At 39.0% G+C, this 123,236-nt stretch overlaps 16 protein-coding genes across 17 annotated transcripts; 11 read left to right on the forward strand and 5 right to left on the reverse strand.

Moving 5' to 3' along the window:
- Nucleotides 1-6,044: 6,044 nt before the first annotated feature.
- LOC108052127 lies at nucleotides 6,045-6,673 on the reverse strand. The gene is made up of 2 exons (XM_017134452.2): nucleotides 6,564-6,673; nucleotides 6,045-6,506 (listed from the first exon to the last, which is right to left on the reverse strand). Exons 1-2 carry the CDS (start codon nucleotides 6,631-6,633, stop codon nucleotides 6,067-6,069), a joined length of 510 nt encoding a protein of 169 aa, XP_016989941.2. The 5' UTR covers nucleotides 6,634-6,673; the 3' UTR covers nucleotides 6,045-6,066.
- A 6,289-nt stretch (nucleotides 6,674-12,962) lies between these two features.
- LOC123037696 (probable G-protein coupled receptor Mth-like 7) lies at nucleotides 12,963-14,353 on the reverse strand. The gene is made up of 5 exons (XM_044459407.1): nucleotides 14,251-14,353; nucleotides 13,763-13,939; nucleotides 13,456-13,707; nucleotides 13,223-13,397; nucleotides 12,963-13,158 (listed from the first exon to the last, which is right to left on the reverse strand). The coding sequence occupies exons 1-5, from the start codon at nucleotides 14,351-14,353 to the stop codon at nucleotides 12,963-12,965; spliced, it is 903 nt and encodes a 300-aa protein (XP_044315342.1).
- Nucleotides 14,354-17,451: 3,098 nt separating this feature from the next.
- LOC108052130 (dynamin-1-like protein) lies at nucleotides 17,452-21,815 on the forward strand. 2 transcript variants are annotated; one of them, XM_017134455.2, is made up of 8 exons: nucleotides 17,452-17,691; nucleotides 18,709-18,853; nucleotides 18,910-19,574; nucleotides 19,953-20,404; nucleotides 20,471-20,792; nucleotides 20,859-21,087; nucleotides 21,146-21,357; nucleotides 21,416-21,815. In XM_017134455.2, exons 1-8 carry the CDS (start codon nucleotides 17,590-17,592, stop codon nucleotides 21,470-21,472), a joined length of 2,184 nt encoding a protein of 727 aa, XP_016989944.1. In that variant the 5' UTR covers nucleotides 17,452-17,589; the 3' UTR covers nucleotides 21,473-21,815. The 2 variants fall into 2 exon arrangements, with proteins under 2 accessions (XP_016989944.1, XP_016989945.1); XM_017134456.2 differs by lacking the exons at nucleotides 17,452-17,691; nucleotides 18,709-18,853; nucleotides 18,910-19,574 and adding an exon at nucleotides 19,782-19,903.
- Nucleotides 21,816-22,195: 380 nt separating this feature from the next.
- On the reverse strand, nucleotides 22,196-23,070 carry LOC108052132 (actin-related protein 2/3 complex subunit 5). Its single transcript, XM_017134457.1, has 2 exons — nucleotides 22,765-23,070; nucleotides 22,196-22,701 (listed from the first exon to the last, which is right to left on the reverse strand). The coding sequence occupies exons 1-2, from the start codon at nucleotides 22,975-22,977 to the stop codon at nucleotides 22,459-22,461; spliced, it is 456 nt and encodes a 151-aa protein (XP_016989946.1). The 5' UTR covers nucleotides 22,978-23,070; the 3' UTR covers nucleotides 22,196-22,458.
- A 197-nt stretch (nucleotides 23,071-23,267) lies between these two features.
- LOC108052133 (probable NADH dehydrogenase [ubiquinone] 1 alpha subcomplex subunit 12) lies at nucleotides 23,268-24,232 on the forward strand. The gene is made up of 5 exons (XM_017134458.2): nucleotides 23,268-23,354; nucleotides 23,417-23,512; nucleotides 23,568-23,745; nucleotides 23,925-24,009; nucleotides 24,067-24,232. Exons 2-5 carry the CDS (start codon nucleotides 23,418-23,420, stop codon nucleotides 24,135-24,137), a joined length of 429 nt encoding a protein of 142 aa, XP_016989947.1. The 5' UTR covers nucleotides 23,268-23,354; nucleotide 23,417; the 3' UTR covers nucleotides 24,138-24,232.
- A 198-nt stretch (nucleotides 24,233-24,430) lies between these two features.
- On the reverse strand, nucleotides 24,431-25,921 carry LOC108052125 (early boundary activity protein 2). Its single transcript, XM_017134450.1, has one exon. The coding sequence runs from the start codon at nucleotides 25,749-25,751 to the stop codon at nucleotides 24,615-24,617; it is 1,137 nt and encodes a 378-aa protein (XP_016989939.1). The 5' UTR covers nucleotides 25,752-25,921; the 3' UTR covers nucleotides 24,431-24,614.
- Nucleotides 25,922-27,202: 1,281 nt separating this feature from the next.
- LOC108052138 (protein insensitive) lies at nucleotides 27,203-28,984 on the forward strand. The gene is made up of 2 exons (XM_017134464.2): nucleotides 27,203-27,635; nucleotides 27,701-28,984. Exons 1-2 carry the CDS (start codon nucleotides 27,627-27,629, stop codon nucleotides 28,805-28,807), a joined length of 1,116 nt encoding a protein of 371 aa, XP_016989953.1. The 5' UTR covers nucleotides 27,203-27,626; the 3' UTR covers nucleotides 28,808-28,984.
- Nucleotides 28,985-29,311: 327 nt separating this feature from the next.
- LOC108052137 (zinc finger SWIM domain-containing protein 7 homolog) lies at nucleotides 29,312-29,990 on the forward strand. Its single transcript, XM_017134463.2, has 2 exons — nucleotides 29,312-29,493; nucleotides 29,560-29,990. The coding sequence occupies exons 1-2, from the start codon at nucleotides 29,388-29,390 to the stop codon at nucleotides 29,988-29,990; spliced, it is 537 nt and encodes a 178-aa protein (XP_016989952.1). The 5' UTR covers nucleotides 29,312-29,387.
- On the forward strand, nucleotides 29,988-31,156 carry LOC108052136 (cell cycle checkpoint protein RAD1). The gene is made up of 2 exons (XM_017134462.2): nucleotides 29,988-30,096; nucleotides 30,202-31,156. The coding sequence occupies exons 1-2, from the start codon at nucleotides 29,992-29,994 to the stop codon at nucleotides 30,919-30,921; spliced, it is 825 nt and encodes a 274-aa protein (XP_016989951.1). The 5' UTR covers nucleotides 29,988-29,991; the 3' UTR covers nucleotides 30,922-31,156.
- Nucleotides 31,157-31,254: 98 nt separating this feature from the next.
- Nucleotides 31,255-33,363, forward strand: LOC108052134 (probable cytochrome P450 309a2). Its single transcript, XM_017134459.2, has 6 exons — nucleotides 31,255-31,558; nucleotides 31,636-31,984; nucleotides 32,048-32,473; nucleotides 32,530-32,653; nucleotides 32,711-32,974; nucleotides 33,033-33,363. Exons 1-6 carry the CDS (start codon nucleotides 31,275-31,277, stop codon nucleotides 33,194-33,196), a joined length of 1,611 nt encoding a protein of 536 aa, XP_016989948.1. The 5' UTR covers nucleotides 31,255-31,274; the 3' UTR covers nucleotides 33,197-33,363.
- Nucleotides 33,364-33,711: 348 nt separating this feature from the next.
- On the forward strand, nucleotides 33,712-35,987 carry LOC108052135 (probable cytochrome P450 309a1). Its single transcript, XM_017134461.2, has 6 exons — nucleotides 33,712-33,970; nucleotides 34,036-34,387; nucleotides 34,436-34,855; nucleotides 34,912-35,035; nucleotides 35,367-35,630; nucleotides 35,805-35,987. Exons 1-6 carry the CDS (start codon nucleotides 33,765-33,767, stop codon nucleotides 35,963-35,965), a joined length of 1,527 nt encoding a protein of 508 aa, XP_016989950.1. The 5' UTR covers nucleotides 33,712-33,764; the 3' UTR covers nucleotides 35,966-35,987.
- An 11,698-nt stretch (nucleotides 35,988-47,685) lies between these two features.
- On the forward strand, nucleotides 47,686-49,418 carry LOC108052116 (WD repeat-containing protein 82). The gene is made up of 2 exons (XM_017134442.1): nucleotides 47,686-47,940; nucleotides 48,465-49,418. The coding sequence occupies exons 1-2, from the start codon at nucleotides 47,686-47,688 to the stop codon at nucleotides 49,416-49,418; spliced, it is 1,209 nt and encodes a 402-aa protein (XP_016989931.1).
- A 905-nt stretch (nucleotides 49,419-50,323) lies between these two features.
- LOC108052129 (male accessory gland serine protease inhibitor-like) lies at nucleotides 50,324-50,699 on the forward strand. Its single transcript, XM_017134454.2, has 2 exons — nucleotides 50,324-50,430; nucleotides 50,490-50,699. Exons 1-2 carry the CDS (start codon nucleotides 50,355-50,357, stop codon nucleotides 50,669-50,671), a joined length of 258 nt encoding a protein of 85 aa, XP_016989943.2. The 5' UTR covers nucleotides 50,324-50,354; the 3' UTR covers nucleotides 50,672-50,699.
- A 36,696-nt stretch (nucleotides 50,700-87,395) lies between these two features.
- Nucleotides 87,396-88,657, forward strand: LOC108054061 (cilia- and flagella-associated protein 299). The gene is made up of 2 exons (XM_017136810.1): nucleotides 87,396-87,849; nucleotides 88,189-88,657. The coding sequence occupies exons 1-2, from the start codon at nucleotides 87,544-87,546 to the stop codon at nucleotides 88,588-88,590; spliced, it is 708 nt and encodes a 235-aa protein (XP_016992299.1). The 5' UTR covers nucleotides 87,396-87,543; the 3' UTR covers nucleotides 88,591-88,657.
- A 21,237-nt stretch (nucleotides 88,658-109,894) lies between these two features.
- On the reverse strand, nucleotides 109,895-116,110 carry LOC108053836 (out at first protein). Its single transcript, XM_017136559.2, is given in 4 exon segments — nucleotides 109,895-112,303; nucleotides 113,076-113,394; nucleotides 113,475-113,588; nucleotides 115,747-116,110. Coding segments are annotated over 4 exon segments (1,398 nt in total). The 5' UTR covers nucleotides 116,011-116,110; the 3' UTR covers nucleotides 109,895-111,602.
- A 1,209-nt stretch (nucleotides 116,111-117,319) lies between these two features.
- Nucleotides 117,320-119,812, forward strand: LOC108053835 (protein sly1 homolog). The gene is made up of 5 exons (XM_017136558.2): nucleotides 117,320-117,507; nucleotides 117,585-117,744; nucleotides 117,801-118,489; nucleotides 118,573-119,282; nucleotides 119,342-119,812. Exons 1-5 carry the CDS (start codon nucleotides 117,480-117,482, stop codon nucleotides 119,672-119,674), a joined length of 1,920 nt encoding a protein of 639 aa, XP_016992047.1. The 5' UTR covers nucleotides 117,320-117,479; the 3' UTR covers nucleotides 119,675-119,812.
- Nucleotides 119,813-123,236: the final 3,424 nt, after the last annotated feature.

Here is a 123,236-nt window from a genome sequence, read left to right on the forward strand (position 1 = left end):
TTATCAAAAAATTACTTAATTCTGAACCTTCTATGTTATGCTGCCTTTTGGATTATTAAAAAAGTACTTAATTTTGAACCTTCTAAAATATATTGCCTCTCGGATTATCAAAATATTTTCCTACATTTATACAGCTTTTCAAAAAATGTATTATAGAATGGATTAGAAAAAATAAATATTTTGAAGATTTAAAAATATCAATTAAAGATTAGAAAACCATTCTTGGCCCAAAAGTGACTTGTATTAAACGCTTTAAAATTTTTTTTATTAAAATATAACTACCAACAAAAATATTCATTATTAAAATCTTTAAAATAAATTACCCTAATTTTATTTGAAAACTTTGAACTTGTTCAACATTTTATATTATAAATTACTTTTCTCAAAAGTATAAAATATTAAGAGCGGCATTTTAAGCTGTAATCATTTGTTCAAGTGTAGCTATGCCGGGATCACAGTGAAACCCAGGACTTGGGGGATGGCCCGAATGCCTGCGCACTTCCAGCCACTTCGGGTGACTCCGGCTTGGCTCATGACTCCGGCCGTAGACCCTCTCCCCCATCCACATCCTCATCCTCGTCCACATCGTGACACCACACCCCGTTCTTCTCCGGAGCTGGCTGCTTTCATGGAAATTACATTTTTGCATTGCCGTCGTCGTAGTCGTCGTTGTCGCTGCTGCTACTCAAGTAAATGCAAATATTTCTCATTTCTCTTACGAAAATTGTCAAATGTATTCAAAAATGTGCGCCGCATGCGAAATCCTTCTGAATATGTATGCGTCCGTCTCTCTATCCCTGTTCTTTATTTGGATTCCAATGCAAATCAGAGATGCAGGGATTTTAGCTCTTAAAATTACATGGCCAAATCATATGAAATTGGCTATTGGTCTTAGTTACACAAATGCATGCGACTTTTCGATGAGACTTTTATTTGGCACAAGCTTGTTCATTTAAATATTTATGCGAATATTTGGGCTGTGGTTTTTGGTCTCCTCTATTTTATGTAAACTCTTGAATAGCCCTTTTATATTTTACTAATTAATTAGGCTGTGTGCTGGGCTTAACGCCTACATTCGAAAAATCAAAATTGCGGTTTTCGGTTTGTAGCTTCAGCATATAACGTAATTTTATAATTAAAATAGTAATTGAACTAATTGCCAGGAAACCATAGCTACAATTATATTTTAAGTCAATTAAAATTAAGAAAGGAAAGAAATTTAATCATTTATGAATTAATTAGTTGATTTTATATGGGTTTCGTATTTCTAGATGGCCAAATATTTAATAGACATTACGAAATAAGATTGTGGGGCCCACCTGACGGATACGCAATGTTTGCGGGTTTTCTGAGTTTCTAGGGCTCTTGGCGTTCAAGTTAATGTTCGGACTTAACGACTTATGCTAACCCTTTTCGATGGCTCTGAACTTTTTAAATCTTTTGTTAAAAGGGTTTCCTGGTTTATCTGTGCATTATTAAAGTCATTAAAATTGTAAACCAACTTTTACGTAATTTCATTTTAAGCCTTGTTCAAAGACCTTTCAATCCGTTGCCTTTATTCATTTAATGTGGGCTTAGCTTTAAAATTGTTGCGATTAAGGTTCAACTCAATTTATGATTATTTCCACACCATTTCATTTCCTAATTGATTTTCCATTCGTTTCCAGTTTGTCATTGCAACAAAAGTAAATGATAAAAATATATACAGACTCAGTTACGCGACGCATAATTTGCTGATATGTTCATTCAGTTTGTTATCCATTTTGAGGGAAACGTAAACAGACACGAATCCGCCATAATGGCAACTTTGCCAGCTGTTAAAAAATGAATGCAAATGGGGATGTAATTAAATAAATTAATTAAGCGACCAACAACGAGACAAGAGAGATCCCAAAACAGGAGTGGGAAAATCCGCACTCCCACAAAGGAATCAACAACATTAAAGCCATATAGTATTTATTCTTAATGAGAACTAATTTAAAATGTACCAACATGAAAATGTTCATCTTCCAAATGGCAACAATCCGACCAAAAGTAGATAAATATTTCAAAAATAAAAATATTTAAAATCTTTAATCGCATCTAAGAGCATTCGGCTCCACAAATTCTCATCCCCATGAATTTATTTGTTTTTGTTGAAAGTAAAAAGATACCAAACTTTATGTGAAATAAAATATAATTTTCCCTTGTTTTGCATCAAAAAACATTGCCAAGAAGCAAAATGAAAATTGTTTTTATTTATGATATTCGATTTTGCATTATTTATTACATACATTTTTGTTATTCTAGCAATACTTCTAAAAGTGTCGAACAACTAGCAAATACGGCAACGAAAATATAAAATATCTGCTCTCAGCATTCTGCAAGCATCCTTTGCCAACGATTGATACACATTTTTCATTTTTTTGCACTACCATTTGCAATAAATACAATTTGAAAACAAATTTTATTTATTTGAAATATTCTTCGTTACGCTGGTATAAATCTTAGCTTTGACTTGATTGGTTGAATTGGTCTATGAATTCAATTACTTACAAAGTTTGATTTGAAAGAGGGAAAACTTTATTGGGTTTTTCGTTTTGTTTTAGTTATGTGTACATTTTTTAATTGTTTTTTATTTATGCAATAGTATTGTATTTATTTCCCAATGAATCTAGTTTAATGCACTTATAGTGTTAATTGACATTTAATTTACTGTTCAACTCTTATACAAAAGCCAAACGACCCACACACAATCCACACGTCGACCACAAAGCTGCAAAACTTTGTAGCTTTGCTCCAGTTGTCGCCCAACAACTGCGATGTTGCTGCTGAATTGGTGGTGAGTTCCAAATCAAATGGCTGAATGCGACTGGAGACTCTTTTAAGAGACTGGTGGATAATATAAAGTTTGTATTTTAAAATAATAAGAAATTAAATATAATGATAATAATAAAAATTAAAATACTTTGCCTTTCATGTATTATAACTTTGAAATTCTATTGTGCTGGAGTACACCAAACTTAACATAAGAATTTCTAACTTCAATATTGTAAATCAAATTTCTGTTTATCTTGATAACGATACGTTTAAAAAAATGTTATCCCGGAGCTAAACCGCATTTGGACATATGGAAATGCGTTCCAATTATAAATGATATTTCAATGACAAGCCACAGTGCATATTCAACGAGACATTTTCCTTCTTCGACTCCGTCTGTCAATCAATGTAAATGAAAAAGAGACATTTTTATTTGGCCAATCCCAGACACGCCCCCCTCTAGCAAGCCTCTATCGAATTTCCAGTGGAGTTGTGTTGTCCCTGGTGGAAACAAGGACTCAACTTGAGCTCCGGCTAGGCCTTCTTCATCCGTCACGGTCCTCCGATCAAATTGAATTGACATGTGTGACTCGGTTTGCATTTGGCCAGAGTCTGAGTCAGAATTTCGCAAATGTCCGGGCTTTCCCCCTGCCCAAAACTGAACAAATTCCGGGAGTTTGAATGAGTCATGTAACCGGAGCTTTAACTTGCCATGTGAACGAACTCCGGCCGCAATAAATTTCGAATGAAACCGAACCAAAAACTCAGGAACGTGGCTGCTGCACTTAAGTTTATTTCCCTCTGCAGAGTCAACACAATCAAATCAAGTGAATGTGTGGGGCTCCCCGGAGATGGTAAGTTCGATTGCAGTGCGTTTATTTGCGGAGACTCCACTGCAAAAGTCAATTGACTCAATAAATTATTTTTAAAGCAATCAGAGCTACTTCTGCGACAAAAATGCAATCGAAAAGTTTGCTATTTTATGTCTTTTGGGAATTTTGCGCCGACATATTTGGTAGTGAGGTACAAATTTACTTCAACTGACTCGAATATGTATCTTTGAGTTGTTGAAGTCTGGGGAGGAAAGAAAGTAAATTAAGGAAAAGTTTAGAGATGCTGAAAGTTATGTGATTGATTTTTAGGGTTCTTGGAACCAATAGTGATTACATTTATTTCTAATTTTGCATTACCCTCTAGTGTCAGGTCTTATAAATATAATTTTATAAATAAATTTTAAATTCAAGCCGACACATTAAGTTAAGTTTGCCAGAATTTGAAAGCCGTAGTAGTTCTACATAAAAAAAGAAGCTTTCCCATAAATACACATTTCAGCCAATAAATTACCATTGCATTTCAAATGAAATTTGAATCAATTTCTAAAGAGGCAAACATTTTTCATTAATCCGTGGAACAAGTGGAGAATAAATTTACACACTAAGGCGCAAGAAACTCTCAATTAGTGCAAAACCAAGTCTTGTCATTTGTGGCTGCATTGACCAATTTGAAATATTTTCAATTATATTTGGCCTGCATGGCTTGTGGCTTGCTTGCCCTGGCCGATGGCTGCTCACAAGTGAAATTAGCCAAATTATTGGGGTAAACAGGGCCGAGTCGACAAGTCGTCTTGTTTGCGCTTAAAATTTAATTTCACGCACAATTGAGTTCATGCATAATTTGGGTCCGGGGTGATAAATTATTGCTATTATTGCACACGGCGGCGGGAGGTTTAAGAGAGGTGTTTCGTGGAGCCGCAAACTGACCAGGCCACATTGCATTGCCGGGGCGAAGGACTACAGAACAACAGGACTATGGGATGGAGGATCTGGAGGAGCTGGCGCAGGGACATGGGCAAAATAATGACTCTTCCCCACGTCCTTGTTATTGCCAGGCTCGTTGGCTGCGTTCATTAATTCGCTGCCATAAAATCCGGCCAGGGGCATATTTTGCCTAGCCTGAATTTGCATACTTACACACTAAGAGAAAAGAGTGGAATGAAAGTCAAACCACATTTTCTCAGATATATTTTTCTATTGCGAAAAATTGTTTACATTTAATAGTATGTTATGTTCAAAGTTCTTTTATATGTGAAAAAAAATATGTTAAATGTTTTATGTACTTTAAAGTTATGAACAGAAAATTGTTCTCAAAATATAATTGATATGGTTTTATTTTTGTTGATTTTGTTTGCCTCTCTTACAAAAAAAGTTATTAATGCAATAATTTTAAGAAAATAAATTGCATTTATTTAACACTTCCCACTTTTTTTTGAACAGTGCATGGAGAGGCGATGAAGTAACAGGAGGCACCTGTTACCGCGCCGCAAGACTCGAGCCACCGCCAGGATCCTGGCCAAAACGCCTACAACACATGTCTGCTCATAATTAATGTGTAAATTGTAAAGCTCCGCTCGCCCACTTCGCCATGTCCCCGTGTCCCCATATTCCTCCTCCATGGCCAACTATTCCATTGTGGCTATGTTGAACAGCGAGGGCAACCAGCGCGACAACAACCGGGTACCCGGTACACCGGGGCTTTGGCTTTCGTGGGGTGTCCTAGCCCAGTTAATACAAAAAGACCAACATCAATAAACAAGCTAACCCCCGGAACACCCGCACAAAATGCGTTATGACGCCGAACAAACTTAATTGCATTCATGTTGCCTACGTTCACCTGGCGACCGACGTCCAAATGGATCCGCATCCGCTACAAACAAAGCTCGTTCTGAATCACTTCCCCTTATTTATGGGTTTCAATTGTTCGATTGGGCCAAACAATAGTTTGGGGTCAGTTGAGGTTACTTTATAATAATTTGCATTGGGGATTACCCTCAGCATATTGGTATTGATTATTATAAACTTATATAGTATGCCGATTGATGAGTCAAGTCATTAAATCAGTTATGACTCTCAGTCATCTTCACATTCTTAGAAAATTTTATTCAGAGCAGGTTTTTTTAACTATGCTAACAACTCTTGTTATGGGTTGAATGGTAAAATTGAAAGTCATCACAAAAGAGAGAGATTTATTTTTAGAAATTCATAGTGCCAATCATTTTATAGGAGAAAACCCGACTCTAAAGCAGATCCAATTAAGTCTACAATATCAATTCGTAATTACAAGTCATAGGTCATTTTACAATATATAATTTCTTAACTATTCTTAAAATAACTGGGAAAATGTATATTAAATAACTCAGGTAGAAAACCAACTTACGTATAGCTAGTTTTGTAAGAGCAGTATCAATATCACATTTAAGTCTTTTATTTCTTAACAACCCTCCACATTAAAGATTTCATATGTGAGATCATGCCGGTCATGATATAATTTACAATAACTATTCAGAGTAAGAAAGGCATCTATGGCACTTGGCAGTTCAAAAATTAGGCGTCTTCGTCCGCGATTAACAACTCTGAGGCTATTTACTAGTTCCGGTAGATTGAGTTCCCCAATTAATGCCTTATTCAAACTCTCCAGAGGATCGTTCACTTTGTTGTAACTGATAAAAATCAAACGAACATATCCATGGGAATCGTCGAGATGAAAGTCGGGGCACTTATTCTGACTTTTAATATCGCTCGTTACCCATACGCCCCGTTGTCCATTGTTATCAGCGGATTCGGTTGTTTGGTCAGTTGAGACCTGCTCCTTTTGATTGCTGTGCTCATCCTCAGTGGGAAACACAAAGTCACTAACGTATGCCTTTGGATCTGTTATAAATAAAATTCTATTATTAGTCGGTAATAACTAAAAACATTTAGGCTTACTGGCAAAACAGCTGCACAACAATATGGAAAAGGCAGTCGAAACAATTCCAAATGTTCGTAGTTGACGCATTGCGGCAGTAACTTGTTTGCGATCCGAGATTCCAAGTTGTACTGAAATTCTATAAATCTATTCTCAGCTTGCAAAGCAGGTAGTAAAGAGATTTGCTGATTATCAGTCTCTCTATTTTATAAAAAGCTATCTGAGAGATTTGTTTATTGATTGCGAAATACAAGTTCACTGTCAGCATTCACTCACTTTGAGTCTTAGGTGTGAATTGACTTATTGACACTCCGTCGTTTTTAACAGAAAATATATTTATATATTTTTTCTCTGATTTAGAACTATTAGATTACAACATTTTTGTTACTTAAGAGTACCTGGGATTAAATTATTGGTTTTTAAATATTCTAAAACTGTTTGTACCTGAATTAAACCTTTATTTTAATTTTTTAAGCAAACTCAGCGAATGGCTATGGGCCTGCTGATGTGTATACGAGCTGTGTTTTGTGTATAGAGTCTTTATTTTTTTTTTTGGAAAGGGGGAAAAATTGAGTTGTCGTGTGCAGCGAACGACCTTTGTGACATGAGCAGGATTCTCTGGGCTTTTGTAGCCATCGACTTGAAACCCTGCCAGCCATTAGTGAGATTAAAACTATGACTAAAGCCGAGGCTGAAGGAAAGGCTCACAAGGGGCACAATGTCGCATCGCAGGATTTGGCTTTGTTTCAGCCCGAACAATGGGCGTATCTCTCGCTGTGACGCAATGCGTACATCGTACATTGTCCTTCGCAGGACAATCGCCGGCAAAGCAGGACCGGCGGGGGGGAGCGGTGGAATTGAAAAAGATATACCGCTCTGTAATGCAAACATACATTCATAACAATTCAGTTGACACAAATGCAGGCCATCCATGGAAACTATTCGTTCTAATCCTGAGGCATTGTTCGCTTGGCAGCCATTCAGAATCCATTCGCATTGGATTGCAGCGCAATTTGTTTAATGCTGCATCGAATAAAGGCTCCTCCAACTGCCGCAGATCTGACAGCACTGTAATTGACAGCTGATTATGCAATTCATTCGATTCGTATTGGGTTTCAGCAAACTGCAATTAATCATTCCCGCAAACGTGGACAGACAAGTTGAAGCTCCGGGCTGCCCGATTCTATATTTGCCCAGATAATTAACCACCTAATTGATGGGGAATTGGAATCAAATCTTGAGGATAAATCCCCAGTATCATGACAAATATAGTTTCTAAATTTGGAAAATCTAGAAGATATATCTCCAATTTCTAGATATTGTGTATAAATGTATATGTTGGTTTTATGCGTTTTTAATGCATCAGTAATTTTTATAAACTAGAACAATACCTCCATTTTTCGTATATATTTTTATTTTTTTCCAGTATTTAATTTTTCCAGTATATTTAATTTGCGATGTGTCAAAAAGTTCAAAGTCTTGAACTGAATGTAATCAGTGCTGGCATCTGTAATTAAATTTGATATTCAACCCTTTAAGTTAACCACCAAAAAACTTCTTTGTACGTCAGACTCTTGAGAAGCGCCTTTATTGTGGTGGCGCAAAATTTTCCTCGAGAAAATCTACAATAACAGCTCAGGTCAACATAATAACATGCCAAATAGTATAATTACGAATTTGGATTTTCTTATCGGCATAAGAACTTATATCTTATATTAATACCAAAGGTTACCCTTAAAGTCTAAAACATTTTTTATTTTATTGTTTTTCTTAACCACTATCAAATGAAGCTTTTTTAATTATTTTTATTAATAGAATAAGAGTTATTTTATGTTATTAATATTTGTGATGCCATCAATTTGAACGCAGCTGCATCCGCAGCTTTTTCATAAAATTATGAGGTTCTCTTTGTTGTGGTTTTCATGTTTCTTACCTACAGGTTTTCCGTTTGATTTTGCGCATAGTCAAACTGAAAGACGCCTGACAGATATATTTCAGAGTTTGTTGGCTGAAATACCCCAGAAATCGGCAACAACTCGTTGGTATGAACAAAACAATCAAATGGCCCTCATATCTCAAGTCAAACTCAGCGGCGAGCTTCAATAAATTGTAGAGCAATAAAAGACTTGGACGAAAGAAGAGGTGGATATTCGTTAACTTGAAGCTTTGGGAAAAACTGGAACATGGTGCATTGTTTGCTCGGCAATATGGTCACAGCAGTTATATTAAATTCCTACAAAGGCTTCTCCTTTGCCTCCGCGACGCAGAAGAAAGGCAATAAAAATCATTTAACAAAGTCAAACAACAATAAAAATTAAACTTTGCCGTCAACACAGGAAAAGAAAAAGAGCGAGGCAGCAGTGGAGCGTAAAAATACGCCAAAGTACACAGAAGCGGGGAAAATGAAATAATAAATATAAATATAGCGCATAGAAGGCGAAATGCGAGATTTGAGCCGGCGAAACTTTTTGCAAATTAATTTTGAAATCTGTGCACGTCTCATGTGAGTCGGTGTCATTGTGCCAGGACATCCATCCATCCAGGACATAACGATTTATTATGTCATGCCTCGTCAGCCAGGAGGCAGTATGGAACTCGAGGAGCAGGAGGGCATCATCATAAATCAATCCATTTGATGGGCAACACTCTCGGGTGGGGGGGTGAATTTAATTACACTTAAGCAGCAGGATGAGCCAAGGATCCATCCGGAATCGTCACACATCTGACCCCCTCCCCCTTTCCCCCAACTGACAAATAATTCCCTTCGATCTAACCACTTCGATTTGATGCCGGTTGCAATGCAATATTGCTAAGTGCTCCTCGGCCTTTCCGTGACTTGACAAAAGGTACAGAATCGTTTGCCTTTGTCGTTAGCCCGATATTGGTTTTGATTTGAAAGGCTCTCGACCTGCTGGCATTTAGCATTTGCAGAAACTCGTTGGTCTGTTGACTGTATAAACCGACCTTCCTGTCTGCCTATTTCAGAGACTCGCTTTAATTGATATTAGAATTCTACCGCATTACAATTAGGTCAGACTTGGAATGTTAATCAGCAAGAGAAATCCAGTTTGATCGAGTATCTTGGCGAAAATAAGGGAACAGTTCTCATAAATTTAATATTTATTGCAACAAACGTTAAAAAAAACATTGTTCTGTTGGTAAAATATTTATTTTAGTTTAAGATTTCTTCTGTAATCCCCAAAATTACAACTTAATCAGTACTATATATGGCTTTTCCATACATTTCTTCACATATTTGCAATCATTTTAACGCAATCGCAGAGGCAATCAAGGAGCTAGGAACTCATTCGCTAGAAATGGAAATTACCAAGTCCCAAGAAAAGCCACATGAACTATTCAAGCTTTCTGCACCTGCAGATGAATCATGTAAAATGCAAACGAGTTTTTTATCACGCACACCCAACATTTCGGGGGCGCACTTCGTGCAATTACATTTTTTGGGGGAAGTGAATACTCCGCGAAAGGAAACAGGCACTTTTGGGGGAGGGGAAAGGGGAAGGGGATGGTGCGGGGTGAAAGCCCTAAGTTTGTCATGCGAAAATCATACAAACTTGGTTTTCGTGTGCTCGCAAAAGTAATTGAGGCGGAAATCCCTAATTGGCACCTTCAACTCAGCGACGACGACAAAAAAGAAATCATCAGTGGCATAGATGAAGGAGAAACGAAAGATGGAAACTTGCATCCCGAGGAGGGGGTTTCGGTAGGTTGGGGGGGTGGTGGGTGTTGGAAAAGCTGGCACACGTAGTCTCATGCAAATGGGAAAACTTTGCTCATCAGCGCACACAAATTGAGTGAAATTATCAGTTCAAGTGAAATTTACACTTGCTTGTTGTCGCCTGTCTGCGGCACTACAAAGAAAAATTTCTAAATGAATTGAAAATCTTGAAAATAACACATAAATTAAGAAGTAAACTTGCCAAAAACAATAACTCGGAAAACATCTAAGTTTTCCAAATTTTTTTTTAATTACCAGAGATATTTAAACAACGCTAAAGAAATTTTAGAAGAATTTTCTCTAAACTTGTACCTTTTAAAATATTTTTAAAATGTTAAAAAATTAATAAATCGAAATATTTAAATTTTTAACATATTCAACAACCTAAAAAAACCATACAAATAAATGTATAGAAATTGTTCTGCCAAACCTAAAGCTTATTTTTTGAAGTGTGCCTGTGGTTTTTCCTTCAAGATGCCACAGCTCGAATATGCAAATGTAACTCTCCACATTTCCCCGGGAGCATTCTAATTCCGCTTAGCTGCAAATCCAATTAAACATAGAGCGTGAGCATTGCCAAAAAAAATAAATAAAAGGAAACATGTGTGCGATACTTTCGCACTTTTCGCCGACATCTGGCAGCCGCGTTCTCGGGCAGATAAATGGCCAAAGAGTTTGGTGCCAAAAGCGGGGACATCTGCTAAATTGTAACCACATCCTGCCAAGATCCGGGGAGAACCAAAAAAGCAGCCAAGTGGCTGCACACATGCTCTTAATATTTCAACCCACTTAATAGACTCTTTTTTACCCACAAAGAAGCGTAGTTTTATGGCCCCTTAATGGGTTGAATAATGCTAATGAGTAACTCGTCATAAAACTCGGGATAAAGTTTATTTTAATTACCATATTTTTTAAACATATCTTCATAATTGAATTAAATGGGAATATATTACATTAAATACATTTAATTATTTTATTGCAAACTGCTTTCTAGAAGAGTTTTTCTGAGTAAGCCTTTCTTATATGCCTTAAAGACAAATAATTTGTGATAGAGCGATGAACGAACCTTCCCAAAACCACATCAATCAACAATTATATCGCATATTCTTCAGCCCCGCCTCACATTTTCCATTCAGGCCACAAGCTGTGAAGAGATGGTAAGGGGCAAAATCAAAGTTCATTATTGCTGCAGTTGTGGCAAGAACATTTTGGAGGGAAAACCCCTTGAGGCCCCGCACTTTTAGGACTCTCCATTCATCCGTCGTCTCCACATGGCGTATACGCAATATAAATACGTAATTGCATGAAGCACCATGGAAAACGGGCCGAGCCATTGATCAACTGGCAGTCAGCTGAAAGATGAAAGACGAAAGCCGAAAGCATCGAAAAGAAGGACGAGGAGGAGTTGGCCAGGAAGCGAGAAGCCCATCAACTAAATGCAAAGTTATCCCAGGCAGCCTGCTGTAGAACAAGAATAATTGACGACGACACGACGCTGGATAATGAGGGGAATCCCCACACACACACACACACACACACAGACAGGATATGACAGGGAAATGCATCGTCAAGCTGATGTAGACTGCAGACTGCAGACTGCTCCTTGCAGCACTATAATCCTGCGGAAACACTTGAAAATGATGGATGAAAATTATCGTTTTCTGCAACGCATGCAAATGCACAAAATTACTTTCACATGATTAATGCTCCACCGGGGCAAAAGCTGTTCCAACTCCAACTCCACCACCATCATCATCGTCATTTCATAATTAATCCAGCAAAAGGAGCGCCAATGGAAAATGAGAAAAGAACAGAACAGAAAAGAAAAGAAAACGAGCAGACAATTGTTGAACTTCATTTGAAATTCATATTTTAAATATTCGTCAGTCAATTAGAGAGCCAAGGACTCTGACACCGAATTTGCATTCAGCCGTAAAATTATCAAATTAATATTCCGCCCCAAAGAATGGGGGCCCATTCTGCCCCTGTCTTTCGCAATAACTGTCAAGTCAAGAAGTTCCGCACGCCGCACATTTCGGCAAGTTGTCAAGTGAGATACGAAAGTTCCCCGGTCCAACAATGCCAATTTGATGGGAGAAATTTTGAAATATTTATACACAGAGCGGAGGTGTGTTGGCAAAAGTTGCTGGCCAAATTTGTTAATTGGAAGCCAAAAGTTTATCTATGAAAATGCTAAAGAAGCCCACTTGCCACGCACCAAAATGTATTATAATGAAGCAAAAAATTAGATTAGTCTGTATCCCAACTTGAATGATTAAACTTTAAATGGGGGAGTTTTCAAGCATTTTGTTACCTACATATATACTTAAGTTTATGTATGAACAAAACAAAATGGGGAATATTGGCAAACTATAATCCTATGATTGCTTAAAGGGGCTCCTCTATTTTAAAAATAATAGGTTCCTATCTGTAAGGTGCTTTAATGTAGATGAATAAATTTAAATAAGGTTCTGGTTCTGGATTTACAATTTTTTTATTAAAATATTTATACTAGTCTCATAAAGGAAACAATGTATGTTAATTATCTTTTATGTATGTAGAACACTCCCAATCATATTAAATATAATTAATTAAACTGCTAACCCTCTGCTCCTTTTTTCATTGTCGAATTCTGCAAAGACAAAGATCAGATTAATACAAAATCAGACTAACAAGAAGAAACTCACCTTTTCTTAATTAACTCTATTGTGCTGCGCTTCAGAATAAGAAGCGCAAAAATAATTACTCCCATGGAGCCATGAATGTAATCGACAATCCTAAAGACCTGCCCCCATAAATCGTAGTGCGGCCCAAACGTAATAGCATTCAGGATCCAAGAAATCCCCATAACGACGGAGAGTCTTAGAAAGAGCAAGTAACTATGATCGGAATATGGAATGATTTCATGGCAGTTTGGAAAATTCTTAAGTGACTGGAACTTACTTTTGGCTGCTGAAATTGAAACATCCCGTCGTCCTATCGTCGTCCGGTGTAAACTTCTTCAGTTGACTCTTCACTTTCCGAATGTAAATCACTGTGAGTGTAAACATTGTGACATTAAAGGAGCCAAGGATCAGTATTGGTGCGCCATTGAAGGTCCAGGTATAAAACTTCCAGACTGAGAACGAAAGGCAATAGTTAGTTAAGTACGGTAAGACTAAGTAATTAAAAACCACCTGTCACATAGCATTCATGTAAGGTAACGGAGTGCATTTGAACCCATTTATCGAAATCGCCGCTATTAATTCGATTTAAATAGTATATAACTCCGGTCGGGATCGCAGCGATTCCCCATACAAAGGCACTGAATTTTAGGAACCTAAAACGAGGTTCATCTGTAGCAAGCGATGTTAACGTTTTCCACAAGTGAAAACTAATGACAGTGTCCCAGAAATAAGAAGCTATCTTGAAGAAGTATGCGCTGTAACCTGCGGGAGATATAAATTACCCTTTATACTATGGTTAATCGCTTTTCCTACTAACCTGCTGATGAGCTGAAGTCGTTCAACAAGCTCAAGTCATCCAGTATCATGAGAGCGAACAATACGAGCCTGCAGAATATGCAGCAGATAAGGCACTTTCCTAGGACATTTCGGAGCTTCTCAACATAGAGATACACTGCGATCGTGAGGACAAAGCCTATCAGCGAAATCCCCAATACTGCAAAAACAAAAACAGATAAGAATACAAATTGAATGGAATAAGTTTTGTATGCTTACCCCAGCGGAATGCCGGCGGCCCTCTTATTGCTTCTGTCCAAAAGAAATTAAATAAACCTTCTGCACTAGGATAAACACAGTGCTCTTTTGATGTTTCATAAAGGAGTGGAAGACCTAAAATCTTGTGCATTAGACATGAAGAAAAGCGGCGAATAAAAAAACATACGATATCGAATGTTCTAAAGGGTACCTTCACTGTGACCACCTCATCGCATTCCCAAATTGGAATCCTTATAATGGTAGTGTTATTACTTAAGTTGTATTTGTCAAGATCCTCCTGTATGTAATCATTACACTTTCCATTGGGCAACATTTTTTGACGGAGGCAGCAGATCCGAATGTCGGATTGGTGCATGTGCCTAAAATTTTTTGAATAAAATATCACAGATTTTAAAGTTATACTGCCCACTTAGGTTAGCAGGAATTGTAACCTACAAAATATAAAAGAAATAATCAAGATTGTACTGCGCTCCCATATTGAATCTTAAAGCCTGCCACACGAATGACTTTACTCGACTAATGTTCGATGAGGCAGAACAGCTCAATATATAGCTTTATTAGCAGCATAGAAGAAACAGAGCCGATGCTCGAATCCAAAAATCTGAATATCGACCATTGGCGTTTCTAAGGGGACTTTAAATTGTTGAATATATAAATGAAAACAATATTGAGTTTTTAGAATTTATTAGCCCTCTGAATGAAATTTCATATACGCCAGTGATTTCCACCAATTCCCTGTACACCCATTTAATTTAAGAATCGACAAGTATGATAAGAAATTCAAATTGGAAATAGCTATTTGCGCTAGAGAATTATTTACGAATTAGTTACAAAAACGGAAACGAGGTTTATATACACTTTACACACTAGTTTCTATTTATAACATAATAATTTCGTTAAGCACGATAAGGAAGAATTAATAACCGATTTTAGAAGATTTTTATATCAACTTACTGACCAATGACAGATTGTTAGCATGGCAGCTTTATGTTATAGTTTTTCGGGCCGACACGTAAAAAATCTTTAATCAAACAATTTTATTTTTAATTTTACGTTCGTTTTTTTTGGCAGCTATAGGATATATCTAACAGCATATATATTTAACAGCAAATATTTAAGATTTAAAGTTTTTTTTTATTAAATTTCTGATTATTCTTGTGGCAGTTATTTAATATATATACCTTTAAAACTGAGAGATTCGTTTGAGTGGAATCGGACAAGCCGTCCTGGCTATATACATAAAAAAATAAAAAAAAAGTTATATGGTCGGAAATGTTTGGGTATCAAACTTCTTACTGAATTTATAATACCCTCTGAAAAGGTATAAAATTTTAATAAAAACTCAAACACTCCAAAAAATTAAAAATTTTAATCAGAGTTTTGATTTCTATGTACACGTGTCCAAATTGCTGGTGATGTTAATCAATATGTATGTATATACGAGTGTTTAAAATCTTTTGTTTGTTTTTTTGTGGCTTAGGTTATCACTCTACCCATAAGTAGTGTGGTTTCATTTGGCCGCCCTCGCAATTACAAGGAAAACGCAATGCAAATATGGAATGTATTTAAAATCTTAAAATCATTCTCGTAGCTTTGCTTATACAAAAATCGAAGCATAGGAAATTAAAAATGATGGCTTTAAAGCTTAATAGATAGAAAATAACTTTTCAAAACTGAATTATTTGAATCATGTTTAAATGTTTTGCAGGACATTAAAATGATAAACCAACAATAACAAGTTGCATCAAATGACTCGTAACAATTTTCATTGTCATTTTCTATTCAAAGGGGAAGCTTGCATGCAACAAAGCGAATCGTTACCAAATGGGACAGATGATGCAAACGTGGATGGGGGAATTCTTTACGTCCGATACTCTTGACCATTTTGGGCCACTTTCGAGTTTTGAATGCTTAGTGTACCGGGCGACAAGCATCCTCGAGCATTGAAATAAACCAATAAAACGACAGATGAGCCAGGCATTTTCACCCACAATACATAGCAGGCAATCGCATGTGGTTGAGAAATATTCTGGAAGTGGGCCTGTGGGTGGGTAACAATGCCGCCTACCAGTTCTTATATAACTCCAAGGGGTTTCTCATCCCCATTTCCCCAATTCCAATGCAAATCTCGAGCACTTGATACCAGGCCCCCAGATTGTCCCTTCTTCTACTCATTTTTTTAGTCCACGTGGTCTGACTGCTCTAACTTTTAAATCTTATTGCCTTTTCAGGGATACCCAACATACTATCAAGCTGATTTTATTGAAAAATGTAATCTTGTTTAAATAACAAAATTCAAACTAAACCTGCATACTGTGAGATATAATAATTTTAATGTTTTTAAAATAATATATAGCCTTTCAAGACGTTATATATGATTTATATAATCTAATACTTTATTTTGTTATTAGAACTGACCATCATCAAAAACTGGTTCAAGCCAAAAGAAACTTTGATAAATCATTTTTGTAGATATATTTTAGCCTTCAAGGGTATTTCAATATTTGGTTTTTGCTATCATGTTTTATACTTTTTCTTATCTATTGAAAAATATATGGAGATGCTGCAGATATTGCTTGTTTTAGTGTGCGTGAGTTTTGGAACTGGTGGTTGTTGTTCAGCAGATATCTTTAAGTTTGCTTAGTGGATATACACATAAATACATATTTATATTGTGTAGATATTGTCAAACCAAAGCCCAAAACAAAAAAATGCTTAAAAATGACCAACAGTAAATATTAACGGGGTAATGGAGCAGAGTAATTTATAATCGAATGTAATTTGGTTGAATTTACCACTTCCTGCTTGATAAATGTAATTTGTTTCAACCATCTTACTTTATGGTTTCTCCGTGTAAGGTTGGTCAGAAAATAAAAGGTAATAGATGGTAATTTAATGCAGATAAAGATGGCACTAGGTAAGTAAAGTATTTATAATAACGCTTAATAAGAATATCAATTAAAAATTGTACGACTTCGTTGTTTTTATAGACTTTATTTACCTTTTACCATATTACCATCCAAAATTTTTTAAGAATTACGGTGAATATTGTTGTTTATTTATATATCAACTAAACAAGTAATTTAAAAAAACTTTTAAAATTTCCAAAAGCTTGAATTTCAAAACTATAACGGTTTGTTCTTATTCAAATCAGTATTTTAGCGGGCTCTAAAAGCTTGCCATACAATGAAAATGGCAGCACTAAAGTTTAATTGACACTAACAATTTAGATACCAGGAAAAAAGCAAAAAGTATTTAAAGAATTGTGAATTATTTTTGAATTCCCTACAATAAAAACTAATAATTGATTATTTATCATCCAAGCAGAAGGTGATTGGCTTTTAAACGCTAAAAATAGTGGTGGCCGATAACAAGCGTTCGTGTGGCAGCCCAGGCCAATCGTATTCCAGCGATGTGGCAGCCCCACCAGGTCAGTCTAAATTCGTTGTGCAACACTGGCGCATTGCAAAAATAATTTAGGTACTCGCGTCAACCAGAAAAACCCACAAAGAACGGCCTGAATGTGCGTGGATTAATCGCCAACCGAGTGGAACGCGATCTGAAGAACCCCCGGCACACATCTCAATCACGATGGAGGCCCTAATTCCGGTCATTAACAAATTGCAGGACGTCTTCAACACGGTGGGATCCGACTCGATACAACTGCCCCAAATTGTTGTTCTCGGCAGTCAGGTAAGCGAAATGCGAAAACCCATCCGCACCCCAACCAAAAATTCACCGATTTCCGCAAAAGGAGAGCTCCAAATAAACCGGAATTTCACATACATATCTATATCCATAGCTCTTTTGATTTTCCAGCGTCCGCCAAATTATATAACTGAATGCGCTTGCCGGCATTTTAGCCATATATGTTTTTAATCTATTCTTCTTAATGAGATATTTCCCCGTCCGTAGCGCGGCATTATTGTTTATATAATTATTTTTGGCAATGTTTGCCGCCCCCATGGAAAATCAATATTCGCTGTATATTGCGAAAGAAAAAAACAGCTGCTGATGTGACACATTCCTTCACAAACACATTGCAAACAAACATATATCTCCAATAGTTTTGTTTGTATGTGTGTTTTGATCGCGGCTTTAATTGCACTTTGATTCACGCTCTGAAAATAATTCCGTATGATTAAATCTAAGTCATTCATATTAAGTACAGGGGAGCCTCTATAACTTTGCTTACTGGCTAAATAAATTGGATTTTACAGGAAAAAATCCCATATTCTTATTAGCAAAATATGTATTTCTACAATATAATTTAATTTCAAGAAACTTATAATTGAAAAATGAATTATCAGGCTCAATAAACTTATAAATTATATTACAGTGCCTCTTAGAAATTTTATTTAAGTCTAATTGGGCTTAAATAATTTTTAAAAAATTATAAATAATAACTCAAACTTTCGCTTAAAAATTTTTGGTATTAATTCCAAAGATAAAGATTTAATAAAAATGTAAATAGTCATTAATACCTTTAGATGATACAAATTTTAGATAAGCAATTCAACTCTCTTTAGTTGTAGAAAGTTCGATTTTTTAGGATTTCGACTGTTGCAGATAACAATAGTTAATCTGCGGGTTTCCAAGTGTTTCCGCGTTGCAAATGCTTTGGAAGCTCTCCTTATCAGGTCATCGACGTTTATCAGTCCCAGTTTCAACTTCAATTAATGCGGTTTATTCACACCCCTTTGTTTCCAGAGTTCTGGCAAGAGTTCGGTGATCGAGAGCGTGGTGGGACGCTCCTTTCTGCCCCGTGGAACTGGGATCGTGACCCGTCGCCCTTTAATTCTGCAGCTGATTTACAGCCCACTCGACGATCGCGAGAATCGCTCGGCGGAAAATGGTGAGCTAGCATCTAGTACATCCTAAAAATCCATTTCTAAATAACCATCTCTTCAGGCACATCCAACGCCGAGGAGTGGGGCCGCTTCCTGCACACCAAGAAGTGTTTCACGGACTTCGATGAGATCCGGAAAGAGATCGAGAGCGAAACGGAACGTGCGGCGGGCAACAACAAGGGCATCTGCCCGGAGCCCATCAACCTGAAGATATTCTCCACGCATGTGGTTAACCTGACGCTAGTGGATCTTCCCGGCATCACCAAAGTTCCCGTGGGCGATCAACCGGAAGACATTGAGGCGCAGATTAAAGACTTGGTGGTCAAGTACATTGAGAACCCCAACTCCATCATTTTGGCCGTAACGGCCGCCAACACGGACATGGCCACCAGTGAGGCACTGAAGCTGGCCAAGGACGTGGATCCCGATGGCCGCCGCACCCTGGCCGTGGTCACCAAGCTGGATCTCATGGACGCCGGCACCGATGCCATTGATATTCTGTGCGGCCGTGTCATTCCCGTCAAGCTAGGCATCATTGGTGTAATGAATCGCTCGCAAAAGGACATCAATGACCAAAAGCACATCGACGAACAGATGAAGGACGAGGCGGCCTTCTTGCAGCGAAAGTATCCAACGCTGGCCACTCGGAATGGTACGCCCTACTTGGCCAAGACCCTCAACCGACTCCTGATGCACCATATTCGCGATTGCCTGCCTGATCTGAAGGTGAGTCATGAATAATATTTTACTAAAGAGCTTTTTACCAGCCAAATTTCTGTAAAATACAGATTTTAGAAGCCCTTTATAATTTAAATCTTGAATAAAAATCACACTAATTCAGATTTAAACTTCAATTTACAAACCTTTACAAAAATGTTTGTCATTAATTCTTACAGTTTTTAAACCCTAAGCCTTTAATATTATTTCAAAATGTAGAAAAATGATTATGCTAAATTTAAAAAGTTATTTGTCATTTTACTAAGATTGAGCAATCTATTGCAAACGATTTTTATATTTTTTACGATAAAGCAAGAGAAAATTAAAAGCAGATAAGGGTACTTTGCCATATAAGTTTGAAGAAAATGACTTATCCTATTTTCACAGACCCGTGTCAATATCATGGCCACGCAATTCCAATCGCTGCTGAACTCATACGGCGAGGATGTTTCCGACAAGAGCCAGACGCTGCTGCAGATCATCACGAAGTTTGCAAGCGCCTACTGCTCCACCATCGAGGGCACGGCACGGAATATCGAGACCACGGAGCTGTGCGGTGGTGCCAGGATCTGCTACATTTTCCATGAGACCTTCGGCCGCACCTTGGACTCAATTCACCCGCTGGCGGGTCTGAGCAAAATGGACATACTCACGGCCATCCGTAATGCAACGGGCCCACGTCCGGCTCTTTTCGTTCCGGAGGTCTCATTCGAGCTGCTGGTAAAGCGCCAGATCCGTCGGCTGGAGGAACCCTCTCTGCGTTGCGTGGAACTCATTCACGAGGAGATGCAGCGCATCGTTCAGCACTGTGGCAACGAAGTGCAGCAAGAAATGCTGCGGTAGGTGGACTACAATTTCTAAATATAAGCCATAAATAAAACCATTTATTCCCTATTCCCACACAGCTTTCCAAAACTTCATGAGAAGATCGTAGACGTGGTCACGCAGCTGCTGCGACGACGACTGCCGCACACCAATGTGATGGTGGAGAACATTGTGGCCATAGAGCTGGCCTACATCAACACCAAGCATCCTGATTTCCACAAGGATGCCGCCCTGGTACCCAGTCTGCTGAAAACCGACAGCGATCCCTACTCCCAGATGAATCTGGGACAGCGGCGGGCCAACACACCCCGCAACCACATGTCACCGCAGGTTTCGGCGCAACAGCAACAGCAGAACAACCAGCAGCAGCAGCAGCAACAATATAGTGAAGCACATGAGCAGGTGCCAGCATATTTTCAGTTTTTGTCAAATGCATACAATTTAACTTATTTTTGTTTTACGTTTTAGAACCACGTTGGCGAGAACTCGACCCCTTCGATGGCCAGCACTTGGCTGTCAAACATTTTACCACCGGCACCAACACGTCCGGACAGCATTGAAAACTCGGCCAGCAATACGCCGGTTCACAATAATATTGTAAGCCCGGTGAAGCCAGTCAATCTGCTGCCCGATATGCCGGTTAACCACAACCCACGTCGCCTGACTGACAAGGAGCAAAAGGATTGCGATGTCATCGGTGTGTTTTAGTGCACTTTTATATTTTGAATTGGTTACTTAATTGCACTTTCTTCCAGAACGCCTGATCAAATCGTATTTCTACATTGTGCGCAAATCTATACAAGACTCGGTACCAAAGGCCATTATGCATTTCTTGGTTAACTACGTAAAGGACAACTTGCAGAGCGAACTCGTTACCCATCTTTATAAATCAGATAGGGCTGAAACACTGCTGAACGAGTCCGATCACATTGCAGTGCGCCGAAAGGAGGCGGCAGATATGTTGAAGGTAAACTATACTAGTTAATTTATACTTGGCCCAGTCAGTAATCAAAATCCCATTTCAGGCACTGACGAGGGCGAATCACATCATCAGCGAGATCCGCGAGACCCACATGTGGTAGGCTGGAGCAACCCGTTTCGACTTAATAACCCCCACATATAAGCAGCATAAAAACTATTTATTGAAGACGCGTTTTGAAGAGAACGAACTCCTTCTTTGTTAAATGTTTCGCCTCCCGAGCACTAAAATATCATCAAATTACATGCGACCCTATAATCTTGGGCCTTTCATTTTAGCGTACTCCTGCATTTTGATTCGCCTGGCATTTGTCTATCATTGAGCCTCGACGCTTTTTAAATTGAATAAGAAGTTGTAGAATGCCGTGATTGTTTCGATTAGTTTATCCAAAGCACTTATTACACATTGAATAGTCAAATAAAAGCAGAAAAGGTTGATTCAAACAATGAGGATGTTTTTTGTGGCATTTACATTTGAATAATACACGAAGAATGCTAATGAAAAGCTTTTTGGGTAACGTCACCATGTTGAAGGCTGTAGCTTGAAATTCGATTAGATAAGCCAATAAATATGTGACATAGCTCTAGACCAAAATTTTTGGTTCTTAGGATTAATTACTAAACAATCTGTGGCTCCTAAAATGGTGCGAAATTAGAGTTATCTGTTCAGACTTGGCTTAAATAAATTAAAGGACTATAAAGACATATTTTCCCCAATTTCCATCTATTTTTATTACTGTTTAGGCCAAGGTTTTTCGAAATTATGTTTTTTTAGTATTGGATTATATGAATTAGAAGTAAAACCCTTTAATTAAATTCACTGCCACTCACCTTTCGTAATAAAAACTTTAATACTTGGATACCAGTTAAAATCTAATTTGGAAAACGTCATTTGTATTGCGGCAAAGAAACAGAAGAGGGTTTCAGCTGGGGTGTGGCAATTCCAGGCATCCTAAGATGAGAATGTGGTGTCCAGCGCTCTATTCCGGCGTTGATTAAATGCTCCGCGGTGCGTTCGAGTCTTTGTTTGGGATTGGGGGAACAGGGGAAATGGTGACTCTATGACGGCCTTTGGTTGTGGTAATTTCCTCTAGGCGCGATTTGTGTCCGACAGAACCCGCACAATGCATCCCACTCCTCCTTTGGCGAATGCCTTCTCGTGCCACTGTAGCAGGTGGCCACTGGAGCCCTCCGAGGGGATCTCGAATCCCCTGTATATGTACTTCATCAGCACATCGATCAGATCGTTCTGGTCCAGGGTATCGATGGCCTGGTCCATTTGCGTCGACTTGATGGACAGCAGCACCCGCAGTGTGATGTTCAGGGCGTGGTCCTGCAATATCTCGGGAGGATTAGCAGGATTGGAAGGGAGACTTGACTACAAGGAGCTACCCACCTTTACATTCTGGTTCTTGCAACGCAGTGGGGCATTTTGCAGGGCACTCAGGAGCGCCTCCACGGATTTTCCCTGCGTCAGCAACGTTGTTATCTCGCTCTCATCCGGACCCGCTGCCGCGCTCTCCACGCCGTCGTCCTCCCGGAAGTTGTCCTCGTTGTACTGGTCCACATCGATCTTGCGGAACGCATTGCTGGAGGTGTTTTTGGCCATGTTTTCGCTCCTTTCCTAGCACTTTTCTTCCCAAAAATATGAATCACAAAGCCGATTCCGGCAAACAGATGTGTGGCAGTGTGACCGAGCAATGCAATATACTAGCTGCAGTAATAATGGGCAATATACTAACAAAAAATACCTAAGCGAATTCTATTAATGCAATCATCTTTTTTATATTAATTAATTTTAAAAACTTTAAGTTAAACTTAAATTAAATTGTCCTTTTTTCATAAAATTAATTACAGTAAAATTGTTTTGTTGCTTCAATGTACAAGTTAACTTTGCATTTACCGGCAGTTTTATAGCTGTTTTTATTATATTTTTCCTTCAGTGGCCCTTGGCCACACTGCAAATTGACTTTGTTTTTGTTTCGAGTGAGTTAAGTCCGAGAAAATCGAAATTTGTACATTTAATTAATATTCGAAATCCCTGACAGCATGGCCAAGTTTCTGGGCATAAACCGGCTGACCAAGCTGTTCCAGATCGTCCGGGAATCCGGGGGACTGAAGCAAGCCTACCTGAAGCTATATAGGTAAGTCTCGATCTTATATAAGATTGCTCTAATCCTGAAAAACATTATTTTGCAGAAACGATGACCTGAAGATCGGAACTTTGGTGGGAATCGACAAGTATGGCAACAAGTATTTCGAGAATGCATACTACTTTTACGGCCGCAATCGCTGGATCGAGTTTGCCCCCCATGTCAACATGGACTACGATGGATCCATGATTCCCGCTGAGTGGTACGGCTGGATGCACTATAAGGTGGGTCCAACATAGATATTTTAATATTATGAGTTTCCGAAGAAATACGGAAATACTCTGTTTTTATGAGAGTTTCTACCTTCTTGACGTACCAGTCTTCCATTATATTTGTATTTTTAGAACGACAAATAATTCTAATACACCAATTATCTTGTATGTAAATATTCATTATCTTATAGACCGATCTGCCTCCCATCCGCGATGGCTGCCGTCCCAAACACAAGTGGATCGCGGACCACAGCGAGAATCTTTCTGGCACTAAGGGTAATGCTATATTAAATGTATCCCAAACCTCAAATTTACAAGCATCTCCTTTTGCAGAGGCCTACTACCCATACACCACAACACCCAACAAAGTAGAGGCTTGGGATCCTAAGGCAAAAAAGCAATAGAATGTGGATAGCTTATAATTATTTTTTAAATTCAAGTGCAGATGGCTGCGATTGAAGAGAGCACTCAAATGTGTTAATAAATCCAATTTCGTTAACTTGGCACTCGAAGAACGTTTGGCAGCACAAGCAGAATTTTATTTGGGTAACAAGACATCCCGAAATGTCATAGGACATACCTATTGACATAATGAATTCAGAATGAGACCTTATTTACCTCATTATATCCATATTAGGTTTTCAAATGAAAGCCATCATCATAACCGACATCAACTATGTAATGATAATGATCAGTATTTCGTCTTTGTTTGTTTATTCAATTAGATTATTTTACAAGTGTTACAGCTTTAAGCAGGACCTATTATTGATATTTACAAATGCTTTCTGCGCCTTTTTGGCGCGTCGTTTGCGATCCTTTGCGAAGTTTTAAGATTTAATCATTGCTGGATTATATCTAGCCAATCCCTTTCCCCAACCATCTTAAAATTCCTCTTTAATAGTAACCTTCTGGGCCTTCTTTGCCCGTCGCTTGTACTTCTTGGCCGTGTCAGCGCACTTGGTGGTGATGGTGGCTCGGATCACACGCTCCTTGCCTCCCGTCCTTTCCCTCACACAGATCACAATGTCGTCCACTTTTCGTGGGTCCAACTGCAGTTTCGGTGGCCTTTCCCGGCCGTAAAAAGCGGGTGAGGGTTTTCCAGTCAGCGTGTGGGTGGCCAACTCGTCGCTAGTGAAGACCATGCAGAGGAGACTTCTCGTGGCCGTCGGAGCATTGGTCCAGAAGACGTCTGTGTACTGATGGGCTGTGATCTGGGTGCCATTGGGTCCCAGTACATATGCGGCACTGCCATCCGCCTTTTCCACCCGCTGGGGATACAAAACCGAAGTGTCCTTTTCGGAGGCTGTTTCTTGGAGATGAGATTCCGCGGAGCTGGTGGAGATGTAGCGGGGTCTTTTTAGCGGCGGTGCAGGCACATCATCAGCATCGTTATACCTCTGATTGAGGGTCTTCAGCATTGTGGTTAGTCTCCCGAAGAGCTGTTCGTAGTGGTGCTGGCTCTTCTGGATCTTGGCCACTTGCTGCTTAAAGGATTCTTCGACGGGTGGCAAAGGTTCCACCCGAGGTTCTATGTTCTTGATTCCGCCGGAGGCGCTGGCCATTGCCACCAGTTGAGCATTGATAATGCGGCGTTTGGGTGGCGAACTCCTTCGGACTGGCACTGGCTTTACGGGAACCTTCACTGGTCCGTGGCTAATCTTTATGGGAGGCGGCATTTGGATCTGCAGCTGACCCAGAGGCTTCATGGCCCTCTGACGCATAATGTTCTGCTGGGAGGCCACTTCGTAGTTGATATAGTTCTCGATGTCCATCTCCTCCTGCTTCATTATCGGTCGCGAGAGCAGGCCGTAATAGTAGGGCACAAAATTCGGGGCAAACTGACTAAGATAGTGATGATACGGATGGGAATACTGGACTGTCGGCAGGATCGCAGTCTGCGGATGAAAGTACTGTAGGTGCGGCTCTGTTAGCCGGACGACTGACATGCTAATTCCCGGAGGCTCGCTATTTGTAAGGTTAGAAGTGTCCTGATCGTACGGACGAAATCCGGCGGCCATTTCTATCGCGGATTTTTGGCAACAGGTAACGAAAAAGGTTTACTTCTGGCAAAAAGTGCAGCTGCAGCCGAGCTATTTCCTTTAGTTATTTTGCGAATATTTCGTTGGGTAAATCTCGGCTTCGAAATCGTGTTTTTATGGCACCGGGGATTAACGGTTATTATCCCTTGCGCCAGATGGCAATCCTACCTGTCGATAAAGATCTTTCAGGGCTGACAAGGTCACTTATTTTAAATTATTTGCGTTCTAACTTTAAAAATCGATTTTAAGTTAAAATTAAAAAGTGCTGTATTTTATAAATTGTTTTTGAATGCTGTTTTTCCAATGAATATTTTTTAGCTTTATAAATAAAGAAGTTCATGTGTCTAGATCACCAAATTTACCAAAGACATATGCGACCCAAAAATATGGCTTTTGTAATTCCTTGAATTTTTGACTTTTATTATTGTTATTTATTTATTTCATAAACAATTTTAATGAAAAATATGTCAAAACTTCTATGAAAGTAAAATGAAAGTATCTTATTTTAACGTGGGAGGAATTTCCTATTTAGGCCAAGTCATTATAATAAGACTCAAGTCCCAAGAACGAATTTTTGTAATTTTAAACATTTGAGTTCAAATAAAACGTTTTTAATTAAAAAACTATATTGTTAAATATATTAAATTACTAACCTAGCCCATTTTACACCATTTATTTCAAAACCCTTTTATTAAATATTAAGTTTTTTTAAAAGCACGTACCAGACATGCATATTATTCTGCACATTCAAAGGCCTCACAGTAGTCGGCCTACCTGACGGATTTCCAGTGGACTTACCCTTCGAAAAATACTCATACTAAATCGGAATTTTAAGGGTGTGTTTTCCGATCAGAGAGCGTATGATTTAAGGACTGTATTCCAAAAGGATCTTATGTATTGGGAGAGTTCCCAATACATTCAAATTCCATTAGATTACATCGGGTTTCAGTCTTGAAAACCGGTTATTTACAAAACCCAACTATTGTCCTTTTAGGTTCTTGGTATTAAGAAAGAAGTTTTGTACATTCTTTTATTACATGTACTTTGGTTCATCATTCATCTGATCTTACCCCAACTATAGCATCACAAAAGAAATTAGTAGAAAACATTTTAAGTTTGAAGTTTTATTTATTTTAAAGAAAGATCAATTTTCAAGAAATGGTTTTTTAAAGTGCACATACATTAAAATATGTTGCAATTGCTTAATGATTGTTTTCAATTCGAAAACGTTTTCTATTAAATAGGTATTAACACAAATATTTAAAAAAAACCCATTTAACTCCTTGATATAATACAATTTTTGGAGTCATGAATATAAATAAATAACATTATTAAGATAAAATAAATAAGGAATTACAATACATCGTAGTCCCTTGCCGATATTTACAGTATTGCTTAGTTCGCGCGCCATTCGACAACCCTAGCCTCGAAGTCGTGCAGACAACAACAACTCTGGTTCCCGCGCAAAACCCATGCGAAAAGTGGGAAAAAATAGAGGACAGCTGGACTAGTTGGGAAATAAAGTGGCTCTCTCCTTAGAACCTGGAACCGAACAGGATCAGGATATCGCTTACCTTGAAAACCAGAGAGAGAGGGAGGGACAGAGCCCACAAGCTCGCACACATGCGCTCTCTTCCCTGCACATGCATGCAGTTTTGCTGTTAGTGTGTGCGTCCAGGTAGCGTCCGTGTGATTGGAATTGCTTCCCATTGTTTTGCTTTTGCTTCCCGGGGAATTGGAGGAAAGAAAAGGAAAGGAAGCGAAAGAATCGGTGAAAACCCACCCCTGGAATGCAACCGCTTTTCGCATTCTGCCGCCAATTTTCATTTGATGCAGATCCTTTGAGGATTCAACATGGATAATGTAAGTAGTGCCGGCCATTTACCTACTGGAACATATTGCTTATAAATTCCCCTTTAAATTCGCAGCAATATCAGCGCATTGTCAATGCCAATCCTCGCGAGGAATTTCCAAACCAAAGGATCAAGCCCTTATACCTAAATGCGTGGTCGCAGACTTCTAGCGAGGATTTCGAGTTGCTCCGTAGCATTAGCACTCCTGATCCCCAAGTAGAGGCAGAAAATCGTGCCTTGCGCGACAAAGTTCGCTATTTGGAGGCCAAGCTGCAGCAGCACACGGATCTGTTGTCCCAAATCCATGCCACATCCGCCAGGATGCAGCAGGCATCGTCCTTGCTGGCGGATTCTGGACCACCAACCCCGCCTACTCTACAAAACCACCAGATCCTCACGCCCCCGAGTTCGGTTATCTGTGCCCCCGTGCAGAATCCCCAGATTCTCGACTACAAGATCATCTCGGCACCCGATGACGCGGATGCCATTGAGATTCGCCTGGCGGCGGAGAGCCTCAATAGTCTGAGCACCTCGGCGGACTCCGATCGCCTGGAGATTTGCCTGGGCGAGGAGAATCAGCAGCAGAACCATCATCAGCAGTACAGGATCAGCAGTGCTATTAAAAGGGAGGATGAGGAATCCTCTGGCACACCTTTGCAGTTCATCAAACGACGCAAGTTGCAGGAGATTCAGTTACCAGAAGAAGTTCCGCGGCAAAACATAAAGTTGCCGTCTAAGTCGCAGGTTAAAATCCGCAATGGCAGTCTCAACGATCTCAGCAAAAACCCCCAGCAAAACATGGACAACGTGATGGTGTCCATTGGTCCAAATAACACATGTGTCCCTGCCAGCGTCTTCGAGAACATCAACTGGTCGGTCTCCTCGTTGGCCACCAGGAAACTCCTCGTCTCCATTTTCGATCGGGAAACTTTAGCCACCCATTCGATGACGGGGAAACCATCGCCCGCTTTCAAGGACCAGGACAAGCCACTCAAGCGCATGCTCGACCCCCAGAAGATCCAGGACATCATCTTTGCGGTGACGCACAAGTGCAATGCCAGCGAAAAGGAGGTGCGCAATGCTATTACCACAAAGTGCGCCGACGAGAACAAAATGATGAAGATCCAGAACGTCAAGCGACGCAGCAGTGGCATCAAACATGGAAAGGAGAACATTATCTAGACTATAACTAGTATTATTAGATTTACTTTTTAGACTAGCACCAAAAATTGGCGGAGACAGCGCACACACTTACAGATTTATGAAAAAAGCCCATAGAATTAGCACTTAACCCTACATTGAACTAATGTGTAGAATACTTTTGAAGATCTCGAAGATGATTTTTCCAATCCGAACCAAGAAAGATTGCGGTTTTATTTGCATTTCGGGGGTTGCATTGTTGTAATGAGAGTTATTAAGTAAATATTTGAGTTTTTTAAAAAACAAATTAAATGTATGAAAAAGTCGCCAAAAATTATATATTTTTCAACTGGGATTGAATGTAGGAAATATGTATATAAATATGATAAACACCTATAGTTGGACACAGCATAAAATATAACAAAACAAGCGCCAAAAAATTATTTTTTTAAATGGATCGATATTTTTAAAGTTTAGGGTGCCCATAAAATATATATCGATATATCGATATATATCGTGCCAGACTGTTATCTAAATGAACAGCTGATGACGCTCAGCCGGTTTATTTTTGGCGGCCTTGTTTATCTATTTGAGAAATAAAGTTACATTAAAAATGTCCTGAATGGCACTCGAAGTGGAAAATTGTACAAACCCCTTTCTACCACAATTGCTGGATCAAATCTTTGAGATATATCGAAACCAAGCGGAATCTGGTAGCCTTACAAAAGGCAAGTTTCATTGATAAACAAATTCTTCTAGCCCTTCTAAATACCTTCAATTTAATGACTTTTCAGAAGAAAGTGGGAAATTGTTTTACGATTTATCTGCTTTTCTGGGCGAGGAACTGGTCTTTCGCTCCCTTCAGCTTTTGGATGATTATATTTTCACCTATTATTATTTTAAAAACAAAAACAATCTTTATGTGGTGGAACTTTCTAAAGGATCTGAGTATTTCCGGGTGCTCCCGAGGATAAACTACTGCAAGTGCGACTTTTTCCAGTGCCACGTGCTGCAGTTGCCCAAAGGAATCCTTTATCAGGACATTCCCAGTGGTCAAGTGGGCATACTGGAGGATTGGAGCGAGGAGAGCCGAGTGTCCTTCACCTGCCAGCACGTCCTGGCCCTGCGACTCCACCAATTTTTGTGTCCGGGAACGAAAACCTCGGAACAGTACCTTAAAAAGGAGGAGCTCAAGAATCTGCAAAAGGAGATCTTCCGGGATTAGAATGGGTGATGTCGAGGCTTCGACTTACGGCGACTACAAGTTCGTGGCACGGGTGGATCACATAAAGACCCTCAATCAGGCCATCAAGTCCATCTGCTTTAATGATGTAAGGATTAGTTGATTACAACCTACATAAATGTAAATTTTATTTGTACAATTAAGTAATGCTCTATTTAAAAGATTCCTAACTATTTTAATTCTTATATTGCAGTATGGTATGCTGCAGGTGTCAGAGGATGGACTTCGCATCACCGTGGAGCAGGGCAAGTCCATTCAGGCCACGCTCTTCATGCCGCCGGGCGCCTTTATGGAGTTTTACGTGCAGGACTTCCTGAGCTTTGGCCTGAAGATGAACGTGCTGTCCGAGTGCCTTAATCTGTTCGGATCCGCCGATTGCAGCCTGAGGATGATGTACAGGGATCAAGGCGATCCACTGAGGATCATTCTGTATCCCTATGATAATGAGGATGTGAGCACCGAGTGTGCCATTAAAACAATGGACTGCGAGGAGCCAATTGACTATGACAAGAACCTAAAGGATCCGGACCTGAATGTAATTTTCGTTCGCGGTCCAAACCTGTCGAAAGTATTCCACGAACTGGAGAAGTCAGCGGAGGAATTTGAGTTCGTCACTTCGCCCGATCGCCCGCATTTTAAGATCACCACCGTTGGCATCATGCAAGCGGTGTTCAGCGTGGAGGTGGCCAAGACCAGTCCCATGATGATGATGTTCAACTGCAAACAGACGGTGGTCGCCCGCTACAAGAGTCAGCAGATCCGCGTGACCAACAAGGCAATGCAGTCAGCCACCAAGGTGGCCATTAAAACCAACGCCATTGGCCTGCTGGAACTGCATCTGGTGATGCAAGGCGAGGGCCACGAAGAGATTTTTGTACAGTTCTTCATTATTCCGCTGCTCCAAACAGATTAGACTTTATTAAGTTTCAGAAGGCGACTATTAACATAGCTTTTTATTTTTTTCTGGGTGCTCAGAAGATTTTTCGAGCAGCGGTTTATATATCTCTAAAAACTGATACAGAGTCGAAATAATATATATTAAGTATATAAAAGTATATAATATTGGCATTATCCAAATTAAAGTGAAACCCTTTGTTTCCAATTTTATACTTATGTATAGACCCTTTAATATTTTCCATATACTGCGCTGATAGTCGTTGATTTTTTTTGATAACAAAGAAAAATAAACTGCTGATAAGTCAGCTATAAATAAATGTAAATAAATATCAGTGTCAAACAAGTTTACTTTTAAATCTGTAGATTGTCATGCTGCCGGAGCGACGAGGCTTCGGTCCGATCGATCAGTATTGGTCGAGATCGGAAGGAGGCTGCAGGAACACGGAGCGCGGAAATATGTACATCCTGATATCACTGGCCCTGATCCTGCTGCACCTGCTCTTGCTGCCCATCTACTTGTACCTCACCTGGCACCACAAGTACTGGCGCAAGCGAGGTTTGATCACGGCCCGCCCTTTAACCCTGCTGGGCACATATCCGGGCTTGCTCACCCGGAAGAGCAACCTGGTCCAGGACGTGCAGCAGATATACGAGTGAGTTGATCTAAGATTTATTCTTGTTATTTATATGGGTAAACTATAATCCCTTTAAATATCTTACATTCTCACAGCAAATACAAGGGAAAACATCGTGCTGTGGGCGTTTTTGTGACCCGTCAACCGCAGATCCTAGTTCTCGATCCGCAGTTGGCCCACGAAGTTCTGGTCGAGAACTTCCGATGCTACAATGATTCGCTGACCAGTTCATACATCAGACACGCCAAGTGGGACAAGTATGCCCGCCTTAATCCATTTTGGGCCTCTGGGCAGTCCTGGAGGCGTCTTCGCACAGATGCCCAGGCAGGTCTCTCAGGAAATCGATTGAAACAGGCCTATAACATTTGGGAGCAGGGTGGAAAGATGCTGGCGGACTACATGACCCACAAGGTGACGCAAAATAATATCATTGAGACCAGAGATGTATGTTATATTACTTTCTTATTACACTTTCGAAAATTTAATGATTGGATCTAAAACTCCCAGCTTTGCTTTCGTTATACGGTCCATGTGATGGCTGACTTTATCTGGGGCATCGATGCGGGAACCCTTACTCGACCGACGGAGCAACCCAATGAGGTGCAGCAGATGGCCAGCAAGTGGACCAGTTATGCCTTCTTCATGATCACCATTTTCATGGCCTCCATTGTGGCGCCGTGCATTCGTCTGCTGCTCCGTTTCCGCTTTTATCCGAAGGAAACCGATGAGTTTTTCTCCAATCTAACCAGGGAGTCCATTGAGATGCGACTGAAGGGCGGTGGCGATGCCACTCGCACGGATTATCTCTCGCATTTGCTGACTCTTCGAGATCAAAAGCAGGCAACCCACGACGATTTGGTGGGTCATGCTCTGACCGTCATGTTAGATGGTTACGATACCACCGGCACGGCCCTCCTCCATGCTCTTTATTATGTGAGTTAGATTAGGTAGGATCAAAAAGATTCCAATTAACATTTATTTATCTTCAGTTGGCGGAGTATCCAGCCGTTCAGCAGAAGCTGCGAATGGAGATCCTCTCCAGCTTGGAATCCAACAAGAGTCTCGACTTTGAAAGGCTCTGCTCCCTGCCCTATTTGGAGCAAGTGGTTTACGGTTGGTTTTTGTAGGGACATATTTATTATTATTATTTATTTATACTTCCCTTTTCAGAATCTCTCCGTCTGAGCAGTTTGATACCGCAGTATACCAAAGTCTGCACGTCGCCCACGACCATTCAGCTGAATGAATTTAAAAGTCTGGATGTGGAGGATGGCATGACGATCATGATACCCAATTATCAGTTCCATCACGATAAGCAATATTTTCTCGAACCCGAAGTGTTCAAGCCCGAGCGTTTTGATAATGGCGCATATCAAGAATTAATACGGAAGGGGATTTTCCTTCCGTTTAGCGATGGTCCTCGTATTTGCATGGGTAAATCTTTAAAGAAAATAGTTTGAATAGATCGTTTACTTATTGATTATTTTTGCAGGCTTACGGTTGGCTTTGCTGACTTTGAAATCTGCTCTGGTTCACATTCTCAGCGATTTCCAGGTGGTCAGGGGAAAGGAACGATTAATACCCCATGGAGATGCTGGATTTGGGGTTGTTCTTCAGGGAGATGTTAATCTGGAATATCGCCGCTTTTTAAGATAGATTTGAACATTATGCATTAATATAATATAATTCATTCAAATAAAAGTATAAGCTTTTCGCGCTAGGATAATGAATATGGTAAATAATAATAATTTTTGTTCGACGTTTTGAAATAAATGAAAGCAGTTTCATAAATGTCGAGAACTACATTATGGATAAATACATTATTCCACGCATCTTATTAATAGTCATTAGTCATAACAAACTGTTTTCCTTTTTAACAATTTAATAAAAAGATGACTGAGGCAATTTTCAAATAATATTAAATTTTCGACTTAAATAATCTAAGAAATCTAAAAGATTTGCTTGCGTTGCCCTAATAACTTAACTTACCTCTCCAACAAACTCTTATCTTCAAATTGCTGGCTGATAATGTTATCAAAATCGTGTGCCGAACACATAGTAAGAACTAATTGTAGAGTACAGATTAAAATGTGATAGGTCTTGACGGTGAAACGCTCTTGTATACTATATAGAACGTTTCCATTCTGATTATAAGCCTTAAAGAGCCAGATTACCGGGCAGTTTCCATTTGTACTTCGTGAGAATCTGATCGATTTGTTTGGCAATGGCCATGTTGACCATAGTGGGTTGGTGTTTAACCTTCGTTCATGTCTCTTTTGTCGCGATTTACTTTTACCTCACCTGGTACCATAAATACTGGGATAAACGGGGAGCTATTACCGCCGAACCACTGACCATTTTGGGCACCTATCCGGGCATTCTGGTCAACAAGAGCCGCAGTCTCATACTCGATGTACAGGAGGTGTACAAGTGAGGCCCTAAATTGATCAGAAGATGTTCGTTCCTATACTAATACTCCTCATTTTTTCCTCTAGTAAATACAAGGACAAATACAGAGCGGTGGGCACTTTCATCACTCGACAGCCACAACTTCTTATTTTGGATCCCGCGCTGGCCCATGAGATTCTGGTGGACAAGTTCAGCCATTTTCGGGACACCATAACCAGCAGTTTTGTGGGCCACAATCCGGAGGATAAGTACGTGGAAAGGTCACCATTTTTCAGTTCTGGAGAGGAATGGAAGCGAAGGCGAACGGAGAATGTGGGTGGACTCACGCCCAATCGACTGAAGCAGGCCTTTGCTATTTGGGAGCAGAGTGGTCGGAAGTTGGTCGAATACATTGAGAGGGCGAGGCGGGAGAAGGGTGATGTCATCGAGACCAGAGATGTGAGTGGCCTGACTTGACTTCCAAGCCAAACTAATGTCCTGTTTTAGCTGTCCTATCGGTTTACGGCCGACACAATGGCGGACTTTATATGGGGCATCGATGCCGGATCGCTTAGCGGCAGTGTTGGAGAGATCGCGTCCTTCCAGAAGGTGTCCACGGACTGGACCGTCTATGCCTTCAGCTCGATCATCCGGTTCAACAAGAGTTTGGTGGCCACCTTCGTGCGGAAGCTATTCAATATGCGAATTTTCACCAAGGCATCGGATGAGTTCTTCCTGCGACTGACCCAGGATGCAGTGAATCTCCGGAGGGGGGGCAGCGGCGAGGGTCGCACGGACTTCCTGTCCCACCTGATCCAACTGCAGGAGAGAGGAAATTCAATCCACGACTCCGTGGGCCACGCCCTCGTTGTCCACTTGGATGGGTATGAGACCTCCGGAGCAGTTCTCTACCACATGCTCTATTCGGTAAGCCAATTTCACCATTTGTATATAACAACAAAAAACTACCTATATCTTATCAGCTCAGCGAACACCGCGAAGAGCAGGAAAAGTTGCGCTCGGAAATACTAGATGCCTTGGCCTCCAACGACAATATTAGCTACGAACAGCTCAATGCTCTGCCCTATCTGGATCAATGCGTCAATGGTAAGTGCCAATCAGTCTGGAGACCCAAGCTGAAAAATATTAATCCAACGATTTAAAATCTTCGTATCATATCTGTTCTTGTCTTATCTTAAACAAGTCAATTGGCTGCGCGAATAATTTGTGCACATTTATAGAATTATTATCAGTATATTACTTCGTAGTTAAGATCTTAAGATTTAGATTTCTTATTCAAAATTAAAATTTGTTATATAATATACATATACAGTTTGATATAACATAAAAATTATAACAATTCTGTTCCATTTGTTTTTATTTCATAATCAAATTTCTATATTTCCTATTTAAAATATGAAAATATTCCTTTTTCTAGAATCCCTTCGGCTGACCACGCCCATTGGTTTCTTTATGCGAATCTGCACTAAGGCCACTCAAATTGATTTGGGAAATGAGAAAATTCTGGAGTTGGAGCCAGGTGTTACCGTGATGATTCCCGCCTTTCAGTACCACCATGATGATGCCTTCTACCCGGAAGCCAGCGAATTCAGGCCGGATCGGTTTGAGAATGGAGCGGCTAGTGCCTTTAACAAACGCGGAATCTTTCTGCCCTTCGGCGATGGTCCGCGTATTTGTCTAGGTGAGTCTAACAACATATTTTGGTGCAATGATTATCTTCTCTCCCATAGTACAAATGTTTGCCACATATTTATATTTTTCTAAATAGCTATAAAGGAAAAGCTATTTCAGAATCAGATTTATTTTATTTAGTTTCTCTAAAAGATTTAAACAAAATGTAACCCTCTATTAATAGGTATGCGTGTGGGTCAACTGAGTGTTAAGACTGCAATCTTTCACATCCTTTCAAATTATCTGGTGGAGCAGACGAAAAAGGTGCCCCTGGGCGCAGATACCGGCCTGGGAATATTCCTCAATGGCGATGTCGAACTGAAATATACAAAATTGCGGAAATAAAAAGAAACGTTTATTTTTGTAATTTTTTTCTGCTTTTTATTTCGGAATGTGTTGCATAAGTTCGGCGTGCAGATGTTGCTTTTGTATAAGGATTGCTGTTGGGTTTTCGCTCTTTATATTTTGGCGCAATAGTAATTTGTACACGAGTGTGCAAGTGTGTGTGTTGGTAGTGCAAGTGTGTTGGACTTTTGGGGCCAACCGCGGCGAAATTTAATTTAGCGCAAACCGACCACAGACCAACTGACACTCCCCTTTCATCCCACCGGGTTTCTCCTATTCAAGTCAAGTCGGGCTCAATAAAAAAAAGCGACGAATCATTTATGTATATTTCTAATATTTTGCTTGGATTTTTCCAAAAGTCAAAATGCTTGTCTTCTAAAGTTGATTTACAGACCTGTATAAATTACTAAATTACTAAATTAATGTCAATCACAACCAGAATATATTTCCTTAATTAAATAAAAATAAAATACTGGTTTCTATAGAAAAAAAATATTTTCAAAAACTAAATAGAAATTGTCGTCTCTTTTATGTTATTTGTATACACTGGATTTCCTCAATATTTTTTTTGAGTGCATAACTGAGCCTTTACTCTATGCACTTTCATATTGAGCGACCGCATGCAGTGGACGGCGTCGAAGGACGAAGGACACAGGACGATCCCCAGCCACAATGCCACCGCGTGTGCATGAGTATTGTGATGTAGGTTTCCAATTTTTTTCTTGCTCTTATTTACATCTTTTTTTTGCAGCTTTTTGTTTTGCAACAAGCCACAAAATTTCATTTGAGCTTGCAATATGGTGCATTTAAATTCGCTCTCTTTACCCGCCTGTCGAAGGGATATATTTGCCACAAAGGGAATATGAAATTTTGCGCGGCCCCCATAATGTATCAGGAAAAACAAATTGCGGATTTTATGCCAAAAATTTAGGTTTTCTTTTTTTGTCACCGCAAATATTTAAATTCAATTTGAATTTCGATATATTTGCTTGTGGATTGGTAGACCAGGATCAAACAGTCGTAAACCGTGTTAATGACTACCGCAGTTAATCGAAAGCGAAATAAATACGGGTGGCGACGAATTTGGAGGGCACTTGGAAGAAGACTTTCATTTGCTTTCGGCACTGTAAGAATATTTTTATATGTTCCTTGCTGAAACTGGCTATTTTAGTCATTTTTGTAATATTTAAAATAAATAACTATTTAAAGCCTAAGCTTACAAATTAAAGTATTTAGAAGTTAACAAACTATATTATTAATAAAGTTAAGCAGGAATTTATTTATTTTAATATGTACATTTAAATGTTGTTTATTATGTTAATTTTTAAGCTTTGTTAAAGTGTTTAACCCTTTTAACCGTACTGTTTCCTTTTTAATTGGATTTATCTATAAGCTCTTAACAGATTTTTTCAACAGAATTTCATAAGCCTATTATTTTTTTTTTATTTTTCCCCAGTGTGGTCAGAGGCAAAGTCAGAGCCTTCATTTCATGTTGCAAAAACACTCGAAGATAAGCAGAGCCAGAGAGCAAAAAATGGAGTGAAACGGCGGGCGGGGAAAACAGGACTTTGCACAGGATTTTCCACAGTAGGAGGCACAGGCAAAGGCACAGGCACAGGCTTCATGCTACGTTGGCTTTTATCCAATTTACCTGATAACCGCAAATGAGCGTTAATGGGCAAATAAATAGAAAAGTGCCAACTACGCCACTGCGACGCGTTAACTGAATGAAGCTGGCGGAGTCCCGAGGATGGGGGATCCCCCAACTCGGGTTCCCATAACCATTTGTGCGGCTTGATGCCCTGCCGCGCTTACTTTAGTGCACATACTAAACAAATTTAATGGGCGCCAACGTTTTAGGGTTTTTTCTGGGTTAAATCATTCGACATTTCGGGTGCTTGGGCGCCAAAATCATTGATGCTTAAATTTTAAATACCTGAAAAGGATTTTATAGATCGAAAAATGGCAGCTTTTGGGCATTAGTGCAAATACTCACATTTTTGAATAAGAATAAATAATTAATTCTTTAAAATACATTTACTGTTTAAATAAATTATTGAAATTTATGATAAGGGAAACCCCTTTTCAATGGTTGTGCATTTAGCACATGATTTTAGTCTGCAAACAATATGAAAATTACGGTTTTTGTACTAAAAAGAAATTAAAATGATCACTAAATATTATATAAAGTATTACAAATTCTAAAAATGGAAAAAAATAAAATAAGCAAGGATCTAACAGTAAGGAACGATTTTAAAATTAAAATGTAGTTATCCGAATTTATTGTCCCATAAAACCTATGTTACTTTGAGCTGGCTAATTTCTTCCGGATGCAAGTGCTGAATGCCACTCCAAAGTGTTGCCCTTGGATGTTTGTGATGGGCCCTAAATCTATGGCATTTCCAATCAGCTCCGGTACTCAAACATCTCCGCCTCCCCTCCTCCACAAAACACGTTTGACAAATCTGCACAGCCTGGCAAACAATGTGCCAAATTTGAGGGGGCGTGGGTGATGGGGAGGGGCGGAGGGGCAGGGGTCACGGTACTCGAGCCTTGCCAACATTGCGTCAACGTAACATTAATTTGTGCACGTTCCATTTGCCAGCGGGGCGCCTTTCGGATTCTGGCCTGGTCTTCTGTTTGGCTCGGTGGAGCTGGCGGCATTGCAACACTTTGGCCACAAATACAGCAACAAACACACTGACACGGACACCCACAGATCCTTACACACACAACCGCACACTGTGGAAAAGTCGTCCTTAAAAATAGAAAATATTTACAAAAAAAAGTCTAAGACAATTGTAAAAATATTTTATTTACATTCTCAGTTTTTTCTTTAATTGACTTAATATCTAAATCTACAGATCTTAAAAAATTATAAAACTTCTATAGCTTTATGGTATTCCAAGGAAACTGTAACTTCTTCCTCATATCTTGTTTTTATTATTTTTAATTTAGAATATTGTTTCTAAATGAATAAGAATCAGCAGCTGTTTCTTTTATCAATAAGGTCTTCTTTAAATATAGTTATAATTTTAAAATTTAATTTATTATAGATCCGATTCAAGGATACTACAACCTTTTTCCTTGTGCACCCACACGAAGAGGTGGACTAAATGCAGGCCCAGCAAATGGCTAATGGAATTAGCAACAATTTAACCATTAAACACATCATGTGCATTGGCATGTTGCACATTCAGTTGGTAGATTACTCTTTTCCTCCAGCCCTGTGGCATCCGATTCCCCCCATTGAGCATTGTTTAGAGCCCCCCATTCGAAGCACCCTATTTGGTCTGGGGTTCTGGTTCTGGCTGGTTAACTCGGTTACAAGGGACCCGGCAGTCTGGCTCGGATTCCTCGATGCCTCACGCGGTTTATTGGCATTAAATCGGAGCGCTACGTTGCCATTTTGGCTTTGGCTTAATAGACTTTGGTTTGCTTTCATTGCATTTCTCCCGCTGGTGTTGCTGACCTGATTCTCCCTGATTTTGCCCCGACAAACGTGGCCGCTAATTAAATGGAAATTCGACCAAGCTCTATGCCATCAACGTGCAGCTTTACTAGCCATCTCGGCCACAGCTTGTTTGCCATTTGCTGGAAATGGTGGCTAAAGAACGGCTCAGGTTAAGTATCTTCTGCCTTTATGGCAGGTACTTATTTGTCGGTAAGCGAGAGCAAATATTTCTGCTGAGTTGGCAAAACTTACTGGACAAACGTTGTCTATAGTCCCAATAGTTGAAGATGGAGGTGGAAGACGAAATTCCCCAGAAAGAACTAGCCGAGAATTTTATGGGCAAAATTGGAAATTGAGTTGCAAAAGGATATAAGCCCAATAATTTAAATTAAAATATAAATGTTACAAATTGATCTTTTGTTAATTAAAATAACTAATAAATAAATTAAAATAAATATTTTCGGACTAAAGCATAATTGAAGAAACCTTTTATTCAAACAAAAAGGTCATTTGAAATTCATTGAAGCTGTCAACCTATATTTTTATTCCTTATTCAATAGAACCAGTTCCGAAATCAGTTAACAGCATCTCTAGGCCATTTATCCTTCCAAAATCCACACATGACTTTAGGCACTGACCTTCTCCCAGTCTGTGCTGATTTTATTTGTGTATTTCTTGCAGGGATGGGAGCTTGGATCATCCGCCCTGTGGGCCTGGTCAGGTAATTTGGGCAGGAAAAATGGCATCATTAGCTTAACAAATTTGTTGTATTCCCATAAATCGCCTAAAGTAAGCAACCAGCCGGGTAGAACAAAACGGAACCTTAAATGAACCGAGTCAGAGGCTCTGTTGGGTTCAACTCTTAATTAAAATTGAAAGTGGCCCAAAGAGTCGAGCGAAAATTTCACTTTTCCGCACAGACTGTTGTCGGACATTTTCATTAGGGGAGCGAATGAAAATTAAGCGAATTCTAAATGAAAATAGACAGCAACTTTAGGGTCGTTGTTGCTGCTTTTGTTGCTGTTAATTCGTTCACTTCCACCCTAGGACGTCATAAATCATTAATATGCTAAAATTATGGCTGAAGTGGCGCCGCCATGAAGTTCACATAGCTCAGATATTGCGCATACGCCCACTTAAGCAGCCAGCGAGCCAAAAGGACCCTCTCCATGCGCCTATGTGTGTGGGGCAGATAAAAACTTAAAGAATTATAACTTTGGGGCCTTTGGGGCCCGCTCAGGCTGGCGCACAATGACCACAAAAGTAAATAACATGCCATCCACAAGCCAAGAAAGTACAAAAAAACAGCCACAGAGAAAAACAGGATGCGAGAAGAGAAGTTTTAAATATAATTTCAGCTTTTGTGCAAGTGCGTCAACATGGAACATGATATGGCAGACTGAAAAAATAAGAGAAACGTCTCTGTGGACTGTGGTCAGTGGTGCCGGCTCCAGATGAAAAAATATGTAGAAATTGCTGTAGATTATTTTAAGTGTGTGCTTCAACTTAAATCAATTTATATAACAATAAATAAAAGGTTATTAGAGTTATGGCTTCTTTATACTTTCACAAAAAGCATACAAATATGTTTTATATTTGTATATAATCATAATCAAATTTGAAATCATTTTTTAGGTATTTCCTTTTCTGTATATTCTATTTTTTATATTTTTCTGAGCTTTAATTTGTTTATAACTTTTTAAGACTGCCCTTTCTTTTAAAGTTGCCTCGTGTTGTTATTTAATTTTATTTAAAAGCCAGTTTACCTTTTAAAAAAGCTAAGTTGGCAACAATGGCTGTTAAAGAAAACTGAGAAAAAGGCTAAGAATGTCGAATGGCCTCTACGGCCTTGTCAATATTTGTTTCGCAATCAGCAAATACGTGTGCAGTCAATGGAGTGGGATATATCCTGCTTACGGCGCACAGATGAAGTTTAGTGTTCCTTCAAAAGCCGTAGATAACAAAAATGCTGTTTGACTTTAAGAGAATTAGCCACAAGATATTGGAGAAAAATACAAAGCAAGTTACAAGAAGACAAGAAAAACTTGTAGCTGGTAAGTCTACTGAAAGATTAAAAATCTGACGACTTCATATAGCTACACTGGCCATTGTTTTTTAGCTTCGAAATAAAAATATAAAGTATTTAATTGTTAACGGATCAGCAAGGGTAAATAAAATTCCGCTTGTCGAAGTCGGTTTTCTTTCTTGTTTTCCTATAAGAAATAAATGATTAACTTATTTATTTGCTATTTATATTTACGTATCATAAAATGAAAGCTGTGGAAAGGGAGAAAAGTAACTGTTCTCTATCTAATGAAATGCCTAAAGAAAATATTCAAACTTGACAGATGTCTTAAAAAATGTATGCTTTATCACGCGGAATGGGTTAAAAAATTATATAAGCCCAAAAAGCCGACCTTATTTAAAAAGTTTTTTATTTGGTCGACAATTTAAATCCTTTGTGGGAATCGTGCGATACTTGTCACATGCCCATCCAACTTCCGGTGCTTCCTTAATATCGCTAATAACATTGACAACTGTCAACGGCTTCGCGGCAGGACCTGTCATAGACAAACACAGACTCTCACACCTCACACCCTTGCACACACACACACACACACACAGACACACACTCTGTCAAGAGCACTGGCAAACTGTCAGGACATCACGCTCACAAAAACAGGAACAACAATTACTGTGGGCCAGTAGGAAATTCGCTGTCAGCACTGAAGGCCCAAGCCGCTTTACTTCTTAACTTTTTTGCGCGTTGCTTATTCATTTTCTGCTTTTGCGAAAAAATCATAAATACGAGTGCATATACTCGTTATTGTGATATGAAATGTATATACTCAAATATGCATGCGAATAAAGGATTCTTTCTATTTAATGTTGAGTGGATGCATTGGAAATGGAAGTGTTTTGCTTTACAACAATTTTTTCACATTTTCAATGTTATTCAAACATATATAAAAACAAACTATATTTAAAGAGTTGGATGCGGAATTCAAACAGCTTTACTTTTTAATTGTTCGCTTAAAAAAAGGCAACTTTATTATAATGAAAAAATCTACAAATTGTTTACAAAAAGGTAATAAATATTTTATACATTTTTTTGAAAGCAATAACAATTGTTGCTTTAAGTTTTATTTAAAGCTCACCTAAACATTTACTAGAAACATTTACATTAACGTTCGTTTGTCCGACAATAAAACCATATAAAATAAGTGAGCAATTTATGAATATTAAAAATCATATATTTCGAACTACAGGAGTCATATACCAGGGAGGTTCTTCACAGCTTTTCCTTGTGCTGGAATTTATTTGCCTGCATTTCCATTTGCGTCCGTAATTCTTTTTCCCGCATGGCAGACTTGGCCATGGCCGGCATTTCCCACTTTTGTCAGTGCCATAGTTTGCCATGTTGCATGGCAGACATCGTCCTGCCGCCGAAATTTAATGCGCCGCGGATTCGGATTTGGAACTCCAACGCCAGGCAGTCTGGGCCGGGAGTCTGGTATTTCGGGGGCGGAGCAATAAATTTTCATGCCCACTGTCATGAGTCGAGTGCGGAGCGTGTTTACTTTGTATGACGTTCGGGGGACGCAATCCCACCGAAGAACCTCCCCCAGCAGCTCAGTGTCATATTTCTGGGCGACAGATCTTATGGAGAGAATTTTAACTGCGTAGCGGTAGTATTAATATACTCTCTAGAATGAAATAAACAATGTCCTGCAGGCTCAAATCTTGTGACACAAAGATAATGTTTTGATATTTTGAATCAATATACAAAATGACCCAGAAATAAACTTAAATATAAATTCTTATATTATATTTATACTGGTATTATTCTTTTACAATTTTGTATGTATACTTTAACATTATTAGATTTAAAATAGTTTTACAATTAATGTTTTTTTTAAGAGAATAAACAAATAATGTTTAATAAAAAAAAGAGTGTATTCTTATTTTCGTTTTGGTGACAATTTTATAGTCCCACTTTACTTTCTTTTTATTTCATACATACATTTTTTGCCTTTTTTCTGGTTTATTTAACGAGCATTTTCTGTCCGTTTCATTTTTTGCGACTTTTGTAGCGTTTTACAGTCATATGAATATTAAATTAAATTTTTTCCCCACCCCGGCCATTGAGATTGCGAGTGTGCTCTAGGCCAGCGAAAGGTGAAGGTGACTTGGGGCGATGGGAGGTGGAGAATTGGAAAAGTACGTATACGTATTACGTATACGTATCATCTGCCTTGACTTTGCCTGATAATGGCACAAAAGGGCACAAAAGCGAGAGCAGAGAAGCTGCCACATGTGCAATTCATCAGAGGCGGCTATCCGCTTTTAATCAAATGCAAAGTTGACCAAGTTAAGGGGAATGAGAGGGGGATGGGCACGCCATTTGACGACGCCCGACGTCTGCAGCCTCAAGATGGCAAATTGTGCCGCACCGGCCTTCTATTGCCGTCCTGCAGGGCCAAATGCAGAGCAGTTGGAGCCGCTGGCTGCTGGTTTCTGCCTGCTGACTGTGTCTGATATGGCTCACTTCTGTCATTTATCTTCCTTTACGGCTCGAAGGGGCGTGGCCCTGGACCATTCAATTCCGGAGGTGCAAGGCAGCTGCTGAGCAACCAACGCATGAGGAACGCATTCAAACCCAGAAGTACTGAAAAGTACAGGCTTACACAGAGAGAAATAAGAAAATAAACTAAATATTGTTAATGTGATAAATCACTTATAAAGGTGTACAAGAATGTATTACTGCATACTTTAAGACACCTTTATACGTTTATTCTGTTGCAGCTCTATGTACTTACATTTCATTTGGTTTTTAGGGTTAAATTATTTATTTTTGTTACCTTTTTGGCACACAATTTAACTTTCTAGTGTATTTCTAAACTCACCTACGAACACACGTTAAAGTCTGCACATGCCTGTGCATATTTGAGATATTGTGTTTGAACTTTGGCTTTGGTTTTCGACTCACTTCGCCTTTCGGCCTGGGAACTGCAATTGTTGGGGCTGCCAGCTTGACAAACGCACAGTCGCCAGGATTTACTGGCACTCACACACGCCGACAGTCCAGGACCCACAGTGATTGAAAAATGCTCCCAAATTTTTAGCTGTGCTGCCATTTTGACACTTTATCAGGGGCCAAGTCGAGTTTCCATTCGTAATAAACTTGACACTTCACCGGGCACAAACCCCCCCTCCATTTCGACACCGCCAATACCACGTGCTTGTAAAATTTATGCTCTCTTAAGGAATTCCTTTAAAACTTGACAACAAATTGCACTTTGGCTTAACAACAAAAATCCATTGGACGGGATTTTCGATTTGAGCCGAACATGAAGCAATTAAATCGTTGCCCATCCAACAGATTTATAATTCAATTTTTTCCTGTTTTCATCTCTCCGGGCTTTTGACACCACGTTCTATGACATCATGTGCACGATTTTGAAATCGAAATCTATTTTTTGAACAATTAAATGGCGAATTCGTGTTATGCAAATGGCCAGGGAACGTGCCTAAAATTGCAATTAGTGCAAATGTGCAGAATGGCGCATAAAATATCAATAAACAGAGCATTGCCCAACAGAAATCCGGTCTGGACTGTTGCCAAATGGATATTGTCGCAAGGATAATCGAAAGGCGGCAATTAATGGCCACCAGTTTGGGTTTCCAGCTTATGTTCTGTGTGTCTGTGGTGTAATGATAAGGATGTTGAGGACAGTAATCCCTGTCAGGCGAAATAGGTGATGATTGTGGAAACTGGCCGAGTGCTAGCTAATCAGAAAGGATGGTTTTGTAGAACGGAAGTGTTCTAGTTAATAGCCAAAAAATGTATCTGTGTTTAATATAGCAATTTAATCTGGCAAATCCATTCTCCACCCTAATAATATTTGTATTTTATCCTTCTCTTTAAGTACTAAGGAATCAGTTCAAAAAACTTTACTGAACTGGGTTGCAAAACTTATTTTACCTTCTTATAGATTGATAGCCCCGGCTAGTAGGTCGACATAACTTTTCTGTGCCAAGTATATGATAAATTATTAATATAAATATATATTGTATTATTAAGAGAACATTTATTATAGAAAATTTTAGTGTGCACTTAATTCGACTGGAAAATGTTGTTTAATAAAATTGTGGTAATAACAAAAGCATTGTTGATGCCAACGCGTTTAAGTGCCCATAGGTTCGGTGTCATTTCTTTATTGTTTCCCATTCCTTAAAATGACAATAATCGTAATTGATATTATTAATAACATTTGATTGAAAACAATTATGAAAAGAGCCATTGAAATGAATAATAATATTAATTCGAAAATGTTTTCTGTTCAAATAAATATAATTTAATTCGACAATCATTTGCGGCTTATGCGCAAATTGCTAGTCAATTTTTTTCGCTTTTCTTTTTTCCACCTGGTATCAATGCAAATACCTGTGGCTGTGGCAGAAAGCTAATACGGCAAATTAATTACAATAAAGCGCCCAGAGGCTTCCAGGCAACACAACCATGTTTTGTTTGTATTGTTGCGGCCTGATTTTTAATTTATGCGCACCGCAGTTGATTTTCACATAAAATCCGATTCGCAGCCTCGCAAATCCACCGCAACTTAAAAGCTTAAAACGCCGAGCCAGCAATGACTGCTTGGGCCGTGCTCTCCCGCCTTTTGGTCCTGCCAACACCCTGTGGCTCGGTGCCAAATCCCCGACCAAGGCTTATAAATTTTAATTAAAATGCGACGCCAGATGGGAGGGCATCAGCATCATCAGCAGTGAGCATTGCGTGTACTCGCGGCGCTTATTTCCGCTTACATTACAATTACATTTGCCTTTGGGCCAAGTCGCATCCGCATTCCCAGGGTCACCGAGTCCATTCCGACCACAATCACCTGGCCCTGACTATTGATATGGCCAGGTGCTAAGTCCGAGGTCGCTGCACAAATCCGCATTTTGATGGCAAACCCATTGCGGCTGTGCTGAGCACCGGACTCAAGGGCTTTTATCCAGCAAAGTGAATTTATTTTTTGTTGAATATTAAATAAATCGCTTTATGTTTTATTAACAACTATTTCAGAATGTTCGAAGACAAAGGGAATTGATAAAAATTGATAATAATATATAAAAGTGTATTATATAATAAAAACAATGTGTAGTAACATTTTTATTAAAATTGATAAACAAAGTCATTTTTATACAGCTGGTAATTAAACCTTAGCTCTTTCCTGTTTTTAAAATGGAATATTTTATAGTTATGTAGGGTTTTACCAATTCGATATAATTGATAACAAAACTAAGAATAAAACTTGGATGTATGATTAATATAAATATTAATTATTATTTTTATATTCACAGTGCCACAATTGGGAAGTGCAATATTAAAACCCAGTCTTAACGCCATTTCTGAATTCTTAATAAAAAGTTTTTATATTCTCAAGCTTAAATCGCCAAGTAATAGAGAAAGTTCATTTTCTACCCTTAGAGTTTTCTCAATTATTGCTGCCAAAAATGTTTGCCCACTCGACACAGCTGCTGCCTAGAGTCAGTTTTTGGGTTTTCCGGCACGAGAAATATTTGGAGGACTGCACTAATGACGCAAATCGGCCTAAATAACAAGTTGCTGGCATTTGGTCAACAAGTGGAGATTCTCGCTGTGGGCGAACTGCGTTGCCAACTCAGCAGACTGTTTTTTCCTCAATTTCCACCACCCACGCCCCTAATGAGAAGCAATGAAGAGGATCCACGGTATCTGGGACTTGGTCGCAAAATGGAAATTAAAATGCATCCCCCAGCTGCGGCAGTGGGCGGTCAACTGGGCGTGGCAGACTTGATTTAATCAACTTGATCCCGAGCAAATTCAAATTGCTTAAAGCCAGTCGCATGAAAATAAAGCTGGTGGAATGTTGTTATAGAAGCGGTAATGGCTTAAATTATTACAATAAAATGACTGCATTTTCATCAAGAATTTTAATTAGTGGGATAATCAGCGATGCATAACTAATTAGACTTAGTTTATTTTCACAGATAAATTTTATCCCTCACCTTACCACGGTGTTGATTTTAATGTACCTTATTAAAAACAACGTTTGGTATTTCGGTCTGTATTATAAATAATTTATTAAATTTTATTTCCATTTAAATTATTTTGTACTACTTAAAACCAATCGTGAAATATTTTTTATTGTTACTTACGAAAAAGCCACTTGCCAGTGCTTTTAATGTCACAGATTTCAGTGTCCTGTTTAGATTTATTAATATGTCTATAAGGTTGAACGACGATGCCATGCGGCAATTCCGGGTGGCCAAGGTGTTTCAGGAGACGGAGGAGCACAAGGTCTCCTTGGATTTTTCCGTGGACGGACGACGTTTGATGGCCTGCGACCAGGCCGCCCTCTCGATCTTCAGCAGCACTCGACAGGCGGTCCTTTGCCAGGTGCACATGCACCACTACCATCCCGAGGTGGCCTGCTTCACCCAGCAGGACACTCGCGTGCTGCACTCCTCCTCAAAGGTAAGAGCCTTTAAAGGAGAAGTAGTGGGCTTAGGTACACAACAGTAAAGGCTTTGAGCTTTGAAGTAAAAAGGACGGGGGAGGTAAGGGTTTCACTTTAAGAAATTGCCAACAAATAATTCAAAAGCTTTACAGGCAACGTGGTATTATATTTTGAGTTAAATAAAGATTTTTAGCAAATTTTAATAATTTGAGTTCTATAACGTGAGCTTATAGAAAAAAGTTCAAATGGAAAGAAAGCTGATAAATTGATTATAATCTTAATTTACTAGGTATACTAATATTCTATCTAGACTAAATGTGTGTAAAAGGGAGAATAACTTAGTATTTTGAAAGCAGACTCTATTTATATTTATTTCTATTCATTTTAAGAAGAAAATAAATAAAGTAAAAATCTGTACGAAATCTAATAAACAAGATCGCCCAATTGTATTTTTTTTTACTACTATAACGACTATAGCCTTATTGATTTATTTAATAAGTGAAAAAAGCTAATGTTTCCTTTTTTTAAACTTATTCGACAGTATGACTACGCCATCCGTTGTCTAGATCTGGAATCGCGCAGTTGCGTGCGTATTTTCAGTGGGCATTCCAAGAGCGTCCGCAGATTGATCTCACAGCCCGGAAACGAGAACATCTTTGTTAGCGCCGGACGAGATGAGCAGGTGTATGTGTGGGACTTTCGGGCCTCTACGCACACATATCACTTGAAGAAGCTGCGGAGTCCGCAGTGCGCCTTCGATCCTGCTGGCTTGGTCCTGGCCACCAGTTCGCACACGGACCGGATCGAGCTCCATGACATGCGGATGCTGGGCGAGCAGCCGTGCCAGAAGTTCGTCTACCAGGTGAACGACAAGGTCAGGTGGACGCAGCTGCAGTTTGCTCCGAATGGGAAGAGCATGCTGCTCAGCACGGATCACTCCTGGTGCTTCAGTGTTTCGGCCTTCGACGGATCCTTCCAGCAGTCCTACACGGGTTATGCCAATCAGCAGAGGCAGTCACTGGACGCCTCCTTTACCCCGGACTCGCAGTTCATCCTTTCCGGGGCGGACGAGGGCAGGATCCACATTTGGCGGGCTGCCGACGGATATCCTGTGGCCGTTTTGAAGGGCAACAATGTGGGTCCTGTGCGCTGTCTGCGGTTCAATCCCCAGGCCACCATGTTCGTGAGCAGCGATCTGCTGATCGTCTTCTGGATGCCCATGGCCAATGGGGTGTACGATTGGGTGGAGTGCTTGGAGCCGGGCGAAACGGTTTCATTCAAGGACAAGCAGGATGAGAAGGCTGTCAAGCCCCGTCAAGTTCAGAAGCCCATTTCTATGCCCAAACCAAAAATGGAAGTGGAAATGCTGAGGAAGAGATTAGGTTCCAGCAATTGGGCAGCCAAGAAAAGAGCTCGCTCCGAGGTTGCCATAGTGGATCTCACCAAAACCGAAGATAGGAACCCCCTAGAGGATGGTGAAATATCCGATGACTAAGATTTGTAGGGATCTGTCGGTAGAATAAATATAAGGACTATCCATCAACTTGCTCTTGGCCAAAAGTTCGCAGACCAACTCCCAGCAGGAGACCACCCAAACTTCCTGGACAGTCCTTATGCTTTTGAGACACAAATTGTTGAGTTTCGCCAGCAAATTGCACAGCTGGCTGCGTTCGACTCCAAAAAGGAGGTGGTGCGCAAACTTTTGACCAACTTTTGGGTGTGTGCATAGTCCTATACTGAGCCACTGACAAGCGTTTCATTTAGTTTCTGTGGCCATAAAAAGAATTCCCTCTTTTAATATTAATGAAATCTTTTGCCGAAAAGCCCCCAAAAAAGAACACACAAATTGCTGTTGAACTTTCTGAATTTTTAACTCCAATTGAATATGTGGATGGGTCCTTCTGCTGTTCCCCTCCTAAACTTTCACTGGGCGTTATAAAGTTTTGAATGTGCCTCATCATGCAACTGCATAAAATCTATTCGAGCTGTGAACCACAGTCAAATAGAAGTCTTATGTCCTTGTACTTAACTTTACTTGATAGAGAAATAAGAAGTTTGAGGTCACTTCTGATAAGTTAAGAGAAGTGTCAGTCAGTTTAGCCATACATTTTTGTTAAGAAATAATATAAAAATTTTTAGATAATATAAAAATATGGATATTTTTTAATTTTTTCGGGGCCAAATATATGTGAAATGAATATGAATCATGAACGTCAAAGATATCGTAAGATTTATAATATTAGAATGCATATAAATAATGATTTATCCCTGCTGTGTAAGAAATTAATGGTATTAGTCCCAGATATTAAAGTTGTCATTTAAGTAATTTATATTGTCATGGTCTAGAAGATACTTAATAGCGGGCCCAGGTAAACTCTGTATTCCTTTTGAATTCGTTAACGAATATAGTTGCAATCCTAACCATCAAAATATGAATAATAACATGGTAGTTGTCCTATTTCATTTAATTCTGGTCCTATTTGGCTTTGTTTCGGGGCTAAAAGATCGTGAGTATTATTAATATTGAACATCGTATCAAAACGAAAAAATATCTATCGATTTCCAGCCATTTGTGCACTTAAGCCAGCCTCTGATGTCTTTTACGTAAAGTCTTGCTATAACAGTAGCCGCCAGTTCTCATATTATGTGGATAAAAAGGAATGTTTGGACTTTGTTTACAGTGGCTGCGGTGGTAACGCAAATAGGTTTGAGAGTAAGTCGAAGTGTGAGGATAAGTGTAAGGAATGAATTGTCAGAATAAAATATTCAGAAAAGATATTGCCATTTCGTTATTTGTAATTTTGGATTTTGAATAATTAACTTTTCCATATGAAAGTTCGTTTTTGTATTATAATTAATTTTTCAGCCATTGAGGCTTAAAGCTATATTTAACGCTGAAATCTTCAATGTTTGATCAAAGTTGTGCCGTAAGTGTGCAACTGCCAGACAGTCGAAAAGTCAACAAACTAACTAAATACACTTCTGCTGAAGGAGTTTTGGGGTGTTGCAGCAGGGCAAACAGGAACAATAACAACGGCAGCCGAGAACCTCTCATTATGCTAATTAAGTACAAAAGTTGGAAACTGAAACTAGGCAAACATAAATTAACGCATGCGACAAATGTGCGGGCAGAAGGATTAAGTAGGAGCGAGGGAGCCAAGGAGAGTGGAAAATGAGCGCCGGAAACGGAAGTCGGCGTGTCGCCATTTTGATTTGCATGGACATTGCCATTAGTGCGACAAAGAGTCCCTAACGAGCATCCTTTGAAGCGCGTAAATGGCTTTCTCATCTCGGCAAAGCGGCGAAAGGAGAAATTAATTAAAAAGGTGGGCACGGAATGTAAAAAGAAACGAGCCGGGCGCGTGACTAAATTGTAAAACAAATCCCAAATGGCCCTGACACATAGTCGCGTCCTTTCCCCATCCTCCTGATTCCCTTTTCCTATATCCACGCACCACAAATTCCTTTTCCCATTCCGGGCTTTTTGTCCAGTGACGCAAGAATATTTAATGCGTTCGGTAATAAAAGCGGATTTCATTGGCCCCAAACACTAATCTTGTTTTGGGGCAATCCAATTGGAAAAGCAAGTTTTAGTGATGAGCGCGTGAAGAGTATTTCGGATGTTTTTTTGTGAACTAAATACATTTATATATTTTATACAAAAATTATATACATATTTTGAATACTTTATACACTCAGTTGCACTCTAATACAAAATAATTCTATCAATATAAATATAATAATATTCTATAATTTATAAACATAATCAATATATTAAATATATTTAGCGTATTAAAGGACAAAAAATGGTCAGTTGAAAGAGTTTATTTATAATTGCCTTATGCTGTCATCTCTAGCTCTTGTTAAGCCAGGATTGCCCTACTATTTTGGCCCTTTTTATGAACTACAAATGCCAGAAAAACTTTTGGCGAGCTCAAATTATTGAGGAATTTTATGTACTCGAAAAGGCAATCGGTTGCATGCATCGGCCAACAGGAAACAACAAGTTTGCCTTGTAAAGGCACATGATTTAAAGTCTGAATTCTTGTTATTATAAAGAATCAATTTGACCTCAATACCTCGGCTGGTTCAATGGGTGACTACAAGTTGAGACCTGAGGGCCAACTTTTAAATTACTCAACGGGCACTTTCAATAATGGCTGGTCCAACGTAGTAGCATGCCCAGTCAGAGGAAAAACTTTGCCCAACTGCCGCACAAAATTTACTCCTTCGGTCGACATTGACTTGTCCGCCTTTCCTTCGCCATTTCCCTATTTTCCCTGCCGCGCTTTCGACAAAAGTTGTGTTAAAGTTTTTTTTTTGTTCGCAGAACGCGGGGCAGGATGTCTATTTCCGCCGCTGGCGTAAAAATAACAATCGACTTGCAGTTTGAATACGTCAGAGCGAGGGGCGAAACAAGGTTCCACATTCCCAGGACGCCAGATTTGTTCTTTTCCGCTTCTTTTTTTTTTTTTTTTGTTATTTCTGTAAGACGGCGGGATTAAGTGGATTTTTAAGTGGCAGCAGCAAAAGTGGCCACGGGCTAAGGATTAGGCCGACTGTCCCTGGCGACACAATTACATGCACGTTGTTGTTTCCCCCTCGTTTGAGTGTCGTTAGAAGTGGACTTTACCATGAATGGCACGTGCTAATGGCTGTGGGTTCTGCTCCTGAAAAATCAGGTCCACATCAGATACTGTACGATCTGTTAGAACTTTCGTGACTTTTCGCAGAAACTGTGTAGCGTCGCTGCGCATTTCTCATATGTATCCTGACTTAACAATAAATCATTATTCTTTAAAAATAATGTAACTCGATTACACTAAAAGCATTAGTCATACAATTTTTTAATATATTATTTTTGCTCAAATTGACATTAATTAAAGGAATGGACATTCTCTATATTTCAGGTCTTTGAATCCAAAAACCACAAAATCGAGATGACTTTTTCGGATTTTGGCCATCAAAAACATATATTTAAACACCCTATTTTTAAGGGTTTTTTGTTGTAACTTTTCCAAAATAAGGCGCACAGCGAAAAGAATGACTGTTTTGTGCTGCTTAAAACCTACACAATCAATTCCAGGTTAATTTGGTAAAATTTATTTTTTTCCGATTTTCTCATTTTTTATAAGGGTTACCTCTATCATTTTTTGCGAAATCTGGCCCAAAATAAAATTTTTTAGCTGAGAATACCATTGGATAGGAAATTTTGTACCGAATCCAACGATGTATGACATTCCAAGATCTGATCATTATTTCCAAAGGTAATGATAAAAAAAAACAAAAAAAGAGCTGATTTTTTCTCAATGTTTTTTTCTCTATGTCGTTCTTGAAGTGTTTTCCTTGCTTGTAACTCAGTTTGTCTTGCCAATCAATCCCAAAATATATTTACATAAACTGTGAACATTGTGAATCCCATTTATCTGCCCGGGGCGATAGCAAAAGGTCCTCTGTTCGGTCAATACGCATCATTGGTTGAGCCTTTCTGAAACTATAATACTACCCCAATCTGTGCGGCATAAAACTGCAACTGTTTTTGAGATTGCTGTGGGTTCAATTTGTCCTGTGATTGCCTCAAATTAACCGACCGTTTGGTTCACCCTTTCCGTAGTTCTCAACCATTTGAGTTCGAATGTGCGAACGAGAGAATGGGGGCAATTGCGACGATTTGGCAATTGTCCATTCTGGCCTGTCCGTGCGCCTTCCATCGCTGTCAGCCAGTTGTCAGTCACTCAATCGGGCATTCAATCAAGCAATTTTCATACAAACACTCGGTAAAAGTTACGGACCCGGGAAACCCAAACTTTGATTTGCAATTTTGACACGCTGCTTAAATTGGAATTTTTGCTTTCAGCTTTGCGAATTGGCCAAAACGACGTCCTGTAAACGCAGGGTAGTCCAAAAGAACGGTGATGTGAGCAACAAGAACTAGTTTTATGCGTAAACGGGTATTTAGTTTTGAAAACTTATAAACTATTAAAAAATTATCAAATATGTTTAAAAAGTAATAAATATTTACATACTTTTAGAATTAAACCCGCTTTAAAAAATTGATTTTAAAAAATATAATGTACACTTTTTATAATAAACTTGCTATTAATAATATTGTATTAATTTGATAATTCACAAAATATTTGTATTTTCTTCTTTTATTTTGTTCCCCTTAACAAAGTAGCTCTCGTTTTCAGTCCACTTAAAACCCTCAACTGGTTCCAGAACTACCAACTCCAACGCCGAAAGGCATTTGTGCTCTGTTGATTCGCTTTTAAGTGACGCTTTTGGCCTTTTGGCCAAACTCGCGGGAAGCAAAGGTTTGTTTTTTTGTACGTTCACTGCTGCATCATGAGTTGAGCAAGGAAAGGGAGAAGTAGAGGTACTCCTGTACAGCTCAAAGGATTTTCCAGGACTAGAAAGTACACAGAAAAGAAGCAGCAAAATAATATACAACTTTTATCAAGGAATTCCAATTAAGAATTGTGAATTCGATTTGAATTACTTTTTCGAGTTCATATTATCTTAGAAGAGTATATAGCCAAGAGTTTTTAAGCACAGAAATGTGAACATGCTAACGAAGATTAAATAATCTTAAAAAATCGATTTTTCATTTATATGCTTAATAATTTTTTTAGTGCCGAGAACGTAAATGGTTTTTATGACCTTATTAAGCTAGTTTGATTGAATGTTTATTATTATTAAAATCACTAGTAACAATCATAACTAACAAGAAAGGAAAGCTAACTTCGGGCGGAGCCGAAGTTGATATACCCTTGCAGAATACTCTGTAAATTATATTCTCCAAAATTATTCATATGATGCATTCTTAATACTCATAAAAAATCCCAACTTATTAACTTTAAAAACACCAAAGTTATGACATTTCCAATCGTTCAGTTATATGGCAGCTATAGGATATAGTCGGCCGATCCTTATGAAATTTGGTAGGTCGGATTGGCTGGCCAAATATAACACCCATAGAAAATGCCAACTTCCTAACTTTACAAACACCAAAGTTATGGCATTTCCGATCAATCAGTTATATGGCAGCTATAGGATATAGTCGGCCGATCCTTATGAAATTCGGCATGTTGGATTGATTAGCCAAATACAAAACCCATAGAAAATCCCAACTTCCTAACTTTACAAACACCAAAGTTATGGCATTTCCGATCGTTCAGTTATATGGCAGCTATAGGATATAGTCGGCCGATCCCGGCCGTTCCGACTTATATACTGCGTGCAAAGGAAAGAAGGGTGTGTGCAAAGTTTCAATTCGATATCTTTAAAACTGAGAGACTAGTTCGCGTAGAAACAGACAGACGGACAGACAGACGGACAGACGGACAGACGGACAGACGGACAGACGGACAGACGGACATGGCTATATCAACTCAGGAGGTGATCCTGATCAAGAATATATATACTTTATAGGGTCGGAGATGTCTCCTTCACTGCGTTGCACACTTTTGACCAAAATTATAATACCCTCTGCAAGGGTATAAAAATATGTTTTCTGTGTAAGAATCAGCCCGCAGGCTTGGAGGCTCGGAGAACATCGGTATCGCTATTGCCATCGCAGTTGCAATCAGCTTAACAGTAACTAGAAAATAAATTGCATTCGATTTTGTTGGTACTGCTGCTCTGTGTTTTCGTCCCTGCTCTCGCCCCTTTTTTTCTGGTCTTATCTGCCGGTTTTGGCCAGTTCTGGCCGGGACTGGGCTTTGGCCAAATGCGTGATTGGCCAGCGCGGAAAACAGACGCAAACAAAGCCCGCCGGAGAAGAGACGAGCCAGCAAAACTGCCAGCTAAGTGAAAAATGCGCTTTGGGTAACAAAACAAAACACGGCCAGAGCAAAAAAAAAAAAGAAGGAAATGCGGAAAAGCGAAGGGATTTCTGCTTTTGTTTTCTTTTCGCAGGCTTTTAATGCGATTTTTTCTCTGTGGGCGGTGGTGGTTGGCGGTGATGCAGTGATTTTACCCGACATCGGTGAGTAACAAATGTTGCCGCATTAAATAATGCCAGAAAGTATTTTTTAATTGAATTCTGCTTTCGCTTCTTGTTGCGGTTTTTGCCGTTTCTAGTGCATTTATCACAACGGACAGCTTTTGATATTGACGATGTTCTGGGCATTACATTGTGGGGCACCGCGAATTATATTCATTAATTATTAAGACCTTAGTGGTAGAACATTTACTAAATTAAAAAAAGATTAAGTAACATAAATTTAATTCGCAAGCTATATAATTAATTATAAGAAGTAAAAATCTCAAATCCATCATGTTTATAAATCATTTTCGAAATGGAGTGTAAGTTAATTTTGAAAATCAATTAGGAACTCAGTAATGTCCTCCCCCAACTCAACATGGTGTGCTGTATGTTTTATTTTTGTTTTTACATCCTGCTTTTATGATCCACTAGAGGGCTTTTTTTTATTTTTGATTTGAAGTACTTAAAAAATTGTTCAATTTAGAAGCGCAAAGTTTGCAAAAGCCATTTAAAGCAGGTCGTGTCAGTGTCACAGAATAAATCAAATTTTATTACCGAAGCGACAATTATTTTGACCGCAAAAATCAAAACGAGCGGCAAACGAACGGCAAAGTATTCAGTTTGTTTTGCATAAATAAATTCAGAGCCACAAGTGACGGCCACAAGCGCGACAAGATTTATGCGGGACAGCCGCCCACCACCAAACGACAGTTTCAGACTGTGACAACGCTGCGTATGAGTTATTTTAATTACAATAATGGCTTGTCAATTACCAGACAGACTGACACTGTGTCAGTTTTTGGTTGTTGCGCCATCCATCTCCCATGCTCTAATTAATTACTCCCCGAAAACTCATTAATTTTGATTAGGAAAAAATACAAAAACGGAATTAAACTTAATACAATTAATTACGGCGAATTGTTTGTTCTTTAATGGAAGAAGTATTCAGCGATTTAAGTTATTTTAATTAAAGCGTTCATAAACTAATTAAAACAATCCATGTAGCACAGATATATAAGTGGGCGGCTCAAATGGGCGTGGTGCTGTGAAGGCGTGACATTCGCACACGCAGCCGCTTTTTAAGCCTTATTTGTTAACTTTAATCCTCGAAGCTCGCTGCGAGCCACAAAAAGGCTAGTGAAGTGAACTAAGGACGATGTGGGCGTTCTGGAAGGGGTTTACCCATATGGGAAAACGTGTCCACCGTTAAAAAAAACTTCATGTTAACTTATGATTTTGGTGGTAACAAAAATAATAAAAACTATGAGTATGCATGATACTAAAAAAAAAGGTTTGTCTTTAACAAATTGAAAATTTCGATTTAAATATTTGGCCTTTGGGCAAGGTCTTGTTTTAGTTTATTAATTTGAAGTCTAATTTTGAATTGGATCTAAAAAAGGGTATATGTACCTACAGTTTTTTATGTGTAGTTCCGTGTGTAAAATATTTAAGCCTTGTTCTTTGTGTATGCATGCGTGGTTTGTTTGTTGTGCGGGGCAAATGAAGTGCGCTTGGTCCTGTGCACAAAAAGCAAAGGCAAGCATAATTGCCAGTTGCTCTGCGGAAAGGGGCATGGATTATATGGTGAATGAGGTGGGTTGAGGGTTTTTAGTAGGGGCGGGGGAGCAATGCAGAATGGGTGTGGTGCCCCAACACAAGAAGGTGAAATATTAAAAGCCCGGCTAGCTTTTCTTGACATGCGATATTCAATTAAAGTTACCGCAGGGCGATTTGTTTAATGAAGATATTTAATCTCATTAAAAAAGAGTTTTAAAGTGAATTAACCAGCAATGCTATAATTTTCGTGTTCCTGATAAACTTGTTGTTGTCTCTTAAATAATAATAATAATAATGATTCACTTAGGTAAGTTCTTAAAATGTTTTTCGAATGCAAAGCTAACTAAGCTTCTAATATTTCTGACCAAAAGGAAAAATAAATTGTTAGAATATTAATGTTATTATAATATAAATCATAACATAACTAATTTTTCTGGTTTTAAATATACATAAATTTGCATCAATTTGCTCCACTCATCATTATTTTCTCCTCAATATTCCTTTATTATAAGCCTAAAATATGTTTTCCGATCACCATTTACCCAGTTGACTTTAATTTAATAGATTTAAAATGAAAATCACGTCTCATATTTCCCAATCAAGGTGATGGTGACATCTTTATTAGGCCTAAGACACTTGAGCCCTCTCTTCAGCCCTCCATATATTCGGAATTACTTCTCCAATCAATCTGACAGCTGCTTAAAGTTTTCCCAGGCTTGGTATGCATCATTGCTGAATACACGTATTTTGTTTAATGTTTGCTTTGCTTTGCCCCACCAACGCACAAGTGTGTGTGCGTGTGTGGCTTTGTTTATTTTTACTGTCAGTTGTCAATTATTTTTATTGGCAGGTATTATTTCGTGTACACATTTGTATGCAAATTGTCAAGCACACGCAATTGGAAGGAGTCGCAAGTGGGCTAAAAACCAGGGGCTTATGGCATTTATAAATTGCGGCATCAGAGTTATGTGTGTGTGTGTGTGCGTCCTGAATATGAGAGTGTGTGGGTGCGAGTGTGTTTGTGTTGTTATGTGTGTTTTGTGGGAGCGTCTAAACTTGCATGTCATTGCCGCTTAATTTGTTTGCTCGGTTTCTGTTTGTCGTTCGCCGCTGCTGTTGGTACACAGATTTTGCGGCGGGTAAACTAGTGGGTGGGCACGTCAAATAAAAACTTTATGATTTAATCTCGCAGCGGAAAAGTGTCGCTGCACTTTAAAAAAAATTAATAGTTAGGGAAAACAGTAAATTCCATTGGTCCCCTTCTCAAATAAAGTCAAGTCTACGCTAACTTTGCTTTGCAAAATTTAATTTTTTAACTTCAATATCACAGTACAACAACTGAAACTCGACTGAATAGTTTTTCGAACTCTGGGCTTAAGGATATAGTTACATGATAAATCGTTTCAAAGCTTATATCCTTTACAAAAATACGATTTTTTAATTTTATTTATACAAAGGTTAATTTTTTAATTTTTAGCAAATTTAATTCTTTGTGTAAAGGTTTCCTTGATTTTTTCCCCTTAGGTCCAAAGGTTTCTGCTTTATTTTTTCCAGAGTCCATGATATCCATGATACCTTCTCTTTTAATTCCCCTGAAGCGAAGCTGTCTTTCGCAGTTGATGGCGACTTCATTAATGCAGGCGCATCTCTTGAGTGGCAGCTTCGGGCAAACGGCGTATTGCACTCAACCCTTCATACAACCACCCACCCACACAACAGCCAAACCAAGCAAACCACCCACTCACAATCGAACCACGCAACAAATGCGTATCCACTGACGAAGGTGGTGGAAAAAGGGGTGGGCATCGATTCCGATTGCCAGTGGCAAACAATTTGCAATGCAACAGGAAACAATTGAATTTGCATAAAACACATGACCATCGTCAGTTCGCCGGTTTTGCACTTCACTCATTGGGTCCCTGCGCCATTTCATGGACTCCTATTACATGCACAGTGGGGGTTTTAAGGGGGCTGGGGAGGGATCGGGGCAACGACTGTTGCTCGGCTAGAACTTACCACCGGATGCCTGATGGCTTCTTAATGAGCCGCGCTGCCACAAACTCGAAACTTGAAAGGGTCAGCAGTGAGCCACTGGGAACAGCTGGCTCTAATGCCGATTGGCTGCACAGTGGGTGAAATACACACAAAAATACACAAAATGAACAAAAAAAATTGTAAAGTGAAACATAAGAAGTTAAGATTAACCCTAATGTTAAAGTTAATACATAAAGCCATAAATTAAACCAATAAACTTTAATCAATCTGATCAACAATGTATATAATTGTATCCTTTTCTGGAATTTACAAATTCTTATTGGTAAGAAAACTTATACAGCGAAGAATTTATAACTTTTTTGAGGGTCCTGCTAGACATAATACAGACTTAAAACTCAACTTTTCCACTGTGTCGAGCTTACTTACACTGCCTTTGTCTTCCAATAATTTTCAGTCACGCACGGGTCGTGTTATTTTTGCCCTCGACTCTGCATTTTTAGCCTCTCCTCGAGGTATCCCTGCTGATGTCATTTTCATTATTTTGTATGTAAAAACGATTTTACGGATTTACTTTCAACTTTGCGATGTTCACGCCAATTGGCGGATGGCAATTCCAATGCCAATTGCAAATTTTCTGCTGTCAAATTAAATTACATCGACAAGTCAAAAACGACGGCAGCCGACAAAACAATTGGCAACAAAGTGCAAATCATTTTCCAAACAGTAAGAAGAGAAGGGGAGTTTCCGGGGAATGAAGTTCTAGCTCAAATTTCCCTGGGGTAGTATAATCCGCCCTATTTGCTTATGAGAAAAGCGCGGAAAGAAGTCTTAATCTACGGTGAAGTCGGTTTCTCGGGAGACCTGAGCGGTTAATTAGCACTTCTGTTGATTTATGTGGGCAAAGAGTTATGAAATATGTTTCTTCAAGCATGGGAGTGTGTGATAAGAGAATATGCTGAGCGTTTTGTCGGGTCCAAATTGCGTCCGTTGGCACAAAAGTTAATGTCCTGTAACGACTCTGAAAGGGTTCTTCGGGCTGTTCATTTTGGGCCAATGCTGTTGTGGCCCATTTAACACTATAAAATTATTATCGTGCATATTCGAAGGGCTCGCCAGAGAAAAGAGAAAGAATAAATTTGGTGTCTCCCAAAAAAAAAGGGTTAACAAAAGGCGAGGGGAAACCATTAGCATAAATTCAAGGATGGCTAAAATTCAGGGCGGGTCTGACGGCCTTTTTATCAAGTTGTCGCCGCAATAAAAACGTTTAGTAATTATCGGGGAAAATAAAAAATAAGTATAAATAAAGGGGAAGACAACTCAATGTGTGAGCATGTCGATAAGAGAAAAACTCATACCCATGACGCACTAACGTCTACTAATATAGTTATCAAAAGGCTTGCGTGTGTGTGCCAGCACGCAAGTTTGCAGTCGTGTTCGTCTAACTCTTTCGATAAGTTCAAACGACAAAATTGTTCAGATGATACAGTCTAACAAAAAAAGAAAATTAAAAAAATATGAGGAAAAATGTATAAAATTCATACCATTTAGATTCAACTTTTATAGTTATGAAAAACGTATGTTTTTCAAGTGGCTAGTTAATTTTCTAAGATTGATTTTGTTAATCAAAGTAAGTAACATTTTTATTTATTTTTGAAAGTGTAGTGAAGCAGAGATGGAAAACGAAGGAAGTATAGAAAAGAGAACTTTACAAAATTGTCTGGTAAGGCAAAGTTGTCAAGGGTTGATGTCCTCGCACGCACACACGTGCCCATTCACCTCCCCGCACTCACACATACACGCCTACAATTGCTATAAGGTGTTCGATTTTCTTGTTAGCGGCAGGTTTTTCGAATTGCCAAGCGACAATATCCATCTATACTGCTTCGGAGCAGGAAGTGGATGTTAGGAAGTAAAATGTGCAAAAGGAGGCTGATGAATAGAGGGCGAAATGGGAGGAGAACGGGTTCGTCTGACACCTCAGGCTTCATAACGAACCAATTGAGTGCAATTTCAGAATATTATTACGTATACGTAGTGTGGGCCTCGCTTAAGGTTTGCGGGAATAGTTGACAACTTTATGGTCGCTTGACACGCCTAATGAGTTTTCCAGCAAATTTTAATTGAATTGCGGTGCAAGGGAGAAGGTATAAAACATGAGAAAAGGTATTGAGCGCCAATGAAGCATGCTCGTCTTTAAAGTTTGCAAAATTTCCTGCCTATTCTTAAGTTATAACATAGGATCAATATTTTATGAAAAATAAGTTAAATTTATGTTTCTGCAGGCCAAAATTTGGAAGAAATATTGCAAAGTCGGTGTCTAAACTTTTAAATAAAAGTAAATTAAATAATTTTTAGTAACCTGTTTGCGAAGTAGACAAATTTATATTTAAGTAATAGGAACCGCCTTCCTAGGCGGTGTCATTTGAAAACTTTTATTAAAAATCATGGTTTAAAACATTTCAATTCAACTGCCATATTATTTTACTGTAATATGAGCTTTCGATTGATTTTCAGATGCCAATGTTTCATACTCCGCTTAAGGCTTTGCACGTTTCCAGCTGATATTGAAAAGCATTAGCTGGGCTTTAACGAAATGTCCTTCTCGCTTTTCCTCTTCCGTTGTCATTTTGTGGCATACCTTGCGGCGCCAGCAGGAAAATGCTTTGCGGTCTGAAGCCGCGGTTGCTGGCAGCTCTGCCGTTGACATTGCTGACGTGCCCGGAGTTGTGAGCTGCGAGCGGTAAATAAACAAATAAATGTTTAGCCAAGGAGACCAGGACCAGCGCCTGTCCGTCCGCCTGTGTTTACACGCCGCTGCATTAATGCGGCAGGATGTGGAGGATGTTGTGCCCCAGGATCTGATTTTGAATGCAAAAGAAAAAGTGAAAGGCACAGAAACTTCGTGGTCATAACTTGTTGAACACTGGGCCATGCTGATTTCAATTTAGATAAAGGTTAGATGGTTAAAAGCTTTACACATACATTTTAATACGTTTAAGCACATTTGGGAACGCCAAAAGCTAAGAAAAAAAAATCGGGAGTGCACAAAAATTATGGCATTTTATAATTTAGAGTAACTTCCTTAAATTATATAGATTTATTATTTATAATGCCAAATGTCAGAGCCAATTAAACAATATGATGTGTTTTAAGTGTTTAACCATAAACATTTGGGAGAAACATAATTTTCCATGCTTTTGATTTCCAGCTGCACTAATTCCCACGCAAATATTAATTTAATTACGCAAACTTTCATGCCATTTGTTGCTAAAATGTGCACATCTATTATGAATGTATTTCTGTTTTCATTTCGATTGGCCCCGTTTAATTTGTTATAATTTCTGTTTGACTGGATGAAAATCAATAAACATAAAATCGCGTTTATTGAAAGTGAAAAATTTTCAATTCCATTTAATTCTAGTCATCATTTCAATTATTTTTACGCACTTCCATTGGGTTGTTCGCTAAAATTGCTGGTTATGCAGTTGGGGTTTGAGTTCAACTGCATAATGAAAATGATTTGTGTGGCAGATTTTTTGTTTGTCTGCGTTTATAACCCAGAACTGTGTTGGCCACACTCCAGCGGCCGTTTGCATAATAAATGGCAAGTCGGTATGAAATAAATTACAAAAGTCGCACCGACGGGGAGGTGGATGAAAAAGCAGCTAAAATAAACTGGATCAGGTAACCGCAAATTACGTATACGACACGTGCGACTGAAAAAGGGACCAACTCAAAACAGAGAAAAACAGACACCAGATTAGCCAACAAAAATGACAATTCATGTTGGCTATGTTAGCTGTTGACTCTGTTTTCATTTGCGATTACAGCTCCGCCCAGGAAGCTCACTTGAAAAGTCATTAAAAAATATGACAAATTATATGCGGAGAGCTCCAGGGCAACTTTTCCAGTTGACGCTGCTGGCTGGCAATAAACTAAAGTTAGCAGCTTAACAAAACAATAAATGAAGTTGGCAAATGCGATTGTTGTGCCTCAAACAGAAAGTGCAAAAAAATGTGAGGGAAAACAGGAAAGAAAAAGAAGACAGGACAAAAGGCGAGTGCAAAACTTTTGCCTCGGGAAACAGTTCGGAGACAGCAAGAGGTGGCTACAAATTTGCTGCTCAAATTGCTTTCACGCTTCTTGTATTTAAGTTTCAAGTTGTGCTTGTGTGCGGGCTTTCTTTTCCTTTTCTATTCCCTTTTTCCTATTGACTTTTCGCTTTGTGCAAAACAATTTGTGTTGCCTAGTTTTCGGGGCAATTAGTGGGCGAATGCGCAACAGGTGCGGCTCATTGCGAATTCATTGCATGCTCAGGACTAAAAGACAAAAACACCAACGCATATGGCGGAAAAAGGAGGGAATTGTGATTTCCCTGATGATTGTTGCCCATCAAGGTTGTGCAGGAGCTGCATATGTATTCCTGTCAGGCAGCAGGGCTATGAAATGCATATCAAAGGCAAATCCACTAACTGCCAGAAAAAGGTTAAAAATAGCTCGAGGTTTTTACTTTTGCATAGGGGAAAAAATGTAATTTGAGACTATCAAAAAGTTAATGGCATACAACATATTTTAACTTCATAAGCTCAGCTTTTCCCTTATGTATAAAAATTATATTTTAGTTTGTAGGAAAATATAAAACTGTTTTGGTCCACTATTTTAGGTGAATAAGGTTTTTATTAAGAAAGAATTTAAGCCACTGCAGTTACCCACCCTTAAAGAGCAAGTAGAGACATTTCCAGAGCCATTCGGATTTCTATTAAAGCACATAGAGCCATCATCTTTAGTTACAGATTGACTGGCTTTCTTTTTCGATTAGGACGCTATTCAAACTTTTTCCCCGCCAATAACATCTGAATATTGTATCTTTATCTGCGACATTCGCACCCGTTCCACAGAACTCTGTCGCAATTCCCACAAAATCAACTGGCTGGCAAGGAAGCGAAACTTTCCTTGCTACAAATTGCCATACTCTTGGCTCTGGCTTATGGCCAAGCTGGGAAAACCATAAAGAGAAAGGGAAGGCCGGGAAAACTGGATGGAAAAGCGATGGCCAAAAGTCGTGCTGCCATTCCATGTGGCATTTTAGTGGCCATTGCCAAGCAATTTATGCAATGTTTGCTTGCCGAGCACGAATTGCAGCATTGAGATTTGCAGTTCGATTCAATGTTCGAGCAGCTGCAGCTCCAGTTGCTAAAAATTTGGCCAAAATGCAAATGCTAAACGGTAATTAAAGTGCAGATGGAGCCACTAAACGAATTTATTGCGGCGTAATAATTTCTCAATTAAATTTTAGGTTCTGCCCCGGCAAAGTACACCCAAATCGGGCCAATTTATTGATAGTAATTGGGAAATTATGCACAAAGGCGTGCAAAAATGGTAGAGGAAAGTGCCCGGCAACCTGCCATCGATGGTAATGTGAGCCACATGTGAATCGTCGTTACGGATATCTCGATGTCTGGGTACCCAGAGCAGCAGCTCATTTTTAGCCGGAAATGAACTAGAAATGTAGCTGAAAAGCAGCCGCCACTGCCAGAACGACTCTTGTGGTAAATCGAAAAATAGTTGCCCACTGCCGCCCGTTCGAAGGCCGCAGAAGGCCCACCAAACTGAACCGACGAAGGGCTGTCGGTGGGGCAAAGTGAAATTAAATTAAATTTCCGCTTAACCCATTTCTTTCAGTGCCTGATAGACAGGCCCCTTCGACTTTGGTTGAATAATATAAAAAGTATTTGTTTATGATTTATAAACAAGATGTTTGTTTTACTCTTGTGAAGATTTTTTAAAATATTTTATTTTTTAGTTTCGTAAATATACAAGTATTTTAAAATATTACATTTTTAAAGTAAAGATAATGGAAGCCCTAACTTTTAAAATGAGTACAAATATTTGTTGATCAGTAAATTATTTTATTTTTTGATAAGGGTTTATATATGAGAATTTACAATTAGAATATTTAGTTGTCAAAATCTTATTTATTTTGTATATTTATTATGAACTTTATTATTAATTATTTTTTTAAATATCAAACAAACTTATCTAGTATAAGATTCCTTATAATATAAAAAAAAATTTAGTTACTTGTTAATTATTTTTATTTATCTAACTTTCAAGCAATGAAAAATAGTTAAAATGGGTTAAATTTGGCTGCAGAGAAGCCATTAAGATTCCCCATGCTTTTTAAACCTTAATTCCAGCCAAATAGCCACCGAATTCATATTTAATCAGCGGAGAACTAAAATGTATTTGTAAAAGGGATTTTAAATTTTTTCCCCAGCCACTGCTGCGGTTCTTTCGCTTCTTCCCCAAAAAGTCGCGGGAGCGTGACAATCGTAATGAAAAACTGATGTCAAAACAAACACACACACGTGAGAGGGCCAGGACATTGGGAGCTGGAATGAAATAGTGTCGAGTTTTTGCCAGCCTTGTGTTTTATGCAAATTCTTTTCGCTCACCTCAGCTCAACCGAGTTTGCTGTTTGGACAGGTGAAATGGGGGAGTGGCTGTGGGTTGGGGGCTGGGGATTGGGGGCGTGGTAGGTGGTGGGGCTTAGCAAAGAACACACAGCTTTGAAGTGCAGAATAAATAAAATGAATGAGCTGCCGAGTGTTGTGAGTGCATAATGTATTAAGCGAACGTACGAACGAAACTTGATGGAACAAAACATATATTTTAAATGGTCTTTAAGTGTCAACGAGCTCAAAATGAAAAGTACTCGTGTCCAGCTATGGTTAGGAAAACTAATGGAGCTGGCTCAACTCTTGTTTATTTTCAAGAAAAAGATTTCATGAAAATATTTTCCAACGAAATTGCGTGCTTTTGGTGGGACTAAAAATGTCTTAAAAATTAATGGTTCTTGAGCCTAAATATAGTTAAATTTAGGAACTATGTATACCAAACATATAAAGCAATTTAATATTAAAGAAAATAATAATATCAGAAAAAATAAAAAAATGTAGGTAAATTATTAATGGACAATTTTTAAACGATTATTCAGTCTACAAAATATTTATTGCTAGTGTTGATAGGTTTTACGTATAATTTTAAATCTGAAAATGTTTCTAATAAAATCCGTTTACACGCCACGTGTAGAAATCATCAAAACACTTAAACGAAAACCAATTGATTGATGCCATGGCAGTCCGGAATTTTGCACAAAACTTTTGAAAACAATTGCAAATCTGGAAACAGAGTGCCGAACCAATTGTCACCAATGTCTGGGCAATATGCCAGCCGTTGCTGGCCATAAATCAATGTCAATCGAATGCCGCCAGTCGTGCATCAATCAGGCCCAAAGTCAATCAAAAAATTGTAAACTTTTGCCATGCCCAGGGACAACATTTTTGTGGTGGTGAGTAAGAGACTGGGGAAAATGTCTCATTAGAGTGAGTTGTTACAGTTTCCGTTTCCGTTTCGGCCATCGCATAAATCATATTTATTAGAGCAAATGCTGTCGGCAGCCCAGTGTCGATTATGTGCCACAAATCAAAAACGCACAAATAACAATTTGAGAACCCGAAAACACTCGTGGCGAGAACAAAAGGAAGACTTTCCAATGTAAGGGGGGCCATAAATAAAATTTCGCCATGCAAAACCAATTCAATGTGAGGGGCCAATTGCTCGAACGGCAGGAAGTGATTGATTTATGCCCGCCTGTTGATCGGCGGGGCTGGTTCAAAACCCTTTTTGCCGCAATTTCGGTTTACGATTTTATACGCAAAAACCAAATGTTTTATTGATGATGTGCCACGCAGGCGGCAATTGTCGGTTCTTTCTGGGGCCCCAATTTTGTTGCACTTTGTTAGATGGCTGGTTCAGTGGCTTTTTTGCCGGCTCATTGCCCTGGTAATTGATACGCTTCGGCTGCCATTTTAGTCACGTCCCTTAACTAACTTTGCCAAACAATTAGTTTCAGTTCTTTTCCGCGCGCAAAGTTTCCAAAGTTTTCCGGCTTTTCCCAGCTTTTCCAGCTGCCGAGCTGCAGGCTGTTGCTTATCACAATCCTCAGCTGCGAAAGCTGCTTGACAATGAACTTTTGCGAGTGACAGTTTAGTTTCCCGATCAGCGGACGATGGCTACGCACATGTCCCTCCGAGGAGTTAAAACCGTGCTAAGCCATTCAAGGGACAACGAACGATAGCGGATGAAAACATGTAACAGGAATGGATGGAACGCTAGGGGAAATGAAAGGACGAGAAATAAAGTTTTGATAAACAAATCTAAGTAAAAATAACGACTATTTCTAAAAACTTTTTAAAAATTTTTTCAACATAAAGCGTGGATATACATTTTTATATTGTTTCGGATTTTTAAATGTTCAAATTGAATCATGAATCATTTCATAATCATTCAAACAAATCAAATGAAATATTTATTTTGAAATATTTTAAAAGCTAATAATGCAAGCTAATATATTTTAATGTTATTTTGAAAATTTATTAGAAATGTATTTTTTATTACAAATTAAATAAAAGTGAGTTTACAAAAATCCTATTCCAATTTAATTTAGAAATACTGGCTTTTTAAAATGTAATGTGCTTCAACTTTATCATCCCCATGTATCGTCCATTGGTTTAAATCCCCTACACATTTGTACCAGAGAACATAAAAGAAAACAACAAAACGAAAGCAACAGTTTGCCCGTTGCAACAGTTTTCATTCACATTCACCCATTCAAGTGGCGATTTTCTCTGTTTTCCTGCTGCTGTGTGTTTTGCCTGCTTAAGCTAAGAGTGTATAAATATTCTATATACATGTACGGGCCAATCCGCTTAACTGTATCTGGGACTCGAGCACAAATTGCATTTGGCGACCCTCGATATGGTCTCTCTTTTATTTTTTTTATTTCCCCAGAACTGCGGAAACCCTTAGCTGCTTCATTGAGTTCGCGAGCAGAGAAAGCGCGCATTTATTTGCCATTTTTCAAATGGAACTTGGCGCAGAGTTTATTGAAAACTACACTCAGCTTAATTGAATGGCTGGGCAAAAGTCTTTAAAGTGCAGTCCTCCCCAGAGTCCGCTTTCAAAGTCAAATTGTATGCGTGTGGGAAAGTTTCTGGGCCTCAATGCAAAAAGTTGGCCGCGTGTTTTTTTTGTTTTTCACACCCAACCAGTTTAAAATATAATCCACGGGGTGGAGGAAGGAAGCCATGATTATGGCATAAAAACAAAGGTCGGGGCCTGAAAATGGCTAACTTTTTGCTTGGCACTTAATTTTCAATTATGAAAATTTGCATTACGCCAAATGAAATATTGATTTTGACTTTCCCCCGAAAATTGATTCCCCAGCTTGCCCAGCTTTCTCTCTCAATTACTTAATTGCACGGCCAGCCAAAGGACTATGGCGAGGACACTCTCAAGCAGATTAAACAATTCCTTTCTGCGCTTAATTAAGGATGCACAGAGCAGTGCAGCAGCCGTGGATTCGACTAAGTGACTGTTGAATGGCCGGATCCTCCTGCTTTTTCTTCCCCTCGAATACCAAGAGATACTCATTTACCACTCTTTTTGCCCCGATTCGATTAGTGACAGTTGAGCTGCATGAAAACCCATTCAAACTGTCCGAATGCGTTTTTTTTCTAACTATTGTTCGACTTCTTGAGCGAACTCGGCTTTTGTCATATGGCAGCAAGTCATGCGGTATTTTTTTTAGTTGAGCAAATATAATGTGTTCACTTGAGCAATCTAATCACCGACAAAATGCTGTGCAGAAACTAGATAATTTATACCTAGCAAACTCCTCGAGTGCTAAAACATCTTTTTTAATCAGCTAACCATATATTTATTTTGATTATGAAATGCTACCTGTTGAAGTTAAAGTGTAATTACTTCAAGGAAACCGGAGGTCGGTGAGAATGAAAGATCAATGAAAATTCAGCCAAATGTTAATCCCACACTCAATTGATTTCCCCAAGGCATCCACAACATTTGCGCTAATGAAGTGTTTAAGGAAATTAAGAGTACGCATACGCCGTGTTTCCCACGCACAAGAACTCCCAAATGCCAGCTCACATTACGCATACGCCGTGTGTTTGGAAGAGGAGATGTAACAAAAATAAACAGAAGACGAAATTTTTAAATAAACATTTCCATATCTTCGCCTCGTACTTTATCTGCTCCTCGGGACAAAGGGCAAATGGCGGAAGGAAAAGCAACGAACGAACGAGGAAAAAAATATAAATGTGAAATAGGGAAAACAAGTTAACGCTGATTGCACAAAGCCGGCGGATTTGTAGACGACTGCACAGTCAACGACTTGGCCGCCCCTCGCTCACCTTAGCCCCTCGGCAGAACAGGAAAAGTTAAGCAAAACACGAAATTAAGAATGGAGAGCCCCGCAATTTCACGCAGTATGTGCCTGGTTGTGTATCTGTAGGTATAAAGGATACATTAACAAAATTAGCGCAGCCAGGCATTCAACTAAAGCTGGGGTTTTTATCGCAGTACACTCGAAACAAAGTTTTGTCTTAGGTCTAGGATTTTTTTTACTATAACATATTTGAAAAAAAATGTTTTTAGGAAAACCATTCCATAATAACCGACAATGTTTTGTAAAAATATTTAAAGAACAATACTTACATTGATTTATAAAAAAAAGTCGCTTTGTTTATTACTTTAAATATAAATTACAGTCAAACCTAAATATTTTCAATACATTTACTTCCCTGAATATTTTTTTAATCAACAGTGGAGATATTTAAAAAGACAATTATCGATTTCCTATTTATTTAAGTGCACACATCCATCGAGAGTCTAAAATGTGCCCCAGGCAAATTGTTGAGGGAACAGGAAGACAGAACTCAACTCAAGCACTCAACACTCTTCGGCAAATTGCCGGAAGTTTCATGCGATTAAAGCGCCATTATCGATGTGAATTATTTTAACGTTGATTTCACCTCGCTGCTTCACCGTCACCGTCACAGCACTCCACTCCATTCCACTCCACGATGGCAATCAATTTGTTTCGGGGAACCTTAAAAAGTAATTGCCAAGCATTTGTCCGCAAACAGAAAGGAAGTTTATAATAGAGTAGCGAATGCCAAAGGAAAAGGTAAAGAAGGACGAAAACGAGACAAGCTGAAACTGCGACAGAAGTTTTTCGCCCAAACTTGAAATTCAAATTAAACTTAGTTATTTTTTCATGATTTGTTGCCGCCGCTTTTCCGCTTACATTTATCATAACTTCACTTGACTTTCATTTCAACGCCGCAAGAAAAATATTCTGCTAAACCTTTAAGAAGTTACATTTTTTTAAAATTAATTTTTGATTTGAACTGAATTCTAAATATATTTCTCTGTAAAATACAGTTTCAGTTCGGATCTCAACTTTAAATAGGCATAAGCTGCGATTTAATTTGACTTGCGGGATTCGCGGTTAATCAAGTCAAAACGAGGTTCAATGCCTGTTTGATGGGCTTTGGATGCCTTTTGTAAATATTTAATTAGTTTGATTCACCGGCCGCAAATTTTATTGACTTCACCGACTCACCACAAACAGGGTTACCGGTGATCCTTGGTTACGGTTGCTCCTCCGGTTTGTATTGCTCTGGGGTCCTTAAGGCTTGTGCTTCCCTTGATTAACAAAGAGCTCTACCGAGGGGGATTTCACCGTTGCCAGCTAATTAGCACTGCATGGACAAGGTGCCGGGGATTTTGGCAACGTCTTAAGCTCAATGACCAGGATGCCAGAATAGGAGCTGCCGGCAGTATCGTCCTCGGTTTTAAACAACGGGAAGCTCAAACTGAAGCCGCAATGCATACGCACCGGATCATAAGCCAACGACTAATTGGCTACGTTTTGGAAGGTTTAAATGTAATTGAATCGGTTTAAATAGGAGAAATTAAATTCTCTGCTCGGTGAATACGTTATGTATTTACTTATCTTAGTTTAAAAATTTTGGTGAATATACAAACTATTATTAAATAATTAACATCCTTGAAGCGTTTCAACAAATAATCTATAATATTTAAGAGTATATAATATCTTTTACACATTGAATGGCATATGAAAAATATATTTTTTCCACAAATTATCAATAAAATGTTTGGTATAAACGATAAACGATCCAATTCCTCAGCTAACATGTTCAATGTGGAATATATTTGTATACAATGATAAATTAACTTTTTGTTTATTGTGGGGCTTTCGTGTAATCAGGAAGGCCAGTTAAGTGGCAAGTGTATACAATATTTAAATGCCTTATTGACAAAACATTTACCAAATTGTCAATCGAACAATAATGGCCGACACAATTGAAATTCATGCAGAATATGTGATAAAATTCATAGCAATCGAGGCTAGACATCAACCACAAACGCTTTAACAAATTAACAAATCCATGGCTGTGAAAGTCTCAATATATTGTGAAGTAAGCCAAAAGGATTGCAATTGTTTTCAGAAATCCTTTCATAAACAAAAATAATGAAATATTTATAACAAAGCTATTCTCAAACATTGTTAAGCCTGCAACAATGTGGATCAAAGTAAGGAAAAGCTATTGAACATGGCTGCTCTCAATTAGCATAAGCATTTTGCCTGTCTTACTTTTTGTTTCTTTTCGACTGTCAACATGTTCGTGTTCCTTTTTGCACGAAGAGCGAATCAAATCAATTTCGGTATTTTTCAAATAAAAATCATATAAAGTTGTGATCCACCCCTGCACCACTTCCGCTTTGCTCATGTTTACAAAACGGAAATGCCCGTAAAAGTATGCCATAAAATTTGTATGGCCAGGACCACGCATCAACAGCAATTGAGCATTTGGCCGAGTTGAGCGAGTTGAGCGAGAACGGGAACATTTCTACCATTCTGTACAAAGGAATTGCTCCTTCTTTTTGTATGCGAGATGGGGAAAAAGTTTATGGTAAATAATTCAAATGTTTTGCGTACTTTTGCGAGCGCTGTCTGTTGGAGTTTTTTTTGTTTGTTTCACTTGTTTTTTATTATGACAGGCCAAATTACAAAATGCTAGAAGGGAATGCCAGCAGTCATGTACCTTGTTGTTAATTGTTATATATCACATTTTGCAATTAACGTTTTTTTTTATATGTACACTATATAACACAATTCTAAGAATATCTTATAATTTTCTGTTTTCATAATTTATCTGATTTCAAGGTCTTTAAAAAGGTAAGCAACCCTTGAACAAACTTTAAAGTTAATCCGAAACTCCATTATCACGAAAAAATCCACACATACACATGCTAGCATGTTTACTGCCGAGGTCTGGGAAAATGTCAAGTAAACTTATTGAATGGTACCGAATTTAGTTGCTGTTCACTTGCCAGCGATTTTGACAGTTTGCTAAATTACGCGACATTAACTTAATAGACTTCTATATATTTGGTAGACATTTGGCAGCTGCAATCGTTGTAAGTTGAAAGCTGCACGAAGCACGAATAAAAGCCACAAGGCAGCCAAAGTCCCGGAAAATAACGAAAAAGTACAGCACAATAACAAACAAGCGTTTGTTAGTGTGAGGACGTAACAATCTATATGTCGACTCACAAAACTCATACAATATATTTTCGTGTATCCCTTATCGACTTTGGCTTCAAACTTCTTGGCAACGGCATGTTCTTGGCCTGAGTTGGTGTGCTTTCTGGGGTAATATAAATTTTGATTGAGCTTTAGGCAGTCAATTTACAATATGGCTGACCTCCAAACAAAATATCGGGCTTGCCATAATTTTTAAAGCACACAATCGAGCGCGCTTAATGCAGTTCCGTTGCACACTCACTGCGTTTAAGTGTGTGTGCATGTTTTCGGGGTGTCGGGCTGACATAAGCGAAAAAAAGAGAGCAGAAATTCAAGAGGAAAACAGAAAGGACACTAAAGGATATACTCTTTCAAGATAAAGACACATTCAAAGGATTTATAAATGAAAACAACTAACAATATTATTATCACAAAAAGTAATGTATTACTCCTGATATTTATTATCAGTTTTTATAATAAAATAAAATTTAAATACTTAAAATCCTTTTGAACATAATCACATAATAATTCATAAAATAACAGATGAACCGTCCTAATATTTCTGTATCGCGGTAAAAATAAAAGTTTTTCAATAAATCCCAGCGGAATCTAAATATTAAAGCTTTCAAACTTTCTAATTAAAGAGTAAATTCAATAAAATGTTCCAATATAGCAGGAATTTTAATCCAGAATTTAGAGGAGGGCAACTTGTCACTCTCAGCTCTGCTCGGATGATTTGCTAAGTCCTTGCATTTGCATTCGCCAGGCTCTCGAAAGGAAAGCGTATTAAAAACTGTCACAAGTGGGGGGTGTGGGGTGGAATAAAGTGGGTGGGGGTGCGTGGAGGACAAAAAAAATTGCATGTGCAGCAGAAATTAGTGGGGCCATCGACAACCCTCCACATTTTCTGGTGTCTGGCTGACTGGCTCTGCGCTGCTGCTTATGCTGCGTTAAGCAATGAAGCAGCACCCACAGAGACACACAACCACACAAAGCAGGTCCTGCATACAGATACACACCCACACACTCCAGAAATCAACCCTCTCCGCTCTCGTATATCACTCAATGTTATGGTTATCAGCAACTGTTGTTGCTGCTTCCGCCTGCCATTGCAGTTGTTGCTGCTGTTGCTGTTGCATGTTGCTGATGTTGCTGGTGTTGCTGCTGATGCTGCTACTGCTGCTGCCTCTTGTTGTTGCTGCTGCAACGCCAGACACTTGAATTTGCTAACAATGCACAATGGCGTTAACATTGTGCCTTGTTGTTGTCGTTGTCGCTGTAGTTGCTAGTTGTCAAAGTTGTTGCAGTTGCTGCTGCTGCTGTTAGTTGGCATCCATAAATTCTAATATTAATGGCAAGGGGGCGGACTATATCTTTGTCGTACCCCATGGCAGCTGCCTTTGATGCTTCCTCTTTCATGTAAATGTCAGGCAAAGGCAAACCCCCATTGAGCATTTCCCTGATTGCGGTTGCAATTGCAGAAATTTTTATTCGGTAAACATATTTTTTACAGAATTTATTTACTCCCCAAACGCACATACCGATTTCCATTTCATTCTCCGCCTTCCTTTGCACAAAATCCAATTTAAGAGGACGAGAGCGATGAGTTTATTTTAAGTAGTTTTGCTGCAAATTCCCCCAAGCATTTTGTGCGTTTGCCTCAAAGACCATTAAAATTCAATACACAGTTGAACATAAATTCGATAAGTTTGAGAGCGGGGCAGCAGCATGTTTTATTTTGGTCCAGCCACGTGCGTACATGTACATATATACAAAATAAAAAGGTCGAACGGACAAGGTGTGCGGGAGTGCGATGCATATAAATTCAATAGAGCAAACATGCGAATGCCACTGGCAACAGACACACACTCATACTCTGGCCGCATCGAAATAATAAAATAAAACTTTATTGACACAAACATAAAACTCCCCAATGGACGTGTCTTCCCACACACACGTACCACGTGTCGTATGGACTGCCACTGCCTCACACGAACAGACAAATTTAAGCATGTGTAAATATTGTTGCTATTTGATAAAAACATATTGACAAACATTTGCCGAATCGAGCATCTAAACAAATTGTGTATCTGTCTCGGGAAAAAATTGCACAAATAAAATGCATTTTTCACTACCGATGCAGCGCACAAAAGCGAGAGGTAAAAAGTTTGTTGACAGTGGTCCAGACCTTGTAGCAAAAAAATGTAGGAGGAGAAATTGTGAGAGAAATGATACTAGCCTTTGATGGTTCAGAAAAAAGCTAATTTTTCTCATTCAAAAATGTATTTTATTTTGTATAATTTAAATTATCTTTTTTATTCTTCTATTATTAAGATTTTTCCGAGCAGTTATATGAGTTTATTAAACACGAAAAGATGAAAATACATATATGATTGCCTTAAAAAACTAAATTCCTATTCATTAAGAAAATATTATTATTATTAAATCCATAAATATTTATTAATTCTTGGATAAAAAACTCTACTCAAACATGCAAAGTTCCATTAAATGATAATCTGCTCCCCCGCTTTAAATGCTCTCTTATGCAGTTATTTAATTTTAAAAAATTTCCGCAATCTGCATATCATAAAAGAACATGCAAAACATTCTTCTCGCTCTCCTTTTTTTGGTCCGAAAACTTTTTATGGTTAAGCTTTCTACTGCTTCTGTCGTTGGCTCATTTAACGAAACAATTAAAACGGCTTATGCACTAAACTGGCAAACACATTTATGCGACAGAACCGAAAAATCCCAGGCAAGTGGATAGAGTGTGTGGGCGAAAGCACCCGAAACGAGCTGAATTTGCATTTGCCGCCTAATAGAACTTTAATTGTTTTGCAAATGATTCAGTTCTGGGGAACTGGTGCTCTATAGTCGTTTAAAACGAAACGAAAAGTTGGGCAAAGGCTGAGACTTGGCCGCACATAAGATATGCAAGTTTATTTTCCATAATGTGGATGCCCCAACAACGAGAACGGCAAAAACAATGAATGTTGAATGCAACTTGGCCAGACTTATGCTAGAACTTGTTCTCGCACACGTTTTTGGCCTGATATAGCGAACAGGCACGTGCAGCAAAAGGCAGCTCGTCACTCTTCCTTCCTTAATATATGCACGGAAAGAAAATATTTTCAAAGACTTATTAAATAAAATGGGATTTGGTTTATAAAAAGCAATCATGTAACTAGGGCCCTAACGTTATACTAATCTTGGAGCCGGATGACCTTATTTATTTTAATGTAAAGGACTAAAGAATAAGATTTATTTTTACTCAAACGGTTCAATTCCTAAAGTTTTTTCCGGTTACTTATTTCTTTAGTTCCTTAAAAATAAAAAAAATATTGATTTTTTTTAAATATTTTAATGTAATATAATAATAAACAGGCTAAGATAACAAATTGTTTTACAAATCATCTTTTATGACATTAAATTTGCCTCAGTGCCCTTCGACTGGCGCAGAAAACGTGCTAGATTCTTAGGCAAATGTTTCACAGTTTTAGACATGTGCGCCCATTAGATTGAACAGCAGGATCAGCAGTCGGGATATGTAGGAAGTATCCTGAGAGGGGCTGTGTGTGTCTCAGTGTGCGTATTGAGTGTGTTTCTGTATTTGTGTTGTGCATTATGACCTAAGAGGACAACGGTACTGCAGCGGGAACTAATAAAACCTTTATGACAAAGTCTCACGAAACAGCAGGAGACACCGGAGGCAAAAGGATGCCGGCCAGGAGGAGGTACATTTCTGAGGCCAATGAACCTGGGCCTATGCCTATGCTACTGGCGTACTTCCATCCTGTTAGACGTTTCCTAGTCCGAGGAATGTCCTCTTGGTCTCTCGTGTTTTGTGTGTCTGTGAAAATATTTTCAAAGTCTTAACCTCACTGGGTGAGCAATCATAAATCAAATGCCACTGCGCCGTGCTACCTTTTGTTGCTTGAGTGCCCACACTCACAAATACAAACAGACTAGCTAACACACACACAAGCGTACGCTCGCACACACATGAGCAAGCTGTCGTCGTTCTGGTGTAGCTTAAATTTTATTTATGGCTGGCACCGTTCGATGTATGTGTGTGTGTGTGGGGCAACTAACACCAAAAAAATGCGAAGCCTGAACATAAATAAAGAAAAAATGGTAGCATACCTCAAAGCGCCCACACATACACTTACGTTTCGCCAGTTTATAAAGTTTTGTGTCTATCAACGAAGAATCCTTTTCATTGGGTTCGGTATTTTTAGGCCTTTGTTCTGTCTTATGCTCTTTAAACCTAGAGTTATTTGGGCTATTATCTTAAATTTCTGATTTTTACTGAACATATAAAGATTCAAGAATAAGCTTATTGTTAAATCTAAGGGAAATGAATAACGACAGCGATATAGAAAAATATTTCTTACCCGGCTCCTGATTTCCTGATTTAAATGTAATCCGTAGATATTATTATATTGATTTTTTGATTGTGTTAGGTGAAGGTATTTCTTCAACTTCAAATGCAATTTAATTTAATGTTCATTGCATTTAATAAATATTTTGACAAATACCAATTAATATTTTTTCAAAATGTAATTCAGCGACTACAAAATCCAAAGTTCTTAATATTGATCCGCTTAAACTGTTCTGATTTACGTGAAAACATTAATGTGTTCTGAATATTTTAGTTTTTAGCGTAAAGCTCTAAAGATAACTGGAATATGTAGTTCCAGGGCCAACCAAAAGACAGCTACTCAAAAAAATAGGCACAATCGCTACACGAGGGACCACAAATAAGATAGACAATAAATAAGAATTGACAAATTTATTGCCCAGACACGACAGGGATGTGGACAACGGGGCGGATGAGTATGTCTGAGTAAATGGCTGATTGAAGCTGACATTTTGCCTGGCAGAGACTGAAAACATTTTCCTGGCTGCGAAATGACTTTGTTTCAATGCCTGTCGACCTGCCTGCCAACAGATTGGATGAGTCGGGGTAAAAGGGGATGTTCTAGTCATAATGTTGTGGCAGGCGAAACCTTTTGACGGTCAGTGTGTGTGAGTGTGTGTGTGTGTTTGCTGATTTTCGCATATTTTATATTTTTTGCAACTACTCACACTTGCCGTTTGGCAGTTGGCTGTTGGCGTGACCCGAAAATGGAGCAAAAATGTGTCACGTTTCAATGCCTGCCCATGCGGTTTTAACGCAATTAGCCACAACAAATTACCATCATCAGCGACATCATCAACATCATCACCATCATCGTCGTCCTCCCAGGGAGCATCATCATGAAGCCGAGTACTTGCTGCTGCTGGCACGTGAAACATGCGACTTTGGTTACACTGACTGTCCGTCCAGTGACCCCCATTCCACCAGTGGTCCAGTTAGTCGGGGAAATCGGGTCGGAGGTGGGTTGATATAGCCATGTGTGTTTTATGTGCGTAGAGCGTTTGCGGTACAATGAACTGACAAGTGTAATTATGTTGTTGCGCTGGGCGAGTTTGGCGCGCTCTACATAACCGCTGATTGCAAGTTTATATGAAAGAAGTTCGCCTGTAATAACTCCACTACATCTCGTGGAAACTTGTATGCGAAGCCTTAAAATAGTTATAATTATTATTATATTATACTTCATTTATGCACAGAAATCATAGGAATTACCCTTGAAGCAATTACTGCCGAAGGTGTATACTTTAACATAAAAAATGTATTAAAAGTTATTTTAACATAATTATTTTTGTCATACTTTATTTTTCTTTTATGCCAGGACTAACTTTAGTCAACTTTTTCGCCATGTAAAAGTTTTTCTCAGCGATTAGCTGCTGAAACTCACACCCTAAGCATTCACATCCAAACTAAAGCCTAATGAAAATTAGTTGGGCTGGAAAAGCTGAGCCTAATTACAGTGTTCCATGTGGGAAAATCGGTGCTAAATATTTAGTGATTCCGTCCTCATGGAATGACAGTAGATTAGTTCACCTGCTGAAGGTGGACGAAACTGCTATGGTTAGAATAGAGTAATTTGTTTTTTATTGATATGAGCAGCCAAGAAACTTCTAATTAAACTTTCTTTCGGCAAAAGCAAAAATAGGAATTAAAGCTTCTTTAATTAAATAAAAATCTTGTTCAAAACTTAAGTCTATTAAAATTCAACTCCTGTGTTTATTTATTCAATAATTCCTTGATTTTTGCTGTTCGGTAAAATCAAATTTAATTGAACTAGAATATTTTATTTTTGCCTCAACATCCACAGCTTTATTTTGAGATTCACCACAAAAATTCATTTGGCAAAAACAGTTCAACCAATTCATTATTCCAATAAAAGTCAAGATATAGATTTTTGGGTGGCCAATGAATGTGGTGAGGTAAAAATCAAACTAAGCTTTGTGGTATTTCCTGTTAAAGAGGAGAATAAATATTTTACCGACCTTACCCAAGGTGCACAATATTTTCTCATCACATTTCATAACTCCCTGGGCATATCCTAATTCAGGTTTTTCCAGCACAGCCTGGGATTTCCCATTGGGTGGGAAAAAGGGCGAAAAGGACATCAAGAGAGACAACAAAGAGGCACTTTAAGTGAAACTAAACAGCCATGCAAGTGACGTTGTCGGATTGCGGTTGCCGGCAGGGAAAAGGACCCAAGGAAGGGTTCTAAATGTTGGATGGCCGAGTGTCCTGGCCATGTCCTTGCCGTGGCTGCCAGTTGGCCATGTTGTCGGCTTGGGCAATACAAATTAAAATTAATGATGCACTCACAACAGCACGGCGGGCAAGGCCACAGCGGTGGGCGGGTGAAAAGGGGGAGGTGCGGCACATAAAAACTACTTTACATGCGGGTACACGATGTCGCAAAGGCTAAGCTGTCCCACCTGGCCAAAAAGTGCGGGTGCGGGTGGAGGGGGGCTCACCTAATTTAATGCTGAAATTGCCATCCTCCTCTATTTCTGCCGGACTTTTTATCTTGGCCCATGAAATGGTGTTGCCGGCGTTAAGGCGCCGCTTGCTAAATGCTTGCGGCTTCCACACCAGACACAAAAGAGGATGTTTTCACACACATGCACACTTGCAGGGCGTCCTGGCTGATATTCAGGGGCGAAGGGAAACCACTTCAATTTATTTTTGACCAACATATGGCAGCCAGCAAACTAAGAAAGAGGGGGGAGCGTCAAAAAAACAGGAACACTTGTATACACTGGGTATATTCGACAGCTACTGCAGGTGTGCATAAACATTTTATATTCACTGTTGCATTTTGGACATCAGCTTAGGTCGTCGATGGCGAAATTGACTTGAATCCTTAATATATCCAAGAACTTTTTATTTTAATACAAGCTATACAATATTTTTGAAAAAATATAATTTGAATTAAAAGGTTGTTAAAAATATGATTGACTTTGAGCTTTATTACTTACTTTTCCCAAAGGCTTAACCAAGATTTTTGAATAAGTCTTTTATATAAAACTTTGTATACTACAAATACGTTTTTTAATACGTTTGAACGTTTTAAAAAACTGATAGTCAAACAGGTTTAATATTGTTTGAAAATATATACAAGCGCAGTAAATTCATAACCTAATAAAATATATATATGAAAGAATCATCCATCTTAAACAATAATTATCCCAAAAGAATTATTTAATTCATGAGTAAGGCTTAGTCAAATTTAAAGTCCCACATTTGGTGCTTTGTTATTTCTATAAATAGCAAAACGGGTTGAAAGGGAAACTTAGTCGTCCTCGTCCTTTTCAGCCAACTAGTTAGTTCGGGAATTGGGGAAAAACACGGCCAGCAACATTGTTACCGCCCCTCTGTTGTTGTTTTTCTGCTTTGTTTGGCTTGGCTCTCGCTTCCTTTTATTAAAACAAAGGTGTGTGTTTGCGAGTGTGGAAAACGTTTTACTGTTTTCCACTTTTGATTATTGTTTTTAAGCCAAAATTTTCTTTTCATCAGCATTTCAATTAGTTTTAAAGCCGACAGGCGCCATTTAAGTGGAAAAGGCGGGGATGTGGGCGTGGCAGGCCACAAAAACCTTTTACACGCTTTGATGCCTTCCAATTTCAAGTGCTTTGGCACTGCGACAAAGTAAATTAATCCATTAGAGCGTTGGCTTCGGTTTTTAGCTGCATTCTTTTTTCCATTTTTTTCCACTTTTTAATTCTTATTTTTCTTTTCAGCTTGACGTGACCTGGCTTCGCTGTGGAAAAACCTGGAAGCGAAGTGGTCGGCGAGCAGCTTCCATCTTCAACAGCTTACACTTCAATTAAGTTTTCCCTCGACCAGCCATTTGCCGCAGAGCTGACTTCTTCGCCAGCAATTTGGCAGCAATTATTGAAGCTTTGCCAATGGCAGGAGTCAGGTCACAGGGTCAGACGGGGGAAGGGGAGACGGGAGGGGCGGACAGACAGCTCATACAATATAAATAAATTGCAACCGAAGCCAACGAGGACATGAGAAAATTTGCACTTGAGGATGGCATATAAAAGCAGTTGGATACGCATTTTGCGACAGTATTTTCCATAATTATACATGTATTTCTATGCCGTTTACGTTAGAGAGGGGAATGTGGGTCAAGTACTTAATAACCAACCCCGCGGCCGACTCACCATTTAGTGCTAATTTCGTTTTCCAAGTGAAATATATTCCAGCCCTTGCATATTAAATAGGCAGGCACAGTGAGGCAGAAGAAAATAAAATGAATATGATTAGATAGAAAATTATTTCATAAAATTAAAAGGCATTAAAAAAATGATTTGAAGTTTGTATATCAACATTAATGGCTGTATTAAAATTTAAATAATTTCGAAGACATAGCAAACCTAAATAAAGTATTTATAAAATGGAATATACAATTGATAGAACCAGACTTTTATCACGTTATTTCTATTTGTTTTCTGGTTTATATTAACAATGTTCTTTGAATATATTTGTTTACTTGCGCAGCATAAATGTTTTAAAAATGTTAACTTACTCATCTTTATTAATGAACCACAGTGCCTAAGCCAGAGTGTGTTATATTCATTCACATGCATAAATAATACAACATTTTAATATGACCCAGGCTGTGAGTGTGTTGACAGCCAAAAAAAAAAAACAGGACTTCTTTCTCGTTGACATTTTTTCTCCGTTGTACTTGTAGGTCGAGTGTATCTTGTACATTATGCAAATTATTTGCACGAGTTTTCAATTTTGGTAAAATGCTTTTGGGCATTATCAAGGCTCAGTGTGGCAGGCAGTATGGAAGCTGGCCAAAGACAAGGCAGCAATCTTTCCTCGACGGGAAATATGATTAAAATCGTATTTAGGGGCCCTGCGAAAAGGGGAATTCTCCAGCGATCGTGACTCACATGATTATCCTTGGCATGCAGCAACTCAATTTGAGTTATGCCTGGAAGGACTTCATTTATTTATGGAAGTAAGCTTGTAAACTGGGATTAGAAACATCCTTTTGTCCTACTCCCTTGCCATTTCATATTGCTTTGATAACAACACTTCTCTGGGGATAGTTGCAGGCCATTTTGCAGTCTCCAGCAAACACTGGCAACAACTTATTCACTTTTTGTTTTTCCCCCAAAAGTAAACTGCGGCAAAGGATATGGATGATCCCCTCGTCCTTGTCCGCTGGTCCGTCTGTCTGTTGGTCCAAGTTCGTCCAGACTTTTGGCCTTTTTAGCAGCCAAATGAGCCACTGACAGCAAAGGGAAAATTTTCCCTCACTTCTGTGGATTCTCCCGTCAAGTTGGATACAATGCTCGTCTGCCGCAAAAATAACAAAATTGTGTGCGGTTTACAGCAAGGATTTTCCCGCACTCCCAACTCCGAGGACTTGATGTTGGTCGGTCATTACTAAAGCGTTAGGAAGTAACAAGCTTGTGGGCCGAGAACTTTACAAGATACAAGAGAAGATTTTAATGATGTGGCTGGGATATGTTCTGGCCAACAATTGTGTGCTAATATCTCTTAAAATGTTCAACAGAAATTGGTCCATATAGTTTTTGAAAATCAACTGACCATTCAGTCGATTTGGTTTAATAACAAGTTTAAAGAAGACAACTACTTTTGAAATAACGATACATTTATATTAAATGCTTGACCTTTTTATCTGAGCCCCTCTCGGATTAAACCTTCACAAACACCTTTTAATGTCTTAAAACCAATACAAAGTAAATACATTTTAAGTAGATTACATGAGAGTCGATTTCCCTCAATCCGTTTTGGGCAGCCAGCAATTGGATTTAATTGCCTGTACGACAACAATGCCATTATGAGCAAAGGAAATTACGTAAGGGCGATAACCATAACCACGTAAGCGCATCCACTGCTCACGTGTCGCAGGCAACAGAGCCACGTAATCGCCAACAACTGCCTATAAATCGGGGCGTGGGCTCAACGCTCTCGACTTCCGGGTGGCAAAAAATTAATATGTCTGGCATATGGTGTACACGATTTTAATGACCGACATGACGAGGAACAGGCAACACTGGGCGACTAACAATAGACATGACAGGCGGCTGAGGAAGCGGCAGATGTTGGATGAAGTGCCACTCCCATTTCCCCTCTCCCACCTTCTTGAAATGTTCCATCAACATGTGCCCTTATTACTGGTAATCGCTTACAGGCCTGCTTATATTTGCAGGCAAGTTGTGCAATGTGATCACCGGTTTTCTACCTCGAAAAAAGGAAAAATTCAAAATTTTGTTCTATTCTTGTACCTCATTTTCATTTGAATAAAATATAATACATTTTTTTTATTTTTTTATTTCATTCAAGCTGTTTACTGTTTTTATCTTGAAGCAAGCCTAATAAATATTTCAAAGTGAATAAATCAAACGACATCAACCAAAAGGAGAAGCATTAAATAATTTTTCACAAATATCCATTTTAATTAACATAGGTTGACAAATTTTTGACAGTCAGTAAATGGCTTTAAAGATTTGATATCTGATTGTAATTAAATATTTATTAATAATTTATTTTGTAGCAATTAAATATTACTTCCTGTGCTTATGTGATTTAATGTGCGCATAAAAGATTTCAGACACGCACGTAAGGCTAGTTATTTCAGTCTGATCTCCGGCACATTACGCATACGCACTATGTACGCCATTAACGGCCATTTCACATTTCCTGCTATTGAATTTCCGGTTGGGAAGATTCCCAAACCAAACCAAACAATCCGAACCATTGAAGATGCTCACGTTCGTGTTGATTGCACAAAGCCCTCGGCAAGGCAGTTTACAAGAAACAAATTAATGTTTCTTTCCTTGGCTCAATGATTACGCCGATAAGTTCGGTTTTTTCGCTGCCTTCAAGTTGTTTTTCCTGGCAGATGAAAAGTAAACAAGTTCAAGGAGGTGGGTGGCGGAAAATGTTGGGCGCGTGTCTGCCGCAAAAATTGCCGGAAATTTGTTTGAGCTTTAAATTACAAATCATTATCGATGCGCATTATAAATTTTGTCCTCTAAATGGAACCGGCAGCTGTTCGTCGAGGCGATTTTCTAATGCCAACGGCACTTGTAAAATCCCTTTGAATAATATTGCACTTGGGCTGGGGCCTATTTCGGCTTGTGTCCTCCTTTTGAGCAGATTAATTTCCGGCATTTACACTTAATTCCCCAGTTTCTGGCTAAGACCGGCCTCGGCAATCGATGCAATCAGCTAAGGACCAATTTACCAACATGTCAACGGACAGACGGGAATCGAACCAACCGCATGCCGGTGGATGGGGGGCTGGAGGTCCTGGGGAGAAAAGCTTTAGATTTGCACACATTACCACTCAATCTTCATATACCCGTCTGTGATATGCAGGATTTCAGACTGTCCCATCTCCCTTTTGCCGGCTAAGTCCTTCGGCCAGGACCTCGGCACATGCACATGATGTCCACATGGCCGCAAAGATTTATTTACAATTGTGTTGAGACATAATTCCTTTTGATCGATTGCGGGACCACCGCTCCCAAGGGATGTGGACGTGGCTGCGGATGGGATGGGGCTTTGTGGTCAGTTGTAAGTGATGATTCTTTTGGCCCGTCCTTTGTCTTGGCTGCACTCTGTGGGCGCCCTTTTCGCTGCCGGCAGAAGGCACAGAAAGTAGAATGGAGAAGCCAGAATTATTTGCACAATTTATGTGGCTTTGATTTCATTCGCAAGATGTACGGGCCGGGCGAGAGCAATTTATGGTAACTTGATAATTTGTGTTAGCATTTGATAGCAGTTCAAAGGCGTCTCCGATGTCTGGATGCAATTTATTTGCCGGACATGTGGCCCTACTGCTGCCGAATGACATTAGAATAAGGAAATTGCAATCGAGTAAGGGGATTAAAAAAAACTGTAGTCCCAATGGGGGTTTTCGCATGCAAAATTAAATTCAAATTAAGAACGAATTGAGAAGCACTCCCTGAATTAAACACAAGCAAAACAAATGGTATATGGATGCCCATAGTATTATTATCTATTTCAGAAGCTAACTATATCTTTTATTGCAATATTATGGACAGAGGAAACAATGATATCACTGATATAGATAATTTATTTCTATGGAACTTCCCATCATGATCATTGGCATGCCCTGTCTTATTATGCAGCCAACTGCTCAACTATAAATTCAAGCCCCCAACCCTTTCTGCACTTTCTGCAATTGTTAAGCAGTTGCTGGGACCTCATCCCAATCCACATCCACATCCACCCGACTCATTCATCAAAAATGTGCACTTAACACATGGCAAAGGCAGTTTCCCGGGCAGCATTGAGCATTGCTGCCTCATTCTTTGGTAATGCACATAAATCCTTAGAGTGCGCACTTAACTCCTTTTTATGCTGCGACAAAGTACATTTACTAATGACCAAGTCAAACAATGGCCATGGCCAAGACGCAACGGCTGGAATGGGAGTCCTGGAGCAGGAAGTGGGTATAGCTGAGGGGGGGGAGGGGATGTCACCAGGACTCGTGACTTCGGCGGGGAAGCAGGAGGATTGGCCCACGAAGTAGCAATTTACGCGCTCAAGACGGCGGCAAGCGGCAAGATGGTGACAAAGCACGCAAAACGGAACGGCAGTTGGTACTTGAAAAGCGGAGGAAAATTGTGAGGCGGGCTGGGAAACCCTGGTAAGGGGTGGGTGAGGGGCTGGGAAATCCTGGGCGGGGAAAGTGGAGCACTGAGCTCCAAGTGTCGGCAGCGGCTGCATGTTAATTGCTGCAGCGACGGCAGCAACAACTGCAAACAGTGGGAAAGCGTGTCTAAATAGCGTAAATTCACACAGACACACACCTCCAGAGCCAAACGGAAAATCTTGCTGCGTATTGTGTGGAAATTGAAAAGCAAGCTGGAAAACTGCCAGGAAATGCAGGACATTTTACACACCCTATTTGCTAACTAACTGGCTGATAAGCGATTTATAACATTCGAGTATTTGTTTTTACTAAAGATTAGTAATTGTTTAAACCTCTTTATCTGTGTTATAGAAATATAAGTATGTGAGAGGATATTAACTGAATGGAAATAAAATGTTTAATTTAAAAAAAAATAATAAATTTTTACATTTCAAATTTAAAGAGAACTTGAACTCCTGCAAGGACTAGCATTAGGTTTCCAAGCATGAAACACTTTATATTAATGTTCAGAAATGGTTTTCTTTTATCACTTTATTTACCAAATTGAATAAATCTTTAAAAATGTACCGTAATACGCTGTGTAAATGGTAGGGTACAACATCTGTACTTTTTGAAACCCTCGTCCCAGTTTTAAGTTTATGTTTCAAGTTGATCTACCCCTTGTCTGTGGATTTATAGAGCGTATTCCCGAACACTAGGTGTCACTTGTTATCCTCCTAATCCACGACAGAGTGCGCTCAACAGGATATCAAGCGGAAAAGGACAAAGAGCGTTGCATACGCACGGGCTGAAAATGCAAATTTCCCTTTGGCTGGCAATTTAAAATGTTGATGAAGTAATTAGTTTAATATGCGAAATGCCCCTGACGGTGTGCGTGTGTGTGTGGGAGGGCGTGGGAGTGTGAGGAGGCGTGGCACATAGAAAAGTGTAATTGAAAATACTCACAATTCTGGGCAAAAGGGACAAGGGCAAAGTCGGGGCTTGGGCATTGTGAAACTTTTTCCATTTATTAAATTTGCCACACGAACGGCACTGCGAATTCTAGCAAGAGCACTCGTCTATGTGGGCAATGTTTAATTATTTCTGCAGCACATGAAATTTAAACGGCTCCAAATTGTTCAAAACCCACTCCGGCTATCAGCTTTCCACAAGTTTTTTAATTAAGATATTATTTATGAAAAACTTCTAGTCTTTTTTGAAAAATAAGAAAGAATATTCTTTTACGATTTATTTTACATAATATTTTTGCGATTTCCATTTTGAAACTGAATTTGGGAACATCTCTGCTTATCAAAGTCAAGCAAAAGTTTGGCCTTTTGAGACAAAGTTAGCAGTTTGTTGTCAGTTGTCAGTAATGTATTTTCCTCGAACTTGTTCAAAATATTATACATTTTAAATTACACTAATATCGACACAACATCACAATTTGACTGCCTTTTAGCAGCTTTTCGTTAGAGTTACTTGGTTCAAGTTGAAAAGTAATTCAATTAGCAACCCTCTTTAAGATTTTGCGTTTTCCATCATGAGCCTAATAAACTTTAATACGTACCAGGAATATGTGGACAGTTTCATCACCATCAACGACAAACGCTATTTGGGCAACCAAAAGGTCCAGAGAAAGCTGATCGAAAATGCCTGCGGAAAGAATTGCCTGGGCAGTCTGCTAACTCGGGAGCATTTCCACCAGCGAAAAGCAATAGAGTTTCTCCTGCTGAGGCCACGCGGCTTATGCGGATTCCATTTCTTTGGCGACTTTTTGAACCACGATGACGAGGTCCTGCAGGAGATTGCTATCCGAGAGAAAAAACTGGTCCAGAAACAAATTTCGGTGAGGGAAAAAAACATTTTAAAAATATATAATCTATTAAACAAATTTCAATACTGATAAATATAAATTTATGAGATAGCTTTTTGATCACTTACATTTTAAATAATATGTCGATCGCCCATCATTTAATCTTAAAATATTTTATGTCACTCTTTATAACGACTTTGAACTTTGATAAAATAAAACATTTATGAGATATCTTTTCTTATCATTTAAATTTTAAATAATATGTCCACCGCCCAACATTTGATCTTAAAATATTTAATGTCACTCTTTATAACGACTCTGAACTTTAATATTTTTAAGTTTGTGGTTATCCTATAAATTCCCCTTTTTCAGACCGTTGTATACCTGTTGATGCGTTCGAAGAAGGGTCTGGAGATATCCAGTTTTTTCGATCTGGAGCAGAGTATGCGGGAGTCGCGTTGTCACAGTTCACAGAGTTACGTAGACTGGCGGGGTATTTTCGAGGGCAGGGTAAAGTTGATGCCATCGAGACGCCATCTCAGCTTCTTTGACTGGAACCAGAATCGAGTGTCCTCGAACGACAGCGATAATTTCCAAGTGGTGAGAAAACGGGCCCACAGTCTGCTGATAAAACACGTTGGTGATCACAAGATATTCTGCGTCAATGCCAACTGCGAATGCCCATATACGAAAAATGCCAACCGCGAAACGTATTTCTCACACACCTATGGATATGTCATATTTTTCGACCACATAATCAGGCGCATTAATTAGCGATGGCATTAAAACGTCAATAATGCTTAATCGTGGATAAATAAAAAATAAAATAAAATAAAATGAATCGAGTCGTGTCCTCGAGGGCGCATTTGTTGTTGACAGTTAACGTAAATTGCTTTTCATATCTTATCTGTTCTGGTCTGTCGTGGCCACACTTTTTGATGGACATTTCGAGGTTGTTCCGCCCAGCAAGACCTTCATCCATCAGGGAGCGGAAATTACCCGGGCCTCATGCCATTTTGTTTGAGTTTATCGCCGTCAGAGGACTTCAATTGCATAAATCTATTAACTGTCGCCGGGTGTAGTGGTGAAATGTCGGACAATATGTGTTTGTTTGCCCATTTGCCATTGTTTGCCAACTGCTTTGTGTCGGTCAGCTTATACCGCTTTGTTAATTTTCCTAACTGTGTGTGTTTATTTAATTGGCCTTTCCATTCATGCAAATTAACTTGGTCAAGATTTGCATAACTTTACAGAGTCAGCAGATTGATCAAGTCTTATCTCTGGCCATTAAGTTACAAGTACAAAAAATATGAAATAAAATGCCAATATTTGTATTATGTAATAATTGGATAAAATAGTTTTATTGGTTAATAATTAATATGAAAATTAGGTTGACGTCATATACATATTTGAATTGAATATCTTTTGTGGGTCAATCACTTTCAATTTTAGTTGAAAGCTCTTAGCTAGATATCTGCATTATAAAACTTAAATAAATAATGAATGTGTTTAAATTATGATATAAATGCCATCTGCAGTGGCAGTGCAATTTAATTTGCATATACAATTAGCTGTTAATTTATAACTTGCTTTAACCCGCCCAGAAACAATTCAATTAAAATAAACATCAAGAGCTGCAGCCTCAGCTGCATAAGTTTCAGGTGCAAATGGAGTGTCCTGGCGGCAGGATAACTAATACTCCGTTTACTGGCACGAAAGTCCAAATAAATATTTGCTCGGCTTCCCTTAGTCAAGTCCACAGGCCAGAGCCACTCGTTCGGTTCGGTTCAACTGCCGTAAGTTTAGGTCTATGTGTCTTTGTTCTCCATTAAGATATGGCAAATTTGTTGCCCCCAAAAACACAAACAGGAGGATAGAAATTCCCTTGGGCTGGCATTGAGATTGCATTTTACGGGCATGGGCCAAATAAATTTCATACGAAATAAACTAGCAATTTACTGCCAGACTGCATTTTCAAGACCAAACTGCCACCCACTGTATTTTGATTAACGAAAAGAGGAAAACGACAAATTTGAAGATCAAAACAACACAGCCTTATATTTATTGGATTTTCATTGCAGTGTTTTTCGTTGGGTTGTTTTGCTAAATTATATTGATGAATATGAAGCGCCTGGCAATGCCAATCAGCCGTAAATAATTTGGCCTATTGTCCAATGTAGTCAAGTGGTTTTCATTTGATATTGTGAAATCCAATGTATAAATTATGAATAAACAAACAGTCAGCTTGTGGCCAATTTAATTTGCCAAATGTGAAAACAATAATGAAAATAAATTATTTAATTGCTTGTGGAATGAATGCCAAAAAGCTCAGGGTTATTTGAATGAAAGTGTATAGTATCCAATAGTCCTGAGTCTTTCAAAATAAGACAATGTTTTCAATCCTAATTTCTCTTGAATTTCACACCTTAAGTAAAAATTAATTAACATTTAAACGATTATTTTATAATATGATGTTTTACAAATTGTAGGCAGACATTAAAATAAATATCAAGAATTTCTTATACTCTACCAAATTTAATACATTTTCTCAATACAGCCGAATTCCAGAATGCCTAATTAATATGTAGATCCTCTCGTGTTGACTTGCTGTCAATTTGATTGGATTTATGCCTGACCTCTGGGTCACACAAGTCGACAAATAATTTATGAGCTGACCCACCTAAAAAGGCCGCTTGCCGAGCCATATGTTTCATTTGTTATTGCTGACTCGACACAAAGAATATAATATTTCATGAGGTCGTAAGCTGTCGCAAAAGATGCCTAATAAATAATTTAGGCACTCAAGATTGGACATCTGGCGAAGTTACGTGCCCGGCCAAAACCCTTTCAGTCCCCAAAAATAAATACATAAAACGCCGCCATAAAGAAAACATCATCGGGTGGAAGTCGAGAAAATAAACTGAGGGCTGAGTGCTGAGTGAAAGCCATATTAAATTACGCTGCATGCCGCAAATGCCAAAGGTCCTTTCAAAAGCCTTACAGTTCCATCCAAAACAGCAATCATAAAATGTGACCAATAATGAAAATAATGAGGGAATGAATTAAATGAAATGTTACCGAGCAAATTAAATTTTGTTTCTCTTTCTGTCTGCTTCCAGTTGCCATTCACGGTTTCTTACTGCCATTTCGGTAAACGTGTAAAAATTAATATTTTCTTGGTTTAAATTATATAGAAAGTTTCTCAAAGAAAAGGGATCTTAAAAATGTTAAAAATGCTACGATAAAATTGTAAAATTACATTAGAAAATAAAATTAAATATAAATTTCACTCTTAAATATGTTTGTAATATGTCCTGTAATTGTGCATTTCAATTGCAACTCTTGTATGTCAAAGGCAAATACCGACATCTACGTGAAATATTTTTACCGAGAATTCAATTACTGAGCATATCAAAGGAAACCACATTGCCTTCGTAATAAAATTCATCAAAATCAGTATAAGCTCAATAAAAGTTGTGAAGAATGCTTTTTGAAAATATTACGCATACGACATGTAACCGTTACCATTCGTTTTAAAGTTTTGATTCAATTGCCAAAACTTCCCCACAACAAGAATGGCATGCAAAATAAGCCAAATTTATGGGCCAAACAACAGCATATAAACCACAAATCAAAATGCAATACAATGCCCCCAAACAGCAACAACAATTACGTATCAAGTTAAAAGCAATTGTACATTTTCTAACTGAAGTCATATTGTCTATACATTTATCAAATGTCTGTTCGTCCGTCTGTCTGTCGTTCAGAAGGAGTATGTATTTCAGTTTGTGTTTTGGCGGATGCCATAAATAAAACTCAGCCAAAAGATAGACACGAAAAGAGGGAGTCTTGAGTCGGAAATTGTTTCGCAACGTGGGAAATGTTTGATTTATGTCTGTTTTGCCAGTGACCTCCACTGGGACGGGGAAAGCACACATCAGTTGTAAAATGTGTAATTGATGATGTGGCAGAGAGGACATAAAAAGGCAAACAGAATACGCAGGCTTACAGGCTTCCGTCTAAACATGGTATTAATGCCTGGCTTTTGTTGACATTTTCGACAAAACATCTACAAACTGCGCCAGTAGCCAACAAAGTGAACAAAGTCCTGAACCTTCTGCATGATAAGTGCATTTCGAGTGCAGGACACGAAAAGCGTGACAACATGCAAAGAGTGACTGGGGGTGGGGCGAAACGGACAGGGTCCGGGGATAGTCAACTAAGCCAAACGGAAACGGAAACTGCATGCAAAAAAGAAGAAAAGCGGGGACAGAGCGGAGAAGAGATAGGAAATGTAATGTTGACCATTTGGCAAGCAGCACGAAAAGTCATTTTGCTCAGCGCCAGGGAAGGATACGACACGAGACACCTTGCTTGTTATCCTGGCAAATATTTTCCCCCCCGACACAAAAGCATATTATCTAAGCGATGCGGGTCCCCGACGAAAAATTCCCATTTGAAGCTTAACAAATTGATTTTTCAGTACGAATTCCTCACCGGCATTTGCCACGTTGCATGACAGTTGCTCATAGAGCTGGTGCACATTTTCCCGGAGTGATATATGCAACCTTTGGTGGCGGCGCCTTCATTGCCTAATGCACTGGAAACCCGACTCCTGCCCCGACTCCTTTCGAGGTCCTTAAAAGTTGGCGCCATTGTTTGCTCTATACTTTTCGGGGGCATAAATAAATTTTCATTAATTTATGTGCAGGCGACGACGCTGAACGGCATTCTCATAATGTGCGGCATAAGTTTGTGCCCCAAAAAGATGAAGAGGATTGTTTGGGAGGCGAAGAGCAAACATTTTGCTGCATCCTGCCTGCAGCGAAGAGCTCCGAAAAGACGGCGGATATTAAGATGAATCTGCCGCCTGATATACAGCCAACTTTGGAATGGCTAATGAAGCCGGCAAAAGCCTGAAAAGTCTGAAAAGACTGAAAATGCGGCCAACCAACAAAATATTGCCTTGCATTTATGCAGCAAGTTAAAGCCATCTTCATTAATTTGCAAAACTCCCAGCGGACTGTATCAACTTTATTGTTGATTTAATACATATTTCCGTTTGAATGCCTTCCCCAGAGAGTTAATTAATTTGTACATTTGTAAAAATTTGTTGCTATCCAGACAATCAAATTAGTGCCACCTTACGAACTGCCGAGCAAACCGCAGGACCAACAACAACAGCGGAGTTACAGTAAGAGAATCAAAGGCAGCTCATTTTCATCAGTTTTCAGAAATAACTCACTTTGCGGCAGAATTAAGTATATCACACTGTGGACAGCGCATAAAACAGCAATCGATTTATTTAACGTTGATCAACTTTTTGACCCATTTTCATGTTAGTTATTTCCAAGTTTCCAATGACTTGTAATGAGGTGTCCCACAATTGGACTTCCAGAGTCCATAACGTTACCAAATTTAATCTGATTCCAAAGTGACAAACCTCTTAAGACTTGTGGTTTCATCCTCTAAAAATCTGCATTCAAAACTTTCAATTTACCGTTGATCAACTTTTTGACCCATTTTCATGTTAGTTATTTCCAAGATTCCAATGACTTGTAATGAGGTGTCCCCCAATTGGACTTCCAGAGTCCATAACTTTACCAAATTTAATCCGATTTTAAAGTGGCATACCTCTAAAGACTTGTGATTCGATTCTCTAAAAATCTGCATTCAAAATTTGCAATTTACCGTTGATCAACTTTTTGACCCATTTTCATGTTAGTTATTTCCAAGTTTCCGATGACTTGTAATGAGGTGTCCCCCAATCGGACTTCCAGAGTCCATAACTTTACTAAATTTAATCCGATTTTAAAGTGGCATACCTCTAAAGACTTGTGATTCGATTCTCTAAAAATCTGCATTCAAAATTTTCAATTTACCGTCGATCAACTTTTTGACCCATTTTCATGTTAGTTATTTCCAAGTTTCCAATGACTTGTAATAAGGTGTCCCCCAATTGGACTTCCAGAGTCCATAACTTTACCAAATTTAATCCGATTTCAAAGTGGCATACCTCTAAAGACTTGTGATTCGATTCTCTAAAAATCTGCATTCAAAATTTTCAATTTTCCGTTGATTAACTTTTTGACCCATTTTCATGTTAGTTATTTCCAAGTTTCCAATGACTTGTAATGAGGTGTCCCCCAATCGGACTTCCAGAGTCCATAACTTTACCAAATTTAATCCGATTTTAAAGTGGCATACCTCTAAAGACTTGTGATTCGATTCTCTAAAAATCTGCATTCAAAATTTTTAATTTACCGCCTATCAACTTTTTGACCCATTTTCATGTTAGTTATTTCCAAGTTTCCAATGACTTGTAATGAGGTGTCGCCCAATCGGACTTCCAGAGTCCATAACTTTATCAAATTTAATCCGATTTTAAAGTGGCATACCTCTAAAGACTTGTGATTCGATTCTCTAAAAATCTGCATTCAAAATTTTCAATTTACCGTCGATCAACTTTTTGACCCATTTTCATATTAGTTATTTCCAAGTTTCCAATGACTTGTAATGAGGTGTCCCCCAATTGGACTTCCAGAGTCCATAACTTTACCAAATTTAATCCGATTTTAAAGTGGCATACCTCTAAAGACTTGTGATTCGATTCTCTAAAAATCTGCATTCAAAATTTTCAATTTACCGCCGATCAACTTTTTGACCCATTTTCATGTTAGTTATTTCCAAGTTTCCAATGACTTGTAATGAGGTGTCGCCCAATCGGACTTCCAGAGTCCATAACTTTATCAAATTTAATCCGATTTTAAAGTGGCATACCTCTAAAGACTTGTGATTCGATTCTCTAAAAATCTGCATTCAAAATTTTCAATTTACCGTCGATCAACTTTTTGACCCATTTTCATGTTAGTTATTTCCAAGTTTCCAATGACTTGTAATGAAGTGTCCCCCAATTGGACTTCCAGAGTCCATAACTTTACCAAATTTAATCCGATTTTAAAGTGGCATACCTCTAAAGACTTGTGATTCGATTCTCTAAAAATCTGCATTCAAAATTTGCAATTTACCGTTGATCAACTTTTTGACCCATTTTCATGTTAGTTATTTCCAAGTTTCCGATGACTTGTAATGAGGTGTCCCCCAATTGGACTTCCAGAGTCCATAACTTTACCAAATTTAATCCGATTTCAAAGTAACATACCTCTAAAGACTTGTGATTCGATTCTCTAAATAAATAATTATTTACTATCCGATTTTCCATTTTGATATTTAGTACATTTTATTAACGTAAAAGTTAAAAATTTAACTTTAAACATTTAAAAATGTATATATTTTATAACAGTGTGCTATTTTAGATTATACGTTACAGTATTTATTTATTTAATTATAAGATAAAAATACCCAGTATGTTTCGTAGTTTGATAAAATATAAAAGAGCAAAAGATTTTTTCAACTGGGGCTTACTGTGCTGCAGACCCACTCCCGTGTGGTTTGGGATTCCCGCTGGGAGGCCATTGGGTGAAACTGCGCCACCACTGTTGACATTGTTCCATATGCACTCCATATGCGGAGACGTGGGCCGGCTCTTTTGTTGCCCGCTTTGTAATTGTTTCATTTAACAACTTTTAATTGAATATTTCAGGCGCCCGTCGGTCTGCTTGCTCACTCACAAAATGCGACGGCAGCGCATTGATCAATTGTTTACACGGTTTAAGTAAATAAATGCATTTAAACCGAGCCTGGCCATGGGATTACCCGCGTTAATTGAGCAAAAAAGCGGCCACTACGGAGACATTAACTGCGACAATCGGCTAAATTGGATGTAAAGGAAAAACCAAAAGTGAAAGCCGATTTCCGGGCAGGCCAAAAATCGATGAAACTCGTAGCTCGGAGCTGGACAAAAGGTGTTGGTTTGTGCCATTGTTTATTAGTTTTAATAAAGCCATAAAAGGGACGCAAACCCTACAGACACACAGCCGTACATGCGTTGAACAAATAAACTTAGATACTAAGCGCTTTAGCAAATGACCTGTGGTTTTATTATTGCGAACGACGCTTTGTTTTGACACCCTGGATACATAGAGGTCAAAAGAATACTCACAGGCACAATAAAAGTGCACAATCAGATATAGATTACATCGGGCATTTTATTAAAATGAACAGCAATAAAGCTTAATAACCTAATTTGAATAGTAAGTGGAACCTAAAGAGGTGGGAATATAATTCTTAATTGTCTGACTAAGATAATTTATTGTCACACATTTTTTAAGACTTCTATTTGTATTCCTTACTAAAATTTAAGGAGTTTAAATTACAATAAAAAGCTAACGAAAATGTATATTTTTATTTTAAATATTTTTTTTATTTTATAAATATCTATTGCTGTTTGGAAATATTATATAAATATTCTCAAGCTGGAAGAAGCGGTATCTTAAAAGTCTATAAAAGCCAAAAGCTGTCTCATTTTTACTTCTTTTTCGGCTGCTCATATCAAAAATTCTATTGCCTTTGCTAAACCTTTGGGCAAAGCTTAATAAAACGAACAACGCGTCAGTGCAACTTTTGTTTGCTTCTCTGTATACACATATGTGTGTGAGCATGTGAATGATGAAATATAGTACTTTATGTGCAACGGTGTGTGTGTTTTTGCGGGCATTTTGTTGACAATATTGTTTACCATTCGAGGGGCGCGAGGCTGAGGGCTTGCCACAGCCATCTACCCACCCTATTTGCATACATTGTTGTATATGACCGGCGTCAAATAAAACCCGAAAAATATATTGCGTATACGCCGCAGTGGTCACAATGGAGAGAACAATGATCGGTTAGCAGAAAGAGCTGCGAACGATGGCTTATTCTGGGATGGAGACGAAAGCCACGATAATAAACCCATTCAAGGGATGAGAGTTTAAGGGGCAGACTACTGTAAGCTGTGATGGGTGTTCCATTGTTTAAGTTGCCTCTCGAAATACATTGCGTTTTAACTTAATACGTTTCAATCTTTTTCATCTTTAGTAAAATTTAAACAAATTGCAAGAGAAATTGAGAGACATCTAAGGATGTCCTGATGTACCTATTAATTTGATTAAAAAATCACTATACAAATACCACACTTATACATTCATATGATGTTCTTATTTGGAATCAAACTAATGACTTCGGTTGCCAAGCAAATCACCAAAACCAAAAAGTGAGCACCTTTTGGGCTTACTGCTCCATTCCATCCGCATCTTGAAAAGCCAACTTCATTTAAATTTTAACCAAAAGCTTTGGGATAAAGCCGTTGCCTTGGCACACAATGCTCACCGAGATATATATATATACTCCTATACGGTCGCTGTCTGTGGCAAATATACGATGTGTGTCTACACCTGCTGCGGTGACATTTTACGGCTTTTTCTTTGTTAATTTCATTTGAGGCATTTAAAATGTGCACCACCGCCGAAGCTGAGGCTGACAACTAAATACACAAGCAGCCACCCACCACCCCCCATCAGGCACCACCCCCTTCCTCCTTTGAACGTGCCGAAAGTTGTGCTCAGCCAGTCTTTTGGCAACTTTTTTAATGACTTCGCCTCACAACCCGCACCACAATGGCACAAAGTCTTTGCTCGCGTGCCCGAATATTTAACCGCAAACGACGAGACGTCAAAATTAATTAGAAATAAAATTAGTTTTTAATGCCAAAGTGACTTTGGGTGTGTGTGTGTGTGTGTGTGGTCCCGCCTCTTTGCGAATGTGGGTTGCAGAGCTGTAAAATATACTTTGATAGGGAGGTAAAAAATAGACAGAAAAGAAAGGGAGGCGGAATTCTTGTCAAAACTTTGGGCGATGAAAAGTTTTAGCTCTCTATGTGGGGATGAGTTAGGACAGGAAATGATTTAATCTGCCCAAGTTTTGCTATTACTTTAGAAGGGGAATGTGTTGCAGACATTGCAACTAATAAGTTTAAGAGATATCATAATTTTCCGATACAAACTCGTATTTCGTTGCAGATAATGATTAAAGATAATTTCGTTTTTGGTTGGAATAAAATAAAAGACACAGATACAACGGATTAACGGAAGTTTTAAGTAATCAAATTGATTTAAAATTTGTCTGTTTGATTCTGTAAATAAGTCAAAAAGTATTATTGTGTTATTTTAAAGCAACTGAGAAATTTTCTAGTGATATAAGAACACCTAAAAATGTCTATAAATGTATGATCCCATTAATATCATTTTTTAGTGATATTTTTGATTTTTTGCGATTTCTGTGGAACTGTAGTTTTTTTTGTTAAAGGTACTCCAAATTGGATGCTTTACTGTACAGTAATTTCCGCCTAGAAACCCCTTTGCAAAGTCAAGTTAAAGCCAAAAGGCGAACTCATAGCCGGAAAACCGACGATGTGCATGTGAAGTGGGGCTAAGACAAACGGGCAAAGAGTCAGGAGACAGGAGAACAGGCTGACAGGCAGTCAGAAAGCCAGTTGGAGATGCTTAGAAAGAGACGGGGAGGGGGAAGTGAAAGAGAAAGGCAGACCCACACAGCGACAAATCATCAGGCAAATCCGCAAAAGTGCACTTCAGTTGCCTTTCGCCCATCATCGCAGTGCAAAGCCAAAAGACGCTGATGACGTTGAGTATTATGAACGGAATGATGACAACTGGAACCACAACAACTGCCACTGCAACTACAACTAACGAACGCAAATAAAAGAAGCAAACGCGAATGAGCTGCACTGAAAGAAAACAAGGCTAAAAATATATTCTCTAATTTTGGTGATTAAATCAGTTTATAGTAACACTTTAAGTACGAATTTAATTTAGTTCAGAAAACCTTTTTTGTACAGGAGTTCATTTATATTATTATTATCATATACCATTTTGAAATACATATATTTTTTTCCTGTGTAAAAAACCTGGAAAATTGTAAAAATGGGTAACTCCAACAGTTCTCCAGACAGCTCCATGGCACTTCCGCTGCCGTCTGTCACGGCATTATTGAAAGGTGAACAACTTCGTCAGGAAGTATTCCTCCATAGAGTTTTGAAGGGGAGGCGTTTGGTCTGCTGACACAAAAAATCAACGCATGGAAAGTAGGACAAGTGTCAAAATCACTTAAGTGCGAATGCAACGACAAATAAAAAGAAAGCGATGCCAGGCTATGGAAAAAAGGACGAAAAACCGCAGGGGGTTCAAGGGGAGGGGCAGGAAGACAGGAAGACAGGAAGAGAATGGCAGCGACATCGCCACCTACAAGGATGTGGATGAAAGACAGGCAAACGAAAGGCAGCAGCCAAGTTGGAAACGGATTTAAGTGGAGGAACAATGCCTGAAATTTTCTGGTGGGAAGATGGTCATCTTAAGTTCGTTCATGCTACTTACTTATACCCCAAACTGACGTGTAAAAACGCCCTTTTCTTACTTACACTAACTTATTATTTTATTATTTTTTATATAAATAACATTAAGAATTAAATTGTTATTTATAAATTTTTATTTTACTATAAAAGCAATTATAGGATTTTTTTAAAATATCAAACAACTGCTATGTTGAACATACTAGTCATTATTAATAAAGTTTTTACTATATTTAAATTTTACCTTTACCAAAAAATAATTCTACAGAGTACAAAGGAACTAAAAGAACTCAAAACCACGTTGGAAACTCCCCATAAAATGTATTTCTTTGTGGTTTCCGTTTACTTATCTCCCCCGAAATAACCCAGAAAACCCTCCTCATAACCCAAAAGAGTATAATAAGTAAAATAATTTATGATACAGTGGAATGCCAGACCCGTACACATAAATACATCGCAGAAAGTTTTTCGTTTCTGCCATGTAATTACGAACGCATTCTTTTCACAGTCATTAAAAATGACAAATTCCGGGCACAACGGCAAAGTAGACGACCCAAGCCAGCAAAAATGAGACAGTTAAATGGAAGGCGGTGGGAATCCAGTCCGGTGAAGGAGAAATATGCTCTTCTGCAGTTCACGCGCTTAATCGCATTCATAAAAGTCGGTTTTACGACTTTTGAAGCACAACAGAAAAGGTTTTAATGTGTAACATTTTCTCGCCCAGAGGCGTGGCCTTTCCAACCCCCGTAGAGAGTTAAATGTGAAAGAGATTCCATAAGACGGAATTAATGTGCATCAGTAACATTGCGAAGCCGAGAACACGACACCTGAAGTACACCTGTTCGCATAGCGGGGTGCGAAATTAAGGTCTTAATATAATTACCAGGTGTGATTACCGCCTGGAGGATTTAAAGATGAAAAAGTTACCAACTAGGGGATATACAAAAGAGTGGATGACATTCAATTGAATTAATTGGTATTTTATACTTTTTATTTTATTAAGCAACAGCTTTTGCGGATTTCCGTGCACGAGTCTTATTTATAAACATTTTTAATTATATTACATATTTCGAATACGATTTAATATTTCCATCGCAATGCTGGAATCAATTCATTTCGACTAAATAGCTTTGAAATTACATTTTTTAGTTTGTTCAATTTGATTGTATCATCCTGCCAGTTTCATCGCCATTGATCCAGTTGCAAGGGCATAAACCAAAATTTTAATTAAATTTGAGGCCTTGGTTTTTGCACAGAAAGCCCATGTGTGCTCAAATTCAAAATGCAAAACCCAAACCGAGTCCGGCATTCGGCATAAATATTTGCCAGATGCAGCTGCTGCAGATATTACAAAGGCAATGGCTGAAATAAAAAGAATGCAAACAGTTTTGGGGGCATATCAAAAATCGATATCGGCTGGAGTTTTACCAATTAGCCAGGCGCATTGTAAACAATGCCTGCTAGGTTGCCCAGGTGGTGAACAAGCAAGCGGCAAAAGTAAACCGAACGTGAGTTATTCCCGATGTATAGCACACTCAGCCACACAAAGCTATCGAGCACTTGAAGCTGAAAGCTATTGAACCTTTTGTTCCACTGACAGGCTTCTGGATAATAGAGCTACAAATCCCCATACACACACGAACCAACATTGAAAATGCGTTTCCATTAACTTTTTTTGGCGGAGATCAACGAAGCGCGTGAAGATGTCAAAATGCACTTTTCCCCTTTCAAAGAAGACGGCATTAAGGTGCTGGCTCCTGTAAGTACACACAATGCTTACTACTCATGAACTACTGAAAATAACGGAAAATAAAATATTGAAAGTGAGTTTAGTGCTTTCAAGGGAATTTTAGATTTTTATAAATTTATGTACTATGTACCTACTTTCCTGATAAACAAAAAATCAAAACTTTTAAGGGCTTCGAAGACTGGCGGTTTCTTTTATTTTTAACAACTTTTTTTTTCAAACTTAGCAAGTGAGTTCCCGAGAGGCTTAAGATTATATAAATTTTACTGCATTTAAACCTAAATTTGTTTTTCCAATAATAGAATCAAAAACTCGAAAGTGTTTTCCTCTCGTTGAACGCTGCGTATGGGCGATATTTTAACCAGCATTAACAAACGCATGGGGCTATAAACGATGCTCGTTAAAATTGTCAAAGCAACAGCATCCAGGATAAGGATAATAATAAGAATGGGTCCAGGCATGCATGCAAATCAGTGAACTCTTATGCAGTTCTTGGTCTCGACTTTCTTTTTCCTCTTTTTGGTATCGTTATTGCGGTTGGCAAATTAACGAGAACACAACACTCACATTTTCAAGCCACTAAGCAAAGCGAGTGAGCTTTCATTTTTTATTTGCCCTTTGTGAAAGGGCTTTATGAAAAATTCTATGATTTATGAAAATCCTATTGCAAAAAAAGTTATGAGCATTGAGAATGATTAGAATGATAGTTTAAAAATTTTAACTTAAGTGCCAAAAAAATGACTGGAAGTTCTCTTGTTTAATTCCGTAATAATGGCTTCATTTGATATGTAAAAATCGTTAAAATACTTAATGATAATATTTCTTTGGACTTTCTTGTTTTCATTAAATATTTACATTTTATAAAGAGCATTCCATCTTCCTCAGTTTCAAAAATGTTCCTTTCTTAATGTTTTGTTTTGTGTTTCATTTGGTTATTTATTGAAACAATGTACACCATTTTCCATTCCCTGGCCAAAAGAAATCTCTGCGGTGCGTCTAAACCTTTCTGCGTGTGCCAAGTTTTTCGGCTTTTAACTCAGTCTCAAAGGCCCTCGCCCATCTCTTGTTTTTTTAGCTCACAACTTTGGCAACTTCATCACGAAAAGGCACGTGCTTGCGAAAGAACACCGAGAAAAAATATTACGGCAAGTTATATTAATATTACATTTGGTTAAAATAAATTATAAGTCTGTTATACATTTTTAGAAGCCTTAAAAACTAAAATTTTGCATGCTCGTTTTTGAATAACGCCCAATACTTAAAAACAAATCATATATTTTTACTTCTCTGACAATAGACTTTTTTACATAAGAAAATTGGCAATCGACAATCAATTTCTCTGATACTTTTTCGCTGGGCAGAGGCATTATCCCAAGGGGGCGCAGTCGTTGACATTGATTTGGGTCTGGAATGAGCGGTCCCAGTGAAAGTAACCCATTTATTTACTTAAAGTTGGTCGCTTTGCAGGGCTCTCTTATATGTATATATATGTTTTTTGGGTCGCAACGCGGTGCAATTCTGTTCCTCGCTTCGCTTAATAAGCAGCTTACAACATCGCGCAGTCAGTTTGTCACTCATTTTGCTTCATCATGCAGTAAGTGTGTCAATGTAACAAGCCAGTACCCTACCCGTTTCCCCGCTTTTCCACTTTTCCTCTATTTTCACTCCACTCTCCCTTACACTGCCCGCTGTGTATTTGCGCTGCTGCTTAGTGCAAAACTTGTCATTTGCAATTTCAGCGTTTTTTCCCTACATTTATGTTTATTTGCACACACAGACAGACAGGAGATGGCAACTCATGCATATTTCACTTGCAAATGCGTCTGCCACACCACCCCACCACCCCTACACCTCATCCACGTCTATTTGTGTTGAGGTTATATGCAAACTAAGTGCTTGTAAATGGTTTTATGCTTAGCCTCAGCACTAAGGGCGAGGCCTCCCAAAAAAGTATGCTACAAAAAACCCTTGCAACTTAACACATCAAATCATGTGGTTTAAACTCAATGATGTGGGACATTTTTCAATTTTATTTTTCAGTATGTAAAGATTGATTTAAAGTGCTCTTAAAATTATGATAAAATATATTTTATAATTAGTGTAATGTACTTTTTTAGTCTGATTTTAAAAACAATTTCTACATCTCCGAAAAAAACATAATAAAAACGAAATATTTCCACAAAAATGGTTTCTTAAAATTTATCTTGCAATGGGTTAATATATATCTTTCGAAACTGTCAGCAATATTTTCAGCGCCAGAGCAAAAGCCTAAGTAAACAAATTAATTTGCGGATGCAGAATGGTACGTGATGTTTTTTATTTGCCCTTCTGTTGCCGTTTAAAAAGGATTATGTGCTTGAGAGTTTTACGACGCTCACTGCTCGTTTTTTCGCTCTTTCTTCTTTTTTAATTAAAAAGTTATATGCACTAAATCTGATATTAAATGTTTTTGGCGAGGCCGCTACTGGCTTTTAATAGATTTTTTCATGGACCCTTTTTGCCGCACCATTTCACTTCAACCGGGAATTCATCATTTGATACAGCATTTCAGCTGTGATTTTCAGATTTTGAAATAAAAAGCCAGTCGGGTTATAAAAAATGTACACCTAGGAGAGTGGCGATGGAGAGCAAAAGTATAAAATAAAAGGTGCAAATGAAATAAACGCGGCAAGAGTCCATAAACAAGAGTGAACAAGGGAGCCACAAAAAGGGCCACAAACCTTTTAGAAAAAACTTTAAATTCCATTTTTTCCTACAGATGTGTTTGGCAAATACATTTCAGTTCGAATACAAAATACGAGGCAATACAATATGGTATCATACACATAAAAGGTGCCCGTATATAACAATTAAAACCAGAACGGAAACTAACTTTGGCATGCCGAAGTTTTAATACCCTTGGAAATGTCTTCTTTATTGCTTTACAAACTTCTGAACAAAGTTATAATACTCTTTCCAACCGTATAAAACTACAAGAAAAAATTATTTCCGGAATGTTTTTGCATATTTCAAAATGTTTTATAAAAACCATTGAATCGTTTATTTTAATCATGTTAAACTATTAAAAGAAATACCATTTTTTGTTAAGAAAATTATTCTCTTCATAATGTTTCTGAATTAATGCCAGATTAAAACTTAATATTTAAATAAGCCAAGTGACCCATTTTCGAATTTGGGATGTTTATTTTTTCAATATGTTTCCCACTTCTCTTATTGCCACCACTTTGTGACAGCTGTTGCCAAAAAAAGATAACCAAAATTCATAACATTATGCAAAAAATACACTTTAATATTTAATGAGATACAGGCTGTACTCCTCGATTGCCCTGTTTCCGCTTTTTTTTTACCAACTCTAGGCCCGGCTATATTTTCAATTAAATTTTCACAATTTTCCGCTGAGGGCCCGAAGAGAAATGGCTTATGCGATAAATATCACGACAAATACTTCCGTGCCGAGAGCTTTGAAGGCAGGCCTAGTTAGTGGGAAAAAATGGAAATAGGGAAAATAGGGTGGGGAAAATAAGGTGGGGGAAAAATAGGAGGAAAATATGGAGGGGTGTGCTACTTCCGCTGGGCACATGTAAATGTTGCCGCTTTGGATTTTATGCTTGGCGAAAAGTGGAGCAAAAGGCCTACGCCTTGTCCCCCGTTTTGCCTTGTTTTTACCACCACCTTTGTTTGTCAAGCTGGCGCCGGAGTTGTAGTTGTAGCATATTAATTGTTGTTGCTGGTGTTATGGTTAGCAATTAACATGCTTTCAACACTTGCCGCCGCATTGCACGACAATCGCCAGCGGCAGCTGGTGGGCACTATGGGACGCAGGACAATAAGCGAGACACTGCCATCCCGCTAACCATTGCCGCCTGTTTGACTTTGTCATTAGCAAATGCACTCGAGTCTCCGCCAGAAAGAAACTTCACTCTGCAAAATAATCTATGAATAAAAATACTTATAAAATCAAATTAAAAAAAATATTTATTAAATATTTATTACTTTGTTTATTAAGAGAGTAATTGAAATTGATTTTATGTTGACTTTAATATAACTTCTTAATTTAAAAGTAGAAACGCATGAAATCCATATCAATTCGATCTTATATATTTTATTACATCTTATTAATGTTGAATTATTTTATATGTACCCACTAACACAATGTAATTTAGTTTAATATTATATTACAATGTCTAGTAAATTGTTACCCTGTTTTTATTTTAGTGCAGAGCAGACCAAAGCAGTTGCATTGAAGCCAAGTGAGCACTTGGAAGATTTATGTGTCTGGTTGTCTCGTCTTGGGCTGTTTCCTGCCGCTTCTACTTCCCGGCACATTAAACTTTTAAGCATAATTTCCTAGATTCCTTGCGTATTGTTTTTAATTATTGTGGCTGTGCCAGCTGCTGCAGACCTTATTTACCATTTAACTGCCGCTTATTTCGTTATCGAATAAATATGCAAAACTTAAGCGGCAGCTGGGACAACCATTTCCCCTTTTATCTTGACGTCCTCCAGCGCCCAAAATGCAATTGCACAATTCTCAATTGTGCGCAAAATTCAGCACGACACAGTGCCTGCCATAAATTGTTTTTGGCAACAATTCAAAAAGCCCTGCAATTCCGGACGGCTTCTTAGACCATCTGCCGGAAACTGCTCAAGTGCTTGAGCTCGGGGCTCGTCTTCAAGTAAAGCTAAAGCTAATTGTGGTCCGCACAATGGGTGGTCCACACCAAGAAGCGCTTAAACATTTTTGGGGTATATCTTTATATTTTAGAACCATTTTGATGTCGTTATAGAATAAGAGGTGGTATTTTTCAGAAGAAAATTAAACTCAAATACCTAACGTGCCTCTTGAGTTTATCAATAAAGCTTAATCCATGCTATTTTTACGAGTAATGCGTTTACCAGTTTTTCCAACACAACGTAAAAAACAAGAATTTTCAAGTCTTTGCTTTCAATTTTCCATAACCCAGTAAAAAAAGCTTCTAGGGTAAACCGAAAATGATTTGGGAGATTATAATAAGCAGCTAAACCTTTTAAGCTTTCTTGGTCTTTCCACTTTGCAGCCACAAAACTTTTTTCTACGAGATGAAAACAAATTCCATTTTACTTTATGCCCCCCAGACCAACCAGATCCAATCCAAAGCCAACAAAAGGTGCTGCCCTTGGCTAGCTAAATTTTCTAAATAATTTCACAGCGCCTTATTACGGAGGCCATTTGTTGGCCTCGGCTCCTTTTGGGCGGTGGAAAAGTGGGCGGGAAATCATGTAACAGGTTGCCAGCCCATCACACAGGAGATTAGGCAGTCGGAAAATGGAAAAGCTTCTGCTTCTGCTGGACTGGGAAAAGCGAGCAGGAGTAACAGCTGCTACCTGTGAGCGAAGAGTGGCTTACCCTTTTTTCCTGCCTCTTGACGGGAAAAGCTGGAGAAGAGGCCTCGATTTTTAAGCCATGTCAGTCAGGCGGGAAGGACAGAACTAAGCCCTTGGCATGCCCTCACAGCTGTCTTACCACACCGCCCACCCAATCCACTCAAAAAAAAAACGGTAGGAAACATAATTCGAAACCTGTAAAAAAAACTTAAGTACCATTAGTTTTTGCAGATAAAAATTCAGCTTTTAAAACAATTTTAATTAATATAAAAGTATAACTTTAATAATAAGGCATTTATTGTTCATAAAAAAACAATATTTAAAGGTTTACCATATCGAGATGTAATTTTTCTTAAAACTAATATATTTTTATACAAAATTCTAAATTCATGACTTTCAAGCTGCTTTGAAGGTTTGAAAATGAAAACAAAACATTCTGGCATTTAAGACCTTCATAAGATATAACAAACTTCTAGATTTATTTTTCGCAGTGTCCCCCACCTCCCCTCCCTTAGGGCTGCTTTTGTACTTTGGAAAAAAGCAAATATTTGTATTTCTGCTTGAATGGCTGAACGATTGAACTGAGAGCGAAATTTGAACTGTAGCAAATCACACGCGTTTGATTGATGATTTGGCAGCAGTGAGGGGGCGTGGAATTTGGGTATAAACCAACCAAACACAAAAAGTATAAAAAAAACCGAAATAAAATCGGAGAAAAGGTTGCTACTCAGCTGAAGCGGTCGTGCACATGCCGTCGCTCTCTGTGTGTCTTTAATATTTGTACGGGGAAAAAGGAAAAAATGGGAGCTGAGCTTAGTTTTGTTTTGTTTCTTTTCTGGCACACACACATAACTCACATTAATATGCATTGCTGATAAGGCAGAACATCGCAGCTCGCTGTTTAGGGAATCCCGCCCACTGCCGCCACCACCCCACATAATCAAACAAAAGCAATAAATCAAGGCAAACGAAATGAATTTTGATTGTCATTGATTTATGGGCAGTGCAGTTGGGGCACAAACAAGGACTGACCATCCGACCCGCACGCATAATGGCAGCGATAATGATGACAGGAGCAGGACGAAGGAAAAGGTCCCTAAAAAGTTCCTGGACCGCCTTGGGCATCCAATTGGGGCAATTCAATTAACTGTCATCAAATGACAATTACAAATGAAGACGGCAGGTGTTCCGGGAGATATAATCGATTTGATTTGAAATATATAAAAGCATTAGTAGGATTTCTTCTGTCCGCCGAAAGAAAAATCATTTTACAATGATTTATTTAAGGAAAAATCATTTTACAATGATTTATTTTTCTGGGATTAAAGATACATTTTATTTGGAAATAAACTGGCACATAAATGTGTTTTCTTGTATGTGTGTATAATATAGCAAAAGTCCAGTTTCTTATCTAAATAAATAACAATTAATCACAATAATAAATTTATTCGTTATTAACTTTTACTTCTTACATGAGGTATTCAATACGCTTTAGGGTATATTTATTTTAAATAAATAATAAGTAATAATAAGATAAATAAGTCTAAAATATAATTCATTTATTTGATAAAGCTTGTTTAATGGAATACTGTGACGAAAGACAAACGAAACTTTTATGATTTTTAAGCCGCCGGCTCACAACTCAATGTAGCCATTTTCATTAAAAGCGAGTTCAATTCAAGGGTCGCACAAACAATAATTATGGCCTACCATTAGGCGTAGTCATTTGGCCATAAACTTTGTACTCTCTGCGATCCCTGCTAATTGTTAAAACTTTCAATTACACTGGAGACTGGGGTGAACCGAAATGCCATCCCTGCCCCCTTGACCTCATACCCATGACAAAAAGGCGGGCAAAATGTCAGTCTGTGCGTCAGTTTGTCAAGTTGGCAAAAGTGAAAATTACATTTCAAAAGTAGTTGGCAAGTCGTCGGCTTTGCAGCTGCTTTTGTTTCACCGTCCTACGTGACTCGGCCAAATTAGTGGGGCCATGAGGGGTTTTTGAAATTTTGGGGGGGGGATTAAGAACCCCCAACACACGCTTTAAGTGCGCCTTGAACTTTGCAGCAGAAGTGTACTCTGGAGGGCCTATTTGCGATGATTACACGGCGTATGAGTGATTTTAATTTAACGCAGAGATAAACACACGAATGCATAACGACCGAGTCCCCGATTCGAGCCCTTGTACGTACTATAAGTACCCCAACAGGCTGTGTTCGTGTCGGTTGCTTTAAGTAGTTATGCAAATATTAAGCGCACAGCCGCCTTTTGACCTGAAAAGTCAATAGGAAAAACTCACATGGCCGCAGCAATGAGCACAGTCCCTCACACACGAACATTGGGGGCGGACTTACACCCCCACTCGAGAACTTTTCTGAGGGAAAAGTCGGTGGGGAAAGCTGCTTTCCCTGGCCTGATAACCGGCACTGACAAACCACATTTCACCACTGATTGTAAATGTCAAGAGCGGAGCATTTTGAAGGATTTCAATGTAAAAGTTCAGGGGAATAAAAAGTTCAATGAAATCATATTAAACAAATATGAAAAAAAAAGTTTTGATTGAGAGGGTAAATATTTTATATTTTATTTTTTGCAGTGCTTTGAGGAATGTAAATAAAAATGTTAAGAACAAAAACCAACATATAAAAACTGGATAATTATTTATTATTCATAAATAATTTATAGGCTATAAACGCACTCACCTTATTGATTCCGCCACATTTGCTGGGTGCACACGTCTGACCAACAGAAAAAACGAGAAATATGGATGGTGAAATCGAATTCCGAGAGTGTAAACTTAATTAAGAGCCTGCGAAGAGAGTTGATTTGGTTGATTTACACGCCAGCAGCTGCAAGCTTTAATTATATAGATGTGGGGTCGTGAAGAGGTCACGGGGTGGCCCTGACCGACGGGTGGTCCTGCCCCACCCTCCCAAAAAGGGGGTGGTTTTTCGAGCCGCCAGCTGTCGTTGATTGCCCACCGGGAAATGACCCACCGAAAAAAGCAAAGCCAAAAGGGATCCAGATCCAGGCTCTGGCATTTCATGGCTCATTAGGCATGCACATACGTTTGCTCCCCTTCAGCTGGGCACTCGGCAACCAGGAGGTCCTTAAGCAGGACTCCCGCGCCACCGCCACCGCCTCTGCGAAATCGTAACAAATTCAATTTTCTACGACGCCGATTTGGTTTCCGCACGTCTTAAGCTATCGTCGGCTACAGTCGACGCCATGAATATAGTTATTGGTTGCAAGTGTTTGTCTAGATGTCTGCCGGTTGCTTGTTGCCTCCTCCCTCGCATCCCGCGTCGATACCGATTGCGCAGTAAAATAAATGATAAGAATCTGTGCGCTCTGCTCATGAATTACAAATCGCATAAAGGATTTGCCACTGGCTCAAGCTGCTCCTTTCCTTGCAGCCTGCACTCCAGACAGGATGCGGGGCTCACGGAGCGGAAGGATCAGGTCCTGCCGGAGTTCTGGAGGGCTGGGCAAACAAGGCACAGCATGTCGGGCATTTTAATGCATTGAGGGGTTGACTATTTCGGGGAGCTCTTTAATGATTACGGAAAATGCATTAATAAACTTGGATTTTCCATTGAACAGAACCGTAATCTATGCAAACAAGCCCAAAATAGGAATTCCATTTAAAATAAAAGTCATCTCTCTTTCGTTTTCATTACTTTTGTTTTTTTTTTATAAAACGTAGAATTTGTCAGCATTTGTATTAAGACTAATTATTAATTTCAATTATTTGTTTAGGACTAGTCGATTAATCGTTTATTATTGGCAAATGCTCTTTACACAATTCAGATCATCATTTAATCAATTTTAAATGCTTAGTAATACTAATCAATTTTTACACTTGATCAATTTCGTTTCCATTACATTTTTATACAGTGAGTCAAAGGAGTTGCCTTTCTATATCGTAGAAAAAATTATTATCACCGTTGGTTTTTCTTGTCGTCGAAACTGGTTTAAGACTTTTTGTTTTTACTTGATTTCTTTTGTAGTACGCTTTTAGGAAAATATGCCATTCTAACACTCTAAGTAGACTAGGTTCTTGAAATTTATACAATAGATTATTGTTCTTGGTATTGTTTATTATTGGTATCAATTAATTTGCATAAGGTTCTCTCATCGTAAGGTATTTAATTTGATTCGAATATAAATTGGAAAAGATTACAAGTCAAAGGCAAAAAGGCAGGCGTTTCTTACGGTTTAGGTTTAGTTTATATAGTGTAGATTTAGTGGGAGAAAGATAAGAAAGGAAGAAACGGGACTATGGTATCTCAAACAGCCATTTTCGAGTGGAAAAAACATAGAAAAGCTTTTATTGCGGCAGTCGTTTTGGTTAGTATAATTCACCACATTCACCATCTCCTATATGGCAATATATCATATTCTTGTGGTTCTTCTGTTACAACTATTATGAGCACAATTAATTACGAGTTCTGCTGCCGCCTGACAAATTTCTTAGTTCAATTAATTTCCTTTTTCTACTGCTCATAAAATATGCTAAGGCCACATTTAATTTATTCATATTTCTATACTTATTTAATATTCTTGAGCTTAACGCAACACGAGTGGAAATAGCGTGGAACGTGATATTGTGTCCAACATTCTTAATACATCTAATCAGGCTTCAGTTAAGGTAAAGTGAAGTGAAGCAAAATGGCAAACAAAGGAAATATAAAACGCTGTAGAAGGGTAATTGAAACGAAATTGCTGCACAAAATGTGGATAAAAAGTGTGAGTTTAACGGGCAAAGTAAACAAATTGGAAATGGTCTAGAAAAGCAAAGAAAGCTGGAGGAAGTTTGAAGAAAAATTGTTAGCAGCTCCTAAATATTATCTGAAGAAAGTCACGAAAAGTAATATTAGCTTGAAAGATAAATAGAAGAGTCAAACGATATATCTGAATTATATACCAGAGGTAAATCAATAAAATGTTCAAATTTAAATAAGGTAGAAAGATGTAAGATAATATGACTAAAGCTAAAAGAGAAGAACAGATTAGAAAAAGAAAAATCATTAAGGGACTATGAAAAAACGTGCTCAACCGTGCTCAGGTTAAATTGAATTAGGACACCTAACCTAGGTCTAAAACGAAATCCGGCATAAGCGTAGAACGTAAGCTGGCTAAAAGCTAATCATCGTTAAATATACATATATATATATACATAGTATACAGAAGCACATTTTTACATTTTTTCGCTTTACTCCTTTTTTTTGCTGTGGCTCACCCTCCACCGAGTGGCTTGCATTCAAATGACAGCGTCCAGAATCTTGAATCGTGAGCGGAAAAAGTGTCAACACTCGTTTTTTTTCTGGACTTGTAGTGGATTGGGGATGTTGGGTTTTCAAGCGTTCATTATCACGCAACGATGGCGGCCATTGGGGTTGATGATGATGATGATGACGGGTGATGCGCAGTGGGGGCAACCTGAGAATGATGCTGATGATGGTGCTGCTGCTGGCTGGGCTTATGCTGGGACTGGGTTCGGGATTGGGGCTGGGAAATGTGATGGACCGGAAAACTCCACAGAGCAAAAGGCATCTGCTGCTGGACCAACAAAAGCAGTTGGCTTAATTTGTTGGTCGTCGTTGTTGTCGTTGTTGCCCCAGCCGTAGTATCCTTCCCATCTCCTGCTGCTCCAGTTATTGTCGCCTGTGTTGCTGCTCTTGTTTCGCCCGAAACTCCTGGACAGGTGGCAGCGTCGCTACCATTCCGCCGCCTGGCGCAGCGCATCTGCATCAGCTGCAGCTCGCCGCGTCGTCATTCATCCCAGAGGCACTGTTGTTTCTGCCGCACATAATAGGTGAACTGTGTGCACTTGCGGCAGGTCTTGATGCCGCAGCGATAATTCGTCTGTTGAGCCTGCTGCTGGGCGCCCGAGGAGTCGGCTCCGGCGACCCCCTTGCCCTTGCAGTACTTGAGCCCGCAGGGATACCAGCCGATGCAGGTCTCCAGGTTGCACAGGCAGGGCGCCCACAGGCTGCTCACCTCGTTGCAGCGCGTCGAGAGCGTGTCCGGGAACTTCTCGGTGGCCGCCTCCAGGCTGGAAATCGAGGAGCCTGCCGGAGTCGACGAAAAACACACGGGAAGCGAAACAAAAAGGTAAACAAAAAGTTGCAAAGCGGAAAATTTCTTCGGAACTAACCGATATCTACGGGCAAGTTTTTCCCCAACTTATTCCTTTAACCAAGGTTTCAGACGAACTTCTCTATCTCAAATTACTTTACGTTTTGAACTCTCGGAGAATATTATCGAATGCGGTTTGGTTTTCGTAGAGCATTGGACAATTTTAGTCTGCATGTGAAAATGCAATTAGCTTCTTAACTATTTGACTTAAAAAAGGATTTTATATATTTATTTGGTAACAAGAAGAAGTCGAAAATATATTGCGTTTGTGGCGCATAGATATTTAAGTCTTTATAAATAAAGTCATAGCTTTTAAATTGAGAAAATAAATTATTTCGATTGTTCTACACTGGATATACGTATAGCATATATTGTTATATTTATTTCTACTATTAATTTCGTTTCTGCCCAACTTTAACCAATTCGCAAAGCGCTTTTTATTGCTTTAACTTTAAATAGTAAGACGCGCAAAAGCTTTAAAAATGTCATGGCAATAAAAATAGCTATAAAGGAAACTTTTTGAAATTTCACAGTTTTTGGTAAGTTAGTTAAAATTTGTTTGATTTAAATGAATGAAGTTGGTGCACTATATGGTATCAAATAAAGAAAGTTGTACTGCGATCTTCTCGATTTTATTCCCTAGAGATTCTTAGAAATTGTTTGGAAAGCCTAATACCTAATACTAGCTCCAAAAAAGACACTCACCTGGCAGTTCCGCCCAAGCCTTGAGGTCCACATCCCGCACGTAGGTGGCGTCCATGGCCTCGGCGCAGAGTCCCTGCAAATGCCTGGTGATGGGCAGGGAGCGGTTCAGCTGCACCCAGCTGCTCATGGTGAAGGTCTCCCGGCCCTTGTCCTCCTCGGGCGTGCGGATGGTGTGCGGATTCTTCTGGCGCAGCTTGGCCATTGCCGCCGAGGAGATGAAGTCGCCCTTGTTGAATTTGGTGGCGAAGCACATCACTTGGTACTGGCTCTGGCCACGCTCCTCCTCGCCCAGAACCAAGGCCTTGAGGATTTGAACCTCCTGCGGGCAAAAGAGACAAAAGATTTAGAATTTAATTTCTTTTTCAAATTCCTTTTCAAAGCTTCGAGTTTTTTACTTACATTGCGAAAGTCGATGACCTGGGTGATGAGCGTTCCGTCGGTTTTCTGAAACTCCAGCGTTATCAGGTCCTCGCCAATGTTGGAGGTAATAGTCTCCTGGATCACCTCGCCACCCTGGAAAGAATCGGATTAGGGAGCAACAAGTGTTAAATTACTTTCTCGGCATTTCCCATTCTCCCCATCCAACTAAAATATTAATGCAGCACAAAGGCAGTCATGAGCTCAGGGGTTCCTTGTGTTGTCAGGACTTAAATTAACTATGACAGGTCCTGAAGCTGGGCAGCCATGAACCAAATTAGAGTCAAGAGAGTTAAAAAAAAAAGAAAAGGGAAAACATGAGAGGCCAACGAAAACGAAACGGAGATGAGATGAGCTTTGGCAAAGGGCAGGATGAGAACGAAAACAACTCGCCAACCCACAACATCTCGAAATGTAGTTCAACAACAACACCAGCATTTGCCCTTTACACGTGTACACAAACAAATATGTTGGTTGTGCCTGTTGTTGTTGCTATACTCTGGCCTAGGGCATAGCGAGTTTTGGCCAGCGATATACTATTATTATTTTCATGTCTAACTATCTATTCATCAGAAGTGATAATACTTAATTTATCAAGCAATAAACAGTAAAAAACATAAATAATAAGAATATCATCCTTGTTGGTTGAATGTTTCTAAATGACAGTTTTGTTGGGTTATAGTCAATATATTAATAGTACAAATTGTAGACACAATATTTTATTTAGGCTCGAAAATATAAAAATTAAATTAAACTGAAGGTACTCGAAATACACGTCCAATCCACAGAAAAAAAGGTCTTGTAATATTTTAAGCATCAGTAAAGATAATCTATATGGCAAGCCAAAGTACAATGAATCAAATTGAAAAGATATAATAATATTTTAACAGATTTTGTATTCGAAAGTAACTATGTATAAAAATAGTGGCATTACAAGGGTATTTGGAATTTCGGTCCTTAAAACACCTATATTATTCGTTGTTTTTGTTCTTGTTGCTGCTGGGTTTTCTGTGTGTTTGCACAAAGGGGCATGTAAACAAAGAATGACGGAGAGAAGAGAAAAGGGAAAAGAGTGGCGGAGAGGTGAAGCAAAGGAAGAGAGCCATCAGGACATTTTGGGGCCAGGGACAGAGTGCAGAACAATGAAGGATGTCACATGTAAACAAATAAGGCCCCAGTAAGTGCGACTGAGATGGCAGATTTTGTTGCTGTCGGCTTTCATTATAGAATCAGCGCTGTTTTTGGCCAACTAATCTAAAATTTATGGAAAGGACGAAAGCAAAGCGTCAATATTCAGCCAGTCAAACAAACCCAACTAATATTAAAGTGGAAAAAATAAAACGTCAGAAAAGTGAAAGTTCTTATCGTGACATTGAACTGAACTTATTTAATTGGTCTCAAAACAAACAAATTCTTAAATTATTTATTTGTGTCATACTACAAGTTCAGCAACGACCTTATCTGTCTATGTCAAAGATTTTGATTTGATTATCCAATCCATTGCCAGGCTATTGGCAATCATCAGAGAACATGTGCACATGTAGACAATACAAACGATATTTTATACAAATCAAGAACAATTAAGGGCCCATAACTGGCTATTAGTAAACGCGGTTATGGCAGTTGTGCAGATTCAATTTCCATCCAATATAGATTGGTTACTGCTTATCAATTTATGTTCAGGCGTAAAGTTTTCGTAAAGGTTAGACCTTTAGTCTTGCGATTAAGATTTGGAAGAGCAATTAATTTAGACTCTTTTTACTTCCATACCAAACATTCATTTCATAGATTTTTGAGTACTTAATACTTATTCGGAATGTGTTTACCAAACATATGCTTTTCATAAGGTTACACATTCATAAACACAATTTTATTTAAGCTTATGGTTTTCTATTTTTACCTTCAATTTTTGTTTACTGTATTTGGCAATGAATATTAATGTTTCAAAATATGAGAAAGATGGCAACGACTTTGTCAGAATTGAATAAAGTTTAACCGAAACATTATATACTTAAAGATAAGCTTGGAACTAAAACTCCTCGAGGAAAATCTGTTAATTCCAATTGTTTATTTATATAGCTTCATCGAAAACCTCTCTTTCGCTCTCTCCTCTCCCGTTTTGAATTGTTTTGTTTTGGCGCGCTCATTTTCGAAATGAACTGTTCGAAAATCAGATGGGCAGCGCTGCTACCGTCATTGTGTTTTTTTTTTGTTACTTTTGTGTGATTTCAGTGATTTTTTTGTCATGTCGCACCTGATTTTGTACGTTGATAAGCAGCTGGGAATGGACACGGTCCACGCCCATTAACATATTACAGAGCAGGAACCACAAAAAAGCGCGACTGTGCTTGAAATAGTGATTTCGACTGACGACACGACCGCTGCAATTAACACGCGAATGCGTTTTTATAGCATTTAAAGTAGTTAAATTATTTAAGCGCCAGCGGAGATGCGATTGGCGAACAGCTTGGGCGGCGTTTGCGATGCGCTGCTGCGGATGCTCCGCTTCCAGAATCATTTCGATGCGACACACACGATAAATCGTAAATAAAACCGCACGGAACGAACCACTCGCGTCGAAAAAACGAAAATAACTGACGAAAATTCTGATGTTCACTGGAAAACGTCGTTTCGAAATCAGCTGTGCGGTGTGACCGTAAGCGTAAATACCAAAAGCGAGCTGTCCACCTGCTGCAAATGAAACTAGAGTTGCTAGTCTTGCTTAGATCTCGTTAAATCTAGCTTTTTTAAGGTTAAATGCTAGTAAAATCTCCGGGTATATGGGTATATGTTATTTCGGATTTCGGTAAGAAATTGTATGAGTTTAATACTTTTAAAACTTTTTCACAGAGCCATTTTTCGAAAATAAGGAAAGGGGTTAGCATTATGAAAATGACGAAAAATCGACCCAAAAATACAAACCAAACTAAAAACACAGATTTTTAGAGAATTAAACCACAATCATTTTAAAGTATGCCACTTTTAAATCGGATGCCTGCAAAAAAAGTTATGGACTTAGAAGTACAGTTTTACCGCACTTTACTGCATGACCATTTTTTCGAAAATTTGGAAAGGGGTTAGCATGTAAAAATGACTGAAAATCGACCAAAAATTACAAACCAAGCTGAAAATACAGTTTTTTAGATAATTAAACCACAATCATTTTGAAGAATGCCACTTTGAATTCGGATGTCTGTACGAAAAGTTATGGGCGTAAAAGTGCAGATTTAGGGCACTTTTCTGCAGGGCCATTTTTCGAAAACTCGGAAAGGGGTTAGCATTATGAAAATGACGAAAAATCAACCTAAAAATACAAACCAAACTAAAGACACGGATTTTTAGAGAATTAAACCACAATCATTTGGAAGTATGCCACTTTAAAATCGGATGTCTGCAAGAAAAGTTATGGGCTTAGAAGTACAGTTTTTGGACACTTTTCTGCGAAGCCATTTTTTTGAAAATTAGGAAAGGGGTAAGCATTATGAAAATGACGAAAAGACGACCCTAAATTACAAACTAAGCTGAAAATACAGTTTTTTAAAGAATTAAACCACAATCATTTAGAAATATGCCACTATGAAATCGGATGTCTGCAAGTAATGTTATGGGCTTAGAATGGCAGTTTTTTTTAAAGAAAGGGGTTTTATCATGGAAATGACGAAAATATCAACCCGTAAATGCAAATCAAGCTTAAATCGCAGATTTGAATTATTGCTGTGATGAAATGAAAAAGTGAATATCGTGATTTTAATACCAAACACCTCAGTATTTTAAGCAACCTTTCATTATTTCAGCAACATACGTTCACACTGGCGTGACAGCTGATACCTTCACTATGCACTAAAATTGGTCAAACGCTTTGCCCCGCAGTCGCTTGTGACGTGTTGTTTTTTTGTAAACTATGTTTTTTAGCCATTAAAAAGAAAGTAGTTTGCTGAAGATCCACTAAATCCGACTTTAATTGACGGCTGCCACACACAAACCACAATGCTAACCCTGCGGGAGCGCCAAATTAGTGAGAAACAACAAAAACAAATACTCCTGCCAATGGAAAATCTTAATTAATGGGTTTTTCTATTCGAATCATTCCAGATGCCATTAAGCAAATGCTTAATTTGAACTCGCAGCAGCCAAAAGCTTTGGCCGCGGAGCCCGTGTGGAAGATCCTTATCTACGATCGCGTGGGTCAGGACATAATATCGCCAATCATTTCCATTAAGGAGCTGCGCGAACTGGGCGTGACCCTGCATGTGTAAGTGGCAAGATCCTTTTAAAATCCAGTAATAAATATATTCTTCATTACACCAGGCAACTTCACTCCGATCGCGACTCCATTCCGGATGTGCCGGCTATCTACTTTTGTCTGCCCACCGACGAAAATCTTGACAGGATTCAGCAGGACTTCTCGAACGGCTTATACGATGTGTACCACCTTAACTTCCTGGCTCCCATTACACGCAGCAAGATTGAGAATCTGGCCGCTGCCGCTTTGCACGCCGGTTGTGTGGCCAATATCCAGCGCGTTTACGATCAGTATGTGAACTTCATCAGCTTGGAGGACGATTTCTTCGTGCTGAAGCACCAGCAGAGCGAACAGATGTCTTACTACGCCATCAACCGGGCCAACACCCGCGACGATGAGATGGAGGCGCTGATGGACTCCATTGTGGACTCGCTCTTTGCCCTGTTCGTGACCCTAGGCAATGTGCCCATCATCCGCTGTCCGCGGAACAGTGCCGCAGAGATGGTGGCCCGCAAGCTGGAGAAGAAGCTGCGCGAAAACCTCTGGGACGCACGCGCCAATCTATTCCACATGGATGCCACGCAGGCAGGCGGCGGAGTGTTCAGTTTCCAGCGACCCGTGCTGCTGCTTCTGGACAGGAACATGGATCTGGCCACGCCGCTGCATCACACCTGGTCGTATCAGGCGCTGGTGCACGATGTCCTGGACTTGGGACTGAATTTGGTCTACGTGGAAGACGAAACGGCTAGTGCTGGTAAGTATATAACTCATTACTCCAAAGTTTGGAGTCTAAACTAACCAAATCAAGAGTTAATAATAATTTGAAACTTCTTTTAGGTGCCCGCAAGAAGCCCAAAGCCTGCGATTTGGACCGCAACGATCGCTTCTGGATGACGCACAAGGGCAGCCCTTTCCCCACGGTGGCCGAAGCCATCCAGGAGGAACTGGAGTCCTACCGCAACTCCGAGGAGGAGATCAAGCGCCTGAAGACCTCAATGGGAATTGAGGGCGAGTCGGACATTGCCTTCTCGCTGGTCAATGACACCACCGCACGGTTGACCAACGCAGTTAATTCGCTGCCCCAATTGATGGAGAAGAAGCGACTGATCGACATGCACACCAAGATTGCCACAGCCATCCTGAACTTCATCAAGGCACGCAGACTAGATTCGTATTTCGAAATCGAGGAGAAGGTGATGTCGAAGCAGACACTAGACAGGCCGCTTTTGGATCTCCTCCGGGATGGAGAATTCGGTCAGGCGGAGGACAAGCTGCGCCTCTACATCATCTACTTTATCTGCGCGCAGCATCTGCCAGAATCGGAGCAGGAGCGGCTTAAGGATGCGCTTCAGGCGGCCGGTTGTGACCTGACTGCCTTGGCGTATGTGCAGCGCTGGAAGGGGATCATGAACCGCTCGCCGGGTGTCAGCCAGGCCACCCAGTACGAGGGCGGTGGCACCAAGACTGTGTCCATGTTCACTAAGCTCGTCTCACAGGGCAGCTCCTTTGTGATGGAGGGAGTCAAGAACCTGGTGGTTAAGCGGCATGTAAGTACCTGTTTTCTGTTTGCTACGACCACTCTGAAATTAAATTTCATTCTTGGCAGAATCTTCCCGTGACCAAGATTACCGAGCAGGTGATGGAGTGTCGCAGCAACGCGGAGACGGATGACTATTTGTATCTCGATCCCAAGTTACTCAAGGGCGGGGACGTCCTGCCCAAAAACCGGGCGCCATTCCAGGACGCCGTGGTCTTTATGGTCGGCGGTGGCAATTACATCGAGTACCAGAACCTGGTGGACTTCATCAAACAGAAGCAAACGTCCAATGTGCAACGGCGGATCATCTATGGCGCTTCCACGCTGACCAACGCGAAGCAGTTCCTCAAGGAGCTCTCTGCCTTGGGCGGCGAGATCCAGTCGCCCACGGCGACGAGTTAGGAGCGGCTGCTTCGATTCCATTGCTGCTGAGCGGAGTGGACCGGGTTTTGGGTGCATGTGCATGTGTGTCTGTGTGGCTTCTTTCGTTTACTTTAAGCATATCCAAAAATAAATTAAATGCCAGGCAAAAAAGAGGAACAGGCGAACGCAAGGGGCGAACTCAGCACTCGGCAATTACTCCAACCTGACGCTTAATCCCCGAAGGACAACAAGCAAAAACATGCGTAGCCCCGTGTACAACAAGACCAGGGAGCTGGAGCTGAAGCTGGTGATGGTGATGGAATGGGAGAGCTCGGCGACGGGGAGGGGCACTCGCATTCTAGGCACCCATTAACACCAACTTGGCAACGCTTTGATGGACAGCTGACAGACAACCAGTCAACGGCTGAGGCGATGATGGCCCCAGCCCGATACCCGATGCCTTCGGCGGCGGTGCCACAATTATGGGGCGACAACTATGCGCGGCACTTGGGGACAGGCGCAGAAGCTGGCAGGGACAGAACCCGGCAATTAGCACTATCCCTGACCAACTATGAATGGACAGTCGATGCCAGAGCACTGGAGCACTCAACGGAACCACTGCAGCACTGATTGAATGTCGCTTCTTTGGGAGGCGGGCAGGCAGGCAAGTCAATCAAAACAGAGCGTTAAATTATCCCTGGAACCTAGGGATGTAGCCTAGCTTTTTGCCAGTATGTTGTTAGTCCCCTGTTCAGCTTGCAATAAATATTACAGCCTTGCTTATTATGTAAATATTTAAATCGATGTTTGGCTATATACTAGTAGGACATCAAATAAATTTAAAGAATTCTAAAAATCATTTAAGCGCTTTGGTTTTACCTCTAGGTTAAATAAAATTAAAGATCTAAATATCCTACACATTATTTTATAAAAAGTAAAATGTGTTAAACTTCTTCTGATTCCTTTTAAAATATTTCAAAATTGTATTGAACGAATTCTTTAAAATATATTATTCTTGAATATCCAGAGTAAATGTTGTATATTGTCAGAACTGTCTAAATATTCTTAAAAGAATAAATTAAATCAAAAAACGAGCCCAATGCATTCTCTTAAATTGTCCACGAGATAAAGCTCCGATTGAGAGTATTTCCAACCACTGTGGGCAGTTTCCCGAGATAAGCGGACAAACAAATACCAAAAATAAGAAAAATATGGAGAAGAAAAAACCGATCCATGAGCTAATTAACACTTTTGGTAAATCAGAATTGATGGCCCGCTGAAAGGCCACAGTAGAGATGATGACGCTGACGATGACGATGATTATTCATGGAGCGTTGAGTTTAAATATTGGTTTTGGTTGGGTTGCCTGGGTTAGGTTTTATATCCAGACTACCCGTGGCCACAATTTAAATGTTAACATAAACAAGAGCAATTTAACAAAAGCCCAAGACCCAAAAAAAAAAAAAAAAACTGACCAAAAATCCAGAGGAAAAGAGAAGTCGGACTCCCAGCCAGAAACTGGTAACCCAAAGTGATTTCACGGGTGGTCCGAAAAGATGCGGCTCAAACAAATCATAAAGAAAAAATGAGAGGGAAAAACGACAACAGAAACTAACAACGAAAACGCAACATGAAAGAAATTCTTAACTTGCCACATGCATGAATCGATTATGTGGTAAATGCAACTGTCCGCGTGTGCGTGAGTATCTGTGTGGATCTTGGAGCCCAGAGGAGCTCCTCGCAGTCGAGACCCGAAAAACCGAGGAAAAAAAAATGGTCAGGCAGCCGTTTCCCACATTCCTGCTGTGAATCATAATGGCTGCCGCTGTCGTCGTCTTGGTTCTGTTGATTCTGCTGGGTCTGGCCTGTTGGATCTGCCTCGGTTCCCCCGATTCTGCAGCCACCACACCGATACACACTCGCCGACATCCCATACATATATCATAATCTTAACAACTCTTAACAAGGCAGAACAAATTCCAAAATTCGAGGAGCCGGACTCAAACAGCCAGTCAGGCGGTCGGACGATCCCACAAAATGAAGTGCCCGCCAGACAAAGAAGGCGAACTTCGAGCTTCGGCTTCGGATCTTCAGACCCAATGAATGGACGATGACTCGAAGTGGAGAGTCTGGAGAGATCTGGGCAGATATACGATGATCTGGTGTAGTCTTCAGCATACCTTCACTTTATTATATCTTCATGTTGCTAACCCTTAGCTTATACAAGTTGTAGCTTTATACAAAAATTCTCGGCTGATAGGACTCCATTTTAATAATAGTCCCATTATTTAGTAGGTTTTTTATCCAAAGGTACTATATGTTAATATTAAATATTTTACATAATGTTCATAGAAATCCTAGTCATTGGTACCATTTAGACATAACCCTTAACGGAATGTATAAAACCCTGGCTTTGGCACTTTCATTTTTAGCTAACAGAAAAAAACAAATTACGAATCCCTATTTAAATTTATCTGGTTAGAATACTTATAAGTATATACAATTTAAATAAACACATTAAAATAATGCTTAAATATTTTCTTATCGGGCCTACAATATTTTCTGATTCAGTTTACATAAAACTTTAATCAGTTTAAAATTGATGGTGCGTCATGAAAGCGTTCGTCAATAATAATTAGAATTCTCATTCGCAGACAGTTTTAGTTTTTGTTTATGTCCATCTAGGGAAATAAATAGGAATACCCACTACCTCAACTTGAGCATAATTCAGTTACCTCTTCACAGGATCTGGTGGCCAGAATAAGGTGGACAACAAACAGAGAAGAAAATTAAAAGTGTTTAACCATTTTCTGTTTTACTTAATAAACTTTTAGTTTTTTTGGAATAGAATTGACGATTTCTAGCTTTCTATGGGAGTGTCTTTCAATACTTTCAAATATTCTTAACTACCTTAAAAAGTCTGTACGCCCCAAATGCCTTTACAATTGTGCGTTATTGTGCATCAAAAACTGTGAAGTATTTTACATTTAAATGTTGTTTGATCTGCCCAGACCTCCGGATTCCCATTTGTTGCACTTGCCCCAGTAGCGATTTGTATTATCCGTGTCAGCGTTTTGTTGGCACAACCTATTGTTGTTGTTATCCGTGCTGGTGCTACCACAAACATTTTTGGGAACTGCCGCCTTCGGTGGTCCACTCGGCGATCGGGAGCGGCATGTTAATTAATCAGCCAAATAATAATACAGCACCCTGGAAGATGAAGAAACGAGCCGAAACGCAGAAGAGGAGAGGTTTCAAATATTTGCCGGCAATAAAAGAGCAGCCCGGCATGGGATGGATCATCCTGGGAGGAGTAGGAGCTGCCTTGTTAGCGGCTTGTTAGCCGGGCTACCAAAAACATGCTAAATAAAACAAACAAAACGGAGGCCGAAAAAGTGAAATAAAATAATAATAAAAGATGAGGACCCCGCATGGCTGTGGGCCATTTCCTGAAGCCATCAGGGAATGTGCAACAAGAAATTGATTTAAACAAAAATCTTATTGCGTGACGCATCACATGGCCCGGCCACGCCCCCTTTGGCCAGCGATCATTAAAACAAAACGAAAACGAAACAAAACCGAAATAAATGCAAGGAAATTG

The sequence above is a fragment of the Drosophila rhopaloa genome, unplaced genomic scaffold, assembly GCF_018152115.1.
Source record: "Drosophila rhopaloa isolate 14029-0021.01 unplaced genomic scaffold, ASM1815211v1 contig_2, whole genome shotgun sequence".
NCBI classification, from domain to species: domain Eukaryota; kingdom Metazoa; phylum Arthropoda; class Insecta; order Diptera; family Drosophilidae; genus Drosophila; species Drosophila rhopaloa.

Bases quoted from the DNA above. Each gene is read 5' to 3' on its own strand.
- LOC108052127 (XM_017134452.2), bottom strand. From the start codon at position 6,633: ATGCGTCAACTACGAACATTTGGAATTGTTTCGACTGCCTTTTCCATA. The intron at 6,507-6,563 runs GTAAGCCTAAAT...TATTTATAACAG, and splicing joins GTTGTGCAGCTGTTTTGCCA to ATCCAAAGGCATACGTTAGT.
- LOC123037696 (XM_044459407.1), bottom strand. From the start codon at position 14,353: ATGCACCAATCCGACATTCGGATCTGCTGCCTCCGTCAAAAAATGTTG. The intron at 13,708-13,762 runs GTTAGTAGGAAA...TATCTCCCGCAG, and splicing joins CGACTTCAGCTCATCAGCAG to GTTACAGCGCATACTTCTTC. The intron at 13,159-13,222 runs GTAAGTTCCAGT...TTCCGATCATAG, and splicing joins TTCAATTTCAGCAGCCAAAA to TTACTTGCTCTTTCTAAGAC.
- LOC108052130 (XM_017134455.2), top strand. From the start codon at position 17,590: ATGGAGGCCCTAATTCCGGTCATTAACAAATTGCAGGACGTCTTCAAC. The intron at 21,088-21,145 runs GTGTGTTTTAGT...ACTTTCTTCCAG, and splicing joins AAAGGATTGCGATGTCATCG to AACGCCTGATCAAATCGTAT. The intron at 21,358-21,415 runs GTAAACTATACT...ATCCCATTTCAG, and splicing joins AGGCGGCAGATATGTTGAAG to GCACTGACGAGGGCGAATCA.
- LOC108052132 (XM_017134457.1), bottom strand. From the start codon at position 22,977: ATGGCCAAAAACACCTCCAGCAATGCGTTCCGCAAGATCGATGTGGAC. The intron at 22,702-22,764 runs GTGGGTAGCTCC...GAGATATTGCAG, and splicing joins GCAAGAACCAGAATGTAAAG to GACCACGCCCTGAACATCAC.
- LOC108052133 (XM_017134458.2), top strand. From the start codon at position 23,418: ATGGCCAAGTTTCTGGGCATAAACCGGCTGACCAAGCTGTTCCAGATC. The intron at 23,513-23,567 runs GTAAGTCTCGAT...ATTATTTTGCAG, and splicing joins GCCTACCTGAAGCTATATAG to AAACGATGACCTGAAGATCG. The intron at 24,010-24,066 runs GTAATGCTATAT...CTCCTTTTGCAG, and splicing joins GAATCTTTCTGGCACTAAGG to AGGCCTACTACCCATACACC.
- LOC108052125 (XM_017134450.1), bottom strand. From the start codon at position 25,751: ATGGCCGCCGGATTTCGTCCGTACGATCAGGACACTTCTAACCTTACA.
- LOC108052137 (XM_017134463.2), top strand. From the start codon at position 29,388: ATGGCACTCGAAGTGGAAAATTGTACAAACCCCTTTCTACCACAATTG. The intron at 29,494-29,559 runs GCAAGTTTCATT...ATGACTTTTCAG, and splicing joins ATCTGGTAGCCTTACAAAAG to AAGAAAGTGGGAAATTGTTT.
- LOC108052136 (XM_017134462.2), top strand. From the start codon at position 29,992: ATGGGTGATGTCGAGGCTTCGACTTACGGCGACTACAAGTTCGTGGCA. The intron at 30,097-30,201 runs GTAAGGATTAGT...CTTATATTGCAG, and splicing joins AGTCCATCTGCTTTAATGAT to TATGGTATGCTGCAGGTGTC.
- LOC108052134 (XM_017134459.2), top strand. From the start codon at position 31,275: ATGCTGCCGGAGCGACGAGGCTTCGGTCCGATCGATCAGTATTGGTCG. The intron at 31,559-31,635 runs GTGAGTTGATCT...ACATTCTCACAG, and splicing joins GACGTGCAGCAGATATACGA to CAAATACAAGGGAAAACATC. The intron at 32,975-33,032 runs GTAAATCTTTAA...TTATTTTTGCAG, and splicing joins TGGTCCTCGTATTTGCATGG to GCTTACGGTTGGCTTTGCTG.
- LOC108052135 (XM_017134461.2), top strand. From the start codon at position 33,765: ATGGCCATGTTGACCATAGTGGGTTGGTGTTTAACCTTCGTTCATGTC. The intron at 34,856-34,911 runs GTAAGCCAATTT...ATATCTTATCAG, and splicing joins TCTACCACATGCTCTATTCG to CTCAGCGAACACCGCGAAGA. The intron at 35,036-35,366 runs GTAAGTGCCAAT...TCCTTTTTCTAG, and splicing joins TCTGGATCAATGCGTCAATG to AATCCCTTCGGCTGACCACG.
- LOC108052116 (XM_017134442.1), top strand. From the start codon at position 47,686: ATGTCTATAAGGTTGAACGACGATGCCATGCGGCAATTCCGGGTGGCC. The intron at 47,941-48,464 runs GTAAGAGCCTTT...CTTATTCGACAG, and splicing joins TGCTGCACTCCTCCTCAAAG to TATGACTACGCCATCCGTTG.
- LOC108052129 (XM_017134454.2), top strand. From the start codon at position 50,355: ATGAATAATAACATGGTAGTTGTCCTATTTCATTTAATTCTGGTCCTA. The intron at 50,431-50,489 runs GTGAGTATTATT...ATCGATTTCCAG, and splicing joins TGTTTCGGGGCTAAAAGATC to CCATTTGTGCACTTAAGCCA.
- LOC108054061 (XM_017136810.1), top strand. From the start codon at position 87,544: ATGAGCCTAATAAACTTTAATACGTACCAGGAATATGTGGACAGTTTC. The intron at 87,850-88,188 runs GTGAGGGAAAAA...CCCCTTTTTCAG, and splicing joins TGGTCCAGAAACAAATTTCG to ACCGTTGTATACCTGTTGAT.
- LOC108053835 (XM_017136558.2), top strand. From the start codon at position 117,480: ATGCTAACCCTGCGGGAGCGCCAAATTA. The intron at 117,745-117,800 runs GTAAGTGGCAAG...TCATTACACCAG, and splicing joins CTGGGCGTGACCCTGCATGT to GCAACTTCACTCCGATCGCG. The intron at 118,490-118,572 runs GTAAGTATATAA...AACTTCTTTTAG, and splicing joins AGACGAAACGGCTAGTGCTG to GTGCCCGCAAGAAGCCCAAA.